Raw genomic sequence first — 144,179 nt, forward strand, 5'->3', positions numbered from 1 at the left:
TTTACAGTTGTGTCTGGCGAAGGGGTGCTAGTTAAATTGACTGGTGGTGTGATGAAATTGACTTTTACAAAAGCCTGAGGGTCATTACCTGAGGTCTCCACCCCGAGAATGAAATACACTGTTTTGTCATGATTTTGCCCTTCCGGGTGAAATCCGCCTGTCATTTTATCAATTGATAACATGAGAGGGTTCAGACCTTGCTTATCATTAACCCATCCTTCTCTGGCTAAGGCGACTTTCGCAGCTTTGGTTGCATTCCCATACGTATAAGTGGGCGTCCATGGCCCTGTATAACCCACCGCCTGACCCCACGAGTGGCACAGACGCTTCCACCACGTGGAGCCACCTGGCGTTCGGCGCCTTGCGCAATCTTCACTTACAAAGGAGTCAGCACAGAGATAAACAACATATCCTCTCCAACCCGCTGCATTGCCTCCGCATTTAATAACGTCGCACAAATCGAATTGAAACGCTGTGGTGGAGCCTACTGTGTAATTCAACTCCAAGCCGCCATATTGATTCAAACAAAAATCTTGTTTTTGAGTTTGTCGTTTGGGTCGTTTGTGTGCAGGACTGGGTTCACATAACCAGAAGATCAGGGGGACAATCACGCACGTGATGGCTACACAACATGTGAGAATTTTCCAACTCCCAAACAATAACATTCTAATATGTTTCACTGTGTCTCAAGTATGATAAAAATAGCAAGCAAAACTTTCTTGGTAATTCAGACCTTATCTATCAGGGTGCTCTACCCCTAGAGGAGCTTTAAACCTTATAGTTTGTCAACATTACCCAACTCCTTAGCAAATAGCACACATTATTAAAAGATAACATAAGGGTGATACTGCAATGATTATAACTTGGTATGACCTGTAAGAGCAAGTTTAAGCAAAGCCCAAGCAAACACGATTATGAGTATAACAAATCCAAAAATAAAAGAATTCAACTGCGATGACGTCATCTGGTGCCGTTCTTCTGAGAAGCACAACTCCGGGTGCTCTTTAAGGAAAGTCAGTCGCTGGTAATATGAAGAAGGTGAGGGCTGACGTTTCCAGATGAGGGTTGAGTTGGAGCCCGGGTCTAACACCCTTCCTGCTCGTAAATGATGTCGTTGCAAGGAGGCAGAAGTGTACTACTTCTGCCTGCAAAATGCCACCAGGGGATTATTCTGCCCCTTGTTGGTTGGTGGTCTTTTCCTCTGTACCAGCCGGTACAGTGTGCAAATCTTTCAGCGCCTGGTGAGTCGCTGCTAGGGAGCGTTGAGGTTCCTCGGCTGCCGCACACTGGCTCCAATGGAACCACGTATCACCTTTCCCTTTGACTCGGACTGCGTGGGAGGTCCTCTCCGTCACCTGATAGGGCCCCGTCCACCTTGGCTCCGACCACTTTCGTTTGATGACCCTCAGCAATACCCACTCAGCCTCTGGAGCCGGCGCTGGTTGGCCCTCTCCTCTGCTACTCGCCACCTGCTTTGAAAATTCTGCAACGAGACTTTGGAGTTCATGGAAATACATTTTGTGGGTTAGGTGTTGTTCAATATGTCCTGTTCCTGGCAACTTAGATTGAGGTCCAGGAAAAGCTCTCCCTGTCTGGAGCTCATGTGGTGTAAACCTTGTGGACTGATTAACAGAGCTCCTGATGGACATTAATGCTAAGGGCAACGCATCTAGCCAATTCATTTTGGTCTGTGCACAGATTTTAGCCAATTTGCTCTTCACTGTCTGATTCATTCTCTCAACCTTACCCTGTGATTGTGGATGGTAGACAGTACCAAACTTGTGTTTTAGCCCTAGCATGGCCTCAACCTGTTGCAACTCTTGGTTTTTGAAGTGAGTGCCGTTGTCTGACCTGATCCTTTCTGGAAATCCATGCCTGGGGATATAATGGTTAATCAGAAATTTTATTACCGACTTACCATCCTCTTTCTTGGTAGGCCATGCTTCAGGCCATCCTGAATATGCGTCCACACACATCAGAATATACCTATACCCTTTCACCGGTGTGATCATGTCTGTGTAATCAATGATGATTTCTTTCCCTGGCTTTACCTCCAATGGATAACATCCAGGGTGTGGTTTCACTGTTGGTCTGACATTGTACTTTAGACACTCCTCGCATGACCCCACAAAATGTTTGGCCATGTCCTTTAGGTATGGATGCCACCAGTGCTCTAGATTTCTCATCATTTGAGCTACCCCCACATGTCCCACTCCATGTGCCTCCGCCAACGCTGTCTGTCTGATCCCTGGAGGTAGTATAGGTCGTCCATCTGGGCCCCTCCAGAGGCCGTGTACTTCTGTCGCCCCTCTCGCTTTCCATAATGTCTTTTCTTGTGGAGAGGCCGCAGCTTGCTCAGCTATCAGTGCGGTCATGTCTGTGTCTTTCTCTGTCTCAGCGTACATGAGGATCGCCTTCACCACATATCCTGCCGCGGTTTTAGCTGCCATATCTGCTGCGTCGTTTCCCTTTTTTGTAGGTGAGTCATTTTTCTCATGGCCCTTACATTTGATAACAGCTACTTTGCTCGGGAGTAGTAGGGCCTCCGCTAGCTCTTTCATTTCTGCCTCATGTCTGATGGGTTTATTTGTTGCGGTTAGAAATCCAGCCCTCAACCACTGTTTCAGTTCCACATGTACTGCTCCTGCTGCATAGGCTGAATCTGTGTAAATGTTTACTTCCTGCCCTTCCCCTAGCCTCAGTGCTGCTATTACTGCCAGTACTTCTGCTCTTTGTGCTGACTGCTGTCCTTCCAGTCTCTCTGTTTGTCGTGTGATCAGTTCCCCTTGCACGTCCTCTACAACTGCATATGCTGCTTTCAGTCCTTCTCGTTCATCCCTGAAGCAACAGCCGTCTGTGTATAGTTCTCTGGCCCCTGGTATCGGTTCTGTTTGTAGGTCCAGTCGTACTTTCTCCTCTTTCTGCACTCTGTCCGTACACTCATGTGGCTCACCTGTTCCTAGCTGATCTGCCATGTTTATGCCTTCATGAGTGAAAGTCAGGTTTGGTGCCTCGAGAATTTTGCTCAGTCGTCTTTGTCTCAGAGCAGTCAGCGTAAAAGTCTGTGAGTTCACATAGGCCACAACGCTATGTGTGGTCAGAATGTGCAGTTGATGTCCCATGACAATGTGTGCAGTTTTTTGAATGAGCTTTGCTATCCCTGCTGCCTGTTGTGTACACATAAGATGGCGCTTTTCCATATTGTCTAGCATCACACTGATATACATTAGTACTACTCTCTCACCCCCTTTTCTCTGGAACAGGACGCCATTAGTGCAAAGTTCTGTTCCAGAGACATCCAAGTAGAATGGTAAGCTATAATCGGGTATAGCTAGGTCTGCTGCTGTGGAGAGGGCCAGTTTTAGTGCAATAAAGGCTTCCTCCGCCTCCTGAGTCCAATTCAGGGTTGCTGACAGGTTGCGCATGCCTTGTTCTTTCACTAGGGCCCGCAGAGGTCTAGTTAAGCCGGTGTAATTGGCTATGTAAGTCCTACTATAGCCCGTCAACCCTAAGAAAGACAACATGTCCTTTACCTTCACTGGCTTAGAGTGATAGAGAATAGTAGACCTGTGCTGAGGGGAGAGCCCTGCTCCTTTTTGGGAAATTTGCCTGCCCAAAAACGCTACCTGCCGCCGTGCAACCTGAAGTTTGGCTTTGCTGACCTTGAACCCTGTTCTTGCAAGATGTAAAAGGACATTTTTAGTTGCTTCCAAACACAGAGCCGCAGTGGGCGCTGCCAACAACAAATCATCTACATACTGAACGAGAGTCACCTGCTCTGGTAGTGGGCAATCACTCAGGATATCTTTTAAAACCTGGTTAAAAATCCCTGGGGACAAAGCGAACCCTTGTGGCAGCCTGGTGTACTGTAGCTGCTTGTGCTGATACGAAAACGAGAAAATGTGCCTGCAGTCTTCCGCCAAGGGAAGACAAAAGAATGCATTAGCCAAGTCAATGCAGGTAAACCACTCATGTTTAGGATCCAAATTGGTTAGAGCCACATATGGATTCGGAACAGGAACTGTAGGAGTGAGGAGAATATCGTTGATTGCCCGTAGGTCATGTGCCATGCGATATTTACCTGTCCCTTTCTTTTCAATAGGTAAAATGGGTGTGTTCCACTCTGAGGACGAGGGTTCTAACACCCCCTTTTGTAACAGGCCATCAATAGTGTCCCTAAGTCCTTCTTCCGCCTGAGGTTTATGAGGATACTGCCTTATCCAAATAGGGGGACCCTCACGCACCTGGAATGTAATGGGCTTGTACTTAACTTGTCCAACATCTGTCGGACCCTGTGCCCATAGGTGTTCAGGGAGGCTGGCGAGTAGAGCTGCCGCCTCCACGTGATCTGTACGTTCACGGCCATGATGTCTAGAGATCTGTGCATGCTCTAATGTGACTGTATCTTCCCCTGAAACCTGAATGCGATATGTGCGAGCTTGCGCAGAATACTGAACTTGTGGAAGTTGTGTATTTACCCAATCGGATTGTAGGAGTGCCCGTTTAACAATACTCCCTAGCTCTTTTGCCTGATGCTGTGGGTGTAATGCCAATGATACATGTGGGGCCGCTTCTTCTGCCATCATATACCAGGGAAGTTGTGCAGAGGTCAGGGCAACACCTGCCGCCACGCCTTCAGGCGCCACATAAATATTATGTGTCTTAATTTGCCAATCTCGACCTTCAAGTTGGTCCTGAAAATTTTCCTGATACCAATCTGTCTGTAACCCATCATAGAATAGAGTAACATGGGGGGAATCTGGAGGTGAGACATAGGGTTCGAGTTGGGAAATCCAGGGTTTCCACTGGAGGTAAGCCGAGAGGATACCACGCCGCTCAGATGTTTCCGGCTGTAATAGACCCCAGTATATGTCCGCGTATTGTTCATTCACTGGCTGCACAAGATATTGACCAGTGATGTTCTCCATCGGTCCAGAGCACGGCAAATGAGATCCATCAGGCATGACAACAACCAGGCCATCGGCGCTGCAGAGTATCGTGGCCCCCAGTTTTATCAGGAGATCTCTTCCCAGCAAGTTCATCGGTACAGAAGGTGAATGTACAAATGGATGTGTCACAGTCTGTTTTCCCACCTGGGTGAGTAGCGGCTTAGTGAACGGCAGTGTCTTTTTCTCCCCAGAGAAGCCCATAAGCGTGATGGTATGCGATGACAGGGAACCAGCTGGTACAACTTTCAATGTGGAACATGTGGCTCCAGTGTCAACCAAGAAAGGCAGATCTTTTTTCTCAATCTGAACTGACAGCATCGGTTCTGCCGTAGTGATGCTGTCTGAGAGTCTCTGTGGGGTGTGTCAATACTGACCGGACTGGTCAGGGTTCTCCCCATTGTCCCACAATGGGAACTGACCAGCAGCAGCTGCTCCCCAAGGCTGTTAAGGATACATAGGTGCAGTAACAGGAGGTCCGGAGCCGCGACCCCTGCCTCTCCCAGGAGGACCACTATCCACACCTTTCTGTGCTCTTGGATTATGTGGGCAGCTTCTTATCCAATGATTAGGGTCTCCACAGAGATAACAACAACGAGTCTCCCCTGACTGTCCTCTTCCTGTACCGCCCCTTAGTCCCCGACCTCTTCCCCCAAAGCCTCCACCCCGCATTGGTCCTCCCCCATGTCTTCTCCCGCCTGATGGGGGCTGCGGTACCCATGGTGGGACCGGAAATAAATCAGGAACCTGTGGTGGCTCGGCAGCCAACATGACCTTCGCAGCTTCCCCTTTTTGTTTTTTATTTTTATCATTACATTTCTGTCTAGCTTCCGTTAACTGTAATTTTAACAGCTGAACCTGCAATTCTTTTAAGTCATCCTGTTCCTTCTGCGTATTATCTTGAGCACGGGTGAGGTGGTGTATTAAGTGTTTCTCCCAGACATGTGATTCAGCACCGAGCATGTCCGGGTTATTAACCATGGCTGTTTTGACATTCTCCGGCACTCCTTCCAGTATAGCCTGTCTAAACCACTCTCTCTGAGCTCCAGCTCTCCCTGGGTGGCATCCTGTGTGTTTCAACCATAAATCCTTGCTCTGATCCACATACTCCCTGGGATTTTGTTTGGGGTCCCATCTCATCTTTGGCATTACGGTGGCGTTAGGTAGTGGATATTTTTCTCTCATAGCTTTCCCTATTTCAGTGCTATGATGCGTGAAAGGGGTGTCATCTGTCACCCTGTCTGTATGAGCGATAGTCTCAATTTCTCTCATGTCCCCACCCGTCATGCATCGTCCTGCAATAGCTCTAAAGTCCCCCAATGCCAATTTCTGTCCTGCCGTCAGAGAATCCAATTTGCTGAGCCACAAATTTCCACCCTCGGCTACAGGTGGTAATTTCTCCACTATGGCCTGTATGTCCCCTATAGTAAATGGTCGGTACCGGTCACCTTGTCCTGGTACTGCTGTTAGTGGGTACATTGTGACCGGAAGGATTGTCCCACCACGTCGGCGCTGGCTAACTCTTCTGCCTATCGTATCTGTCAGTTCCTCTGCCATCTTCATTTCTTTCTCTACACTTCTCATCAGTCCGTCCCTTTTTTGACAGAGCTCTTCTATCTCTCTCCGACATAACTCATCTAGCTCTCTCTCTTTCCTGACGGCTGAATCTTCCTCCTCTTACCTCCATGATCCTGCCAAGCTAAAACTTACTGGTACTTCTTGTCTTTCACCTTCCCACTGTCCCTTTCCTTGAAAAGAAGCTGTCCCTGCTGCTTCTGCTTCCTCCTCACAATCTGAAATCTCACTTCCCCTCATGACCTGCCTCCGTGGCTGTGGTGTGACTTTTCGTTTTACCGTGTGCTGTGGAGCCTGTTCTCTTGCCTGTCTCTGCGAGAATGGGTCTGGGGGCACCGAAAGGTTATCACCTGTGAAGGGGTTATAAGAGGATTTGGACGTCGTCCCTGTCCTTACTGAAGTCTCAGGGCTTGATGCTGTAGGAGTGGCTGCACCTGCTTCAGTCACCCTGTCACTTACAAGTGTCTCTTCTGAGGATCCAACCTGAAGTGTACCACTAGTCACATATAGTGTGGGATATAACCCTGGTGTCGGTGCAGCAGGCGGTGCATATGGAGGTGGCCATGTAGGAGTGTCAGGTGCAGTTACCATTTGTTTGCCTCCTGGTTTTCCTGCGTTCTCATGGAGATGTCTCACACTTTGCCAGAAGACCGCCAGCTCAGACCAGCCCCGTCGTCGCTCCTCCTGCTCTTTCGCCTCCTTTTTTAATTTCGAACGTTGCAGCACACCTGCCTTTTGTCCCTGCTCTGCCAGCTCTTCTTTCCTCACCTTACATTCTTTCTCCTTTTCCCACAACCAGGCCCCTAACGGACCGGGGTCTGACATTTTCTTGCCCTTATATCTCACCAATTGTTCCACTTGTCCCTTTATGTCGGCTAATTTCCTGTCCCTACCCTTTTTAGGTAACACTGCCCCTGCTGCTTTTAACGTATTCTCTAACTGCAGCTCGAGGGGCCTCCAGGCACCCGTACCTGGGCCCCATCCCCCATCATCTATTTCCCTGTCAAACTCTCCCTCCATTTTACTTCTCTTTTTCTAAATTCTGAGGCCAGCCGGTTTGTATGACGTACGTCCGAGCAACAGGCCTTGTAAGGTGATGATTTATTAACGGCCAGTCAGTTTGTATGGCATAACACCCGAGCAACTGACCCTTTTGACAAACCAAGCCACTTATGTTAGCACCGCTAGGTTTCGATGGCTCAGACAGATTACGTTATCACCGTTAGGTTTCCTCTGTCTGATTGTCGAGCTTGTCAAGACACCGTTTTATGTACCCATTCACCTTTAGACACCTCAGAATTTTATTTTTCCCACAGCCCGCTTCTCCTTATTTCTCTCAAACAAATACAAAAACACACAAAGCACGTTAAAATCTTCACAAACTTTTTCAAAATGCACTTATAGAAAAATACCTCAGGAACCCTGTTCCTGTACTCTAGTATAGGGGACTCTAGCCCCAAACAGACTTCAAGAATTTATGAGGAGTATAACCTCAAGGGACTCTAACCCAACTCCGTAGAGTATACTACTTTAGGGGACTCTAACCCCAAACAGACTTCAAGAATTTATGAGGAGTATAACCTCAAGGGACTCTAACCCAACTCCGTAGAGTATACTACTTTAGGGGACTCTAACCCCAGGGACTCAAACCCAGTAGAATTCGGGGTGTCTTCACCTCCCCGGGACTCTAACCCAGCAGCCTCTCAGGCTTCCGGTTCCTCGTCAGGCAACCGGTGGGGTCCGCCACGACCAAAGACAGTCTGTTTTATCCTCTTTTTATATTCACTTTTCTTTTATAGTTTTTTTTTTTTTTTTTTTTTTTTTTTTTACGCAGTTCTCGACATTAATTCTTATCGTCTTTTGCTGATTCAACCACCAGTTTCAGGACAGGACACGTTGTTTTAAAATATTCAATGTGCAGAGTTTGATAAAACAGGTTCTGCTTACCTCTGTGTTAACGTGCCGGCTCGTGTCCCGTCTCTGTCACCGTGAAGGAATCTTTTATCCGAATGAACTCCGTCCTCTCCTCACCACATCCCGAACGAGCCCCCAAAATTGTTGAGGTTAACCTGTACCTCTTTCCGAGTCCGTTGATGCAGTGAAGGAGGAAGACAGAGGAGACAATATAAGAATCATCACAGTTTTATTTACGCAGTTTGCAAAGTGCGGAGAGCAGTTCAGTACAATGCATGCGAACAGCACAAAGTACGGAAAAGCTCTGTCTTTGTCTAGGGGTGTGATGTTATATAGACTTGAGTTCAGTCTCCGCCTTATGAGATGTGTGTGCGTCAATATCTTATCTCTTCCTCTATGTGTGTGTGTGTGTGTACTGGTATAAGGCGTTACTTTCAGAAGACCGTTGTGGGTGCAGTCCTAGTTTTACAACCTGTTGTTCTCAGAGATATTTCCTTATCAGGCTGCTGTGCAAGCACAGAAATGAGCAAGTCAGTTATACAGGATATCACCTTATACAGCTATCCTCACTCACACCAACCAGTTTGTATGGAGTACACTGGAGCAACTTGACTGATCAGTAAAACACTGCTTTTGTTGTCACCGCAAGGCTTCCCCCGTCGGTTGTTTCACTGAGACACTACTGAGTAACTACAACTCAACACAGTTTATACACATAACATTCATATACATACTAACAAACAAACAAACAATAATTTATCGCAATTTTCTCATCTCTGTTTGAACGTACACCCAGGTAAATATTCCTGTAGTCTTCTCATACCGACTATGGACCCATTCATTGTTTAACTTCACTGTTTTGCAAATCCTAATTGGATATTACACATTGACATTGAACTTTACTGGATAAGCAGGTCTTCATTGCATTCAGCAGCCTATATGTGAGCATTTATGTGTAAGCTGTTCTTCTTTGCATTTATCAGCAGCAAGCAATTCTTCACTGCACATGCATATGTAAATAGTAAAACAATTCCAATGTGTTAGCGAAACCTTCTATATCACAGTGGTTTCTAAGGTCTATTTTAAGTTCTTTGCCATCAGTGAGATGACATTGTTTACAAAGTGTGTCAAATTATCACTGAAGATCTTTTCAGGAATTTCAAATCTAGAAATGAGTTATTTTACGCGTGATTTTGCTACTGAGAGTGCATCTGCTTGTGCACATGGAAATATTTCAGACCATTTGGTAAAAACCTCTGTTGTCACTGAGCAGAATCGTTTCCCTTAACATTAATTTAGTTCAATGAAATCTACAAAATAATGAAATAATGAAATCCAAACAAATATGTTGAAAAAGATACACTGGCTTAGGGAATTATCTTCGTTTTGGTCTTAGATTGCCCTGTGGAATGTGTTTTGCACATATTTGACCTGCTAGACAAAACTTTATTCATTTATTTATTCTAAAAAAATGTTTTTAATAATTAGTAAAACCATATGCTGTAAAAACCTGGTTCATTATTGCTTCCATCCCTCCTGTTGAGACATGACATGGTCCGTGGCTCAATACTGCAGCATATTTAAACAAATTCTTTGGCAGTATGGTTTTCCTTCCGGTCATTCATACGAGTCTATTGTAGATGGCAATTGAATAACATCTAATAATGCTAAAATATTTGTAGTTTATACATTTAGCTGTGGATGTCAACATACCTGTTTTTCCAATGCTGTGTTAACACATGTACAGTTGAGAAGGCATACTGACTGTCAGTGTAAACGTTAACAACCTTTTTGTTATTTAATTTACAAGCTTCAGTTAAAGCTACCAATTCGACTGCTTGAACAGAGTAATTTTTTGGTAGTGGTTGTTTTAAGAAAACTTCAGTTTCTGTTACTACTGCAAATCCTGTAGCATTTGTGCCATCAGGGTTTTTTTCTTTGATCTGTTGAATAAATATAGTTATTTCTGCATTTTCATAATGTATATCAGTTAAGTCTGGCCTGGGTAAAACACTGATGGTTATTTCTGACATGCAATCATGAGGCTTTCCATCTGTGGGGTAGGTAGCAGTGTGGATGGATTAAGTGTAGCACATCTCTCGACAACAAGGTGTGGCTGTGAAAGAAGAACTGTTATGTAGGAGAGATGTCTGGTAAAGATATTTTGTTAAGTAACCATATCACAGCCACTGCATGAGGTACCTTAAGTGTTAATGGGTGAAATAACACCATTATTGTTGATGCCTGCACTGCCAATGGCTTCTGGCCATTGATTCAAAAGTACGATCTCGTCCCTTTTTCCCCTTTCAGTGGACACTGGCCCCTAATTACCGCAATTCAGCAGGGGGTCTTTCATTAGGAGTACTGGACTCCCCCGTGCACGGTTTCAGCTCCGACCCTGGACAGCGGAAAAAACGTTGAGATCTGGTTTGAGGACCCAATTGTTGAGAAAAGTCTCTCAATGAGACTCAGAGTTGCTGGAGTCAGTTAATGCAAAGGTTTAATCTTGCAGCAAGTTCAAGAATGTGTGTGTGTATGGGTGTATGTGTGCGAACGTGTGTGAGTTTGTGTGTGTGAGAGTTTAAAGAACCTGTAATCCACAGGCAGGCCTTAACTAGTATGGCACGGGTCCAGCCTGTCTCATCTTTTTTGGAAGGTCCAGCGCTCGGCCGTAACCCTTCTGTCTGTTTGGACTCTCACATACATTCGGTTAATCATAGAAAAACGAGAACAAAACTTTTTAGCCCCTTAAATTCATAAAACAGACATGGTGCAGTTATTTCCATTGTAGAAAATAAGAGTAATCACCACCATTCCTATAAATTCTGGATATTCTAACAATCTGAATCTTTTTTAAATGTTCGATGAAGCCCTTTGCTGTTCTGTTTAGAGACTCAGCTGATCATAAACCAAGTTTTGCTCTTGAACCAAGCTTCTAAACTCTTCACCTTTTTCATTTCTCAGTTAGTATTCACTTTAAAACTGATTAAAAGAAAAATTAAATGAATGCCTATCAACAAATGTGGGATCTAAACTCTAGTGCTTCCTCTAAAATAATTTCCTTTCTCAATTCAGAAATGTGTGTGTGTAAGTCACAACACCCGTGACACCAAAACAGCTTTCTTTTCTCTCTTTTCTCTACACTCTGCACTGTGAGCACACACAACAAATCAGAAAGGCTTTTTTCTCTCTTTTCTACATTATGGACTGTGGGGACACAAAACCGCTCTCTCTTTTTTTTTTTTTGATTGTGTGCCAGGGCGTTGTCTCACGTATTAGATTATGCTTAAGATACGAATGAGTTTATCAGTCACATCAGAATCCATATATACTGATCCTCCCGTAATAAAATGGTCGGATCTTATCAAACACACTTTGTTTCTTGTGACAAGTCAGCGAAACAGCGTATACACGTCAAGACACTGAATCAAGTTTGCCACAAGAACTCATAAGTTTGGCAGTATTGCTCTGCCGTCAGCAATCATACACCCATTTTATTTTTATGAGACATGTGCAGGCACCTGTTCATCTACTGTTCTATCACTATGAATTAGTTTATCTATTATCAATAAGGATACTTCTACAACTACTATCAAAGTATGTCCGGACTTCTTATGTTGTCAGTTGCTATATATGAATAAGTGGGTTGCTACTGAAAAGCATTAAGCATGTCACACAGCCCAAACATATAACATTTCAGGACACACCACACAGTTAACAACCACAGTGAAGCGTGTCAAAGCCCAAACATGTAACATTCAACAGGACACTTACACAACACATTCAAATCAAACAGTCAGACAACATACAAGAACCTATACCCCAGCCGGCATTGCTCCCTGCCTATTTTCCTACAACTCACTATGTGTGCGCACACCTTTATTCACAAACTCTTCAACTTATACTCTTTTACCGAAGCTGCTACAGCTCGATTGGCCAAATACCCTTAGATCCTATTTCGGTGAATTTGACATCTGCCTTGCATGTAACAGATTAGCGGTTTAGCAGTTTTAATTTAGTTTGAGTGAAGGAATTCATTTTATAGCAAAATCCGAAATCGTGAAGAACTCATGGAAGTAAGCTTATTCTCGGATTCCTGAATCTTTAGATTTGCTCTTTCTTTTACTGCAAAGTACAACGTTGAGCAGCACTAATGAGTTGTTTCTATTTTTGGCAGGCTTTACCTTTACGGATGAAGCCCTTTCTGTCTGTGCAAAAGAAATCTTGTTACTGTGCAGAGTGACTTCTCTGAGTAGAGTCGCCTTACTTGTTGCGACTGTGCCAATGTTCGAAGCTGGAGTGCAAAGTTGTTGCTTGAATGGTGCTCGCTGGAGCGTGCGGTAGTGTAAAGTTATACCATTTAAAAGGGCTGAAGAGTGCTCAGTGCAGCGGGTGGGCCGAGGTGCAAAGTGACACTATGGCCATAAAAAGAACACCGCTACAAGTGCGCATTGTGCCAGGAAGGGCCCTCGGACGTGAACCAGTGCACAGTTATCGCTTCTCGGCCTTTTGGCTAAGATCAAGTGTAGTATCTGTTCTTATCAGTTTAATGTCTGATGTGTCCTCTATGCGAGGACTACATATTAAATGGATTTGTATCAATAGGAGTTGAAAAAGGAGCTTGCTCCGTTCACTCCAAGCATCGACCCGGTACTGTAGTGCCCCTGGGAACGGTGCGCTCTCCTCTGCTCTTGTGAAAAAGCAAACAGCGGTGCAGGATGGAGGTTTCAGGGAGCCCAAGATGAAACTTTCTTTTAGTCTGCTGAGAAAAGAGAGTGAATGCGAAGTAGACTTTAACACGGCTCTGGGAGCGAGCCGAGTGCGGGCTAACCAGGCGAATTGCTTGAAAGAAACGCGACACCGAATGAGCGGTCAGAACAAAGCCTCAATACGGTGTTCCTGTGGTGTTTTTATAAAATGCGGTGAAAAAAAAGGTGTGAATGCCCCATAGAAAACTAAAAGGTGGAGCGGAAGTGTTCGGCTGCAAGAAGGTGTGAATGTCCGACTATATTTGGTGAAAAGCAGGTGAAGCAAGGTCTGAATGCCCAACCTTACATCATCAAAAGCGAGATCAGAGGTTTTTGGCTGCAAGAAGGCCATAGTTTGCCAAAAGTGGGTAAGGTGCGAATGACCGACTAAATATCAACAAAAGTGGGGGCGGAGGTCTTCGGATGCAAGTGGGTGTGAATATCCCACCATAGAAGTATGGTGGAGAGGAAGCTGTGAATGGCCGACCATAGTTTGCAAAAAGCGGGTGAGAAAAGGTGCGAATGTCCAACCATACATGATCAAAACAGGGAGCGGAGGTGTTTGGCTGCGACAAGGTGTGAATGTCCACCCATAATTAATGAAAAGCGGGCAACAAGTAGGTTCGAATGCCATACCATACATCATCAAAAGCAGGAGTGGATGTGTTCGGCTACAAGAAGGTTTGAATGTCCGAGCATAGTTTGTAAAAAGCTGGTAAGAAAAGGTTCGAATGCCTGAACATACATCATCAAAAGCAGGACTGGATGTGTTCGGCTACAAGAAGGTTTGAATGTCCGACCATAGTTGGTAAAAAGTGGGTATGAAAAGGTTCGAATGCCCAAGTTCGGCTGAAAAAAACTGTGTTCGGCTGCAAAAAGGTGTGAATGTTTGACTAAAGTTTGTAAGACAAGGTTCGAATGCCTGACAATGTATGATCAAAAGCGGGAGCGGAGGTGTTCAGCTGCAAGAAGGTCTAAATGTCCATCATTAATTGCTAGAAAACATGAAAGAAAATTTTCGAAAATCAATCTGCACATGATCATAAGTGGGAGAGGAGGTGTTCAGCTGCAAGAAGGTGTGAATGTCCTACCATAATTGCTGAAAAATGTGTTAGAAACGGTAAGAATGCCGGACCATACATCATCAAAAGCTAGAGAGGTGGTGTTCGGCTGCAAGTAGGTGTGAATGTCTGACTAAAGTTCAAATATATTAACAAAAGCGGGAGGAGAGGTCTTCGGATGAGTGGTTGAGAATTTCCAACCATAATCTATAAAATGCGGTGAAAAAAAAGGTGTGATAGAAACCTAAAAGGTGGAGCGGAAGTGTTCGGCTGCAAGAAGGTGTGAATGTCCGTCTATAGTTGGTGAAAAGCAGGAAAAGCAAGGTCTGAATGCCCAATCTTACATCATCAAAAGCGAGATCAGAGGTGTTTGGCTGCAAGAAAACGGGTAAGGTGTGAATGACCGACTAAATATCAACAAAAGTGGGGGCGGAGGTCTTCGGATGCAAGTGGGTGTGAATATCCCACCATACAAGTATGGTGGAGAGGAAGCTGTGAATGTCCGACCATGGTTTGTAAAACGCGGGTAAGACAAGGTGCGAATGTCCGACAATGTATGATCAAAAGAGGGAGCGGAGGTGTTCGGCTGCAAGGTCTGAATTTCCAACCATAATTTGTAAACACCGTTGAAGAAAAGCCTCGAAAGCCCGACTATACACCATCAAAAGCGGGAGCAGAGGTGTTCAGCTGCAAGAAAGTCTGAATGTCCACCAATAATTACTGAAAAATGGGTAAGAAGAGGTGTGAATGCCCAACTATACATCATCAAAAGCAGAAGTGGATGTGTTCGGCCACAAGAAGGTTTGAATGTCCGACCATAGTTTGTAAAAGGCGGGTAAGAAAAGGTTTGAATGTCCGAACATACACAATCAAAAGAGGGAGCGGAGGTGTTTCGCTGCAAGAAGGTGTGAATGTCCGAGCATAGTTTGTAAAAAGCGGGTAAGAAAAGGTTCGAATGCCCGAACATACACCATCAAAAGAGGGAGCGGAGGTGTTCCGCTGTAAGAAGGTGTGAATGTCCAACCATAGTTGGTAAAAAGCGGGTAAGAAAAGGTTAAAATACCCGACTCTACACAATCAATAGCGGGAGCGGAGTTGTTCGGCTAAAAGAAGGTGTGAAAGTCCGACCATGGTTTGTAAAAAGCGGGTAAGAAAAGGTTCGAATGCAAAAATATACACCATCAAAAGCGGAAGCCGAGGTGTTCGGCTGCAAGTAGGTCTGAATGTCCACCCATAATTAATGAAAAGCGGGCAACAAGTAGGTTCGAATGCCCAACCATACATCAACAAAAGCAGGAGTGGATGTGTTTGGCTACAAGAAGGTTTGAATGTCCAACCATAGTTTGTAAAAAGCGGGTAAGAAAAGGTGCGAATGCCCGAAAATACACTATCAAAAGAGGGAGCGGAGGTGTTCCGCTGTAAGATGGTGCGAATGTCCGACCATAGTTGGTAAAAAGCGGGTAAGAAAAGGTTCGAATGCCCAAATATATACCATCATAAGCGGAAGCGGAGGTGTTCGGCTGCAAGAAGGTGTGAACGTCCGACCAAAGTTTGTAAAAAGCAGTTAAGAAAAGGTTTGAATATCCAACCAAACATAATCAAAAGTGGGAGCAGAGCTGTTCGACTGCAAGTAGGTGTGAATTTCCACCCATAATTCCTGAAAAATGGGTAAGAAAAGGTGCGAATGCCCAACCATACATCATCAAAAGAAGAAGTGGATGTGTTCTGCTACAAGAAGGTTTGAATGTCCGACCATAGCTTGTAAAAAGTGGGTAAGAAAAAGTTCGAATGCTCGAACATACACCATCAAATTTGGGAGCGGAGGTGTTCCGCTGTAAGACGGTGTGAATGTCCGACCATAATTGGTAAAAAGCGGGTAAGAAAAGGTTAAAATACCCGACTGTACACAATCAATAGCGGGAGCGGAGTTGTTCGGCTACAAGAAGGTGTGAAAGTCCGACCATGGTTTGTAAAACGCGGGTAAGACAAGGTGCGAATGCCCGACAATGTATGATCAAAAGAGGGAGCGGAGGTGTTCGGCTGCAAGGTCTGAATTTCCAACCATAATTTGTAAACACCGTTGAAGAAAAGCCTCGAAAGCCCGACTATACACCATCAAAAGCGGGAGCAGAGGTGTTCAGCTGCAAGAAGGTCTGAATGTCCACCAATAATTACTGAGAAATGGGTAAGAAAAGGTGTGAATGCCCAACTATACATCATCACAAGCAGAAGTGGATGTGTTCGGCCACAAGAAGGTTTGAATGTCCGACCATAGTTTGTAAAAGGCGGGTAAGAAAAGGTTTGAATGCCCGAACATACACAATCAAAAGAGGGAGCGGAGGTGTTCCGCCATAAGAAGGTGTGAATGTCCGACCGTAGTTGCTAAAAAGTGGGTAAGAAAAGGTTAAAATACCCGACTGTACACAATCAATAGCGGGAGCGAATGTGTTCGGCTACAAGAAGGTGTGAAAGTCCGACCATGTTTTGTAAATAGCGGGTAAGAAAAGGTGCGAATGCCCGACAATGTATGATCAAAAGAGGGAGCGGAGGTTTTCGGCTAAAAGAAGGTCTGAATGTCCAACCATAATTTGTAAAAACCGGGGAAGAAAAGGCTCGAAAGCCCGACTATACACCATCAAAAGCGGGAGCAGAGGGGTTCAGCTGCAAGAAGGTCTGAATGTCCATCAATAATTGCTAGAAAACATGAAAGAAAATTTTCGAATATCAAACCGCACATGATCATAAGTGGGAGCGGAGGTGTTTAGCTGCAAGAAGGTGTGAATGTCCACCCATAATTCCTCAAAAATGGGTAAAAAAAAAGGTGTGAATGCCCAACCATACATCATCAAAAGCAGGACTGGATGTGTTCGGCTACAAGGTTTGAATGTCCGAGCATAGTTTGTTAAAAGCGGGTAAGAAAAGGTTCGAATGCCCGAACATTCACCATCAAAAGAGGGAGCGGAGGTGTTCAGCCATAAGAAGGTGTGAATGTCCGACCGTAGTTGGTAAAAAGCGGGTAAGAAAAGGTTAAAATGGCCGTCTGTACACAATCAATAGCGGGAAGGGATGTGTTCGGCTACAAGAAGGTGTGAAAGTCCGACCATGTTTTGTAAAAAGCGGTTAAGAAAAGGTGTGAATGCCCGACAATGTATGATCAAAAGAGGGAGCGGAGGTTTTCGGCTGCAAGAAGGCCTGAATGTCCAACCATAATTTGTAAAAACCGGGGAAGAAAAGGCTCGGAAGCCCGACTATACACCATCAAAAGCGGGAGCAGAGGTGTTCAGCTGCAAGAAGGTCTCAATGTCCATCAATAATTGCTAAAAAACATGAAAGAAAATTTTCGAATATCAAACCGCACATGATCATATGCGGGAGAGGAGGTGTTCAGCTGCAAGAAGGTGTGAATGTCCATCCATAATTCCTGAAAAATGGGTAAAAAAAGGTGCGAATGCCCAACCATACATCATCAAAAGCAGGTGTGAATATCAGATCATAATTTGCAAAAACCTGATGAGAAATGGTGAGAATGCCCGACTATACACCATCAAATGCGGGAGCGGAGGTGTTCGGCTGTGAGTAGGTGTGAATGTCCGACCATACTTGCTGAAAAAAATGACAAAGCAGTTTTCACTTGGTTTGAGTGAAGGATTTCATTTTATATAGAAATCCGAAATTGTGTAGAACTCGTGGAAATAAGTTTATTCTCGGATTCCTAAAGGTTTAGTGTTGTTCTTTGGTATACTGCAAAGTAATACTTTTTATTTTGTTGAAACCGATTCAGACATGGATAAATATCAAGGAAAAAGCAGTTTTAACTTGGTTTGAGTGAAGGAATTCATTTTATATCAAAATCCGAAATTGTGTAGAACTCGTGGAAATAAGTTTATTCTCGGATTCCTAAAGGTTTAGTGTTGTTCTTTGGTATACTGCAAAGTAATACTTTTTATTTTGTTGAAACCTATTCAGACATGGATAAATATCAAGGAAAAAGCAGTTTTAACTTGGTTTGAGTGAAGGAATTCATTTTATATCAAAATCCGAAATTGTGTAGAACTCGTGGAAATAAGTTTATTCTCGGATTCCTAAAGGTTTAGTGTTGTTCTTTGGTATACTGCAAAGTAATACTTTCTATTTTGTTGAAACCGATTAAGTTAAAACTGCTTTGTCCTTCATATTTATCCATGTCATAATAGCTTTAAACAAAAAAGAACGTTGTACTTTGCAGGATAGGAAAGAACAACACTAAACCTTTAGGAATCCGAGAATAATCTTCTTTTCACGAGTTCTACACAATTTCGGATTTTGATATAAAATGAATGCCTTCACTCAAACCAAGTTAAAACTGCTTTGTCCTTCATATTTATTCATGTCTAAATAGCTTTAAACAAAAAAGAACGTTGTACTTTGCAGGATAGGAAAGAACAACTCTAAACCTTTTCAGGAATCCGAGAATAAGCGTCGATTGACGAGTTCTACACAATTTCGGATTTTGATATAAAATGAATTCGTTCACTCAAACCAAGTTAAAACTGCTTTTGTCCTTCATATTTATCCATGTCTGAATAGGTTTCAACAAAAAAGAAAGTATTACTTTGCAGTATACCAAAGAACAACACTAAACCTTTAGAAATCCGAAAATAAGCTTCTTATCACCAGTTCTACACAATTTCGGATTTTGATATAAAATGAATTCCTTCACTCAAACCAAGTTAAAACTGCTTTGTCCTTAATATTTATCCATGTCTGAATAGGTTTCAACAAAAAAGAAAGTATTACTTTGCAGTATACCAACGAACAACACTAAACCTTTAGGAATCCGAGAATAAGCTTCTTTTCACCAGTTCTACACAATTTTGGATTTTGATATAAAATGAATTCCTTCACTCAAACCAAGTTAAAACTGCTTTGTCCTTCATATTTATCCATGTCTGAATGGGTTTCAACAAAATAGAAAGTATTACTTTGCAGTATACCAAAGAACAACACTAAACCTTTAGGAATCCGAGAATAAGCTTCTTTTCACCAGTTCTACAAAATTTTGGATTTTGATATAAAATGAATTCCTTCACTCAAACCAAGTTAAAACTGCTTTGTACTTCATATTTATCCATGTCTGAATCGGTTTCAACAAAATAGAAAGTATTACTTTGCAGTATACCAAAGAACAACACTAAACCTTTAGGAATCCGAGAATAAGCTTCTTTTCACCAGTTCTACAAAATTTTGGATTTTGATAGAAAATGAATTCCTTCACTCAAACCAAGTTAAAACTGCTTTGTCCTTCATATTTATCCATGTCTGAATGGGTTTCAACAAAATAGAAAGTATTACTTTGCAGTATACCAAAGAACAACACTAAACCTTTAGGAATCCGAGAATAAGCTTCTTTTCACCAGTTCTACAAAATTTCGGATTTTGATAGAAAATGAATTCCTTCACTCAAACCAAGTGAAAACTGCTTTGTCATATTTTTCAGCAAGTATGGTCGGACATTCACACCTACTCACAGCCGAACACCTCCGCTCCCGCATTTGATGGTGTATAGTCGGGCATTCTCACCATTTCTCATCAGGTTTTTGCAAATTATGATCTGACATTCACACCTGCTTTTGATGTTGTATGGTTGGGCATTCGCACCTTTTTTTACCCATTTTTCAGGAATTATGGGTGGACATTCACACCATCTTGCAGCTGAACACCTCCTCTCCCGCATATGATCATGTGCGGTTTGATATTCGAAAATTTTCTTTCATGTTTTCTAGCAATTATTGATGGACATTGAGACCTTCTTGCAGCTGAACACCTCCGCTCCCGCTTTTGATGATGTATAGTCGGGCTTTCGAGCCTTTTCTTCCCCGGTTTTTACAAATTATGGTTGGACATTCAGACCTTCTTGCAGCCGAAAACCTCCGCTCCCTCTTTTGATCATACATTGTCGGGCATTCGCACCTTTTCTTAACCACTTTTTACAAAACATGGTTGGACTTTCACACTTTCTTGTAGCCGAACACATCCCTTCCCGTTATTGATTGTGTACAGTCGGGTATTTTAACCTTTTCTTACCCGCTTTTTACCAACTACGGTCGGACATTCACACCTTCTTATGGCGGAACACCTCCGCTCCCTCTTTTGATGGTGTAGGTTCGGGCATTCGAACCTTTTCTTACCCGCTTTTTACAAACTATGCTCGGACATTCAAACCTTCTTGTAGCCGAACACATCCAGTCCTGCTTTTGATGATGTATGGTTGGGCATTCGCACCTTTTTTTTTACCCATTTTTGAGGAATTATGGGTGGACATTCACACCTTCTTGCAGCTGAACACCTCCTCTCCCACTTATGATCATGTGCGGTTGGATATTCGAACATTTTTTTTCATGTTTTCTAGCAATTATTGATGGACATTCAGACCTTCTTGCAGCTGAACACCTCCGCTCCCGCTTTTGATGGTGTATAGTCGGGCTTCCGAGCCTTTTCTTCCCCGGTTTTTACAAATTATGGTTGGACATTTAGACCTTCTTGCAGCCGAAAACCTCCGTTCCCTCTTTTGATCATACATTGTCCGTAATTCGCAACTTTTCTTACCCGCTTTTTACAAACCATGGTCGGACTTTCACACCTTTTAGTAGCCAAACAACTCCAATCCCGCTATTGATTGTGTACAGTCGGGTATTTTAACCTTTTCTTACCCGCTTTTTACCAATTATGGTGGGACATTCACACCTTCTTACAGCGGAACACCTCCGCTCCCTGTTTTGATCATTTATGGTCTGGCAATACTACCTTTTCTTACCCGTTTTTGAGTTATTATGGCTGGACATTCACAGCTTCTTGCAGCCGAACACCTCTTCTCCCGCTTTTGATGATGAATGGTCCGGCATTCTTACCTTTTCTAACACATTTTTCAGCAATTATTGTTGGTCATTCACACCTTTCTCATCAGCTTTTTACAAATTATGATCTGACATTCACACCTACTTGCAGCCGAACATCTCGGCTTCCGCTTTTGATGGTGTATATTTTGGCATTCGAACCTTTTCTTACCCGCTTTTTACAAACCATGGTCGGACTTTCATACCTTCTTTTAGCCGAACAACTCCGCTCTCGCTATTGATTGTGTAGAGTTGGGTATTTTAGCCTTTTCTTACCCGCTTTTTACCAACTATGGTCGGACATTCACACCTTCTTACAGCGGAACACCTCCGCTCCCTCTTTTGATGGTGTATGTTCTGGCATTCGAACCTTTTCTTACCCACTTTTTACAAACTATGCTCGGACATTCACACCTTCTTGCAGTGAAACACCTCCGCTCCCTCTTTTGATGGTGTATGTTCGGGCATTCGCACCTTTACTTACCCGCTTTTTACAAACTATGGTCGTACATTCAAACCTTGTAGCCGAAAACCTCCACTCCCTCTTTTGATCATACTTTGTCGGGCATTCGCACCTTTTCTTACCCGCTTTTTACAAACTATGCACGGACATTCAAACCTTCTTGTATCCAAACACATCCACTCCTGCTTTTGTTGATGTATGGTTGGGCATTCGAACCTACTTGTTGCCCGCTTTTCATTAATTATGGGTGGACATTCACACCTTGTCACAGCCAAACACCTCCGCTCCCTCTTTTGATCATGTATGGTTGGACATTCGCACCTTTTCTCACCCGCTTTTTGCAAACTATGGTCGGCCATTCACAGCTTCCTCTCCACCATACTTGTATGGTGGGATATTCACACCCACTTGCATCCGAAGATCTCCGCCCCCACTTTTGTTGATATTTAGTCGGTCATTCACACCTTACCTGTTTTCTTGCCGCCAAACACCTCTGATCTCGCTTTTGATGATGTAAGATTGGGCATTCAGACCTTGCTTTTCCTGCTTTTCACCAACTATAGATGGACATTCACACCTTCTTGCAGCCGAACACTTCCGCTCCACCTTTTAGGTTTCTATCACACCTTTTTTTTCACCGCATTTTATAGATTATGGTTGGAAATTCTCAACCACTCATCCGAAGACCTCTCCTCCCGCTTTTGCTAATATATTTGAACTTTAGTCAGACATTCACACCTACTTGTAGCCGAACACCACCTCTCTAGCTTTTGATGAGGTATGGTCCGGGATTCTTACCGTTTCTAACACATTTTTCAGCAATTATGGTAGGATATTCACACCTTCTTGCAGCTGAACACCTCCTCTCCCACTTATGATCATGTGCGGATTGATTTTCGAAAATTTTCTTTCATGTTTTCTAGCAATTAATTATGGACATTTAGACCTTCTTGCAGCTGAACACCTCCGCTCCCGCTTTTGATCATACATTGTCAGGCATTCGCACCTTGTCTTACCCGCTTTTTACAAACTTTAGTCGAACATTCACACCTTTTTGCAGCCGAACACAGTTTTTTGCAGCCGAATTTGGGCATTCGAACCTTTTCATACCCACTTTTTACCAACTATGCTCGGACATTCACACCGTCTTACAGCGGAACACCTCCGCTCCCTCTTTTGATGGTGTATGCTCGGACATTCAAACCTTCTTGTAGCCGAACACATCCACTCCTGCTTTTGATGATGTATGGTATGGCATTCGAACCTACTTGTTGCCCGCTTTTCATTAATTATGGGTGGACATTCACACCTTGTCGCAGCCAAACACCCTGTTTCGATCATGTATGGTTGGACATTCGCACCTTTTCTCACCCGCTTTTTGCAAACTATGGTCGGCCATTCACAGCTTCCTCTCCACCATACTTGTATGGTGGGATATTCACACCCACTTGCATCCGAAGACCTCCGCCCCCACTTTTGTTGATATTTAGTCGGTCATTCGCACCTTACCCGCTTTTGGCAAACTATGGCCTTCTTGCAGCCAAAAACCTCTGATCTCGCTTTTGATGATGTAAGGTTGGGCATTCAGACCTTGCTTCACCTGCTTTTCACCAAATATAGTCGGACATTCACACCTTCTTGCAGCCGAACACTTCCGCTCCACCTTTTAGTTTTCTATGGGGCATTCACACCTTTATTTTCACCGCATTTTATAAAAACACCACAGGAACACCGTATTGAGGCTTTGTTCTGACCGCTCATTCGGTGTCGCGTTTCTTTCAAGCATTTCTCCTGGTTAGCCCGCACTCGGCTCGCTCCCAGAGCCGTGTTAAAGTCTACTTCGCATTCACTCTCTTTTCTCAGCAGACTAAAAGAAACTTCCATCCTGCACCGCTGTTAGCTTTTTCACAAGAGCAGAGGAGAGCGCACCGTTCCCAGCGGCACTGCAGTACCGGGTCGATGCTTGGAGTGAACGGAGCAAGCTCCTTTTTCAACTCCTATTGATAAAAATCCATTTAATATGTAGTCCTTGCATAGACATATCACATATTAAACTGATAAGTACAGATGGATTATGTGCAATTAGTAAAGAGAGTAGAGGACGATCTCTCTCGTTGGAAGTCCTTACCTATATCACTTATGGGGAGAGTTACAACCATTAAAATGATGATACTACCAAAAGTTAACTATTTGTTCTCAATGATCCCCATAAAACCATCTGCTACTTGGTTTAAGTCACTAGATTCATGCATCTCCAAATTTCTGTGGAAAAACAAACCACCACGTATTAGTTTAAAAACCCTACAGAAGACCAAGGACAGTGGTGGATTAGATTTACCTCATTTTCAGCACTATTCCTTAGCCAATAGGTTACAATATATATCAAAATGGTTTAAACCTTGTTGTTGTCACAGTTCCCAGAGACGTTGTAATCGTTGAGGATTCTATATTCACCCCCTCATTAGAGGCACGTGTTGCAGATTGATGACACTGAATCTTCTTCTCTGTTCATTGCTGGCATCATTCCCAGCATCGTAAGTGTTCGTGGCATTGTTAGCCTCTTCTTCTGGATCTTGATATCGAGCATCCTTTTGTATTTCTGGTTTGTAAGTCCTCTCTCTTCGTTCACCGGAGTCTTCGTCTCTTTGTCCTTGAGTTTGGTGATTTTTTCTTCTTTTGATGCCTTGACACAGTGTGACATGTGATACCACGTGGGAGATCCTTTAACTTGGACTGCTGTCCCTGTGCTGCGAAATGGCTGTGCTGCTCAAATGGTCTCTCCTTCATCATATACACAGTTATTTATACATCACCTTCCACCATGAAGCGTTGTCCCTTTTTGTTTCTCTCTTTGTTCTTAAAATGCTGTTATAAATGTCTAAACCAATCCATTAAACTAGATCATTTTGGCAGTAAAGCGATCTACAATGTGCTTGGTCGCAAAGCTGCTCATCTGTGGTAAACAGCTCTTCAGAAAGGCATTCTTCAATTGATTTCACTAATTCTATGTAATAATTTATGTGTAAGCTGTTCTTCTTTGCATTTATCAGCAGCAAGCAATTCTTCACTGCACATGCATATGTAAATAGTAAAACAATTCCAATGTGTTAGCGAAACCTTCTATATCACAGTGGTTTCTAAGGTCTATTTTAAGTTCTTTGCCATCAGTGAGATGACATTGTTTACAAAGTGTGTCAAATTATCACTGAAGATCTTTTCAGGAATTTCAAATCTAGAAATGAGTTATTTTACGCGTGATTTTGCTACTGAGAGTGCATCTGCTTGTGCACATGGAAATATTTCAGACCATTTGGTAAAAACCTCTGTTGTCACTGAGCAGAATCGTTTCCCTTAACATTAATTTAGTTCAATGAAATCTACAAAATAATGAAATAATGAAATCCAAACAAATATGTTGAAAAAGATACACTGGCTTAGGGAATTATCATCGTTTTGGTCTTAGATTGCCCTGTGGAATGTATTTTGCACATATTTGACCTGCTAGACAAAACTTTATTCATTTATTTATTCTAAAAAAATGTTTTTAATAATTAGTAAAACCATATGCTGTAAAAACCTGGTTCATTATTGCTTCCATCCCTCCTGTTGAGACATGACATGGTCCGTGGCTCAATACTGCAGCATATTTAAACAAATTCTTTGGCAGTATGGTTTTCCTTCCGGTCATTCATACGAGTCTATTGTAGATGGCAATTGAATAACATCTAATAATGCTAAAATATTTGTAGTTTATACATTTAGCTGTGGATGTCAACATACCTGTTTTTCCAATGCTGTGTTAACACATGTACAGTTGAGAAGGCATACTGACTGTCAGTGTAAACGTTAACAACCTTTTTGTTATTTAATTTACAAGCTTCAGTTAAAGCTACCAATTCGACTGCTTGAACAGAGTAATTTTTTGGTAGTGGTTGTTTTAAGAAAACTTCAGTTTCTGTTACTACTGCAAATCCTGTAGCATTTGTGCCATCAGGGTTTTTTTCCTTGATCTGTTGAATAAATATAGTTATTTCTGCATTTTCATAACGTATATCAGTTAAGTCTGGCCTGGGTAAAACACTGATGGTTATTTCTGGCTTTCCATCTGTGGGGTAGGTAGCAGTGTGGATGGATTAAGTGTAGCACATCTCTCGACAACAAGGTGTGGCTGTGAAAGAAGAACTGTTATGTAGGAGAGATGTCTGGTAAAGATATTTTGTTAAGTAACCATATCACAGCCACTGCATGAGGTACCTTAAGTGTTAATGGGTGAAATAACACCATTATTGTTGATGCCTGCACTGCCAATGGCTTCTGGCCATTGATTCAAAAGTACGATCTCGTCCCTTTTTCCCCCTTTCAGTGGACACTGGCCCCTAATTACCGCAATTCAGCAGGGGGTCTTTCATTAGGAGTACTGGACTCCCCCGTGCACGGTTTCAGCTCCGACCCTGGACAGCGGAAAAAACGTTGAGATCTGGTTTGAGGACCCAATTGTTGAGAAAAGTCTCTCAATGAGACTCAGAGTTGCTGGAGTCAGTTAATGCAAAGGTTTAATCTTGCAGCAAGTTCAAGAATGTGTGTGTGTATGGGTGTATGTGTGCGAACGTGTGTGAGTTTGTGTGTGTGAGAGTTTAAAGAACCTGTTATCCACAGGCAGGCCTTAACTAGTATGGCACGGGTCCAGCCTGTCTCATCTTTTTTGGAAGGTCCAGCGCTCGGCCGTAACCCTTCTGTCTGTTTGGACTCTCACATACATTCGGTTAATCATAGAAAAACGAGAACAAAACTTTTTAGCCCCTTAAATTCATAAAACAGACATGGTGCAGTTATTTCCATTCTAGAAAATAAGAGTAATCACCACCATTCCTATAAATTCTGGATATTCTAACAATCTGAATCTTTTTTAAATGTTCGATGAAGCCCTTTGCTGTTCTGTTTAGAGACTCAGCTGATCATAAACCAAGTTTTGCTCTTGAACCAAGCTTCTAAACTCTTCACCTTTTTCATTTCTCAGTTAGTATTCACTTTAAAACTGATTAAAAGAAAAATTAAATGAATGCCTATCAACAAATGTGGGATCTAAACTCTAGTGCTTCCTCTAAAATAATTTCCTTTCTCAATTCAGAAATGTGTGTGTGTAAGTCACAACACCCGTGACACCAAAACGGCTTTCTTTTCTCTCTTTTCTCTACACTCTGCACTGTGAGCACACACAACAAATCAGAAAGGCTTTTTTTCTCTCTTTTCTACATTATGGACTGTGGGGACACAAAACCGCTCTCTCTTTTTTTTTTTTTTGATTGTGTGCCAGGGCGTTGTCTCACGTATTAGATTATGCTTAAGATACGAATGAGTTTATCAGTCACATCAGAATCCATACATACTGATCCTCCCGTAATAAAATGGTCGGATCTTATCAAACACACTTTGTTTCTTGTGACAAGTCAGCGAAACAGCGTATACACGTCAAGACACTGAATCAAGTTTGCCACAAGAACTCATAAGTTTGGCAGTATTGCTCTGCCGTCAGCAATCATACACCCATTTTATTTTCATGAGACATGTGCAGGCACCTGTTCATCTACTGTTCTATCACTATGAATTAGTTTATCTATTATCAATAAGGATACTTCTACAACTACTATCAAAGTATGTCCGGACTTCTTATGTTGTCAGTTGCTATATATCAATAAGTGGGTTGCTACTGAAAAGCATTAAGCATGTCACACAGCCCAAACATATAACATTTCAGGACACACCACACAGTTAACAACCACAGTGAAGCGTGTCAAAGCCCAAACATGTAACATTCAACAGGACACTTACACAACACATTCAAATCAAACAGTCAGACAACATACAAGAACCTATACCCCAGCCGGCATTGCTCCCTGCCTATTTTCCTACAACTCACTATGTGTGCGCACACCTTTATTCACAAACTCTTCAACTTATACTCTTTTACCGAAGCTGCTACAGCTCGATTGGCCAAATACCCTTAGATCCTATTTCGGTGAATTTGACATCTGCCTTGCATGTAACAGATTAGCGGTTTAGCAGTTTTAATTTAGTTTGAGTGAAGGAATTCATTTTATAGCAAAATCCGAAATCGTGAAGAACTCATGGAAGTAAGCTTATTCTCGGATTCCTGAATCTTTAGATTTGCTCTTTGTTTTACTGCAAAGTACAACGTTGAGCAGCACTAATGAGTTGTTTCTATTTTTGGCAGGCTTTACCTTTGCGGATGAAGCCCTTTCTGTCTGTGCAAAAGAAATCTTGTTACTGTGCAGAGTGACTTTTCTGAGTAGAGTCGTCTTACTTGTTGCGACTGTGCCAATGTTCGAAGCTGGAGTGCAAAGTTGTTGCTTGAATGGTGCTCGCTGGAGCGTGCGGTAGTGTAAAGTTATACCATTTAAAAGGGCTGAAGAGTGCTCAGTGCAGCGGGTGGGCCGAGGTGCAAAGTGACACTATGGCCATAAAAAGAACACCGCTACAAGTGCGCATTGTGCCAGGAAGGGCCCTCGGACGTGAACCAGTGGACAGTTATCGCTTCTCGGCCTTTTGGCTAAGATCAAGTGTAGTATCTGTTCTTATTAGTTTAATGTCTGATGTGTCCTCTATGCGAGGACTACATATTAAATGGATTTGTATCAATAGGAGTTGAAAAAGGAGCTTGCTCCGTTCACTCCAAGCATCGACCCGGTACTGTAGTGCCCCTGGGAACGGTGCGCTCTCCTCTGCTCTTGTGAAAAAGCAAACAGCGGTGCAGGATGGAAGTTTCAGGGAGCCCAAGATGAAACTTTCTTTTAGTCTGCTGAGAAAAGAGAGTGAATGCGAAGTAGACTTTAACACGGTTCTGGGAGCGAGCCGAGTGCGGGCTAACCAGGAGAATTGCTTGAAAGAAACGCGACACCGAATGAGCGGTCAGAACAAAGCCTCAATACGGTGTTCCTGTGGTGTTTTTATAAAATGCGGTGAAAAAAAAGGTGTGAATGCCCCATAGAAAACTAAAAGGTGGAGCGGAAGTGTTCGGCTGCAAGAAGGTGTGAATGTCCGACTATATTTGGTGAAAAGCAGGTGAAGCAAGGTCTGAATGCCCAACCTTACATTATCAAAAGCGAGATCAGAGGTTTTTGGCTGCAAGAAGGCCATAGTTTGCCAAAAGTGGGTAAGGTGCGAATGACCGACTAAATATCAACAAAAGTGGGGGCGGAGGTCTTCGGATGCAAGTGGGTGTGAATATCCCACCATAGAAGTATGGTGGAGAGGAAGCTGTGAATGGCCGACCATAGTTTGCAAAAAGCGGGTGAGAAAAGGTGCGAATGTCCAACCATACATGATCAAAACAGGGAGCGGAGGTGTTTGGCTGCGACAAGGTGTGAATGTCCACCCATAATTAATGAAAAGCGGGCAACAAGTAGGTTCGAATGCCCAACCATACATCATCAAAAGCAGGAGTGGATGTGTTCGGCTACAAGAAGGTTTGAATGTCCGAGCATAGTTTGTAAAAAGCGGGTAAGAAAAGGTTCGAATGCCTGAACATACATCATCAAAAGCAGGACTGGATGTGTTCGGCTACAAGAAGGTTTGAATGTCCGACCATAGTTGGTAAAAAGTGGGTATGAAAAGGTTCGAATGCCCAAAATCGGCTGAAAAAAACTGTGTTCGGCTGCAAAAAGGTGTGAATGTTTGACTAAAGTTTGTAAGACAAGGTTCGAATGCCTGACAATGTATGATCAAAAGCGGGAGCGGAGGTATTCAGCTGCAAGAAGGTCTAAATGTCCATCATTAATTGCTAGAAAACATGAAAGAAAATTTTCGAAAATCAATCTGCATATGATCATAAGTGGGAGAGGAGGTGTTCAGCTGCAAGAAGGTGTGAATGTCCTACCATAATTGCTGAAAAATGTGTTAGAAACGGTAGGAATGCCGGACCATACATCATCAAAAGCTAGAGAGGTGGTGTTCGGCTGCAAGTAGGTGTGAATGTCTGACTAAAGTTCAAATATATTAACAAAAGCGGGAGGAGAGCTCTTCGGATGAGTGGTTGAGAATTTCCAACCGTAATCTATAAAATGCGGTGAAAAAAAAGGTGTGATAGAAACCTAAAAGGTGGAGCGGAAGTGTTCGGCTGCAAGAAGGTGTGAATGTCCGTCTATAGTTGGTGAAAAGCAGGAAAAGCAAGGTCTGAATGCCCAATCTTACATCATCAAAAGCGAGATCAGAGGTGTTTGGCTGCAAGAAAACGGGTTAGGCGTGAATGACCGACTAAATATCAACAAAAGTGGGGGCGGAGGTCTTCGGATGCAAGTGGGTGTGAATATCCCACCATACAAGTATGGTGGAGAGGAAGCTGTGAATGTCCGACCATGGTTTGTAAAACGCGGGTAAGACAAGGTGCGAATGCCCGACAATGTATGATCAAAAGAGGGAGCGGAGGTGTTCGGCTGCAAGGTCTGAATTTCCAACCATAATTTGTAAACACCGTTGAAGAAAAGCCTCGAAAGCCCGACTATACACCATCAAAAGCGGGAGCAGAGGTGTTCAGCTGCAAGAAGGTCTGAATGTCCACCAATAATTACTGAAAAATGGGTAAGAAAAGGTGTGAATGCCCAACTATACATCATCAAAAGCAGAAGTGGATGTGTTCGGCCACAAGAAGGTTTGAATGTCCGACCATAGTTTGTAAAAGGCGGGTAAGAAAAGGTTTGAATGCCCGAACATACACAATCAAAAGAGGGAGCGGAGGTGTTTCTTTGCAAGAAGGTGTGAATGTCCGAGCATAGTTTGTAAAAAGTGGGTAAGAAAAGGTTCGAATGCCCGAACATACACCATCAAAAGAGGGAGCGGAGGTGTTCCGCTGCAAGAAGGTGTGAATGTCCGAGCATAGTTTGTAAAAAGCGGGTAAGAAAAGGTTCGAATGCCCGAACATACACCATCAAAAGAGGGAGCGGAGGTGTTCCGCTGTAAGAAGGTGTGAATGTCCAACCATAGTTGGTAAAAAGCGGGTAAGAAAAAGTTCGAATGCTCGAACATACACCATCAAAATTGGAAGCGGAGGTGTTCCGCTGTAAGACGGTGTGAATGTCCGACCATAATTGGTAAAAAGCGGGTAAGAAAAGGTTAAAATACCCGACTGTACACAATCAATAGCGGGAGCGGAGTTGTTCGGCTACAAGAAGGTGTGAAAGTCCGACCATGGTTTGTAAAACGCGGGTAAGACAAGGTGCGAATGCCCGACAATGTATGATCAAAAGAGGGAGCGGAGGTGTTCGGCTGCAAGGTCTGAATTTCCAACCATAATTTGTAAACACCGTTGAAGAAAAGCCTCGAAAGCCCGACTATACACCATCAAAGTCGGGAGCAGAGGTGTTCAGCTGCAAGAAGGTCTGAATGTCCACCAATAATTACTGAGAAATGGATAAGAAAAGGTGTGAATGCCCAACTATACATCATCACAAGCAGAGGTGGATGTGTTCGGCCACAAGAAGGTTTGAATGTCCGACCATAGTTTGTAAAAGGCGGGTAAGAAAAGGTTTGAATGCCCGAACATACACAATCAAAAGAGGGAGCGGAGGTGTTTCGCTGCAAGAAGGTGTGAATGTCCGACCATAGTTTGTAAAAAGTGGGTAAGAAAAGGTTCAAATGCCAGAACATACACCATCAAAAGAGGGAGCGGAGGTTTTCCGCTGTAAGAAGGTGTGAATGTCCGACCATAGTTGGTAAAAAGCGGGTAAGAAAAGGTTAAAATACCCGACTCTACACAATCAATAGCGGGAGCGGAGTTGTTCGGCTAAAAGAAGGTGTGAAAGTCCGACCATGGTTTGTAAAAAGCGGGTAAGAAAAGGTTCGAATGCAAAAATACACACCATCAAAAGCGGAAGCCGAGGTGTTCGGCTGCAAGTAGGTGTGAATGTCCACCCATAATTAATGAAAAGCGGGCAACAAGTAGGTTCGAATGCCCAACCATACATCAACAAAAGCAGGAGTGGATGTGTTTGGCTACAAGAAGGTTTGAATGTCCGAGCATAGTTTGTAAAAAGCGGGTAAGAAAAGGTGCGAATGCCCGACAATGTATGATCAAAAGAGGGAGTGGAGATTTTCAGCTACAAGAAGGTTTGAATGTCCAACCATAGTTTGTAAAAAGCGGGTAAGAAAAGGTGCGAATGCCCGAAAATACACCATCAAAAGAGGGAGTGGAGGTGTTCCGCTGTAAGATGGTGCGAATGTCCGACCATAGTTGGTAAAAAGCGGGTAAGAAAAGGTTCGAATGCCCGAATATATACCATCAAAAGCGGAAGCGGAGGTGTTCGGCTGCAAGAAGGTGTGAACGTCCGACCAAAGTTTGTAAAAAGCAGGTAAGAAAAGGTTCGAATATCCAACCAAACATAATCAAAAGTGGGAGCTGAGCTGTTCGACTGCAAATAGGTGTGAATGTCCACCCATAATTCCTGAAAAATGGGTAAGAAAAGGTGCGAATGCCCAACCATACATCATCAAAAGAAGAAGTGGATGTGTTCTGCTACAAGAAGGTTTGAATGTCCGACCATAGTTGGTAAAAAGTGGGTATGAAAAGGTTCGAATGCCCAAAATCGGCTGAAAAAAACTGTGTTCGGCTGCAAAAAGGTGTGAATGTTTGACTAAAGTTTGTAAGACAAGGTTCGAATGCCTGACAATGTATGATCAAAAGCGGGAGCGGAGGTATTCAGCTGCAAGAAGGTCTAAATGTCCATCATTAATTGCTAGAAAACATGAAAGAAAATTTTCGAAAATCAATCTGCATATGATCATAAGTGGGAGAGGAGGTGTTCAGCTGCAAGAAGGTGTGAATGTCCTACCATAATTGCTGAAAAATGTGTTAGAAACGGTAGGAATGCCGGACCATACATCATCAAAAGCTAGAGAGGTGGTGTTCGGCTGCAAGTAGGTGTGAATGTCTGACTAAAGTTCAAATATATTAACAAAAGCGGGAGGAGAGCTCTTCGGATGAGTGGTTGAGAATTTCCAACCGTAATCTATAAAATGCGGTGAAAAAAAAGGTGTGATAGAAACCTAAAAGGTGGAGCGGAAGTGTTCGGCTGCAAGAAGGTGTGAATGTCCGTCTATAGTTGGTGAAAAGCAGGAAAAGCAAGGTCTGAATGCCCAATCTTACATCATCAAAAGCGAGATCAGAGGTGTTTGGCTGCAAGAAAACGGGTTAGGTGTGAATGACCGACTAAATATCAACAAAAGTGGGGGCGGAGGTCTTCGGATGCAAGTGGGTGTGAATATCCCACCATACAAGTATGGTGGAGAGGAAGCTGTGAATGTCCGACCATGGTTTGTAAAACGCGGGTAAGAAAAGGTTAAAATACCCGACTGTACACAATCAATAGCGGGAGCGGAGTTGTTCGGCTACAAGAAGGTGTGAAAGTCCGACCATGGTTTGTAAAACGCGGGTAAGACAAGGTGCGAATGCCCGACAATGTATGATCAAAAGAGGGAGCGGAGGTGTTCGGCTGCAAGGTCTGAATTTCCAACCATAATTTGTAAACACCGTTGAAGAAAAGCCTCGAAAGCCCGACTATACACCATCAAAGTCGGGAGCAGAGGTGTTCAGCTGCAAGAAGGTCTGAATGTCCACCAATAATTACTGAGAAATGGATAAGAAAAGGTGTGAATGCCCAACTATACATCATCACAAGCAGAGGTGGATGTGTTCGGCCACAAGAAGGTTTGAATGTCCGACCATAGTTTGTAAAAGGCGGGTAAGAAAAGGTTCGAATGCCCGAACATACACCATCAAAAGAGGGAGCGGAGGTGTTCCGCTGTAAGACGGTGTGAAAGTCCGACCATAATTGGTAAAAAGCGGGTAAGAAAAGGTTAAAATACCCGACTCTACACAATCAATAGCGGGAGCGGAGTTGTTCGGCTACAAGAAGGTGTGAAAGTCCGACCATGGTTTGTAAAACGCAGGTAAGACAAGGTGCGAATGCCCGACAATGTATGATCAAAAGAGGGAGCGGTGGTGTTCGGCTGCAAGGTCTGAATTTCCAACCAATAATTACTGAAAAATGGGTAAGAAAAGGTGTGAATGCCCAACTATACATCATAAAAAGCAGAAGTGGATGTGTTCGGCTGCAAGAAGGTGTGAATGTCCAAGCATAGTTTGTAAAAAGTGGGTAAGAAAAGGTTCGAATGCCAAAATATACACCATCAAAAACGGAAGCCGAGGTGTTCGGCTGCAAGTAGGTGTGAATGTCAGATCATAATTTGCAAAAAGCTGATGAGAAAGGTGTGAATGACCGACAATAATTACTGAAAAATGTGTTAGAAAAGGTAAGAATGCCGGACTATTCATCATCAAAAGCAGAGAAGAGGTGTTCGGATGCAAGAAGCTGTGAATGTCCAGCCATAATTACTCAAAAACGGGTAAGAAAAGGTAGTATTGCCAGACCATAAATGATCAAAACAGGGAGCGGAGGTGTTCCGCTGTAAGAAGGTGTGAATGTCCGACCATAATTGGTAAAAAGCGGGTAAGAAAAGGTTAAAATACCCGACTGTACACAATCAATAGCGGGAGCGGAGTGGTTTGGCTACTAAAAGGTGTGAAAGTCCGACCATACATCCTCAAAAGCAGAACTGGATGTGTTCGGCTACAAGAAGCTTTGAATGTCTGACCATAGTTTGTAAAAAGCGGGTAAGAAAAGGTTCGAATGCCCAAACATACACCATCAAAAGAGGGAGCGGAGGTGTTCCGCCATAAGAAGGTGTGAATGTCCGACCGTAGTTGGTAAAAAGCGGGTAAGAAAAAGTTCGAATGGCCAACCATACATCATCAAAAGCAGGACTGGATGTGTTCGGCTACAAGGTTTGAATGTCCGAGCATAGTTTGTTAAAAGCGGGTAAGAAAAGGTTCGAATGCCCGAACATACACCATCAAAAGAGGGAGCGGAGGTGTTCCGCCATAAGAAGGTGTGAATGTCCGACCGTAGTTGGTAAAAAGCGGGTAAGAAAAGGTTAAAATGGCCGTCTGTACACAATCAATAGCGGGAAGGGATGTGTTCGGCTACAAGAAGGTGTGAAAGTCCGACCATGTTTTGTAAAAAGCGGTTAAGAAAAGGTGTGAATGCCCGACAATGTATGATCAAAAGAGGGAGCGGAGGTTTTCGGCTGCAAGAAGGTCTGAATGTCCAACCATAATTTGTAAAAACCGGGGAAGAAAAGGCTCGGAAGCCCGACTATACACCATCAAAAGCGGGAGCAGAGGTGTTCAGCTGCAAGAAGGTCTCAATGTCCATCAATAATTGCTAAAAAACATGAAAGAAAATTTTCGAATATCAAACCGCACATGATCATATGCGGGAGAGGAGGTGTTCAGCTGCAAGAAGGTGTGAATGTCCACCCATAATTCCTGAAAAATGGGTAAAAAAAGGTGCGAATGCCCAACCATACATCATCAAAAGCAGGTGTGAATGTCAGATCATAATTTGCAAAAACCTGATGAGAAATGGTGAGAATGCCCGACTATACACCATCAAATGCGGGAGCGGAGGTGTTCGGCTGTGAGTAGGTGTGAATGTCCGACCATACTTGCTGAAAAATATGACAAAGCAGTTTATGACATATGACATATGATATATAATAATAATAATATGACACCTCCGTTCCCTCTTTTGATCATACATTGTCCGGCATTCGCAACTTTTCTTACCCGCTTTTTACAAACCATGGTCGGACTTTCACACCTTTTAGTAGCCGAACAACTCCGCTCCCGCTATTGATTGTGTACAGTCCGGTTTTTTAACCTTTTCTTACCCGCTTTTTACCAACTATGGTCGGACATTCGCAGCATCTTACAGCGGAACACCTCCGCTCCCTCTTTTGATGGTGTATGTTCGGGCATTCGAACTTTTTCTTACCCGCTTTTTACAAACTATGGTCGGACATTCAAACCTTCTTGTAGCAGAACACATCCACTTCTTCTTTTGATGATGTATGGTTGGGCATTCGCACCTTTTCTTACCCATTTTTCAGGAATTATGGGTGGATATTCACACCTACTTGCAGTCGAACAGCTCTGCTCCCACTTTTGATTATGTTTGGTTGGATATTCGAACCTTTTCTTAACTGCTTTTTACAAACTTTGGTCGGACGTTCACACCTTCTTGCAGCCGAACACCTCCGCTTCCGCTTTTGATGGTATATATTCGGGCATTCGAACCTTTTCTTACCCACTTTTTACCAACTATGGTCGGACATTCACACCGTCTTTCAAGTGTAACACCTCCGCTCCCTCTTTTGATGGTGTATGTTCGGGCATTCGCACCTTTTCTTACCCGCTTTTTACAAACTATGGTCGTACATTCAAACCTTGTAGCCGAAAACCTCCACTCCCTCTTTTGATCATACTTTGTCGGGCATTCGCACCTTTTCTTACCCGCTTTTTACAAACTATGCTCGGACATTCAAACCTTCTTGTAGCCAAACACATCCACTCCTGCTTTTGTTGATGTATGGTTGGGCATTCGAACCTACTTGTTGCCCGCTTTTCATTAATTATGGGTGGACATTCACACCTTGTCACAGCCAAACACCTCCGCTCCCTGTTTTGATCATGTATGGTTGGACATTCGCACCTTTTCTCACCCGCTTTTTGCAAACTATGGTCGGACATTCACAGCTTCCTCTCCACCATACTTGTATGGTGGGATATTCACACCCACTTGCATCCGAAGATCTCCGCCCCCACTTTTGTTGATATTTAGTCGGTCATTCACACCTTACCCGTTTTCTTGCCGCCAAACACCTCTGATCTCGCTTTTGATGATGTAAGATTGGGCATTCAGACCTTGCTTTTCCTGCTTTTCACCAACTATAGATGGACATTCACACCTTCTTGCAGCCGAACACTTCCGCTCCACCTTTTAGGTTTCTATCACACCTTTTTTTTCACCGCATTTTATAGATTATGGTTGGAAATTCTCAACCACTCATCCGAAGACCTCTCCTCCCGCTTTTGTTAATATATTTGAACTTTAGTCAGACATTCACACCTACTTGTAGCCGAACACCACCTCTCTAGCTTTTGATGAGGTATGGTCCGGGATTCTTACCGTTTCTAACACATTTTTCAGCAATTATGGTAGGATATTCACACCTTCTTGCAGCTGAACACCTCCTCTCCCACTTATGATCATGTGCGGATTGATTTTCGAAAATTTTCTTTCATGTTTTCTAGCAATTAATTATGGACATTTAGACCTTCTTGCAGCTGAACACCTCCGCTCCCGCTTTTGATCATACATTGTCAGGCATTCGCACCTTGTCTTACCCGCTTTTTACAAACTTTAGTCGAACATTCACACCTTTTTGCAGCCGAACACAGTTTTTTGCAGCCGAATTTGGGCATTCGCACCTTTTCATACCCACTTTTTACCAACTATGGTCGGACATTCACACCGTCTTACAGCGGAACACCTCCGCTCCCTCTTTTGATGGTGTATGTTCGGGCATTCGAACCTTTTCTTACCCGCTTTTTACAAACTATGCTCGGACATTCAAACATTCTTGTAGCCAAACACATCCACTCCTGCTTTTGATGATGTATGGTATGGCATTCGAACCTACTTGTTGCCCGCTTTTCATTAATTATGGGTGGACATTCACACCTTGTCGCAGCCAAACACCCTGTTTCGATCATGTATGGTTGGACATTCGCACCTTTTCTCACCCGCTTTTTGCAAACTATGGTCGGCCATTCACAGCTTCCTCTCCACCATACTTGTATGGTGGGATATTCACACCCACTTGCATCCGAAGACCTCCGCCCCCACTTTTGTTGATATTTAGTCGGTCATTCGCACCTTACCCGCTTTTGGCAAACTATGGCCTTCTTGCAGCCAAAAACCTCTGATCTCGCTTTTGATGATGTAAGGTTGGGCATTCAGACCTTGCTTCACCTGCTTTTCACCAAATATAGTCGGACATTCACACCTTCTTGCAGCCGAACACTTCCGCTCCACCTTTTAGTTTTCTATGGGGCATTCCCACCTTTATTTTCACCGCATTTTATAAAAACACCACAGGAACACCGTATTGAGGCTTTGTTCTGACCGCTCATTCGGTGTCGCGTTTCTTTCAAGCATTTCTCCTGGTTAGCCCGCACTCGGCTCGCTCCCAGAGCCGTGTTAAAGTCTACTTCGCATTCACTCTCTTTTCTCAGCAGACTAAAAGAAACTTCCATCCTGCACCGCTGTTAGCTTTTTCACAAGAGCAGAGGAGAGCGCACCGTTCCCAGCGGCACTGCAGTACCGGGTCGATGCTTGGAGTGAACGGAGCAAGCTCCTTTTTCAACTCCTATTGATAAAAATCCATTTAATATGTAGTCCTTGCATAGACATATCACATATTAAACTGATAAGTACAGATGGATTATGTGCAATTAGTAAAGAGAGTAGAGGACGATCTCTCTCGTTGGAAGTCCTTACCTATATCACTTATGGGGAGAGTTACAACCATTAAAATGATGATACTACCAAAAGTTAACTATTTGTTCTCAATGATCCCCATAAAACCATCTGCTACTTGGTTTAAGTCACTAGATTCATGCATCTCCAAATTTCTGTGGAAAAACAAACCACCACGTCTTAGTTTAAAAACCCTACAGAAGACCAAGGACAGTGGTGGATTAGATTTACCTCATTTTCAGCACTATTCCTTAGCCAATAGGTTACAATATATATCAAAATGGTTTAAACCTTGTTGTTGTCACAGTTCCCAGAGACGTTGTAATCGTTGAGGATTCTATATTCACCCCCTCATTAGAGGCACGTGTTGCAGATTGATGACACTGAATCTTCTTCTCTGTTCATTGCTGGCATCATTCCCAGCATCGTAAGTGTTCGTGGCATTGTTAGCCTCTTCTTCTGGATCTTGATATCGAGCATCCTTTTGTATTTCTGGTTTGTAAGTCCTCTCTCTTCGTTCACCGGAGTCTTCGTCTCTTTGTCCTTGAGTTTGGTGATTTTTTCTTCTTTTGATGCCTTGACACAGTGTGACAGGTGATACCACATGGGAGATCCTTTAACTTGGACTGCTGTCCCTGTGCTGCGAAATGGCTGTGCTGCTCAAATGGTCTCTCCTTCATCATATACACAGTTATTTATACATCACCTTCCACCATGAAGCGTTGTCCCTTTTTGTTTCTCTCTTTGTTCTTAAAATGCTGTTATAAATGTCTAAACCAATCCATTAAACTAGATCATTTTGGCAGTAAAGCGATCTACAATGTGCTTGGTCGCAAAGCTGCTCATCTGTGGTAAACAGCTCTTCAGAAAGGCATTCTTCAATTGATTTCACTCATTTTATGTAATAATTTTGTGATTTCCTACAAAACTACACTTCTTCTCCCATCTGTCTGAGTATTTAATATTGTCTGGGTCCCGTTAAAACATGTATTTTTCCCATCTAATTCCTTGTTTGCTTTAAAACAAGTATTCCCCATTTTATATCCCTTCAGTAGCCAACCAGTTTGTATGGAGTACACTGGAGCAACTTGACTGATCAGTAAAACACTGCTTTTGTTGTCACCGCAAGGCTTCCCCCGTCGGTTGTTTCACTGAGACACTACTGAGTAACTACAACTCAACACAGTTTATACACATAACATTCATATACATACTAACAAACAAACAAACAATAATTTATCGCAATTTTCTCATCTCTGTTTGAACGTACACCCAGGTAAATATTCCTGTAGTCTTCTCATACCGACTGTGGACCCATTCATTGTTTAACTTCACTGTTTTGCAAATCCTAATTGAATATTACACATTGACATTGAACTTTACTGGATAAGCAGGTCTTCATTGCATTCAGCAGCCTATATGTGAGCATTTATTTGTAAGCTGTTCTTCTTTGCATTTATCAGCAGCAAGCAATTCTTCACTGCACATGCATATGTAAATAGTAAAACAATTCCAATGTGTTAGCGAAACCTTCTATATCACAGTGGTTTCTAAGATCTATTTTAAGTTCTTTGCCATCAGTGAGATGACATTGTTTACAAAGTGTGTCAAATTATCACTGAAGATCTTTTCAGGAATTTCAAATCTAGAAATGAGTTATTTTACGCGTGATTTTGCTACTGAGAGTGCATCTGCTTGTGCACATGGAAATATTTCAGACCATTTGGTAAAAACCTCTGTTGTCACTGAGCAGAATCGTTTCCCTTAACATTAATTTAGTTCAATGAAATCTACAAAATAATGAAATAATGAAATCCAAACAAATATGTTGAAAAAGATACACTGGCTTAGGGAATTATCTTCGTTTTGGTCTTAGATTGCCCTGTGGAATGTATTTTGCACATATTTGACCTGCTAGACAAAACTTTATTCATTTATTTATTCTAAAAAAATGTTTTTAATAATTATGCTGTAAAAACCTGGTTCATTATTGCTTCCATCCCTCCTGTTGAGACATGACATGGTCCGTGGCTCAATACTGCAGCATATTTAAACAAATTCTTTGGCAGTATGGTTTTCCTTCCGGTCATTCATACGAGTCTATTGTAGATGGCAATTGAATAACATCTAATAATGCTAAAATATTTGTAGTTTATACATTTAGCTGTGGATGTCAACATACCTGTTTTCCCAATGCTGTGTTAACACATGTACAGTTGAGAAGGCATACTGACTGTCAGTGTAAACGTTAACAACCTTTTTGTTATTTAATTTACAAGCTTCAGTTAAAGCTACCAATTCGACTGCTTGAACAGAGTAATTTTTTGGTAGTGGTTGTTTTAAGAAAACTTCAGTTTCTGTTACTACTGCAAATCCTGTAGCATTTGTGCCATCAGGGTTTTTTTCCTTGATCTGTTGAATAAATATAGTTATTTCTGCATTTTCATAACGTATATCAGTTAAGTCTGGCCTGGGTAAAACACTGATGGTTATTTCTGGCTTTCCATCTGTGGGGTAGGTAGCAGTGTGGATGGATTAAGTGTAGCACATCTCTCGACAACAAGGTGTGGCTGTGAAAGAAGAACTGTTATGTAGGAGAGATGTCTGGTAAAGATATTTTGTTAAGTAACCATATCACAGCCACTGCATGAGGTACCTTAAGTGTTAATGGGTGAAATAACACCATTATTGTTGATGCCTGCACTGCCAATGGCTTCTGGCCATTGATTCAAAAGTACGATCTCGTCCCTTTTTCCCCCTTTCAGTGGACACTGGCCCCTAATTACCGCAATTCAGCAGGGGGTCTTTCATTAGGAGTACTGTGCACGGTTTCAGCTCCGACCCTGGACAGCGGAAAAAACGTTGAGATCTGGTTTGAGGACCCAATTGTTGAGAAAAGTCTCTCAATGAGACTCAGAGTTGCTGGAGTCAGTTAATGCAAAGGTTTAATCTTGCAGCAAGTTCAAGAATGTGTGTGTGTATGGGTGTATGTATGCGAACGTGTGTGAGTTTGTGTGTGTGAGAGTTTAAAGAACCTGTTATCCACAGGCAGGCCTTAACTAGTATGGCACGGGTCCAGCCTGTCTCATCTTTTTTGGAAGGTCCAGCGCTCGGCCGTAACCCTTCTGTCTGTTTGGACTCTCACATACATTCGGTTAATCATAGAAAAACGAGAACAAAACTTTTTAGCCCCTTAAATTCATAAAACAGACATGGTGCAGTTATTTCCATTCTAGAAAATAAGAGTAATCACCACCATTCCTATAAATTCTGGATATTCTAACAATCTGAATCTTTTTTAAATGTTCGATGAAGCCCTTTGCTGTTCTGTTTAGAGACTCAGCTGATCATAAACCAAGTTTTGCTCTTGAACCAAGCTTCTAAACTCTTCACCTTTTTCATTTCTCAGTTAGTATTCACTTTAAAACTGATTAAAAGAAAAATTAAATGAATGCCTATCAACAAATGTGGGATCTAAACTCTAGTGCTTCCTCTAAAATAATTTCCTTTCTCAATTCAGAAATGTGTGTGTGTAAGTCACAACACCCGTGACACCAAAACGGCTTTCTTTTCTCTCTTTTCTCTACACTCTGCACTGTGAGCACACACAACAAATCAGAAAGGCTTTTTTCTCTCTTTTCTACATTATGGACTGTGGGGACACAAAACCGCTCTCTCTTTTTTTTTTTTTGATTGTGTGCCAGGGCGTTGTCTCACGTATTAGATTATGCTTAAGATACGAATGAGTTTATCAGTCACATCAGAATCCATACATACTGATCCTCCCGTAATAAAATGGTCGGATCTTATCAAACACACTTTGTTTCTTGTGACAAGTCAGCGAAACAGCGTATACACGTCAAGACACTGAATCAAGTTTGCCACAAGAACTCATAAGTTTGGCAGTATTGCTCTGCCGTCAGCAATCATACACCCATTTTATTTTCATGAGACATGTGCAGGCACCTGTTCATCTACTGTTCTATCACTATGAATTAGTTTATCTATTATCAATAAGGATACTTCTACAACTACTATCAAAGTATGTCCGGACTTCTTATGTTGTCAGTTGCTATATATGAATAAGTGGGTTGCTACTGAAAAGCATTAAGCATGTCACACAGCCCAAACATATAACATTTCAGGACACACCACACAGTTAACAACCACAGTGAAGCGTGTCAAAGCCCAAACATGTAACATTCAACAGGACACTTACACAACACATTCAAATCAAACAGTCAGACAACATACAAGAACCTATACCCCAGCCGGCATTGCTCCCTGCCTATTTTCCTACAACTCACTATGTGTGCGCACACCTTTATTCACAAACTCTTCAACTTATACTCTTTTACCGAAGCTGCTACAGCTCGATTGGCCAAATACCCTTAGATCCTATTTCGGTGAATTTGACATCTGCCTTGCATGTAACAGATTAGCGGTTTAGCAGTTTTAATTTAGTTTGAGTGAAGGAATTCATTTTATAGCAAAATCCGAAATCGTGAAGAACTCATGGAAGTAAGCTTATTCTCGGATTCCTGAATCTTTAGATTTGCTCTTTCTTTTACTGCAAAGTACAACGTTGAGCAGCACTAATGAGTTGTTTCTATTTTTGGCAGGCTTTACCTTTGCGGATGAAGCCCTTTCTGTCTGTGCAAAAGAAATCTTGTTACTGTGCAGAGTGACTTCTCTGAGTAGAGTCGCCTTACTTGTTGCGACTGTGCCAATGTTCGAAGCTGGAGTGCAAAGTTGTTGCTTGAATGGTGCTCGCTGGAGCGTGCGGTAGTGTAAAGTTATACCATTTAAAAGGGCTGAAGAGTGCTCAGTGCAGCGGGTGGGCCGAGGTGCAAAGTGACACTATGGCCATAAAAATAACACCGCTACAAGTGCGCATTGTGCCAGGAAGGGCCCTCGGACGTGAACCAGTGGACAGTTATCGCTTCTCGGCCTTTTGGCTAAGATCAAGTGTAGTATCTGTTCTTATCAGTTTAATGTCTGATGTGTCCTCTATGCGAGGACTACATATTAAATGGATTTGTATCAATAGGAGTTGAAAAAGGAGCTTGCTCCGTTCACTCCAAGCATCGACCCGGTACTGTAGTGCCCCTGGGAACGGTGCGCTCTCCTCTGCTCTTGTGAAAAAGCAAACAGCGGTGCAGGATGGAGGTTTCAGGGAGCCCAAGATGAAACTTTCTTTTAGTCTGCTGAGAAAAGAGAGTGAATGCGAAGTAGACTTTAACACGGCTCTGGGAGCGAGCCGAGTGCGGGCTAACCAGGAGAATTGCTTGAAAGAAACGCGACACCGAATGAGCGGTCAGAACAAAGCCTCAATACGGTGTTCCTGTGGTGTTTTTATAAAATGCGGTGAAAATAAAGGTGTGAATGCCCCATAGAAAACTAAAAGGTGGAGCGGAAGTGTTCGGCTGCAAGAAGGTGTGAATGTCCGACTATATTTGGTGAAAAGCAGGTGAAGCAAGGTCTGAATGCCCAACCTTACATCATCAAAAGCGAGATCAGAGGTTTTTGGCTGCAAGAAGGCCATAGTTTGCCAAAAGTGGGTAAGGTGCGAATGACCGACTAAATATCAACAAAAGTGGGGGCGGAGGTCTTCGGATGCAAGTGGGTGTGAATATCCCACCATAGAAGTATGGTGGAGAGGAAGCTGTGAATGGCCGACCATGGTTTGCAAAAAGCGGGTGAGAAAAGGTGCGAATGTCCAACCATACATGATCAAAACAGGGAGCGGAGGTGTTTGGCTGCGACAAGATGTGAATGTCCACCCATAATTAATGAAAAGCGGGCAACAAGTAGGTTCGAATGCCCAACCATACATCATCAAAAGCAGGAGTGGATGTGTTCGGCTACAAGAAGGTTTGAATGTCCGAGCATAGTTTGTAAAAAGCTGGTAAGAAAAGGTTCGAATGCCTGAACATACATCATCAAAAGCAGGACTGGATGTGTTCGGCTACAAGAAGGTTTGAATGTCCGACCATAGTTGGTAAAAAGTGGGTATGAAAAGGTTCGAATGCCCAACTTCGGCTGAAAAAAACTGTGTTCGGCTGCAAAAAGGTGTGAATGTTTGACTAAAGTTTGTAAGACAAGGTTCGAATGCCTGACAATGTATGATCAAAAGCGGGAGCGGAGGTGTTCAGCTGCAAGAAGGTCTAAATGTCCATCATTAATTGCTAGAAAACATGAAAGAAAATTTTCGAAAATCAATCTGCACATGATCATAAGTGGGAGAGGAGGTGTTCAGCTGCAAGAAGGTTCGAATGTCCTACCATAATTGCTGAAAAATGTGTTAGAAACGGTAAGAATGCCGGACCATACATCATCAAAAGCTAGAGAGGTGGTGTTCGGCTGCAAGTAGGTGTGAATGTCTGACTAAAGTTCAAATATATTAACAAAAGCGGGAGGAGAGGTCTTCGGATAAGTGGTTGAGAATTTCCAACCATAATCTATAAAATGCGGTGAAAAAAAAGGTGTGATAGAAACCTAAAAGGTGGAGCGGAAGTGTTCGGCTGCAAGAAGGTGTGAATGTCCGTCTATAGTTGGTGAAAAGCAGGAAAAGCAAGGTCTGAATGCCCAATCTTACATCATCAAAAGCGAGATCAGAGGTGTTTGGCGGCAAGAAAACGGGTAAGGTGTGAACGACCGACTAAATATCAACAAAAGTGGGGGCGGAGGTCTTCGGATGCAAGTGGGTGTGAATATCCCACCATACAAGTATGGTGGAGAGGAAGCTGTGAATGTCCGACCATGGTTTGTAAAACGCGGGTAAGACAAGGTGCGAATGTCCGACAATGTATGATCAAAAGAGGGAGCGGAGGTGTTCGGCTGCAAGGTCTGAATTTCCAACCATAATTTGTAAACACCGTTGAAGAAAAGCCTCGAAAGCCCGACTATACACCATCAAAAGCGGGAGCAGAGGTGTTCAGCTGCAAGAAGGTCTGAATGTCCACCAATAATTACTGAAAAATGGGTAAGAAGAGGTGTGAATGCCCAACTATAGATCATCAAAAGCAGAAGTGGATGTGTTCGGCCACAAGAAGGTTTGAATGTCCGACCATAGTTTGTAAAAGGCGGGTAAGAAAAGGTTTGAATGCCCGAACATACACAATCAAAAGAGGGAGCGGAGGTGTTTCGCTGCAAGAAGGTGTGAATGTCCGAGCATAGTTTGTAAAAAGCGGGTAAGAAAAGGTTCGAATGCCCGAACATACACCATCAAAAGAGGGAGCGGAGGTGTTCCGCTGTAAGAAGGTGTGAATGTCCAACCATAGTTGGTAAAAAGCGGGTAAGAAAAGGTTAAAATACCCGACTCTACACAATCAATAGCGGGAGCGGAGTTGTTCGGCTAAAAGAAGGTGTGAAAGTCCGACCATGGTTTGTAAAAAGCGGGTAAGAAAAGGTTCGAATGCAAAAATATACACCATCAAAAGCGGAAGCCGAGGTGTTCGGCTGCAAGTAGGTCTGAATGTCCACCCATAATTAATGAAAAGCGGGCAACAAGTAGGTTCGAATGCCCAACCATACATCAACAAAAGCAGGAGTGGATGTGTTTGGCTACAAGAAGGTTTGAATGTCCGAGCATAGTTTGTAAAAAGCGGGTAAGAAAAGGTGCGAATGCCCGACAATGTATGATCAAAAGAGGGAGTGGAGGTTTTCGGCTACAAGAAGGTTTGAATGTCCAACCATAGTTTGTAAAAAGCGGGTAAGAAAAGGTGCGAATGCCCGAAAATACACCATCAAAAGAGGGAGCGGAGGTGTTCCGCTGTAAGATGGTGCGAATGTCCGACCATAGTTGGTAAAAAGCGGGTAAGAAAAGTTTCGAATGCCCGAATATATACCATCATAAGCGGAAGCGGAGGTGTTCGGCTGCAAGAAGGTGTGAACGTCCGACCAAAGTTTGTAAAAAGCAGTTAAGAAAAGGTTCGAATATCCAACCAAACATAATCAAAAGTGGGAGCAGAGCTGTTCGACTGCAAGTAGGTGTGAATTTCCACCCATAATTCCTGAAAAATGGGTAAGAAAAGGTGCGAATGCCCAACCATACATCATCAAAAGAAGAAGTGGATGTGTTCTGCTACAAGAAGGTTTGAATGTCCGACCATAGCTTGTAAAAAGTGGGTAAGAAAAAGTTCGAATGCTCGAACATACACCATCAAAATTGGGAGCGGAGGTGTTCCGCTGTAAGACGGTGTGAATGTCCGACCATAATTGGTAAAAAGCGGGTAAGAAAAGGTTAAAATACCCGACTGTACACAATCAATAGCGGGAGCGGAGTTGTTCGGCTACAAGAAGGTGTGAAAGTCCGACCATGGTTTGTAAAACGCGGGTAAGACAAGGTGCGAATGCCCGACAATGTATGATCAAAAGAGGGAGCGGAGGTGTTCGGCTGCAAGGTCTGAATTTCCAACAAATAATTACTGAAAAGTGGGTAATAAAAGGTGTGAATGCCCAACTATACATCATAAAAAGCAGAAGTGGATGTGTTCGGCCACAAGAAGGTTTGAATGTCCGACCATAGTTTGTAAAAAGCGGGTAAGAAAAGGTTCGAATGCCCGAACATACACAATCAAAAGAGGGAGCGGAGGGGTTTCGCTGCAAGAAGGTGTGAATGTCCGAGCATAGTTTGTAAAAAGTGGGTAAGAAAAGGTTCGAATGCCAAAATATACACCATCAAAAACGGAAGCCGAGGTGTTCGGCTGCAAGTAGGTGTGAATGTCAGATCATAATTTGCAAAAAGCTGATGAGAAAGGTGTGAATGACCGACAATAATTACTGAAAAATGTGTTAGAAAAGGTAAGAATGCCGGACTATTCATCATCAAAAGCAGAGAAGAGGTGTTCGGATGCAAGAAGCTGTGAATGTCCAGCCATAATTACTCAAAAACGGGTAAGAAAAGGTAGTATTGCCAGACCATAAATGATCAAAACAGGGAGCGGAGGTGTTCCGCTGTAAGAAGGTGTGAATGTCCGACCATAATTGGTAAAAAGGTAAAATACCCGACTGTACACAATCAATAGCGGGAGCGGAGTTGTTTGGCTACTAAAAGGTGTGAAAGTCCGACCATACATCCTCAAAAGCAGAACTGGATGTGTTCGGCTACAAGAAGGTTTGAATGTCCGACCATAGTTTGTAAAAAGCGGGTAAGAAAAGGTTCGAATGCCCAAACATACACCATCAAAAGAGGGAGTGGAGGTGTTCCGCCATAAGAAGGTGTGAATGTCCGACCGTAGTTGGTAAAAAGTTGGTAAGAAAAGGTTAAAATACCCGACTGCACACAATCAATAGCGGGAGCGAATGTGTTCGGCTACAAGAAGGTGTGAAAGTCCGACCATGTTTTGTAAAAAGCGGGTAAGAAAAGGTGCGAATGCCCGACAATGTATGATCAAAAGAGGGAGCGGAGGTTTTCGGCTAAAAGAAGGTCTGAATGTCCAACCATAATTTGTAAAAACCGGGGAAGAAAAGGCTTGAAAGCCCGACTATACACCATCAAAAGCGGGAGCAGAGGGGTTCAGCTGCAAGAAGGTCTGAATGTCCATCAATAATTGCTAGAAAACATGAAAGAAAATTTTCGAATATCAAACCGCACATGATCATAAGTGGGAGCGGAGGTGTTTAGCTGCAAGAAGGTGTGAATGTCCACCCATAATTCCTCAAAAATGGGTAAAAAAAAAAGGTGCGAATGCCCAACCATACATCATCAAAAGCAGGTGTGAATGTCAGATCATAATTTGCAAAAACCTGATGAGAAATGGTGAGAATGCCCGACTATACACCATCAAATGCGGGAGCGGAGGTGTTCGGCTGTGAGTAGGTGTGAATGTCCGACCATACTTGCTGAAAAATATGACAAAGCAGTTTTCACTTGGTTTGAGTGAAGGATTTCATTTTATATCAAAATCCGAAATTGTGTAGAACTCGTGGAAATAAGTTTATTCTCGGATTCCTAAAGGTTTAGTGTTGTTCTTTGGTATACTGCAAAGTAATACTTTTTATTTTGTTGAAACCGATTCAGACATGGATAAATATCAAGGACAAAGCAGTTTTAACTTGGTTTGAGTGAAGGAATTCATTTTATATCAAAATCCGAAATTGTGTAGAACTCGTGGAAATACGTTTATTCTCGGATTCCTAAAGGTTTAGTGTTGTTCTTTAGTATACTGCAAAGTAATACTTTCTATTTTGTTGAAACCGATTAAGTTAAAACTGCTTTGTCCTTCATATTTATCCATGTCATAATAGCTTTAAACAAAAAAGAACGTTGTACTTTGCAGGATAGGAAAGAACAACTCTAAACCTTTTCAGGAATCCGAGAATAAGCTTCTTATCACCAGTTTTACACAATTTCGGATTTTGATATAAAATGAATTCCTTCACTCAAACCAAGTTAAAACTGCTTTGTCCTTCATATTTATCCATGTCTGAATAGGTTTCAACAAAAAAGAAAGTATTAATTTGCAGTATACCAAAGAACAACACTAAACCTTTAGGAATCCGAGAATAAGCTTCTTATCACCAGTTCTACACAATTTCGGATTTTGATATAAAATGAATTCCTTCACTCAAACCAAGTTAAAACTGCTTTGTCCTTAATATTTATCCATGTCTGAATAGGTTTCAACAAAAAAGAAAGTATTACTTTGCAGTATACCAAAGAACAACACTAAACCTTTAGGAATCCGAGAATAAGCTTCTTATCGCCAGTTCTACACAATTTCGGATTTTGACATAAAATGAATTCCTTCACTCAAACCAAGTTAAAACTGCTTTGTCCTTAATATTTATCCGTGTCTGAATAGGTTTCAACAAAAAAGAAAGTATTACTTTACAGTATACCAAAGAACAACACTAAACCTTCGCACCTTTTCTTACCCGCTTTTTACAAACCATGGTCGGACATTCACACCTTCTTGTAGCCGAACACATCCCTTTCCGCTATTGATTGTGTACAGTCGGGTATTTTAACCTTTTCTTACCCGCTTTTTACCAATTATGGTGGGACATTCACACCTTCTTATGGCGGAACACCTCCGCTCCCTGTTTTGATCATTTATGGTCTGGCAATACTACCTTTTCTTACCTGTTTTTGAGTTATTATGGCTGGACATTCACAGCTTCTTGCAGCCGAACACCTCTTCTCCGGCTTTTGATGATGAATGGTCCGGCATTCTTACCTTTTCTAACACATTTTTCAGCAATTATTGTCGGTCATTCACACCTTTCTCATCAGCTTTTTACAAATTATGATCTGACATTCACACCTACTTGCAGCCGAACACCTCGGCTTCCGCTTTTGATGGTGTATACTTTGGCATTCGAACCTTTTCTTACCCGCTTTTTACAAACCATGGTCGGACTTTCATACCTTCTTTTAGCCGAACAACTCCGCTCCCGCTATTGATTGTGTAGAGTTGGGTATTTTAGCCTTTTCTTACCCGCTTTTTACCAACTATGGTCGGACATTCACACCTTCTTACAGCGGAACACCTCCGCTCCCTCTTTTGATGGTGTATGTTCTGGCATTCGAACCTTTTCTTACCCACTTTTTACAAACTATGCTCGGACATTCACACCTTCTTGCAGTGAAACACCTCCGCTCCCTCTTTTGATTGTGTATGTTCGGGCATTCGAACCTTTTCTTACCCGCCTTTTACAAACTATGGTCGGACATTTAAACCTTCTTGTGGCCGAACACATCCACTTCTGCTTGTGATGATGTATAGTTGGGCATTCACACCTTTTCTTACCCATTTTTCAGTAATTATTGGTGGACATTCAGACCTTCTTGCAGCTGAACACCTCCGCTCCCGCTTTTGATGGTGTATAGTCGGGCTTTCGAGCCTTTTCTTCAACGGTGTTTACAAATTATGGTTGGAAATTCAGACCTTGCAGCCGAACAACTCCGCTCCCTCTTTTGATCATACATTGTCGGGCATTCGCACCTTGTCTTACCCGCTTTTTACAAACCATGGTCGGACTTTCACACCTTCTTGTAGCCGAACAACTCCGCTCCCGCTATTGATTGTGTACAGTCCGGTTTTTTAACCTTTTCTTACCCGCTTTTTACCAACTATGGTCGGACATTCGCAGCATCTTACAGCGGAACACCTCCGCTCCCTCTTTTGATGGTGTATGTTCGGGCAATCGAACTTTTTCTTACACGCTTTTTACAAACTATGGTTGGACATTCAAACCTTCTTGTAGCAGAACACATCCACTTCTTCTTTTGATGATGTATGGTTGGGCATTCGCACCTTTTCTTACCCATTTTTCAGGAATTATGGGTGGATATTCACACCTACTTGCAGTCGAACAGCTCTGCTCCCACTTTTGATTATGTTTGGTTGGATATTCGAACCTTTTCTTAACTGCTTTTTACAAACTTTGGTCGGACGTTCACACCTTCTTGCAGCCGAACACCTCCGCTTCCGCTTTTGATGGTATATATTCGGGCATTCGAACCTTTTCTTACCCACTTTTTACCAACTATGGTCGGACATTCACACCGTCTTTCAAGTGTAACACCTCCGCTCCCTCTTTTGATGGTGTATGTTCAGGCATTCGCACCTTTTCTTACCCGCTTTTTACAAACTATGGTCGTACATTCAAACCTTCTTGTAGCCGAAAACCTCCGTTCCCGCTTTTGATGGTGTATAGTCGGGCTTCCGAGCCTTTTCTTCCCCGGTTTTTACAAATTATGGTTGGACATTTAGACCTTCTTGCAGCCGAAAACCTCCGTTCCCTCTTTTGATCATACATTGTCGGGCATTCGCACCTTTTCTTACCCGCTTTTTACAAACCATGGTCGGACTTTCACACCTTCTTGCAGCCGAACACCTCCGCTTCCGCTTTTGATGGTATATATTCGGGCATTCGAACCTTTTCTTACCCACTTTTTACCAACTATGGTCGGACATTCACACCGTCTTTCAAGTGTAACACCTCCGCTCCCTCTTTTGATGGTGTATGTTCGGGCATTCGCACCTTTTCTTACCCGCTTTTTACAAACTATGCTCGGACATTCAAACCTTCTTGTAGCCAAACACATCCACTCCTGCTTTTGTTGATGTATGGTTGGGCATTCGAACCTACTTGTTGCCCGCTTTTCATTAATTATGGGTGGACATTCACACCTTGTCACAGCCAAACACCTCCGCTCCCTGTTTTGATCATGTATGGTTGGACATTCGCACCTTTTCTCACCCGCTTTTTGCAAACTATGGTCGGCCATTCACAGCTTCCTCTCCACCATACTTGTATGGTGGGATATTCACACCCACTTGCATCCGAAGATCTCCGCCCCCACTTTTGTTGATATTTAGTCGGTCATTCACACCTTACCCGTTTTCTTGCCGCCAAACACCTCTGATCTCGCTTTTGATGATGTAAGATTGGGCATTCAGACCTTGCTTTTCCTGCTTTTCACCAACTATAGATGGACATTCACACCTTCTTGCAGCCGAACACTTCCGCTCCACCTTTTAGGTTTCTATCACACCTTTTTTTTCACCGCATTTTATAGATTATGGTTGGAAATTCTCAACCACTCATCCAAAGACCTCTCCTCCCGCTTTTGTTAATATATTTGAACTTTAGTCAGACATTCACACCTACTTGTAGCCGAACACCACCTCTCTAGCTTTTGATGAGGTATGGTCCGGGATTCTTACCGTTTCTAACACATTTTTCAGCAATTATGGTAGGATATTCACACCTTCTTGCAGCTGAACACCTCCTCTCCCACTTATGATCATGTGCGGATTGATTTTCGAAAATTTTCTTTCATGTTTTCTAGCAATTAATTATGGACATTTAGACCTTCTTGCAGCTGAACACCTCCGCTCCCGCTTTTGATCATACATTGTCAGGCATTCGCACCTTGTCTTACCCGCTTTTTACAAACTTTAGTCGAACATTCACACCTTTTTGCAGCCGAACACAGTTTTTTGCAGCCGAATTTGGGCATTCGCACCTTTTCATACCCACTTTTTACCAACTATGGTCGGACATTCACACCGTCTTACAGCGGAACACCTCCGCTCCCTCTTTTGATGGTGTATGTTCGGGCATTCGAACCTTTTCTTACCCGCTTTTTACAAACTATGCTCGGACATTCAAACCTTCTTGTAGCCGAACACATCCACTCCTGCTTTTGATGATGTATGGTATGGCATTCGAACCTACTTGTTGCCCGCTTTTCATTAATTATGGGTGGACATTCACACCTTGTCGCAGCCAAACACCCTGTTTCGATCATGTATGGTTGGACATTCGCACCTTTTCTCACCCGCTTTTTGCAAACTATGGTCGGCCATTCACAGCTTCCTCTCCACCATACTTGTATGGTGGGATATTCACACCCACTTGCATCCGAAGACCTCCGCCCCCACTTTTGTTGATATTTAGTCGGTCATTCGCACCTTACCCGCTTTTGGCAAACTATGGCCTTCTTGCAGCCAAAAACCTCTGATCTCGCTTTTGATGATGTAAGGTTGGGCATTCAGACCTTGCTTCACCTGCTTTTCACCAAATATAGTCGGACATTCACACCTTCTTGCAGCCGAACACTTCCGCTCCACCTTTTAGTTTTCTATGGGGCATTCACACCTTTATTTTCACCGCATTTTATAAAAACACCACAGGAACACCGTATTGAGGCTTTGTTCTGACCGCTCATTCGGTGTCGCGTTTCTTTCAAGCATTTCTCCTGGTTAGCCCGCACTCGGCTCGCTCCCAGAGCCGTGTTAAAGTCTACTTCGCATTCACTCTCTTTTCTCAGCAGACTAAAAGAAACTTCCATCCTGCACCGCTGTTAGCTTTTTCACAACAGCAGAGGAGAGCGCACCGTTCCCAGCGGCACTGCAGTACCGGGTCGATGCTTGGAGTGAACGGAGCAAGCTCCTTTTTCAACTCCTATTGATAAAAATCCATTTAATATGTAGTCCTTGCATAGACATATCACATATTAAACTGATAAGTACAGATGGATTATGTGCAATTAGTAAAGAGAGTAGAGGACGATCTCTCTCGTTGGAAGTCCTTACCTATATCACTTATGGGGAGAGTTACAACCATTAAAATGATGATACTACCAAAAGTTAACTATTTGTTCTCAATGATCCCCATAAAACTATCTGCTACTTGGTTTAAGTCACTAGATTCATGCATCTCCAAATTTCTGTGGAAAAACAAACCACCACGTATTAGTTTAAAAACCCTACAGAAGACCAAGGACAGTGGTGGATTAGATTTACCTCATTTTCAGCACTATTCCTTAGCCAATAGGTTACAATATATATCAAAATGGTTTAAACCTTGTTGTTGTCACAGTTCCCAGAGACGTTGTAATCGTTGAGGATTCTATATTCACCCCCTCATTAGAGGCACGTGTTGCAGATTGATGACACTGAATCTTCTTCTCTGTTCATTGCTGGCATCATTCCCAGCATCGTAAGTGTTCGTGGCATTGTTAGCCTCTTCTTCTGGATCTTGATATCGAGCATCCTTTTGTATTTCTGGTTTGTAAGTCCTCTCTCTTCGTTCACCGGAGTCTTCGTCTCTTTGTCCTTGAGTTTGGTGATTTTTTCTTCTTTTGATGCCTTGACAGTGTGACAGGTGATACCACATGGGAGATCCTTTAACTTGAACTGCTGTCCCTGTGCTGCGAAATGGCTGTGCTGCTCAAATGGTCTCTCCTTCATCATATACACAGTTATTTATACATCACCTTCCACCATGAAGCGTTGTCCCTTTTTGTTTCTCTCTTTGTTCTTAAAATGCTGTTATAAATGTCTAAACCAATCCATTAAACTAGATCATTTTGGCAGTAAAGCGATCTACAATGTGCTTGGTCGCAAAGCTGCTCATCTGTGGTAAACAGCTCTCCAGAAAGGCATTCTTCAATTGATTTCACTCATTTTATGTAATAATTTTGTGATTTCCTACAAAACTACACTTCTTCTCCCATCTGTCTGAGTATTTAATATTGTCTGGGTCCCGTTAAAACATGTATTTTTCCCATCTAATTCCTTGTTTGCTTTAAAACAAGTATTCCCCATTTTCTATCCCTTCAGTAGCCAACCAGTTTGTATGGAGTACAGTGGAGCAACTTGACTGATCAGTAAAACACTGCTTTTGTTGTCACCGCAAGGCTTCCCCCGTCGGTTGTTTCACTGAGACACTACTGAGTAACTACAACTCAACACAGTTTATACACATAACATTCATATACATACTAACAAACAAACAAACAATAATTTACAATAATTTGAACGTACACCCAGGTAAATATTCCTGTAGTCTTCTCATACCGACTATGGACCCATTCATTGTTTAACTTCACTGTTTTGCAAATCCTAATTGGATATTACACATTGACATTGAACTTTACTGGATACGCAGGTCTTCATTGCATTCAGCAGCCTATATGTGAGCATTTATGTGTAAGCTGTTCTTCTTTGCATTTATCAGCAGCAAGCAATTCTTCACTGCACATGCATATGTAAATAGTAAAACAATTCCAATGTGTTAGCGAAACCTTCTATATCACAGTGGTTTCTAAGGTCTATTTTAAGTTCTTTGCCATCAGTGAGATGACATTGTTTACAAAGTGTGTCAAATTATCACTGAAGATCTTTTCAGGAATTTCAAATCTAGAAATGAGTTATTTTACGCGTGATTTTGCTACTGAGAGTGCATCTGCTTGTGCACATGGAAATATTTCAGACCATTTGGTAAAAACCTCTGTTGTCACTGAGCAGAATCGTTTCCCTTAACATTAATTTAGTTCAATGAAATCTACAAAATAATGAAATAATGAAATCCAAACAAATATGTTGAAAAAGATACACTGGCTTAGGGAATTATCTTCGTTTTGGTCTTAGATTGCCCTGTGGAATGTATTTTGCACATATTTGACCTGCTAGACAAAACTTTATTCATTTATTTATTCTAAAAAAATGTTTTTAATAATTAGTAAAACCATATGCTGTAAAAACCTGGTTCATTATTGCTTCCATCCCTCCTGTTGAGACATGACATGGTCCGTGGCTCAATACTGCAGCATATTTAAACAAATTCTTTGGCAGTATGGTTTTCCTTCCGGTCATTCATACGAGTCTATTGTAGATGGCAATTGAATAACATCTAATAATGCTAAAATATTTGTAGTTTATACATTTAGCTGTGGATGTCAACATACCTGTTTTTCCAATGCTGTGTTAACACATGTACAGTTGAGAAGGCATACTGACTGTCAGTGTAAACGTTAACAACCTTTTTGTTATTTAATTTACAAGCTTCAGTTAAAGCTACCAATTCGACTGCTTGAACAGAGTAATTTTTTGGTAGTGGTTGTTTTAAGAAAACTTCAGTTTCTGTTACTACTGCAAATCCTGTAGCATTTGTGCCATCAGGGTTTTTTTCCTTGATCTGTTGAATAAATATAGTTATTTCTGCATTTTCATAATGTATATCAGTTAAGTCTGGCCTGGGTAAAACACTGATGGTTATTTCTGACATGCAATCATGAGGCTTTCCATCTGTGGGGTAGGTAGCAGTGTGGATGGATTAAGTGTAGCACATCTCTCGACAACAAGGTGTGGCTGTGAAAGAAGAACTGTTATGTAGGAGAGATGTCTGGTAAAGATATTTTGTTAAGTAACCATATCACAGCCACTGCATGAGGTACCTTAAGTGTTAATGGGTGAAATAACACCATTATTGTTGATGCCTGCACTGCCAATGGCTTCTGGCCATTGATTCAAAAGTACGATCTCGTCCCTTTTTCCCCTTTCAGTGGACACTGGCCCCTAATTACCGCAATTCAGCAGGGGGTCTTTCATTAGGAGTACTGGACTCCCCCGTGCACGGTTTCAGCTCCGACCCTGGACAGCGGAAAAAACTTTGAGATCTGGTTTGAGGACCCAATTGTTGAGAAAAGTCTCTCAATGAGACTCAGAGTTGCTGGAGTCAGTTAATGCAAAGGTTTAATCTTGCAGCAAGTTCAAGAATGTGTGTGTGTATGGGTGTATGTGTGCGAACGTGTGTGAGTTTGTGTGTGTGAGAGTTTAAAGAACCTGTAATCCACAGGCAGGCCTTAACTAGTATGGCACGGGTCCAGCCTGTCTCATCTTTTTTGGAAGGTCCAGCGCTCGGCCGTAACCCTTCTGTCTGTTTGGACTCTCACATACATTCGGTTAATCATAGAAAAACGAGAACAAAACTTTTTAGCCCCTTAAATTCATAAAACAGACATGGTGCAGTTATTTCCATTCTAGAAAATAAGAGTAATCACCACCATTCCTATAAATTCTGGATATTCTAACAATCTGAATCTTTTTTAAATGTTCGATGAAGCCCTTTGCTGTTCTGTTTAGAGACTCAGCTGATCATAAACCAAGTTTTGCTCTTGAACCAAGCTTCTAAACTCTTCACCTTTTTCATTTCTCAGTTAGTATTCACTTTAAAACTGATTAAAAGAAAAATTAAATGAATGCCTATCAACAAATGTGGGATCTAAACTGTAGTGCTTCCTCTAAAATAATTTCCTTTCTCAATTCAGAAATGTGTGTGTGTAAGTCACAACACCCGTGACACCAAAACGGCTTTCTTTTCTCTCTTTTCTCTACACTCTGCACTGTGAGCACACACAACAAATCAGAAAGGCTTTTTTCTCTCTTTTCTACATTATGGACTGTGGGGACACAAAACCGCTCTCTCTTTTTTTTTTTTTGATTGTGTGCCAGGGCGTTGTCTCACGTATTAGATTATGCTTAAGATACGAATGAGTTTATCAGTCACATCAGAATCCATACATACTGATCCTCCCGTAATAAAATGGTCGGATCTTATCAAACACACTTTGTTTCTTGTGACAAGTCAGCGAAACAGCGTATACACGTCAAGACACTGAATCAAGTTTGCCACAAGAACTCATAAGTTTGGCAGTATTGCTCTGCCGTCAGCAATCATACACCCATTTTATTTTCATGAGACATGTGCAGGCACCTGTTCATCTACTGTTCTATCACTATGAATTAGTTTATCTATTATCAATAAGGATACTTCTACAACTACTATCAAAGTATGTCCGGACTTCTTATGTTGTCAGTTGCTATATATGAATAAGTGGGTTGCTACTGAAAAGCATTAAGCATGTCACACAGCCCAAACATATAACATTTCAGGACACACCACACAGTTAACAACCACAGTGAAGCGTGTCAAAGCCCAAACATGTAACATTCAACAGGACACTTACACAACACATTCAAATCAAACAGTCAGACAACATACAAGAACCTATACCCCAGCCGGCATTGCTCCCTGCCTATTTTCCTACAACTCACTATGTGTGCGCACACCTTTATTCACAAACTCTTCAACTTATACTCTTTTACCGAAGCTGCTACAGCTCGATTGGCCAAATACCCTTAGATCCTATTTCGGTGAATTTGACATCTGCCTTGCATGTAACAGATTAGCGGTTTAGCAGTTTTAATTTAGTTTGAGTGAAGGAATTCATTTTATAGCAAAATCCGAAATCGTGAAGAACTCATGGAAGTAAGCTTATTCTCGGATTCCTGAATCTTTAGATTTGCTCTTTCTTTTACTGCAAAGTACAACGTTGAGCAGCACTAATGAGTTGTTTCTATTTTTGGCAGGCTTTACCTTTGCGGATGAAGCCCTTTCTGTCTGTGCAAAAGAAATCTTGTTACTGTGCAGAGTGACTTCTCTGAGTAGAGTCGCCTTACTTGTTGCGACTGTGCCAATGTTCGAAGCTGGAGTGCAAAGTTGTTGCTTGAATGGTGCTCGCTGGAGCGTGCGGTAGTGTAAAGTTATACCATTTAAAAGGGCTGAAGAGTGCTCAGTGCAGCGGGTGGGCCGAGGTGCAAAGTGACACTATGGCCATAAAAAGAACACCGCTACAAGTGCGCATTGTGCCAGGAAGGGCCCTCGGACGTGAACCAGTGGACAGTTATCGCTTCTCGGCCTTTTGGCTAAGATCAAGTGTAGTATCTGTTCTTATCAGTTTAATGTCTGATGTGTCCTCTATGCGAGGACTACATATTAAATGGATTTGTATCAATAGGAGTTGAAAAAGGAGCTTGCTCCGTTCACTCCAAGCATCGACCCGGTACTGTAGTGCCCCTGGGAACGGTGCGCTCTCCTCTGCTCTTGTGAAAAAGCAAACAGCGGTGCAGGATGGAGGTTTCAGGGAGCCCAAGATGAAACTTTCTTTTAGTCTGCTGAGAAAAGAGAGTGAATGCGAAGTAGACTTTAACACGGCTCTGGGAGCGAGCCGAGTGCGGGCTAACCAGGAGAATTGCTTGAAAGAAACGCGACACCGAATGAGCGGTCAGAACAAAGCCTCAATACGGTGTTCCTGTGGTGTTTTTATAAAATGCGGTGAAAAAAAAGGTGTGAATGCCCCATAGAAAACTAAAAGGTGGAGCGGAAGTGTTCGGCTGCAAGAAGGTGTGAATGTCCGACTATATTTGGTGAAAAGCAGGTGAAGCAAGGTCTGAATGCCCAACCTTACATCATCAAAAGCGAGATCAGAGGTTTTTGGCTGCAAGAAGGCCATAGTTTGCCAAAAGTGGGTAAGGTGCGAATGACCGACTAAATATCAACAAAAGTGGGGGCGGAGGTCTTCGGATGCAAGTGGGTGTGAATATCCCACCATAGAAGTATGGTGGAGAGGAAGCTGTGAATGGCCGACCATAGTTTGCAAAAAGCGGGTGAGAAAAGGTGCGAATGTCCAACCATACATGATCAAAACAGGGAGCGGAGGTGTTTGGCTGCGACAAGGTGTGAATGTCCACCCATAATTAATGAAAAGCGGGCAACAAGTAGGTTCGAATGCCCAACCATACATCATCAAAAGCAGGAGTGGATGTGTTCGGCTACAAGAAGGTTTGAATGTCCGAGCATAGTTTGTAAAAAGTGGGTATGAAAAGGTTCGAATGCCCAAGTTCGGCTGAAAAAAACTGTGTTCGGCTGCAAAAAGGTGTGAATGTTTGACTAAAGTTTGTAAGACAAGGTTCGAATGCCTGACAATGTATGATCAAAAGCGGGAGCGGAGGTGTTCAGCTGCAAGAAGGTCTAAATGTCCATCATTAATTGCTAGAAAACATGAAAGAAAATTTTCGAAAATCAATCTGCACATGATCATAAGTGGGAGAGGAGGTGTTCAGCTGCAAGAAGGTGTGAATGTCCTACCATAATTGCTGAAAAATGTGTTAGAAACGGTAAGAATGCCGGACCATACATCATCAAAAGCTAGAGAGGTGGTGTTCGGCTGCAAGTAGGTGTGAATGTCTGACTAAAGTTCAAATATATTAACAAAAGCGGGAGGAGAGGTCTTCGGATGAGTGGTTGAGAATTTCCAACCATAATCTATAAAATGCGGTGAAAAAAAAGGTGTGATAGAAACCTAAAAGGTGGAGCGGAAGTGTTCGGCTGCAAGAAGGTGTGAATGTCCGTCTATAGTTGGTGAAAAGCAGGAAAAGCAAGGTCTGAATGCCGAATCTTACATCATCAAAAGCGAGATCAGAGGTGTTTGGCTGCAAGAAAACGGGTAAGGTGTGAACGACCGACTAAATATCAACAAAAGTGGGGGCGGAGGTCTTCGGATGCAAGTGGGTGTGAATATCCCACCATACAAGTATGGTGGAGAGGAAGCTGTGAATGTCCGACCATGGTTTGTAAAACGCGGGTAAGACAAGGTGCGAATGTCCGACAATGTATGATCAAAAGAGGGAGCGGAGGTGTTTGGCTGCAAGGTCTGAATTTCCAACCATAATTTGTAAACACCGTTGAAGAAAAGCCTCGAAAGCCCGACTATACACCATCAAAAGCGGGAGCAGAGGTGTTCAGCTGCAAGAAGGTCTGAATGTCCACCAATAATTACTGAAAAATGGGTAAGAAGAGGTGTGAATGCCCAACTATACATCATCAAAAGCAGAAGTGGATGTGTTCGGCCACAAGAAGGTTTGAATGTCCGACCATAGTTTGTAAAAGGCGGGTAAGAAAAGGTTTGAATGCCCGAACATACACAATCAAAAGAGGGAGCGGAGGTGTTTCGCTGCAAGAAGGTGTGAATGTCCGAGCATAGTTTGTAAAAAGCGGGTAAGAAAAGGTTCGAATGCCCGAACATACACCATCAAAAGAGGGAGCGGAGGTGTTCCGCTGTAAGAAGGTGTGAATGTCCAACCATAGTTGGTAAAAAGCGGGTAAGAAAAGGTTAAAATACCCGACTCTACACAATCAATAGCGGGAGCGGAGTTGTTCGGCTAAAAGAAGGTGTGAAAGTCCGACCATGGTTTGTAAAAAGCGGGTAAGAAAAGGTTCGAATGCAAAAATATACACCATCAAAAGCGGAAGCCGAGGTGTTCGGCTGCAAGTAGGTCTGAATGTCCACCCATAATTAATGAAAAGTGGGCAACAAGTAGGTTCGAATGCCCAACCATACATCAACAAAAGCAGGAGTGGATGTGTTTGGCTACAAGAAGGTTTGAATGTCCGAGCATAGTTTTTAAAAAGCGGGTAAGAAAAGGTGCGAATGCCCGACAATGTATGATCAAAAGAGGGAGTGGAGGTTTTCGGCTACAAGAAGGTTTGAATGTCCAACCATAGTTTGTAAAAAGCGGGTAAGAAAAGGTGCGAATGCCCGAAAATACACCATCAAAAGAGGGAGCGGAGGTGTTCCGCTGTAAGATGGTGCGAATGTCCGACCATAGTTGGTAAAAAGCGGGTAAGAAAAGGTTCGAATGCCCGAATATATACCATCATAAGCGGAAGCGGAGGTGTTCGGCTGCAAGAAGGTGTGAACGTCCGACTAAAGTTTGTAAAAAGCAGTTAAGAAAAGGTTCGAAAATCCAACCAAACATAATCAAAAGTGGGAGCAGAGCTGTTCGACTGCAAGTAGGTGTGAATTTCCACCCATAATTCCTGAAAAATGGGTAAGAAAAGGTGCGAATGCCCAACCATACATCATCAAAAGAAGAAGTGGATGTGTTCTGCTACAAGAAGGTTTGAATGTCCGACCATAGCTTGTAAAAAGTGGGTAAGAAAAAGTTCGAATGCTCGAACATACACCATCAAAATTGGGAGCGGAGGTGTTCCGCTGTAAGACGGTGTGAATGTCCGACCATAATTGGTAAAAAGCGGGTAAGAAAAGGTTAGAATACCCGACTGTACACAATCAATAGCGGGAGCGGAGTTGTTCGGCTACAAGAAGGTGTGAAAGTCCGACCATGGTTTGTAAAACGCGGGTAAGACAAGGTGCGAATGCCCGACAATGTATGATCAAAAGAGGGAGCGGAGGTGTTCGGCTGCAAGGTCTGAATTTCCAACCATAATTTGTAAACACCGTTGAAGAAAAGCCTCGAAAGCCCGACTATACACCATCAAAAGCGGGAGCAGAGGTGTTCAGCTGCAAGAAGGTCTGAATGTCCACCAATAATTACTGAGAAATGGGTAAGAAAAGGTGTGAATGCCCAACTATACATCATCACAAGCAGAGGTGGATGTGTTCGGCCACAAGAAGGTTTGAATGTCCGACCATAGTTTGTAAAAGGCGGGTAAGAAAAGGTTTGAATGCCCGAACCTACACAATCAAAAGAGGGAGCGGAGGTGTTTCGCTGCAAGAAGGTGTGAATATCCGAGCATAGTTTGTAAAAAGTGGGTAAGAAAAGGTTCGAATGCCAGAACATACACCATCAAAAGAGGGAGCGGAGGGTTTCCGCTGTAAGAAGGTGTGAATGTCCGACCATAGTTGGTAAAAAGCGGGTAAGAAAAGGTTAAAATACCCGACTCTACACAATCAATAGCGGGAGCGGAGTTGTTCGGCTAAAAGAAAGTGTGAAAGTCCGACCATGGTTTGTAAAAAGCGGGTAAGAAAAGGTTCGAATGCAAAAATACACACCATCAAAAGCGGAAGCCGAGGTGTTCGGCTGCAAGTAGGTGTGAATGTCCACCCATAATTAATGAAAAGCGGGCAACAAGTAGGTTCGAATGCCCAACCATACATCAACAAAAGCAGGAGTGGATGTGTTTGGCTACAAGAAGGTTTGAATGTCCGAGCATAGTTTGTAAAAAGCGGGTAAGAAAAGGTGCGAATGCCCGACAATGTATGATCAAAAGAGGGAGTGGAGGTTTTCGGCTACAAGAAGGTTTGAATGTCCAACCATAGTTTGTAAAAAGCGGGTAAGAAAAGGTGCGAATGCCCGAAAATACACCATCAAAAGAGGGAGCGGAGGTGTTCCGCTGTAAGATGGTGCGAATGTCCGACCATAGTTGGTAAAAAGCGGGTAAGAAAAGGTTCGAATGCCCGAATATATACCATCAAAAGCGGAAACGGAGGTGTTCGGCTGCAAGAAGGTGTGAACGTCCGACCAAAGTTTGTAAAAAGCAGTTAAGAAAAGGTTCGAATATCCAACCAAACATAATCAAAAGTGGGAGCAGAGCTGTTCGACTGCAAGTAGGTGTGAATGTCCACCCATAATTCCTGAAAAATGGGTAAGAAAAGGTGCGAATGCCCGAACATACACCATCAAAAGAGGGAGCGGAGGTGTTCCGCTGTAAGACGGTGTGAAAGTCCGACCATGGTTTGTAAAACGCGGGTAAGACAAGGTGCGAATGCCCGACAATGTATAATCAAAAGAGGGAGCGGAGGTGTTCGGCTGCAAGGTCTGAATTTCCAACCAATAATTACTGAAAAATGGGTAAGAAAAGGTGTGAATGCCCAACTATACATCATAAAAAGCAGAAGTGGATGTGTTCGGCCACAAGAAGGTTTGAATGTCCGACCATAGTTTCTAAAAAGCGGGTAAGAAAAGGTTCGAATGCCCGAACATACACAATCAAAAGAGGGAGCGGAGGGGTTTCGCTGCAAGAAGGTGTGAATGTCCGAGCATAGTTTGTAAAAAGTGGGTAAGAAAAGGTTCGAATGCCAAAATATACACCATCAAAAACGGAAGCCGAGGTGTTCGGCTGCAAGTAGGTGTGAATGTCAGATCATAATTTGCAAAAAGCTGATGAGAAAGGTGTGAATGACCGACAATAATTACTGAAAAATGTGTTAGAAAAGGTAAGAATGCCGGACTATTCATCATCAAAAGCAGAGAAGAGGTGTTCGGATGCAAGAAGCTGTGAATGTCTAGCCATAATTACTCAAAAACGGTTAAGAAAAGGTAGTATTGCCAGACCATAAATGATCAAAACAGGGAGCGGAGGTGTTCCGCTGTAAGAAGGTGTGAATGTCCAACAATAATTGGTAAAAAGCGGGTAAGAAAAGGTTAAAATACCCGACTGTACACAATCAATAGTGGGAGCGGAGTTGTTTGGCTACTAAAAGGTGTGAAAGTCCGACCATACATCCTCAAAAGCAGAACTGGATGTGTTCGGCTACAAGAAGGTTTGAATGTCCGACCAATTTTCTTACAAATTTCGGATTTTGATATAAAATGAATTCCTTCACTCAAACCAAGTGAAAACTGCTTTGTCATATTTTTCAGCAAGTATGGTCGGACATTCACACCTACTCACAGCCGAACACCTCCGCTCCCGCATTTGATGGTGTATAGTCGGGCATTCTCACCATTTCTCATCAGGTTTTTGCAAATTATGATCTGACATTCACACATGCTTTTGATGTTGTATGGTTGGGCATTCGCACCTTTTTTTACCCATTTTTCAGGAATTATGGGTGGACATTCACACCATCTTGCAGCTGAACACCTCCTCTCCCGCATATGATCATGTGCGGTTTGATATTCGAACATTTTCTTTCATGTTTTCTAGCAATTATTGATGGACATTGAGACCTTCTTGCAGCTGAACACCTCTGCTCCCGCTTTTGATGGTGTATAGTCGGGCTTTCGAGCCTTTTCTTCCCCGGTTTTTACAAATTATGGTTGGACATTCAGACCTTCTTGCAGCCGAAAACCTCCGCTCCCTCTTTTGATCATACATTGTCGGGCATTCGCACCTTTTCTTAACCACTTTTTACAAAACATGGTTGGACTTTCACACTTTCTTGTAGCCGAACACATCCCTTCCCGCTATTGATTGTGTACAGTCGGGTATTTTAACCTTTTCTTACCCGCTTTTTACCAACTACGGTCGGACATTCACACCTTCTTATGGCGGAACACGAGGTACCTTAAGTGTTAATGGGTGAAATAACACCATTATTGTTGATGCCTGCACTGCCAATGGCTTCTGGCCATTGATTCAAAAGTACGATCTCGTCCCTTTTTCCCCCTTTCAGTGGACACTGGCCCCTAATTACCGCAATTCAGCAGGGGGTCTTTCATTAGGAGTACTGTGCACGGTTTCAGCTCCGACCCTGGACAGCGGAAAAAACGTTGAGATCTGGTTTGAGGACCCAATTGTTGAGAAAAGTCTCTCAATGAGACTCAGAGTTGCTGGAGTCAGTTAATGCAAAGGTTTAATCTTGCAGCAAGTTCAAGAATGTGTGTGTGTATGGGTGTATGTATGCGAACGTGTGTGAGTTTGTGTGTGTGAGAGTTTAAAGAACCTGTTATCCACAGGCAGGCCTTAACTAGTATGGCACGGGTCCAGCCTGTCTCATCTTTTTTGGAAGGTCCAGCGCTCGGCCGTAACCCTTCTGTCTGTTTGGACTCTCACATACATTCGGTTAATCATAGAAAAACGAGAACAAAACTTTTTAGCCCCTTAAATTCATAAAACAGACATGGTGCAGTTATTTCCATTCTAGAAAATAAGAGTAATCACCACCATTCCTATAAATTCTGGATATTCTAACAATCTGAATCTTTTTTAAATGTTCGATGAAGCCCTTTGCTGTTCTGTTTAGAGACTCAGCTGATCATAAACCAAGTTTTGCTCTTGAACCAAGCTTCTAAACTCTTCACCTTTTTCATTTCTCAGTTAGTATTCACTTTAAAACTGATTAAAAGAAAAATTAAATGAATGCCTGTCAACAAATGTGGGATCTAAACTCTAGTGCTTCCTCTAAAATAATTTCCTTTCTCAATTCAGAAATGTGTGTGTGTAAGTCACAACACCCGTGACACCAAAACGGCTTTCTTTTCTCTCTTTTCTCTACACTCTGCACTGTGAGCACACACAACAAATCAGAAAGGCTTTTTTCTCTCTTTTCTACATTATGGACTGTGGGGACACAAAACCGCTCTCTCTTTTTTTTTTTTTGATTGTGTGCCAGGGCGTTGTCTCACGTATTAGATTATGCTTAAGATACGAATGAGTTTATCAGTCACATCAGAATCCATACATACTGATCCTCCCGTAATAAAATGGTCGGATCTTATCAAACACACTTTGTTTCTTGTGACAAGTCAGCGAAACAGCGTATACACGTCAAGACACTGAATCAAGTTTGCCACAAGAACTCATAAGTTTGGCAGTATTGCTCTGCCGTCAGCAATCATACACCCATTTTATTTTCATGAGACATGTGCAGGCACCTGTTCATCTACTGTTCTATCACTATGAATTAGTTTATCTATTATCAATAAGGATACTTCTACAACTACTATCAAAGTATGTCCGGACTTCTTATGTTGTCAGTTGCTATATATGAATAAGTGGGTTGCTACTGAAAAGCATTAAGCATGTCACACAGCCCAAACATATAACATTTCAGGACACACCACACAGTTAACAACCACAGTGAAGCGTGTCAAAGCCCAAACATGTAACATTCAACAGGACACTTACACAACACATTCAAATCAAACAGTCAGACAACATACAAGAACCTATACCCCAGCCGGCATTGCTCCCTGCCTATTTTCCTACAACTCACTATGTGTGCGCACACCTTTATTCACAAACTCTTCAACTTATACTCTTTTACCGAAGCTGCTACAGCTCGATTGGCCAAATACCCTTAGATCCTATTTCGGTGAATTTGACATCTGCCTTGCATGTAACAGATTAGCGGTTTAGCAGTTTTAATTTAGTTTGAGTGAAGGAATTCATTTTATAGCAAAATCCGAAATCGTGAAGAACTCATGGAAGTAAGCTTATTCTCGGATTCCTGAATCTTTAGATTTGTTCTTTCTTTTACTGCAAAGTACAACGTTGAGCAGCACTAATGAGTTGTTTCTATTTTTGGCAGCCTTTACCTTTGCGGATGAAGCCCTTTCTGTCTGTGCAAAAGAAATCTTATTACTGTGCAGAGTGACTTCTCTGAGTAGAGTCGCCTTACTTGTTGCGACTGTGCCAATGTTCGAAGCTGGAGTGCAAAGTTGTTGCTTGAATGGTGCTCGCTGGAGCGTGCGGTAGTGTAAAGTTATACCATTTAAAAGGGCTGAAGAGTGCTCAGTGCAGCGGGTGGGCCGAGGTGCAAAGTGACACTATGGCCATAAAAATAACACCGCTACAAGTGCGCATTGTGCCAGGAAGGGCCCTCGGACGTGAACCAGTGGACAGTTATCGCTTCTCGGCCTTTTGGCTAAGATCAAGTGTAGTATCTGTTCTTATCAGTTTAATGTCTGATGTGTCCTCTATGCGAGGACTACATATTAAATGGATTTGTATCAATAGGAGTTGAAAAAGGAGCTTGCTCCGTTCACTCCAAGCATCGACCCGGTACTGTAGTGCCCCTGGGAACGGTGCGCTCTCCTCTGCTCTTGTGAAAAAGCAAACAGCGGTGCAGGATGGAGGTTTCAGGGAGCCCAAGATGAAACTTTCTTTTAGTCTGCTGAGAAAAGAGAGTGAATGCGAAGTAGACTTTAACACGGCTCTGGGAGCGAGCCGAGTGCGGGCTAACCAGGAGAATTGCTTGAAAGAAACGCGACACCGAATGAGCGGTCAGTACAAAGCCTCAATACGGTGTTCCTGTGGTGTTTTTATAAAATGCGGTGAAAAAAAAGGTGTGAATGCCCCATAGAAAACTAAAAGGTGGAGCGGAAGTGTTCGGCTGCAAGAAGGTGTGAATGTCCGACTATATTTGGTGAAAAGCAGGTGAAGCAAGGTCTGAATGCCCAACCTTACATCATCAAAAGCGAGATCAGAGGTTTTTGGCTGCAAGAAGGCCATAGTTTGCCAAAAGTGGGTAAGGTGCGAATGACCGACTAAATATCAACAAAAGTGGGGGCGGAGGTCTTCGGATGCAAGTGGGTGTGAATATCCCACCATAGAAGTATGGTGGAGAGGAAGCTGTGAATGGCCGACCATAGTTTGCAAAAAGCGGGTGAGAAAAGGTGCGAATGTCCAACCATACATGATCAAAACAGGGAGCGGAGGTGTTTGGCTGCGACAAGGTGTGAATGTCCACCCATAATTAATGAAAAGCGGGCAACAAGTAGGTTCGAATGCCCAACCATACATCATCAAAAGCAGGAGTGGATGTGTTCGGCTACAAGAAGGTTTGAATGTCCGAGCATAGTTTGTAAAAAGCTGGTAAGAAAAGGTTCGAATGCCTGAACATACATCATCAAAAGCAGGACTGGATGTGTTCGGCTACAAGAAGGTTTGAATGTCCGACCATAGTTGGTAAAAAGTGGGTATGAAAAGGTTCGAATGCCCAAGTTCGGCTGAAAAAAACTGTGTTCGGCTGCAAAAAGGTGTGAATGTTTGACTAAAGTTTGTAAGACAAGGTTCGAATGCCTGACAATGTATGATCAAAAGCGGGAGCGGAGGTGTTCAGCTGCAAGAAGGTCTAAATGTCCATCATTAATTGCTAGAAAACATGAAAGAAAATTTTCGAAAATCAATCTGCACATGATCATAAGTGGGAGAGGAGGTGTTCAGCTGCAAGAAGGTGTGAATGTCCTACCATAATTGCTGAAAAATGTGTTAGAAACGGTAAGAATGCCGGACCATACATCATCAAAAGCTAGAGAGGTGGTGTTCGGCTGCAAGTAGGTGTGAATGTCTGACTAAAGTTCAAATATATTAACAAAAGCGGGAGGAGAGGTCTTCGGATGAGTGGTTGAGAATTTCCAACCATAATCTATAAAATGCGGTGAAAAAAAAGGTGTGATAGAAACCTAAAAGGTGGAGCGGAAGTGTTCGGCTGCAAGAAGGTGTGAATGTCCGTCTATAGTTGGTGAAAAGCAGGAAAAGCAAGGTCTGAATGCCCAATCTTACATCATCAAAAGCGAGATCAGAGGTGTTTGGCGGCAAGAAAACGGGTAAGGTGTGAACGACCGACTAAATATCAACAAAAGTGGGGGCGGAGGTCTTCGGATGCAAGTGGGTGTGAATATCCCACCATACAAGTATGGTGGAGAGGAAGCTGTGAATGTCCGACCATGGTTTGTAAAACGCGGGTAAGACAAGGTGCGAATGTCCGACAATGTATGATCAAAAGAGGGAGCGGAGGTGTTCGGCTGCAAGGTCTGAATTTCCAACCATAATTTGTAAACACCGTTGAAGAAAAGCCTCGAAAGCCCGACTATACACCATCAAAAGCGGGAGCAGAGGTGTTCAGCTGCAAGAAGGTCTGAATGTACACCAATAATTACTGAAAAATGGGTAAGAAGAGGTGTGAATGCCCAACTATACATCATCAAAAGCAGAAGTGGATGTGTTCGGCCACAAGAAGGTTTGAATGTCCGACCATAGTTTGTAAAAGGCGGGTAAGAAAAGGTTTGAATGCCCGAACATACACAATCAAAAGAGGGAGCGGAGGTGTTTCGCTGCAAGAAGGTGTGAATGTCCGAGCATAGTTTGTAAAAAGCGGGTAAGAAAAGGTTCGAATGCCCGAACATACACCATCAAAAGAGGGAGCGGAGGTGTTCCGCTGTAAGAAGGTGTGAATGTCCAACCATAGTTGGTAAAAAGCGGGTAAGAAAAGGTTAAAATACCCGACTCTACACAATCAATAGCGGGAGCGGAGTTGTTCGGCTAAAAGAAGGTGTGAAAGTCCGACCATGGTTTGTAAAAAGCGGGTAAGAAAAGGTTCGAATGCAAAAATATACACCATCAAAAGCGGAAGCCGAGGTGTTCGGCTGCAAGTAGGTCTGAATGTCCACCCATAATTAATGAAAAGCGGGCAACAAGTAGGTTCGAATGCCCAACCATACATCAACAAAAGCAGGAGTGGATGTGTTTGGCTACAAGAAGGTTTGAATGTCCGAGCATAGTTTGTAAAAAGCGGGTAAGAAAAGGTGCGAATGCCCGACAATGTATGATCAAAAGAGGGAGTGGAGGTTTTCGGCTACAAGAAGGTTTGAATGTCCAACCATAGTTTGTAAAAAGCGGGTAAGAAAAGGTGCGAATGCCCGAAAATACACCATCAAAAGAGGGAGCGGAGGTGTTCCGCTGTAAGATGGTGCGAATGTCCGACCATAGTTGGTAAAAAGCGGGTAAGAAAAGGTTCGAATGCCCGAATATATACCATCATAAGCGGAAGCGGAGGTGTTCGGCTGCAAGAAGGTGTGAACGTCCGACCAAAGTTTGTAAAAAGCAGTTAAGAAAAGGTTCGAATATCCAACCAAACATAATCAAAAGTGGGAGCAGAGCTGTTCGACTGCAAGTAGGTGTGAATTTCCACCCATAATTCCTGAAAAATGGGTAAGAAAAGGTGCGAATGCCCAACCATACATCATCAAAAGAAGAAGTGGATGTGTTCTGCTACAAGAAGGTTTGAATGTCCGACCATAGCTTGTAAAAAGTGGGTAAGAAAAAGTTCGAATGCTCGAACATACACCATCAAAATTGGGAGCGGAGGTGTTCCGCTGTAAGACGGTGTGAATGTCCGACCATAATTGGTAAAAAGCGGGTAAGAAAAGGTTAAAATACCCGACTGTACACAATCAATAGCGGGAGCGGAGTTGTTCGGCTACAAGAAGGTGTGAAAGTCCGACCATGGTTTGTAAAACGCGGGTAAGACAAGGTGCGAATGCCCGACAATGTATGATCAAAAGAGGGAGCGGAGGTGTTCGGCTGCAAGGTCTGAATTTCCAACCATAATTTGTAAACACCGTTGAAGAAAAGCCTCGAAAGCCCGACTATACACCATCAAAAGCGGGAGCAGAGGTGTTCAGCTGCAAGAAGGTCTGAATGTCCACCAATAATTACTGAGAAATGGGTAAGAAAAGGTGTGAATGCCCAACTATACATCATCACAAGCAGAAGTGGATGTGTGCGGCCACAAGAAGGTTTGAATGTCCGACCATAGTTTGTAAAAGGCGGGTAAGAAAAGGTTTAAATGCCCGAACATACACAATCAAAAGAGGGAGCGGAGGTGTTTCGCTGCAAGAAGGTGTGAATGTCCGAGCATAGTTTGTAAAAAGTGGGTAAGAAAAGGTTCGAATGCCAGAACATACACCATCAAAAGAGGGAGCGGAGGTTTTCCGCTTTAAGAAGGTGTGAATGTCCAACCATAGTTGGTAAAAAGCGGGTAAGAAAAGGTTCGACTGCCCGAATATATACCATCAAATGCGGAAACGGAGGTGTTCGGCTGCAAGAAGGTGTGAACGTCCGACCAAAGTTTGTAAAAAGCAGTTAAGAAAAGGTTCGAATATCCAACCAAACATAATCAAAAGTGGGAGCAGAGCTGTTCGACTGCAAGTAGGTGTGAATGTCCACCCATAATTCCTGAAAAATGGGTAAGAAAAGGTGCGAATGCCCAACCATACATCATCAAAAGAAGAAGTGGATGTGTTCTGCTACAAGAAGGTTTGAAGGTCCGACCATAGTTTGTAAAAAGTGGGTAAGAAAAAGTTTGAATGCCCGAACATACACCATCAAAAGAGGGAGCGGAGGTGTTCCGCTGTAAGACGGTGTGAAAGTCCAATCATAATTGGTAAAAAGCGGGTAAGAAAAGGTTAAAATACCCGACTCTACACAATCAATAGCGGGAGCGGAGTTGTTCGGCTACAAGAAGGTGTGAAAGTCCGACCATGGTTTGTAAAACGCGGGTAAGACAAGGTGCGAATGCCCGACAATGTATGATCAAAAGAGGGAGCGGAGGTGTTCGGCTGCAAGGTCTGAATTTCCAACAAATAATTACTGAAAAATGGGTAATAAAAGGTGTGAATGCCCAACTATACATCATAAAAAGCAGAAGTGGATGTGTTCGGCCACAAGAAGGTTTGAATGTCCGACCATAGTTTGTAAAAAGTGGGTAAGAAAAGGTTCGAATGCCCGAACATACACAATCAAAAGAGGGAGCGGAGGGGTTTCGCTGCAAGAAGGTGTGAATGTCCGAGCATAGTTTGTAAAAAGTGGGTAAGAAAAGGTTCGAATGCCAAAATATACACCATCAAAAACGGAAGCCGAGGTGTTCGGCTGCAAGTAGGTGTGAATGTCAGATCATAATTTGCAAAAAGCTGATGAGAAAGGTGTGAATGACCGACAATAATTACTGAAAAATGTGTTAGAAAAGGTAAGAATGCCGGACTATTCATCATCAAAAGCAGAGAAGAGGTGTTCGGATGCAAGAAGCTGTGAATGTCCAGCCATAATTACTCAAAAACGGGTAAGAAAAGGTAGTATTGCCAGACCATAAATGATCAAAACAGGGAGCGGAGGTGTTCCGCTGTAAGAAGGTGTGAATGTCCGACCATAATTGGTAAAAAGCGGGTAAGAAAAGGTTAAAATACCCGACTGTACACAATCAATAGCGGGAGCGGAGTTGTTTGGCTACTAAAAGGTGTGAAAGTCCGACCATACATCCTCAAAAGCAGAACTGGATGTGTTCGGCTACAAGAAGGTTTGAATGTCCGACCATAGTTTGTAAAAAGCGGGTAAGAAAAGGTTCGAATGCCCAAACATACACCATCAAAAGAGGGAGTGGAGGTGTTCCGCCATAAGAAGGTGTGAATGTCCGACCGTAGTTGGTAAAAAGTTGGTAAGAAAAGGTTAAAATACCCGACTGCACACAATCAATAGCGGGAGCGAATGTGTTCGGCTACAAGAAGGTGTGAAAGTCCGACCATGTTTTGTAAAAAGCGGGTAAGAAAAGGTGCGAATGCCCGACAATGTATGATCAAAAGAGGGAGCGGAGGTTTTCGGCTAAAAGGTCTGAATGTCCAACCATAATTTGTAAAAACCGGGGAAGAAAAGGCTTGAAAGCCCGACTATACACCATCAAAAGCGGGAGCAGAGGGGTTCAGCTGCAAGAAGGTCTGAATGTCCATCAATAATTGCTAGAAAACATGAAAGAAAATTTTCGAATATCAAACCGCACATGATCATAAGTGGGAGCGGAGGTGTTTAGCTGCAAGAAGGTGTGAATGTCCACCCATAATTCCTCAAAAATGGGTAAAAAAAAAAGGTGCGAATGCCCAACCATACATCATCAAAAGCAGGTGTGAATGTCAGATCATAATTTGCAAAAACCTGATGAGAAATGGTGAGAATGCCCGACTATACACCATCAAATGCGGGAGCGGAGGTGTTCGGCTGTGAGTAGGTGTGAATGTCCGACCATACTTGCTGAAAAATATGACAAAGCAGTTTTCACTTGGTTTGAGTGAAGGATTTCATTTTATATCAAAATCCGAAATTGTGTAGAACTCGTGGAAATAAGTTTATTCTCGGATTCCTAAAAGTTTAGTGTTGTTCTTTGGTATACTGCAAAGTAATACTTTTTATTTTGTTGAAACCGATTCAGACATGGATAAATATCAAGGACAAAGCAGTTTTAACTTGGTTTGAGTGAAGGAATTCATTTTATATCAAAATCCGAAATTGTGTAGAACTCGTGGAAATAAGTTTATTCTCGGATTCCTAAAGGTTTAGTGTTGTTCTTTAGTATACTGCAAAGTAATACTTTCTATTTTGTTGAAACCGATTAAGTTAAAACTGCTTTGTCCTTCATATTTATCCATGTCATAATAGCTTTAAACAAAAAAGAACGTTGTACTTTGCAGGATAGGAAAGAACAACTCTAAACCTTTTCAGGAATCCGAGAATAAGCTTCTTATCACCAGTTCTACACAATTTCGGATTTTGATATAAAATGAATTCCTTCACTCAAACCAAGTTAAAACTGCTTTGTCCTTCATATTTATCCATGTCTGAATAGGTTTCAACAAAAAAGAAAGTATTAATTTGCAGTATACCAAAGAACAACACTAAACCTTTAGGAATCCGAGAATAAGCTTCTTATCACCAGTTCTACACAATTTCGGATTTTGATATAAAATGAATTCCTTCACTCAAACCAAGTTAAAACTGCTTTGTCCTTAATATTTATCCATGTCTGAATAGGTTTCAACAAAAAAGAAAGTATTACTTTGCAGTATACCAAAGAACAACACTAAACCTTTAGGAATCCGAGAATAAGCTTCTTATCGCCAGTTCTACACAATTTCGGATTTTGACATAAAATGAATTCCTTCACTCAAACCAAGTTAAAACTGCTTTGTCCTTAATATTTATCCGTGTCTGAATAGGTTTCAACAAAAAAGAAAGTATTACTTTACAGTATACCAAAGAACAACACTAAACCTTTAGGAATCCGAGAATAAGCTTCTTATCACCAGTTCTACACAATTTCGGATTTTGATATAAAATGAATTCCTTCACTCAAACCAAGTTAAAACTGCTTTGTCCTTCATATTTATCCATGTCTGAATGGGTTTCAACAAAATAGAAAGTATTACTTTGCAGTATACCAAAGAACAACACTAAACCTTTAGGAATCCGAGAATAAACTTATTTCCACGAGTTCTACACAATTTCGGATTTTGATATAAAATGAATTCCTTCACTCAAACCAAGTGAAAACTGCTTTGTCATATTTTTCAGCAAGTATGGTCGGACATTCACACCTACTCACAGCCGAACACCTCCGCTCCCGCATTTGATGGTGTATAGTCGGGCATTCTCACCATTTCTCATCAGGTTTTTGCAAATTATGATGACATTCACACCTGCTTTTGATGTTGTATGGTTGGGCATTCGCACCTTTTTTTACCCATTTTTCAGGAATTATGGATGGACATTCACACCATCTTACAGCTGAACACCTCCTCTCCCGCATATGATCATGTGCGGTTTGATATTCGAAAAATTTTCTTTCATGTTTTCTAGCAATTATTGATGGACATTGAGACCTTCTTGCACCTGAACACCTCTGCTCCCGCTTTTGATGGTGTATAGTTGGGCTTTCGAGCCTTTTCTTCCCCGGTTTTTACAAATTATGGTTGGACATTCAGACCTTCTTGCAGCCGAAAACCTCCGCTCCCTCTTTTGATCATACATTGTCGGGCATTCGCACCTTTTCTTACCCGCTTTTTACAAAACATGGTCGGACTTTCACACCTTCTTGTAGCCGAACACATCCCTTCCCGCTATTGATTGTGTACAGTCGGGTATTTTAACCTTTTCTTACCCGCTTTTTACCAATTATGGTGGGACATTCACACCTTCTTACAGCGGAACACCTCCGCTCCCTGTTTTGATCATTTATGGTCTGGCAATACTACCTTTTCTTACCCGTTTTTGAGTTATTATGGCTGGACATTCACAGCTTCTTGCAGCCGAACACCTCTTCTCCGGCTTTTGATGATGAATGGTCCGGCATTCTTACCTTTTCTAACACATTTTTCAGCAATTATTGTCGGTCATTCACACCTTTCTCATCAGCTTTTTACAAATTATGATCTGACATTCACACCTACTTGCAGCCGAACACCTCGGCTTCCGCTTTTGATGGTGTATATTTTGGCATTCGAACCTTTTCTTACCCGCTTTTTACAAACCATGGTCGGACTTTCATACCTTCTTTTAGCCGAACAACTCCGCTCCCGCTATTGATTGTGTAGAGTTGGGTATTTTAGCCTTTTCTTACCCGCTTTTTACCAACTATGGTCGGACATTCACACCTTCTTACAGCGGAACACCTCCGCTCCCTCTTTTGATGGTGTATGTTCTGGCATTCGAACCTTTTCTTACCCACTTTTTACAAACTATGCTCGGACATTCACACCTTCTTGCAGTGAAACACCTCCGCTCCCTCTTTTGATTGTGTATGTTCGGGCATTCGAACCTTTTCTTACCCGCCTTTTACAAACTATGGTCGGACATTTAAACCTTCTTGTGGCCGAACACATCCACTTCTGCTTGTGATGATGTATAGTTGGGCATTCACACCTTTTCTTACCCATTTTTCAGTAATTATTGGTGGACATTCAGACCTTCTTGCAGCTGAACACCTCCGCTCCCGCTTTTGATGGTGTATAGTCGGGCTTTCGAGCCTTTTCTTCAACGGTGTTTACAAATTATGGTTGGAAATTCAGACCTTGCAGCCGAACAACTCCGCTCCCTCTTTTGATCATACATTGTCGGGCATTCGCACCTTGTCTTACCCGCTTTTTACAAACCATGGTCGGACTTTCACACCTTCTTGTAGCCGAACAACTCCGCTCCCGCTATTGATTGTGTACAGTCCGGTTTTTTAACCTTTTCTTACCCGCTTTTTACCAACTATGGTCGGACATTCGCAGCATCTTACAGCGGAACACCTCCGCTCCCTCTTTTGATGGTGTATGTTCGGGCAATCGAACTTTTTCTTACACGCTTTTTACAAACTATGGTTGGACATTCAAACCTTCTTGTAGCAGAACACATCCACTTCTTCTTTTGATGATGTATGGTTGGGCATTCGCACCTTTTCTTACCCATTTTTCAGGAATTATGGGTGGATATTCACACCTACTTGCAGTCGAACAGCTCTGCTCCCACTTTTGATTATGTTTGGTTGGATATTCGAACCTTTTCTTAACTGCTTTTTACAAACTTTGGTCGGACGTTCACACCTTCTTGCAGCCGAACACCTCCGCTTCCGCTTTTGATGGTATATATTCGGGCATTCGAACCTTTTCTTACCCACTTTTTACCAACTATGGTCGGACATTCACACCGTCTTTCAAGTGTAACACCTCCGCTCCCTCTTTTGATGGTGTATGTTCAGGCATTCGCATCTTTTCTTACCCGCTTTTTACAAACTATGGTCGTACATTCAAACCTTCTTGTAGCCGAAAACCTCCGTTCCCGCTTTTGATGGTGTATAGTCGGGCTTCCGAGCCTTTTCTTCCCCGGTTTTTACAAGTTATGGTTGGACATTTAGACCTTCTTGCAGCCGAAAACCTCCGTTCCCTCTTTTGATCATACATTGTCGGGCATTCGCACCTTTTCTTACCCGCTTTTTACAAACCATGGTCGGACTTTCACACCTTCTTGCAGCCGAACACCTCCGCTTCCGCTTTTGATGGTATATATTCGGGCATTCGAACCTTTTCTTACCCACTTTTTACCAACTATGGTCGGACATTCACACCGTCTTTCAAGTGTAACACCTCCGCTCCCTCTTTTGATGGTGTATGTTCGGGCATTCGCACCTTTTCTTACCCGCTTTTTACAAACTATGCTCGGACATTCAAACCTTCTTGTAGCCAAACACATCCACTCCTGCTTTTGTTGATGTATGGTTGGGCATTCGAACCTACTTGTTGCCCGCTTTTCATTAATTATGGGTGGACATTCACACCTTGTCACAGCCAAACACCTCCGCTCCCTGTTTTGATCATGTATGGTTGGACATTCGCACCTTTTCTCACCCGCTTTTTGCAAACTATGGTCGGCCATTCACAGCTTCCTCTCCACCATACTTGTATGGTGGGATATTCACACCCACTTGCATCCGAAGATCTCCGCCCCCACTTTTGTTGATATTTAGTCGGTCATTCACACCTTACCCGTTTTCTTGCCGCCAAACACCTCTGATCTCGCTTTTGATGATGTAAGATTGGGCATTCAGACCTTGCTTTTCCTGCTTTTCACCAACTATAGATGGACATTCACACCTTCTTGCAGCCGAACACTTCCGCTCCACCTTTTAGGTTTCTATCACACCTTTTTTTTCACCGCATTTTATAGATTATGGTTGGAAATTCTCAACCACTCATCCAAAGACCTCTCCTCCCGCTTTTGTTAATATATTTGAACTTTAGTCAGACATTCACACCTACTTGTAGCCGAACACCACCTCTCTAGCTTTTGATGAGGTATGGTCCGGGATTCTTACCGTTTCTAACACATTTTTCAGCAATTATGGTAGGATATTCACACCTTCTTGCAGCTGAACACCTCCTCTCCCACTTATGATCATGTGCGGATTGATTTTCGAAAATTTTCTTTCATGTTTTCTAGCAATTAATTATGGACATTTAGACCTTCTTGCAGCTGAACACCTCCGCTCCCGCTTTTGATCATACATTGTCAGGCATTCGCACCTTGTCTTACCCGCTTTTTACAAACTTTAGTCGAACATTCACACCTTTTTGCAGCCGAACACAGTTTTTTGCAGCCGAATTTGGGCATTCGCACCTTTTCATACCCACTTTTTTACCAACTATGGTCGGACATTCACACCGTCTTACAGCGGAACACCTCCGCTCCCTCTTTTGATGGTGTATGTTCGGGCATTCGAACCTTTTCTTACCCGCTTTTTACAAACTATGCTCGGACATTCAAACCTTCTTGTAGCCGAACACATCCACTCCTGCTTTTGATGATGTATGGTATGGCATTCGAACCTACTTGTTGCCCGCTTTTCATTAATTATGGGTGGACATTCACACCTTGTCGCAGCCAAACACCCTGTTTCGATCATGTATGGTTGGACATTCGCACCTTTTCTCACCCGCTTTTTGCAAACTATGGTCGGCCATTCACAGCTTCCTCTCCACCATACTTGTATGGTGGGATATTCACACCCACTTGCATCCGAAGACCTCCGCCCCCACTTTTGTTGATATTTAGTCGGTCATTCGCACCTTACCCGCTTTTGGCAAACTATGGCCTTCTTGCAGCCAAAAACCTCTGATCTCGCTTTTGATGATGTAAGGTTGGGCATTCAGACCTTGCTTCACCTGCTTTTCACCAAATATAGTCGGACATTCACACCTTCTTGCAGCCGAACACTTCCGCTCCACCTTTTAGTTTTCTATGGGGCATTCACACCTTTATTTTCACCGCATTTTATAAAAACACCACAGGAACACCGTATTGAGGCTTTGTTCTGACCGCTCATTCGGTGTCGCGTTTCTTTCAAGCATTTCTCCTGGTTAGCCCGCACTCGGCTCGCTCCCAGAGCCGTGTTAAAGTCTACTTCGCATTCACTCTCTTTTCTCAGCAGACTAAAAGAAACTTCCATCCTGCACCGCTGTTAGCTTTTTCACAACAGCAGAGGAGAGCGCACCGTTCCCAGCGGCACTGCAGTACCGGGTCGATGCTTGGAGTGAACGGAGCAAGCTCCTTTTTCAACTCCTATTGATAAAAATCCATTTAATATGTAGTCCTTGCATAGACATATCACATATTAAACTGATAAGTACAGATGGATTATGTGCAATTAGTAAAGAGAGTAGAGGACGATCTCTCTCGTTGGAAGTCCTTACCTATATCACTTATGGGGAGAGTTACAACCATTAAAATGATGATACTACCAAAAGTTAACTATTTGTTCTCAATGATCCCCATAAAACTATCTGCTACTTGGTTTAAGTCACTAGATTCATGCATCTCCAAATTTCTGTGGAAAAACAAACCACCACGTATTAGTTTAAAAACCCTACAGAAGACCAAGGACAGTGGTGGATTAGATTTACCTCATTTTCAGCACTATTCCTTAGCCAATAGGTTACAATATATATCAAAATGGTTTAAACCTTGTTGTTGTCACAGTTCCCAGAGACGTTGTAATCGTTGAGGATTCTATATTCACCCCCTCATTAGAGGCACGTGTTGCAGATTGATGACACTGAATCTTCTTCTCTGTTCATTGCTGGCATCATTCCCAGCATCGTAAGTGTTCGTGGCATTGTTAGCCTCTTCTTCTGGATCTTGATATCGAGCATCCTTTTGTATTTCTGGTTTGTAAGTCCTCTCTCTTCGTTCACCGGAGTCTTCGTCTCTTTGTCCTTGAGTTTGGTGATTTTTTCTTCTTTTGATGCCTTGACAGTGTGACAGGTGATACCACATGGGAGATCCTTTAACTTGAACTGCTGTCCCTGTGCTGCGAAATGGCTGTGCTGCTCAAATGGTCTCTCCTTCATCATATACACAGTTATTTATACATCACCTTCCACCATGAAGCGTTGTCCCTTTTTGTTTCTCTCTTTGTTCTTAAAATGCTGTTATAAATGTCTAAACCAATCCATTAAACTAGATCATTTTGGCAGTAAAGCGATCTACAATGTGCTTGGTCGCAAAGCTGCTCATCTGTGGTAAACAGCTCTCCAGAAAGGCATTCTTCAATTGATTTCACTCATTTTATGTAATAATTTTGTGATTTCCTACAAAACTACACTTCTTCTCCCATCTGTCTGAGTATTTAATATTGTCTGGGTCCCGTTAAAACATGTATTTTTCCCATCTAATTCCTTGTTTGCTTTAAAACAAGTATTCCCCATTTTCTATCCCTTCAGTAGCCAACCAGTTTGTATGGAGTACAGTGGAGCAACTTGACTGATCAGTAAAACACTGCTTTTGTTGTCACCGCAAGGCTTCCCCCGTCGGTTGTTTCACTGAGACACTACTGAGTAACTACAACTCAACACAGTTTATACACATAACATTCATATACATACTAACAAACAAACAAACAATAATTTACAATAATTTGAACGTACACCCAGGTAAATATTCCTGTAGTCTTCTCATACCGACTATGGACCCATTCATTGTTTAACTTCACTGTTTTGCAAATCCTAATTGGATATTACACATTGACATTGAACTTTACTGGATACGCAGGTCTTCATTGCATTCAGCAGCCTATATGTGAGCATTTATGTGTAAGCTGTTCTTCTTTGCATTTATCAGCAGCAAGCAATTCTTCACTGCACATGCATATGTAAATAGTAAAACAATTCCAATGTGTTAGCGAAACCTTCTATATCACAGTGGTTTCTAAGGTCTATTTTAAGTTCTTTGCCATCAGTGAGATGACATTGTTTACAAAGTGTGTCAAATTATCACTGAAGATCTTTTCAGGAATTTCAAATCTAGAAATGAGTTATTTTACGCGTGATTTTGCTACTGAGAGTGCATCTGCTTGTGCACATGGAAATATTTCAGACCATTTGGTAAAAACCTCTGTTGTCACTGAGCAGAATCGTTTCCCTTAACATTAATTTAGTTCAATGAAATCTACAAAATAATGAAATAATGAAATCCAAACAAATATGTTGAAAAAGATACACTGGCTTAGGGAATTATCTTCGTTTTGGTCTTAGATTGCCCTGTGGAATGTATTTTGCACATATTTGACCTGCTAGACAAAACTTTATTCATTTATTTATTCTAAAAAAATGTTTTTAATAATTAGTAAAACCATATGCTGTAAAAACCTGGTTCATTATTGCTTCCATCCCTCCTGTTGAGACATGACATGGTCCGTGGCTCAATACTGCAGCATATTTAAACAAATTCTTTGGCAGTATGGTTTTCCTTCCGGTCATTCATACGAGTCTATTGTAGATGGCAATTGAATAACATCTAATAATGCTAAAATATTTGTAGTTTATACATTTAGCTGTGGATGTCAACATACCTGTTTTTCCAATGCTGTGTTAACACATGTACAGTTGAGAAGGCATACTGACTGTCAGTGTAAACGTTAACAACCTTTTTGTTATTTAATTTACAAGCTTCAGTTAAAGCTACCAATTCGACTGCTTGAACAGAGTAATTTTTTGGTAGTGGTTGTTTTAAGAAAACTTCAGTTTCTGTTACTACTGCAAATCCTGTAGCATTTGTGCCATCAGGGTTTTTTTCCTTGATCTGTTGAATAAATATAGTTATTTCTGCATTTTCATAATGTATATCAGTTAAGTCTGGCCTGGGTAAAACACTGATGGTTATTTCTGACATGCAATCATGAGGCTTTCCATCTGTGGGGTAGGTAGCAGTGTGGATGGATTAAGTGTAGCACATCTCTCGACAACAAGGTGTGGCTGTGAAAGAAGAACTGTTATGTAGGAGAGATGTCTGGTAAAGATATTTTGTTAAGTAACCATATCACAGCCACTGCATGAGGTACCTTAAGTGTTAATGGGTGAAATAACACCATTATTGTTGATGCCTGCACTGCCAATGGCTTCTGGCCATTGATTCAAAAGTACGATCTCGTCCCTTTTTCCCCTTTCAGTGGACACTGGCCCCTAATTACCGCAATTCAGCAGGGGGTCTTTCATTAGGAGTACTGGACTCCCCCGTGCACGGTTTCAGCTCCGACCCTGGACAGCGGAAAAAACTTTGAGATCTGGTTTGAGGACCCAATTGTTGAGAAAAGTCTCTCAATGAGACTCAGAGTTGCTGGAGTCAGTTAATGCAAAGGTTTAATCTTGCAGCAAGTTCAAGAATGTGTGTGTGTATGGGTGTATGTGTGCGAACGTGTGTGAGTTTGTGTGTGTGAGAGTTTAAAGAACCTGTAATCCACAGGCAGGCCTTAACTAGTATGGCACGGGTCCAGCCTGTCTCATCTTTTTTGGAAGGTCCAGCGCTCGGCCGTAACCCTTCTGTCTGTTTGGACTCTCACATACATTCGGTTAATCATAGAAAAACGAGAACAAAACTTTTTAGCCCCTTAAATTCATAAAACAGACATGGTGCAGTTATTTCCATTCTAGAAAATAAGAGTAATCACCACCATTCCTATAAATTCTGGATATTCTAACAATCTGAATCTTTTTTAAATGTTCGATGAAGCCCTTTGCTGTTCTGTTTAGAGACTCAGCTGATCATAAACCAAGTTTTGCTCTTGAACCAAGCTTCTAAACTCTTCACCTTTTTCATTTCTCAGTTAGTATTCACTTTAAAACTGATTAAAAGAAAAATTAAATGAATGCCTATCAACAAATGTGGGATCTAAACTCTAGTGCTTCCTCTAAAATAATTTCCTTTCTCAATTCAGAAATGTGTGTGTGTAAGTCACAACACCCGTGACACCAAAACGGCTTTCTTTTCTCTCTTTTCTCTACACTCTGCACTGTGAGCACACACAACAAATCAGAAAGGCTTTTTTCTCTCTTTTCTACATTATGGACTGTGGGGACACAAAACCGCTCTCTCTTTTTTTTTTTTTGATTGTGTGCCAGGGCGTTGTCTCACGTATTAGATTATGCTTAAGATACGAATGAGTTTATCAGTCACATCAGAATCCATACATACTGATCCTCCCGTAATAAAATGGTCGGATCTTATCAAACACACTTTGTTTCTTGTGACAAGTCAGCGAAACAGCGTATACACGTCAAGACACTGAATCAAGTTTGCCACAAGAACTCATAAGTTTGGCAGTATTGCTCTGCCGTCAGCAATCATACACCCATTTTATTTTCATGAGACATGTGCAGGCACCTGTTCATCTACTGTTCTATCACTATGAATTAGTTTATCTATTATCAATAAGGATACTTCTACAACTACTATCAAAGTATGTCCGGACTTCTTATGTTGTCAGTTGCTATATATGAATAAGTGGGTTGCTACTGAAAAGCATTAAGCATGTCACACAGCCCAAACATATAACATTTCAGGACACACCACACAGTTAACAACCACAGTGAAGCGTGTCAAAGCCCAAACATGTAACATTCAACAGGACACTTACACAACACATTCAAATCAAACAGTCAGACAACATACAAGAACCTATACCCCAGCCGGCATTGCTCCCTGCCTATTTTCCTACAACTCACTATGTGTGCGCACACCTTTATTCACAAACTCTTCAACTTATACTCTTTTACCGAAGCTGCTACAGCTCGATTGGCCAAATACCCTTAGATCCTATTTCGGTGAATTTGACATCTGCCTTGCATGTAACAGATTAGCGGTTTAGCAGTTTTAATTTAGTTTGAGTGAAGGAATTCATTTTATAGCAAAATCCGAAATCGTGAAGAACTCATGGAAGTAAGCTTATTCTCGGATTCCTGAATCTTTAGATTTGCTCTTTCTTTTACTGCAAAGTACAACGTTGAGCAGCACTAATGAGTTGTTTCTATTTTTGGCAGGCTTTACCTTTGCGGATGAAGCCCTTTCTGTCTGTGCAAAAGAAATCTTGTTACTGTGCAGAGTGACTTCTCTGAGTAGAGTCGCCTTACTTGTTGCGACTGTGCCAATGTTCGAAGCTGGAGTGCAAAGTTGTTGCTTGAATGGTGCTCGCTGGAGCGTGCGGTAGTGTAAAGTTATACCATTTAAAAGGGCTGAAGAGTGCTCAGTGCAGCGGGTGGGCCGAGGTGCAAAGTGACACTATGGCCATAAAAAGAACACCGCTACAAGTGCGCATTGTGCCAGGAAGGGCCCTCGGACGTGAACCAGTGGACAGTTATCGCTTCTCGGCCTTTTGGCTAAGATCAAGTGTAGTATCTGTTCTTATCAGTTTAATGTCTGATGTGTCCTCTATGCGAGGACTACATATTAAATGGATTTGTATCAATAGGAGTTGAAAAAGGAGCTTGCTCCGTTCACTCCAAGCATCGACCCGGTACTGTAGTGCCCCTGGGAACGGTGCGCTCTCCTCTGCTCTTGTGAAAAAGCAAACAGCGGTGCAGGATGGAGGTTTCAGGGAGCCCAAGATGAAACTTTCTTTTAGTCTGCTGAGAAAAGAGAGTGAATGCGAAGTAGACTTTAACACGGCTCTGGGAGCGAGCCGAGTGCGGGCTAACCAGGAGAATTGCTTGAAAGAAACGCGACACCGAATGAGCGGTCAGAACAAAGCCTCAATACGGTGTTCCTGTGGTGTTTTTATAAAATGCGGTGAAAAAAAAGGTGTGAATGCCCCATAGAAAACTAAAAGGTGGAGCGGAAGTGTTCGGCTGCAAGAAGGTGTGAATGTCCGACTATATTTGGTGAAAAGCAGGTGAAGCAAGGTCTGAATGCCCAACCTTACATCATCAAAAGCGAGATCAGAGGTTTTTGGCTGCAAGAAGGCCATAGTTTGCCAAAAGTGGGTAAGGTGCGAATGACCGACTAAATATCAACAAAAGTGGGGGCGGAGGTCTTCGGATGCAAGTGGGTGTGAATATCCCACCATAGAAGTATGGTGGAGAGGAAGCTGTGAATGGCCGACCATAGTTTGCAAAAAGCGGGTGAGAAAAGGTGCGAATGTCCAACCATACATGATCAAAACAGGGAGCGGAGGTGTTTGGCTGCGACAAGGTGTGAATGTCCACCCATAATTAATGAAAAGCGGGCAACAAGTAGGTTCGAATGCCCAACCATACATCATCAAAAGCAGGAGTGGATGTGTTCGGCTACAAGAAGGTTTGAATGTCCGAGCATAGTTTGTAAAAAGTGGGTATGAAAAGGTTCGAATGCCCAAGTTCGGCTGAAAAAAACTGTGTTCGGCTGCAAAAAGGTGTGAATGTTTGACTAAAGTTTGTAAGACAAGGTTCGAATGCCTGACAATGTATGATCAAAAGCGGGAGCGGAGGTGTTCAGCTGCAAGAAGGTCTAAATGTCCATCATTAATTGCTAGAAAACATGAAAGAAAATTTTCGAAAATCAATCTGCACATGATCATAAGTGGGAGAGGAGGTGTTCAGCTGCAAGAAGGTGTGAATGTCCTACCATAATTGCTGAAAAATGTGTTAGAAACGGTAAGAATGCCGGACCATACATCATCAAAAGCTAGAGAGGTGGTGTTCGGCTGCAAGTAGGTGTGAATGTCTGACTAAAGTTCAAATATATTAACAAAAGCGGGAGGAGAGGTCTTCGGATGAGTGGTTGAGAATTTCCAACCATAATCTATAAAATGCGGTGAAAAAAAAGGTGTGATAGAAACCTAAAAGGTGGAGCGGAAGTGTTCGGCTGCAAGAAGGTGTGAATGTCCGTCTATAGTTGGTGAAAAGCAGGAAAAGCAAGGTCTGAATGCCGAATCTTACATCATCAAAAGCGAGATCAGAGGTGTTTGGCTGCAAGAAAACGGGTAAGGTGTGAACGACCGACTAAATATCAACAAAAGTGGGGGCGGAGGTCTTCGGATGCAAGTGGGTGTGAATATCCCACCATACAAGTATGGTGGAGAGGAAGCTGTGAATGTCCGACCATGGTTTGTAAAACGCGGGTAAGACAAGGTGCGAATGTCCGACAATGTATGATCAAAAGAGGGAGCGGAGGTGTTTGGCTGCAAGGTCTGAATTTCCAACCATAATTTGTAAACACCGTTGAAGAAAAGCCTCGAAAGCCCGACTATACACCATCAAAAGCGGGAGCAGAGGTGTTCAGCTGCAAGAAGGTCTGAATGTCCACCAATAATTACTGAAAAATGGGTAAGAAGAGGTGTGAATGCCCAACTATACATCATCAAAAGCAGAAGTGGATGTGTTCGGCCACAAGAAGGTTTGAATGTCCGACCATAGTTTGTAAAAGGCGGGTAAGAAAAGGTTTGAATGCCCGAACATACACAATCAAAAGAGGGAGCGGAGGTGTTTCGCTGCAAGAAGGTGTGAATGTCCGAGCATAGTTTGTAAAAAGCGGGTAAGAAAAGGTTCGAATGCCCGAACATACACCATCAAAAGAGGGAGCGGAGGTGTTCCGCTGTAAGAAGGTGTGAATGTCCAACCATAGTTGGTAAAAAGCGGGTAAGAAAAGGTTAAAATACCCGACTCTACACAATCAATAGCGGGAGCGGAGTTGTTCGGCTAAAAGAAGGTGTGAAAGTCCGACCATGGTTTGTAAAAAGCGGGTAAGAAAAGGTTCGAATGCAAAAATATACACCATCAAAAGCGGAAGCCGAGGTGTTCGGCTGCAAGTAGGTCTGAATGTCCACCCATAATTAATGAAAAGCGGGCAACAAGTAGGTTCGAATGCCCAACCATACATCAACAAAAGCAGGAGTGGATGTGTTTGGCTACAAGAAGGTTTGAATGTCCGAGCATAGTTTTTAAAAAGCGGGTAAGAAAAGGTGCGAATGCCCGACAATGTATGATCAAAAGAGGGAGTGGAGGTTTTCGGCTACAAGAAGGTTTGAATGTCCAACCATAGTTTGTAAAAAGCGGGTAAGAAAAGGTGCGAATGCCCGAAAATACACCATCAAAAGAGGGAGCGGAGGTGTTCCGCTGTAAGATGGTGCGAATGTCCGACCATAGTTGGTAAAAAGCGGGTAAGAAAAGGTTCGAATGCCCGAATATATACCATCATAAGCGGAAGCGGAGGTGTTCGGCTGCAAGAAGGTGTGAACGTCCGACCAAAGTTTGTAAAAAGCAGTTAAGAAAAGGTTCGAAAATCCAACCAAACATAATCAAAAGTGGGAGCAGAGCTGTTCGACTGCAAGTAGGTGTGAATTTCCACCCATAATTCCTGAAAAATGGGTAAGAAAAGGTGCGAATGCCCAACCATACATCATCAAAAGAAGAAGTGGATGTGTTCTGCTACAAGAAGGTTTGAATGTCCGACCATAGCTTGTAAAAAGTGGGTAAGAAAAAGTTCGAATGCTCGAACATACACCATCAAAATTGGGAGCGGAGGTGTTCCGCTGTAAGACGGTGTGAATGTCCGACCATAATTGGTAAAAAGCGGGTAAGAAAAGGTTAGAATACCCGACTGTACACAATCAATAGCGGGAGCGGAGTTGTTCGGCTACAAGAAGGTGTGAAAGTCCGACCATGGTTTGTAAAACGCGGGTAAGACAAGGTGCGAATGCCCGACAATGTATGATCAAAAGAGGGAGCGGAGGTGTTCGGCTGCAAGGTCTGAATTTCCAACCATAATTTGTAAACACCGTTGAAGAAAAGCCTCGAAAGCCCGACTATACACCATCAAAAGCGGGAGCAGAGGTGTTCAGCTGCAAGAAGGTCTGAATGTCCACCAATAATTACTGAGAAATGGGTAAGAAAAGGTGTGAATGCCCAACTATACATCATCACAAGCAGAGGTGGATGTGTTCGGCCACAAGAAGGTTTGAATGTCCGACCATAGTTTGTAAAAGGCGGGTAAGAAAAGGTTTGAATGCCCGAACATACACAATCAAAAGAGGGAGCGGAGGTGTTTCGCTGCAAGAAGGTGTGAATATCCGAGCATAGTTTGTAAAAAGTGGGTAAGAAAAGGTTCGAATGCCAGAACATACACCATCAAAAGAGGGAGCGGAGGGTTTCCGCTGTAAGAAGGTGTGAATGTCCGACCATAGTTGGTAAAAAGCGGGTAAGAAAAGGTTAAAATACCCGACTCTACACAATCAATAGCGGGAGCGGAGTTGTTCGGCTAAAAGAAAGTGTGAAAGTCCGACCATGGTTTGTAAAAAGCGGGTAAGAAAAGGTTCGAATGCAAAAATACACACCATCAAAAGCGGAAGCCGAGGTGTTCGGCTGCAAGTAGGTGTGAATGTCCACCCATAATTAATGAAAAGCGGGCAACAAGTAGGTTCGAATGCCCAACCATACATCAACAAAAGCAGGAGTGGATGTGTTTGGCTACAAGAAGGTTTGAATGTCCGAGCATAGTTTGTAAAAAGCGGGTAAGAAAAGGTGCGAATGCCCGACAATGTATGATCAAAAGAGGGAGTGGAGGTTTTCGGCTACAAGAAGGTTTGAATGTCCAACCATAGTTTGTAAAAAGCGGGTAAGAAAAGGTGCGAATGCCCGAAAATACACCATCAAAAGAGGGAGCGGAGGTGTTCCGCTGTAAGATGGTGCGAATGTCCGACCATAGTTGGTAAAAAGCGGGTAAGAAAAGGTTCGAATGCCCGAATATATACCATCAAAAGCGGAAACGGAGGTGTTCGGCTGCAAGAAGGTGTGAACGTCCGACCAAAGTTTGTAAAAAGCAGTTAAGAAAAGGTTCGAATATCCAACCAAACATAATCAAAAGTGGGAGCAGAGCTGTTCGACTGCAAGTAGGTGTGAATGTCCACCCATAATTCCTGAAAAATGGGTAAGAAAAGGTGCGAATGCCCGAACATACACCATCAAAAGAGGGAGCGGAGGTGTTCCGCTGTAAGACGGTGTGAAAGTCCGACCATAATTGGTAAAAAGCGGGTAAGAAAAGGTTAAAATACCCGACTGTACACAATCAATAGCGGGAGCGGAGTTGTTCGGCTACAAGAAGGTGTGAAAGTCCGACCATGGTTTGTAAAACGCGGGTAAGACAAGGTGCGAATGCCCGACAATGTATAATCAAAAGAGGGAGCGGAGGTGTTCGGCTGCAAGGTCTGAATTTCCAACCAATAATTACTGAAAAATGGGTAAGAAAAGGTGTGAATGCCCAACTATACATCATAAAAAGCAGAAGTGGATGTGTTCGGCCACAAGAAGGTTTGAATGTCCGACCATAGTTTGTAAAAAGCGGGTAAGAAAAGGTTCGAATGCCCGAACATACACAATCAAAAGAGGGAGCGGAGGGGTTTCGCTGCAAGAAGGTGTGAATGTCCGAGCATAGTTTGTAAAAAGTGGGTAAGAAAAGGTTCGAATGCCAAAATATACACCATCAAAAACGGAAGCCGAGGTGTTCGGCTGCAAGTAGGTGTGAATGTCAGATCATAATTTGCAAAAAGCTGATGAGAAAGGTGTGAATGACCGACAATAATTACTGAAAAATGTGTTAGAAAAGGTAAGAATGCCGGACTATTCATCATCAAAAGCAGAGAAGAGGTGTTCGGATGCAAGAAGCTGTGAATGTCTAGCCATAATTACTCAAAAACGGTTAAGAAAAGGTAGTATTGCCAGACCATAAATGATCAAAACAGGGAGCGGAGGTGTTCCGCTGTAAGAAGGTGTGAATGTCCAACAATAATTGGTAAAAAGCGGGTAAGAAAAGGTTAAAATACCCGACTGTACACAATCAATAGTGGGAGCGGAGTTGTTTGGCTACTAAAAGGTGTGAAAGTCCGACCATACATCCTCAAAAGCAGAACTGGATGTGTTCGGCTACAAGAAGGTTTGAATGTCCGACCATAGTTTGTAAAAAGCGGGTAAGAAAAGGTTCGAATGCCCAAACATACACCATCAAAAGAGGGAGCGGAGGTGTTCCGCCATAAGAAGGTGTGAATGTCCGACCGTAGTTGCTAAAAAGTGGGTAAGAAAAGGTTAAAATACCCGACTGTACACAATCAATAGCGGGAGCGAATGTGTTCGGCTACAAGAAGGTGTGAAAGTCCGACCATGTTTTGTAAATAGCGGGTAAGAAAAGGTGCGAATGCCCGACAATGTATGATCAAAAGAGGGAGCGGAGGTTTTCGGCTAAAAGAAGGTCTGAATGTCCAACCATAATTTGTAAAAACCGGGGAAGAAAAGGCTCGAAAGCCCGACTATACACCATCAAAAGCGGGAGCAGAGGGGTTCAGCTGCAAGAAGGTCTGAATGTCCATCAATAATTGCTAGAAAACATGAAAGAAAATTTTCGAATATCAAACCGCACATGATCATAAGTGGGAGCGGAGGTGTTTAGCTGCAAGAAGGTGTGAATGTCCACCCATAATTCCTCAAAAATGGGTAAAAAAAAAGGTGCGAATGCCCAACCATACATCATCAAAAGCAGGACTGGATGTGTTCGGCTACAAGGTTTGAATGTCCGAGCATAGTTTGTTAAAAGCGGGTAAGAAAAGGTTCGAATGCCCGAACATACACCATCAAAAGAGGGAGCGGAGGTGTTCCGCCATAAGAAGGTGTGAATGTCCGACCGTAGTTGGTAAAAAGCGGGTAAGAAAAGGTTAAAATGGCCGTCTGTACACAATCAATAGCGGGAAGGGATGTGTTCGGCTACAAGAAGGTGTGAAAGTCCGACCATGTTTTGTAAAAAGCGGTTAAGAAAAGGTGTGAATGCCCGACAATGTATGATCAAAAGAGGGAGCGGAGGTTTTCGGCTGCAAGAAGGTCTGAATGTCCAACCATAATTTGTAAAAACCGGGGAAGAAAAGGCTCGGAAGCCCGACTATACACCGTCAAAAGCGGGAGCAGAGGTATTCAGCTGCAAGAAGGTCTCAATGTCCATCAATAATTGCTAAAAAACATGAAAGAAAATTTTCGAATATCAAACCGCACATGATCATATGCGGGAGAGGAGGTGTTCAGCTGCAAGAAGGTGTGAATGTCCACCCATATCTCCTGAAAAATGGGTAAAAAAAGGTGCGAATGCCCAACCATACATCATCAAAAGCAGGTGTGAATGTCAGATCATAATTTGCAAAAACCTGATGAGAAATGGTGAGAATGCCCGACTATACACCATCAAATGCGGGAGCGGAGGTGTTCGGCTGTGAGTAGGTGTGAATGTCCGACCATACTTGCTGAAAAATATGACAAAGCAGTTTTCACTTGGTTTGAGTGAAGGATTTCATTTTATATAGAAATCCGAAATTGTGTAGAACTCGTGGAAATAAGTTTATTCTCGGATTCCTAAAGGTTTAGTGTTGTTCTTTGGTATACTGCAAAGTAATACTTTTTATTTTGTTGAAACCGATTCAGACATGGATAAATATCAAGGAAAAAGCAGTTTTAACTTGGTTTGAGTGAAGGAATTCATTTTATATCAAAATCCGAAATTGTGTAGAACTCGTGGAAATAAGTTTATTCTCGGATTCCTAAAGGTTTAGTGTTGTTCTTTGGTATACTGCAAAGTAATACTTTCTATTTTGTTGAAACCGATTAAGTTAAAACTGCTTTGTCCTTCATATTTATCCATGTCATAATAGCTTTAAACAAAAAAGAACGTTGTACTTTGCAGGATAGGAAAGAACAACACTAAACCTTTTCAGGAATCCGAGAATAAGCGTCGATTGACGAGTTCTACACAATTTCGGATTTTGATATAAAATGAATTCCTTCACTCAAACCAAGTGAAAACTGCTTTGTCATATTTTTCAGCAAGTATGGTCGGACATTCACACCTACTCACAGCCGAACACCTCCGCTCCCGCATTTGATGGTGTATAGTCGGGCATTCTCACCATTTCTCATCAGGTTTTTGCAAATTATGATCTGACATTCACACATGCTTTTGATGTTGTATGGTTGGGCATTCGCACCTTTTTTTACCCATTTTTCAGGAATTATGGGTGGACATTCACACCATCTTGCAGCTGAACACCTCCTCTCCCGCATATGATCATGTGCGGTTTGATATTCGAACATTTTCTTTCATGTTTTCTAGCAATTATTGATGGACATTGAGACCTTCTTGCAGCTGAACACCTCTGCTCCCGCTTTTGATGGTGTATAGTCGGGCTTTCGAGCCTTTTCTTCCCCGGTTTTTACAAATTATGGTTGGACATTCAGACCTTCTTGCAGCCGAAAACCTCCGCTCCCTCTTTTGATCATACATTGTCGGGCATTCGCACCTTTTCTTAACCACTTTTTACAAAACATGGTTGGACTTTCACACTTTCTTGTAGCCGAACACATCCCTTCCCGCTATTGATTGTGTACAGTCGGGTATTTTAACCTTTTCTTACCCGCTTTTTACCAACTACGGTCGGACATTCACACCTTCTTATGGCGGAACACGAGGTACCTTAAGTGTTAATGGGTGAAATAACACCATTATTGTTGATGCCTGCACTGCCAATGGCTTCTGGCCATTGATTCAAAAGTACGATCTCGTCCCTTTTTCCCCCTTTCAGTGGACACTGGCCCCTAATTACCGCAATTCAGCAGGGGGTCTTTCATTAGGAGTACTGTGCACGGTTTCAGCTCCGACCCTGGACAGCGGAAAAAACGTTGAGATCTGGTTTGAGGACCCAATTGTTGAGAAAAGTCTCTCAATGAGACTCAGAGTTGCTGGAGTCAGTTAATGCAAAGGTTTAATCTTGCAGCAAGTTCAAGAATGTGTGTGTGTATGGGTGTATGTATGCGAACGTGTGTGAGTTTGTGTGTGTGAGAGTTTAAAGAACCTGTTATCCACAGGCAGGCCTTAACTAGTATGGCACGGGTCCAGCCTGTCTCATCTTTTTTGGAAGGTCCAGCGCTCGGCCGTAACCCTTCTGTCTGTTTGGACTCTCACATACATTCGGTTAATCATAGAAAAACGAGAACAAAACTTTTTAGCCCCTTAAATTCATAAAACAGACATGGTGCAGTTATTTCCATTCTAGAAAATAAGAGTAATCACCACCATTCCTATAAATTCTGGATATTCTAACAATCTGAATCTTTTTTAAATGTTCGATGAAGCCCTTTGCTGTTCTGTTTAGAGACTCAGCTGATCATAAACCAAGTTTTGCTCTTGAACCAAGCTTCTAAACTCTTCACCTTTTTCATTTCTCAGTTAGTATTCACTTTAAAACTGATTAAAAGAAAAATTAAATGAATGCCTATCAACAAATGTGGGATCTAAACTCTAGTGCTTCCTCTAAAATAATTTCCTTTCTCAATTCAGAAATGTGTGTGTGTAAGTCACAACACCCGTGACACCAAAACGGCTTTCTTTTCTCTCTTTTCTCTACACTCTGCACTGTGAGCACACACAACAAATCAGAAAGGCTTTTTTCTCTCTTTTCTACATTATGGACTGTGGGGACACAAAACCGCTCTCTCTTTTTTTTTTTTTGATTGTGTGCCAGGGCGTTGTCTCACGTATTAGATTATGCTTAAGATACGAATGAGTTTATCAGTCACATCAGAATCCATACATACTGATCCTCCCGTAATAAAATGGTCGGATCTTATCAAACACACTTTGTTTCTTGTGACAAGTCAGCGAAACAGCGTATACACGTCAAGACACTGAATCAAGTTTGCCACAAGAACTCATAAGTTTGGCAGTATTGCTCTGCCGTCAGCAATCATACACCCATTTTATTTTCATGAGACATGTGCAGGCACCTGTTCATCTACTGTTCTATCACTATGAATTAGTTTATCTATTATCAATAAGGATACTTCTACAACTACTATCAAAGTATGTCCGGACTTCTTATGTTGTCAGTTGCTATATATGAATAAGTGGGTTGCTACTGAAAAGCATTAAGCATGTCACACAGCCCAAACATATAACATTTCAGGACACACCACACAGTTAACAACCACAGTGAAGCGTGTCAAAGCCCAAACATGTAACATTCAACAGGACACTTACACAACACATTCAAATCAAACAGTCAGACAACATACAAGAACCTATACCCCAGCCGGCATTGCTCCCTGCCTATTTTCCTACAACTCACTATGTGTGCGCACACCTTTATTCACAAACTCTTCAACTTATACTCTTTTACCGAAGCTGCTACAGCTCGATTGGCCAAATACCCTTAGATCCTATTTCGGTGAATTTGACATCTGCCTTGCATGTAACAGATTAGCGGTTTAGCAGTTTTAATTTAGTTTGAGTGAAGGAATTCATTTTATAGCAAAATCCGAAATCGTGAAGAACTCATGGAAGTAAGCTTATTCTCGGATTCCTGAATCTTTAGATTTGTTCTTTCTTTTACTGCAAAGTACAACGTTGAGCAGCACTAATGAGTTGTTTCTATTTTTGGCAGCCTTTACCTTTGCGGATGAAGCCCTTTCTGTCTGTGCAAAAGAAATCTTATTACTGTGCAGAGTGACTTCTCTGAGTAGAGTCGCCTTACTTGTTGCGACTGTGCCAATGTTCGAAGCTGGAGTGCAAAGTTGTTGCTTGAATGGTGCTCGCTGGAGCGTGCGGTAGTGTAAAGTTATACCATTTAAAAGGGCTGAAGAGTGCTCAGTGCAGCGGGTGGGCCGAGGTGCAAAGTGACACTATGGCCATAAAAATAACACCGCTACAAGTGCGCATTGTGCCAGGAAGGGCCCTCGGACGTGAACCAGTGGACAGTTATCGCTTCTCGGCCTTTTGGCTAAGATCAAGTGTAGTATCTGTTCTTATCAGTTTAATGTCTGATGTGTCCTCTATGCGAGGACTACATATTAAATGGATTTGTATCAATAGGAGTTGAAAAAGGAGCTTGCTCCGTTCACTCCAAGCATCGACCCGGTACTGTAGTGCCCCTGGGAACGGTGCGCTCTCCTCTGCTCTTGTGAAAAAGCAAACAGCGGTGCAGGATGGAGGTTTCAGGGAGCCCAAGATGAAACTTTCTTTTAGTCTGCTGAGAAAAGAGAGTGAATGCGAAGTAGACTTTAACACGGCTCTGGGAGCGAGCCGAGTGCGGGCTAACCAGGAGAATTGCTTGAAAGAAACGCGACACCGAATGAGCGGTCAGAACAAAGCCTCAATACGGTGTTCCTGTGGTGTTTTTATAAAATGCGGTGAAAAAAAAGGTGTGAATGCCCCATAGAAAACTAAAAGGTGGAGCGGAAGTGTTCGGCTGCAAGAAGGTGTGAATGTCCGACTATATTTGGTGAAAAGCAGGTGAAGCAAGGTCTGAATGCCCAACCTTACATCATCAAAAGCGAGATCAGAGGTTTTTGGCTGCAAGAAGGCCATAGTTTGCCAAAAGTGGGTAAATATCAACAAAAGTGGGGGCGGAGGTCTTCGGATGCAAGTGGGTGTGAATATCCCACCATAGAAGTATGGTGGAGAGGAAGCTGTGAATGGCCGACCATAGTTTGCAAAAAGCGGGTGAGAAAAGGTGCGAATGTCCAACCATACATGATCAAAACAGGGAGCGGAGGTGTTTGGCTGCGACAAGGTGTGAATGTCCACCCATAATTAATGAAAAGCGGGCAACAAGTAGGTTCGAATGCCCAACCATACATCATCAAAAGCAGGAGTGGATGTGTTCGGCTACAAGAAGGTTTGAATGTCCGAGCATAGTTTGTAAAAAGCTGGTAAGAAAAGGTTCGAATGCCTGAACATACATCATCAAAAGCAGGACTGGATGTGTTCGGCTACAAGAAGGTTTGAATGTCCGACCATAGTTGGTAAAAAGTGGGTATGAAAAGGTTCGAATGCCCAAGTTCGGCTGAAAAAAACTGTGTTCGGCTGCAAAAAGGTGTGAATGTTTGACTAAAGTTTGTAAGACAAGGTTCGAATGCCTGACAATGTATGATCAAAAGCGGGAGCGGAGGTGTTCAGCTGCAAGAAGGTCTAAATGTCCATCATTAATTGCTAGAAAACATGAAAGAAAATTTTCGAAAATCAATCTGCACATGATCATAAGTGGGAGAGGAGGTGTTCAGCTGCAAGAAGGTGTGAATGTCCTACCATAATTGCTGAAAAATGTGTTAGAAACGGTAAGAATGCCGGACCATACATCATCAAAAGCTAGAGAGGTGGTGTTCGGCTGCAAGTAGGTGTGAATGTCTGACTAAAGTTCAAATATATTAACAAAAGCGGGAGGAGAGGTCTTCGGATGAGTGGTTGAGAATTTCCAACCATAATCTATAAAATGCGGTGAAAAAAAAGGTGTGATAGAAACCTAAAAGGTGGAGCGGAAGTGTTCGGCTGCAAGAAGGTGTGAATGTCCGTCTATAGTTGGTGAAAAGCAGGAAAAGCAAGGTCTGAATGCCCAATCTTACATCATCAAAAGCGAGATCAGAGGTGTTTGGCGGCAAGAAAACGGGTAAGGTGTGAACGACCGACTAAATATCAACAAAAGTGGGGGCGGAGGTCTTCGGATGCAAGTGGGTGTGAATATCCCACCATACAAGTATGGTGGAGAGGAAGCTGTGAATGTCCGACCATGGTTTGTAAAACGCGGGTAAGACAAGGTGCGAATGTCCGACAATGTATGATCAAAAGAGGGAGCGGAGGTGTTCGGCTGCAAGGTCTGAATTTCCAACCATAATTTGTAAACACCGTTGAAGAAAAGCCTCGAAAGCCCGACTATACACCATCAAAAGCGGGAGCAGAGGTGTTCAGCTGCAAGAAGGTCTGAATGTCCACCAATAATTACTGAAAAATGGGTAAGAAGAGGTGTGAATGCCCAACTATACATCATCAAAAGCAGAAGTGGATGTGTTCGGCCACAAGAAGGTTTGAATGTCCGACCATAGTTTGTAAAAGGCGGGTAAGAAAAGGTTTGAATGCCCGAACATACACAATCAAAAGAGGGAGCGGAGGTGTTTCGCTGCAAGAAGGTGTGAATGTCCGAGCATAGTTTGTAAAAAGCGGGTAAGAAAAGGTTCGAATGCCCGAACATACACCATCAAAAGAGGGAGCGGAGGTGTTCCGCTGTAAGAAGGTGTGAATGTCCAACCATAGTTGGTAAAAAGCGGGTAAGAAAAGGTTAAAATACCCGACTCTACACAATCAATAGCGGGAGCGGAGTTGTTCGGCTAAAAGAAGGTGTGAAAGTCCGACCATGGTTTGTAAAAAGCGGGTAAGAAAAGGTTCGAATGCAAAAATATACACCATCAAAAGCGGAAGCCGAGGTGTTCGGCTGCAAGTAGGTCTGAATGTCCACCCATAATTAATGAAAAGCGGGCAACAAGTAGGTTCGAATGCCCAACCATACATCAACAAAAGCAGGAGTGGATGTGTTTGGCTACAAGAAGGTTTGAATGTCCGAGCATAGTTTGTAAAAAGCGGGTAAGAAAAGGTGCGAATGCCCGACAATGTATGATCAAAAGAGGGAGTGGAGGTTTTCGGCTACAAGAAGGTTTGAATGTCCAACCATAGTTTGTAAAAAGCGGGTAAGAAAAGGTGCGAATGCCCGAAAATACACCATCAAAAGAGGGAGCGGAGGTGTTCCGCTGTAAGATGGTGCGAATGTCCGACCATAGTTGGTAAAAAGCGGGTAAGAAAAGGTTCGAATGCCCGAATATATACCATCATAAGCGGAAGCGGAGGTGTTCGGCTGCAAGAAGGTGTGAACGTCCGACCAAAGTTTGTAAAAAGCAGTTAAGAAAAGGTTCGAATATCCAACCAAACATAATCAAAAGTGGGAGCAGAGCTGTTCGACTGCAAGTAGGTGTGAATTTCCACCCATAATTCCTGAAAAATGGGTAAGAAAAGGTGCGAATGCCCAACCATACATCATCAAAAGAAGAAGTGGATGTGTTCTGCTACAAGAAGGTTTGAATGTCCGACCATAGCTTGTAAAAAGTGGGTAAGAAAAAGTTCGAATGCTCGAACATACACCATCAAAATTGGGAGCGGAGGTGTTCCGCTGTAAGACGGTGTGAATGTCCGACCATAATTGGTAAAAAGCGGGTAAGAAAAGGTTAAAATACCCGACTGTACACAATCAATAGCGGGAGCGGAGTTGTTCGGCTACAAGAAGGTGTGAAAGTCCGACCATGGTTTGTAAAACGCGGGTAAGACAAGGTGCGAATGCCCGACAATGTATGATCAAAAGAGGGAGCGGAGGTGTTCGGCTGCAAGGTCTGAATTTCCAACCATAATTTGTAAACACCGTTGAAGAAAAGCCTCGAAAGCCCGACTATACACCATCAAAAGCGGGAGCAGAGGTGTTCAGCTGCAAGAAGGTCTGAATGTCCACCAATAATTACTGAGAAATGGGTAAGAAAAGGTGTGAATGCCCAACTATACATCATCACAAGCAGAAGTGGATGTGTGCGGCCACAAGAAGGTTTGAATGTCCGACCATAGTTTGTAAAAGGCGGGTAAGAAAAGGTTTAAATGCCCGAACATACACAATCAAAAGAGGGAGCGGAGGTGTTTCGCTGCAAGAAGGTGTGAATGTCCGAGCATAGTTTGTAAAAAGTGGGTAAGAAAAGGTTCGAATGCCAGAACATACACCATCAAAAGAGGGAGCGGAGGTTTTCCGCTGTAAGAAGGTGTGAATGTCCAACCATAGTTGGTAAAAAGCGGGTAAGAAAAGGTTCGACTGCCCGAATATATACCATCAAATGCGGAAACGGAGGTGTTCGGCTGCAAGAAGGTGTGAACGTCCGACCAAAGTTTGTAAAAAGCAGTTAAGAAAAGGTTCGAATATCCAACCAAACATAATCAAAAGTGGGAGCAGAGCTGTTCGACTGCAAGTAGGTGTGAATGTCCACCCATAATTCCTGAAAAATGGGTAAGAAAAGGTGCGAATGCCCAACCATACATCATCAAAAGAAGAAGTGGATGTGTTCTGCTACAAGAAGGTTTGAAGGTCCGACCATAGTTTGTAAAAAGTGGGTAAGAAAAAGTTTGAATGCCCGAACATACACCATCAAAAGAGGGAGCGGAGGTGTTCCGCTGTAAGACGGTGTGAAAGTCCGATCATAATTGGTAAAAAGCGGGTAAGAAAAGGTTAAAATACCCGACTCTACACAATCAATAGCGGGAGCGGAGTTGTTCGGCTACAAGAAGGTGTGAAAGTCCGACCATGGTTTGTAAAACGCGGGTAAGACAAGGTGCGAATGCCCGACAATGTATGATCAAAAGAGGGAGCGGAGGTGTTCGGCTGCAAGGTCTGAATTTCCAACAAATAATTACTGAAAAATGGGTAATAAAAGGTGTGAATGCCCAACTATACATCATAAAAAGCAGAAGTGGATGTGTTCGGCCACAAGAAGGTTTGAATGTCCGACCATAGTTTGTAAAAAGCGGGTAAGAAAAGGTTCGAATGCCCAAACATACACAATCAAAAGAGGGAGCGGAGGGGTTTCGCTGCAAGAAGGTGTGAATGTCCGAGCATAGTTTGTAAAAAGTGGGTAAGAAAAGGTTCGAATGCCAAAATATACACCATCAAAAACGGAAGCCGAGGTGTTCGGCTGCAAGTAGGTGTGAATGTCAGATCATAATTTGCAAAAAGCTGATGAGAAAGGTGTGAATGACCGACAATAATTACTGAAAAATGTGTTAGAAAAGGTAAGAATGCCGGACTATTCATCATCAAAAGCAGAGAAGAGGTGTTCGGATGCAAGAAGCTGTGAATGTCCAGCCATAATTACTCAAAAACGGGTAAGAAAAGGTAGTATTGCCAGACCATAAATGATCAAAACAGGGAGCGGAGGTGTTCCGCTGTAAGAAGGTGTGAATGTCCGACCATAATTGGTAAAAAGCGGGTAAGAAAAGGTTAAAATACCCGACTGTACACAATCAATAGCGGGAGCGGAGTTGTTTGGCTACTAAAAGGTGTGAAAGTCCGACCATACATCCTCAAAAGCAGAACTGGATGTGTTCGGCTACAAGAAGGTTTGAATGTCCGACCATAGTTTGTAAAAAGCGGGTAAGAAAAGGTTCGAATGCCCAAACATACACCATCAAAAGAGGGAGTGGAGGTGTTCCGCCATAAGAAGGTGTGAATGTCCGACCGTAGTTGGTAAAAAGTTGGTAAGAAAAGGTTAAAATACCCGACTGCACACAATCAATAGCGGGAGCGAATGTGTTCGGCTACAAGAAGGTGTGAAAGTCCGACCATGTTTTGTAAAAAGCGGGTAAGAAAAGGTGCGAATGCCCGACAATGTATGATCAAAAGAGGGAGCGGAGGTTTTCGGCTAAAAGAAGGTCTGAATGTCCAACCATAATTTGTAAAAACCGGGGAAGAAAAGGCTTGAAAGCCCGACTATACACCATCAAAAGCGGGAGCAGAGGGGTTCAGCTGCAAGAAGGTCTGAATGTCCATCAATAATTGCTAGAAAACATGAAAGAAAATTTTCGAATATCAAACCGCACATGATCATAAGTGGGAGCGGAGGTGTTTAGCTGCAAGAAGGTGTGAATGTCCACCCATAATTCCTCAAAAATGGGTAAAAAAAAAAGGTGCGAATGCCCAACCATACATCATCAAAAGCAGGTGTGAATGTCAGATCATAATTTGCAAAAACCTGATGAGAAATGGTGAGAATGCCCGACTATACACCATCAAATGCGGGAGCGGAGGTGTTCGGCTGTGAGTAGGTGTGAATGTCCGACCATACTTGCTGAAAAATATGACAAAGCAGTTTTCACTTGGTTTGAGTGAAGGATTTCATTTTATATCAAAATCCGAAATTGTGTAGAACTCGTGGAAATAAGTTTATTCTCGGATTCCTAAAAGTTTAGTGTTGTTCTTTGGTATACTGCAAAGTAATACTTTTTATTTTGTTGAAACCGATTCAGACATGGATAAATATCAAGGACAAAGCAGTTTTAACTTGGTTTGAGTGAAGGAATTCATTTTATATCAAAATCCGAAATTGTGTAGAACTCGTGGAAATAAGTTTATTCTCGGATTCCTAAAGGTTTAGTGTTGTTCTTTAGTATACTGCAAAGTAATACTTTCTATTTTGTTGAAACCGATTAAGTTAAAACTGCTTTGTCCTTCATATTTATCCATGTCATAATAGCTTTAAACAAAAAAGAACGTTGTACTTTGCAGGATAGGAAAGAACAACTCTAAACCTTTTCAGGAATCCGAGAATAAGCTTCTTATCACCAGTTCTACACAATTTCGGATTTTGATATAAAATGAATTCCTTCACTCAAACCAAGTTAAAACTGATTTGTCCTTCATATTTATCCATGTCTGAATAGGTTTCAACAAAAAAGAAAGTATTAATTTGCAGTATACCAAAGAACAACACTAAACCTTTAGGAATCCGAGAATAAGCTTCTTATCACCAGTTCTACACAATTTCGGATTTTGATATAAAATGAATTCCTTCACTCAAACCAAGTTAAAACTGCTTTGTCCTTAATATTTATCCATGTCTGAATAGGTTTCAACAAAAAAGAAAGTATTACTTTGCAGTATACCAAAGAACAACACTAAACCTTTAGGAATCCGAGAATAAGCTTCTTATCGCCAGTTCTACACAATTTCGGATTTTGACATAAAATGAATTCCTTCACTCAAACCAAGTTAAAACTGCTTTGTCCTTAATATTTATCCGTGTCTGAATAGGTTTCAACAAAAAAGAAAGTATTACTTTACAGTATACCAAAGAACAACACTAAACTTTTAGGAATCCGAGAATAAGCTTCTTATCACCAGTTCTACACAATTTCGGATTTTGATATAAAATGAATTCCTTCACTCAAACCAAGTTAAAACTGCTTTGTCCTTCATATTTATCCATGTCTGAATGGGTTTCAACAAAATAGAAAGTATTACTTTGCAGTATACCAAAGAACAACACTAAACCTTTAGGAATCCGAGAATAAACTTATTTCCACGAGTTCTACACAATTTCGGATTTTGATATAAAATGAATTCCTTCACTCAAACCAAGTGAAAACTGCTTTGTCATATTTTTCAGCAAGTATGGTCGGACATTCACACCTACTCACAGCCGAACACCTCCGCTCCCGCATTTGATGGTGTATAGTCGGGCATTCTCAACATTTCTCATCAGGTTTTTGCAAATTATGATGACATTCACACCTGCTTTTGATGTTGTATGGTTGGGCATTCGCACCTTTTTTTACCCATTTTTCAGGAATTATGGATGGACATTCACACCATCTTACAGCTGAACACCTCCTCTCCCGCATATGATCATGTGCGGTTTGATATTCGAAAAATTTTCTTTCATGTTTTCTAGCAATTATTGATGGACATTGAGACCTTCTTGCAGCTGAATACCTCTGCTCCCGCTTTTGATGGTGTATAGTTGGGCTTTCGAGCCTTTTCTTCCCCGGTTTTTACAAATTATGGTTGGACATTCAGACCTTCTTGCAGCCGAAAACCTCCGCTCCCTCTTTTGATCATACATTGTCGGGCATTCGCACCTTTTCTTACCCGCTTTTTACAAAACATGGTCGGACTTTCACACCTTCTTGTAGCCGAACACATCCCTTCCCGCTATTGATTGTGTACAGTCGGGTATTTTAACCTTTTCTTACCAACTTTTTACCAATTATGGTGGGACATTCACACCTTCTTACAGCGGAACACCTCCGCTCCCTGTTTTGATCATTTATGGTCTGGCAATACTACCTTTTCTTACCCGTTTTTGAGTTATTATGGCTGGACATTCACAGCTTCTTGCAGCCGAACACCTCTTCTCCGGCTTTTGATGATGAATGGTCCGGCATTCTTACCTTTTCTAACACATTTTTCAGCAATTATTGTCGGTCATTCACACCTTTCTCATCAGCTTTTTACAAATTATGATCTGACATTCACACCTACTTGCAGCCGAACACCTCGGCTTCCGCTTTTGATGGTGTATATTTTGGCATTCGAACCTTTTCTTACCCGCTTTTTACAAACCATGGTCGGACTTTCATACCTTCTTTTAGCCGAACAACTCCGCTCCCGCTATTGATTGTGTAGAGTTGGGTATTTTAGCCTTTTCTTACCCGCTTTTTACCAACTATGGTTGGACATTCACACCTTCTTACAGCGGAACACCTCCGCTCCCTCTTTTGATGGTGTATGTTCTGGCATTCGAACCTTTTCTTACCCACTTTTTACAAACTATTCTCGGACATTCACACCTTCTTGCAGTGAAACACCTCCGCTCCCTCTTTTGATTGTGTATGTTCGGGCATTCGAACCTTTTCTTACCCGCCTTTTACAAACTATGGTCGGACATTTAAACCTTCTTGTGGCCGAACACATCCACTTCTGCTTGTGATGATGTATAGTTGGGCATTCACACCTTTTCTTACCCATTTTTCAGTAATTATTGGTGGACATTCAGACCTTCTTGCAGCTGAACACCTCCGCTCCCGCTTTTGATGGTGTATAGTCGGGCTTTCGAGCCTTTTCTTCAACGGTGTTTACAAATTATGGTTGGAAATTCAGACCTTGCAGCCGAACAACTCCGCTCCCTCTTTTGATCATACATTGTCGGGCATTCGCACCTTGTCTTACCCGCTTTTTACAAACCATGGTCGGACTTTCACACCTTCTTGTAGCCGAACAACTCCGCTCCCGCTATTGATTGTGTACAGTCCGGTTTTTTAACCTTTTCTTACCCGCTTTTTACCAACTATGGTCGGACATTCGCAGCATCTTACAGCGGAACACCTCCGCTCCCTCTTTTGATGGTGTATGTTCGGGCAATCGAACTTTTTCTTACACGCTTTTTACAAACTATGGTTGGACATTCAAACCTTCTTGTAGCAGAACACATCCACTTCTTCTTTTGATGATGTATGGTTGGGCATTCGCACCTTTTCTTACCCATTTTTCAGGAATTATGGGTGGATATTCACACCTACTTGCAGTCGAACAGCTCTGCTCCCACTTTTGATTATGTTTGGTTGGATATTCGAACCTTTTCTTAACTGCTTTTTACAAACTTTGGTCGGACGTTCACACCTTCTTGCAGCCGAACACCTCCGCTTCCGCTTTTGATGGTATATATTCGGGCATTCGAACCTTTTCTTACCCACTTTTTACCAACTATGGTCGGACATTCACACCGTCTTTCAAGTGTAACACCTCCGCTCCCTCTTTTGATGGTGTATGTTCAGGCATTCGCACCTTTTCTTACCCGCTTTTTACAAACTATGGTCGTACATTCAAACCTTCTTGTAGCCGAAAACCTCCGTTCCCGCTTTTGATGGTGTATAGTCGGGCTTCCGAGCCTTTTCTTCCCCGGTTTTTACAAATTATGGTTGGACATTTAGACCTTCTTGCAGCCGAAAACCTCCGTTCCCTCTTTTGATCATACATTGTCGGGCATTCGCACCTTTTCTTACCCGCTTTTTACAAACCATGGTCGGACTTTCACACCTTCTTGTAGCCGAACAACTCCGCTCCCGCTATTGATTGTGTACAGTCCGGTTTTTTAACCTTTTCTTACCCGCTTTTTACCAACTATGGTCGGACATTCGCAGCATCTTACAGCGGAACACCTCCGCTCCCTCTTTTGATGGTGTATGTTCGGGCAATCGAACTTTTTCTTACACGCTTTTTACAAACTATGGTTGGACATTCAAACCTTCTTGTAGCAGAACACATCCACTTCTTCTTTTGATGATGTATGGTTGGGCATTCGCACCTTTTCTTACCCATTTTTCAGGAATTATGGGTGGATATTCACACCTACTTGCAGTCGAACAGCTCTGCTCCCACTTTTGATTATGTTTGGTTGGATATTCGAACCTTTTCTTAACTGCTTTTTACAAACTTTGGTCGGACGTTCACACCTTCTTGCAGCCGAACACCTCCGCTTCCGCTTTTGATGGTATATATTCGGGCATTCGAACCTTTTCTTACCCACTTTTTACCAACTATGGTCGGACATTCACACCGTCTTTCAAGTGTAACACCTCCGCTCCCTCTTTTGATGGTGTATGTTCAGGCATTCGCACCTTTTCTTACCCGCTTTTTACAAACTATGGTCGTACATTCAAACCTTCTTGTAGCCGAAAACCTCCGTTCCCGCTTTTGATGGTGTATAGTCGGGCTTCCGAGCCTTTTCTTCCCCGGTTTTTACAAATTATGGTTGGACATTTAGACCTTCTTGCAGCCGAAAACCTCCGTTCCCTCTTTTGATCATACATTGTCGGGCATTCGCACCTTTTCTTACCCGCTTTTTACAAACCATGGTCGGACTTTCACACCTTCTTGCAGCCGAACACCTCCGCTTCCGCTTTTGATGGTATATATTCGGGCATTCGAACCTTTTCTTACCCACTTTTTACCAACTATGGTCGGACATTCACACCGTCTTTCAAGTGTAACACCTCCGCTCCCTCTTTTGATGGTGTATGTTCGGGCATTCGCACCTTTTCTTACCCGCTTTTTACAAACTATGCTCGGACATTCAAACCTTCTTGTAGCCAAACACATCCACTCCTGCTTTTGTTGATGTATGGTTGGGCATTCGAACCTACTTGTTGCCCGCTTTTCATTAATTATGGGTGGACATTCACACCTTGTCACAGCCAAACACCTCCGCTCCCTGTTTTGATCATGTATGGTTGGACATTCGCACCTTTTCTCACCCGCTTTTTGCAAACTATGGTCGGCCATTCACAGCTTCCTCTCCACCATACTTGTATGGTGGGATATTCACACCCACTTGCATCCGAAGATCTCCGCCCCCACTTTTGTTGATATTTAGTCGGTCATTCACACCTTACCCGTTTTCTTGCCGCCAAACACCTCTGATCTCGCTTTTGATGATGTAAGATTGGGCATTCAGACCTTGCTTTTCCTGCTTTTCACCAACTATAGATGGACATTCACACCTTCTTGCAGCCGAACACTTCCGCTCCACCTTTTAGGTTTCTATCACACCTTTTTTTTCACCGCATTTTATAGATTATGGTTGGAAATTCTCAACCACTCATCCAAAGACCTCTCCTCCTGCTTTTGTTAATATATTTGAACTTTAGTCAGACATTCACACCTACTTGTAGCCGAACACCACCTCTCTAGCTTTTGATGAGGTATGGTCCGGGATTCTTACCGTTTCTAACACATTTTTCAGCAATTATGGTAGGATATTCACACCTTCTTGCAGCTGAACACCTCCTCTCCCACTTATGATCATGTGCGGATTGATTTTCGAAAATTTTCTTTCATGTTTTCTAGCAATTAATTATGGACATTTAGACCTTCTTGCAGCTGAACACCTCCGCTCCCGCTTTTGATCATACATTGTCAGGCATTCGCACCTTGTCTTACCCGCTTTTTACAAACTTTAGTCGAACATTCACACCTTTTTGCAGCCGAACACAGTTTTTTGCAGCCGAATTTGGGCATTCGCACCTTTTCATACCCACTTTTTACCAACTATGGTCGGACATTCACACCGTCTTACAGCGGAACACCTCCGCTCCCTCTTTTGATGGTGTATGTTCGGGCATTCGAACCTTTTCTTACCCGCTTTTTACAAACTATGCTCGGACATTCAAACCTTCTTGTAGCCGAACACATCCACTCCTGCTTTTGATGATGTATGGTATGGCATTCGAACCTACTTGTTGCCCGCTTTTCATTAATTATGGGTGGACATTCACACCTTGTCGCAGCCAAACACCCTGTTTCGATCATGTATGGTTGGACATTCGCACCTTTTCTCACCCGCTTTTTGCAAACTATGGTCGGCCATTCACAGCTTCCTCTCCACCATACTTGTATGGTGGGATATTCACACCCACTTGCATCCGAAGACCTCCGCCCCCACTTTTGTTGATATTTAGTCGGTCATTCGCACCTTACCCGCTTTTGGCAAACTATGGCCTTCTTGCAGCCAAAAACCTCTGATCTCGCTTTTGATGATGTAAGGTTGGGCATTCAGACCTTGCTTCACCTGCTTTTCACCAAATATAGTCGGACATTCACACCTTCTTGCAGCCGAACACTTCCGCTCCACCTTTTAGTTTTCTATGGGGCATTCACACCTTTATTTTCACCGCATTTTATAAAAACACCACAGGAACACCGTATTGAGGCTTTGTTCTGACCGCTCATTCGGTGTCGCGTTTCTTTCAAGCATTTCTCCTGGTTAGCCCGCACTCGGCTCGCTCCCAGAGCCGTGTTAAAGTCTACTTCGCATTCACTCTCTTTTCTCAGCAGACTAAAAGAAACTTCCATCCTGCACCGCTGTTAGCTTTTTCACAACAGCAGAGGAGAGCGCACCGTTCCCAGCGGCACTGCAGTACCGGGTCGATGCTTGGAGTGAACGGAGCAAGCTCCTTTTTCAACTCCTATTGATAAAAATCCATTTAATATGTAGTCCTTGCATAGACATATCACATATTAAACTGATAAGTACAGATGGATTATGTGCAATTAGTAAAGAGAGTAGAGGACGATCTCTCTCGTTGGAAGTCCTTACCTATATCACTTATGGGGAGAGTTACAACCATTAAAATGATGATACTACCAAAAGTTAACTATTTGTTCTCAATGATCCCCATAAAACTATCTGCTACTTGGTTTAAGTCACTAGATTCATGCATCTCCAAATTTCTGTGGAAAAACAAACCACCACGTATTAGTTTAAAAACCCTACAGAAGACCAAGGACAGTGGTGGATTAGATTTACCTCATTTTCAGCACTATTCCTTAGCCAATAGGTTACAATATATATCAAAATGGTTTAAACCTTGTTGTTGTCACAGTTCCCAGAGACGTTGTAATCGTTGAGGATTCTATATTCACCCCCTCATTAGAGGCACGTGTTGCAGATTGATGACACTGAATCTTCTTCTCTGTTCATTGCTGGCATCATTCCCAGCATCGTAAGTGTTCGTGGCATTGTTAGCCTCTTCTTCTGGATCTTGATATCGAGCATCCTTTTGTATTTCTGGTTTGTAAGTCCTCTCTCTTCGTTCACCGGAGTCTTCGTCTCTTTGTCCTTGAGTTTGGTGATTTTTTCTTCTTTTGATGCCTTGACAGTGTGACAGGTGATACCACATGGGAGATCCTTTAACTTGAACTGCTGTCCCTGTGCTGCGAAATGGCTGTGCTGCTCAAATGGTCTCTCCTTCATCATATACACAGTTATTTATACATCACCTTCCACCATGAAGCGTTGTCCCTTTTTGTTTCTCTCTTTGTTCTTAAAATGCTGTTATAAATGTCTAAACCAATCCATTAAACTAGATCATTTTGGCAGTAAAGCGATCTACAATGTGCTTGGTCGCAAAGCTGCTCATCTGTGGTAAACAGCTCTCCAGAAAGGCATTCTTCAATTGATTTCACTCATTTTATGTAATAATTTTGTGATTTCCTACAAAACTACACTTCTTCTCCCATCTGTCTGAGTATTTAATATTGTCTGGGTCCCGTTAAAACATGTATTTTTCCCATCTAATTCCTTGTTTGCTTTAAAACAAGTATTCCCCATTTTCTATCCCTTCAGTAGCCAACCAGTTTGTATGGAGTACAGTGGAGCAACTTGACTGATCAGTAAAACACTGCTTTTGTTGTCACCGCAAGGCTTCCCCCGTCGGTTGTTTCACTGAGACACTACTGAGTAACTACAACTCAACACAGTTTATACACATAACATTCATATACATACTAACAAACAAACAAACAATAATTTACAATAATTTGAACGTACACCCAGGTAAATATTCCTGTAGTCTTCTCATACCGACTATGGACCCATTCATTGTTTAACTTCACTGTTTTGCAAATCCTAATTGGATATTACACATTGACATTGAACTTTACTGGATACGCAGGTCTTCATTGCATTCAGCAGCCTATATGTGAGCATTTATGTGTAAGCTGTTCTTCTTTGCATTTATCAGCAGCAAGCAATTCTTCACTGCACATGCATATGTAAATAGTAAAACAATTCCAATGTGTTAGCGAAACCTTCTATATCACAGTGGTTTCTAAGGTCTATTTTAAGTTCTTTGCCATCAGTGAGATGACATTGTTTACAAAGTGTGTCAAATTATCACTGAAGATCTTTTCAGGAATTTCAAATCTAGAAATGAGTTATTTTACGCGTGATTTTGCTACTGAGAGTGCATCTGCTTGTGCACATGGAAATATTTCAGACCATTTGGTAAAAACCTCTGTTGTCACTGAGCAGAATCGTTTCCCTTAACATTAATTTAGTTCAATGAAATCTACAAAATAATGAAATAATGAAATCCAAACAAATATGTTGAAAAAGATACACTGGCTTAGGGAATTATCTTCGTTTTGGTCTTAGATTGCCCTGTGGAATGTATTTTGCACATATTTGACCTGCTAGACAAAACTTTATTCATTTATTTATTCTAAAAAAATGTTTTTAATAATTAGTAAAACCATATGCTGTAAAAACCTGGTTCATTATTGCTTCCATCCCTCCTGTTGAGACATGACATGGTCCGTGGCTCAATACTGCAGCATATTTAAACAAATTCTTTGGCAGTATGGTTTTCCTTCCGGTCATTCATACGAGTCTATTGTAGATGGCAATTGAATAACATCTAATAATGCTAAAATATTTGTAGTTTATACATTTAGCTGTGGATGTCAACATACCTGTTTTTCCAATGCTGTGTTAACACATGTACAGTTGAGAAGGCATACTGACTGTCAGTGTAAACGTTAACAACCTTTTTGTTATTTAATTTACAAGCTTCAGTTAAAGCTACCAATTCGACTGCTTGAACAGAGTAATTTTTTGGTAGTGGTTGTTTTAAGAAAACTTCAGTTTCTGTTACTACTGCAAATCCTGTAGCATTTGTGCCATCAGGGTTTTTTTCCTTGATCTGTTGAATAAATATAGTTATTTCTGCATTTTCATAATGTATATCAGTTAAGTCTGGCCTGGGTAAAACACTGATGGTTATTTCTGACATGCAATCATGAGGCTTTCCATCTGTGGGGTAGGTAGCAGTGTGGATGGATTAAGTGTAGCACATCTCTCGACAACAAGGTGTGGCTGTGAAAGAAGAACTGTTATGTAGGAGAGATGTCTGGTAAAGATATTTTGTTAAGTAACCATATCACAGCCACTGCATGAGGTACCTTAAGTGTTAATGGGTGAAATAACACCATTATTGTTGATGCCTGCACTGCCAATGGCTTCTGGCCATTGATTCAAAAGTACGATCTCGTCCCTTTTTCCCCTTTCAGTGGACACTGGCCCCTAATTACCGCAATTCAGCAGGGGGTCTTTCATTAGGAGTACTGGACTCCCCCGTGCACGGTTTCAGCTCCGACCCTGGACAGCGGAAAAAACTTTGAGATCTGGTTTGAGGACCCAATTGTTGAGAAAAGTCTCTCAATGAGACTCAGAGTTGCTGGAGTCAGTTAATGCAAAGGTTTAATCTTGCAGCAAGTTCAAGAATGTGTGTGTGTATGGGTGTATGTGTGCGAACGTGTGTGGGTTTGTGTGTGTGAGAGTTTAAAGAACCTGTAATCCACAGGCAGGCCTTAACTAGTATGGCACGGGTCCAGCCTGTCTCATCTTTTTTGGAAGGTCCAGCGCTCGGCCGTAACCCTTCTGTCTGTTTGGACTCTCACATACATTCGGTTAATCATAGAAAAACGAGAACAAAACTTTTTAGCCCCTTAAATTCATAAAACAGACATGGTGCAGTTATTTCCATTCTAGAAAATAAGAGTAATCACCACCATTCCTATAAATTCTGGATATTCTAACAATCTGAATCTTTTTTAAATGTTCGATGAAGCCCTTTGCTGTTCTGTTTAGAGACTCAGCTGATCATAAACCAAGTTTTGCTCTTGAACCAAGCTTCTAAACTTCTCAGTTAGTATTCACTTTAAAACTGATTAAAAGAAAAATTAAATGAATGCCTATCAACAAATGTGGGATCTAAACTGTAGTGCTTCCTCTAAAATAATTTCCTTTCTCAATTCAGAAATGTGTGTGTGTAAGTCACAACACCCGTGACACCAAAACGGCTTTCTTTTCTCTCTTTTCTCTACACTCTGCACTGTGAGCACACACAACAAATCAGAAAGGCTTTTTTCTCTCTTTTCTACATTATGGACTGTGGGGACACAAAACCGCTCTCTCTTTTTTTTTTTTTGATTGTGTGCCAGGGCGTTGTCTCACGTATTAGATTATGCTTAAGATACGAATGAGTTTATCAGTCACATCAGAATCCATACATACTGATCCTCCCGTAATAAAATGGTCGGATCTTATCAAACACACTTTGTTTCTTGTGACAAGTCAGCGAAACAGCGTATACACGTCAAGACACTGAATCAAGTTTGCCACAAGAACTCATAAGTTTGGCAGTATTGCTCTGCCGTCAGCAATCATACACCCATTTTATTTTCATGAGACATGTGCAGGCACCTGTTCATCTACTGTTCTATCACTATGAATTAGTTTATCTATTATCAATAAGGATACTTCTACAACTACTATCAAAGTATGTCCGGACTTCTTATGTTGTCAGTTGCTATATATGAATAAGTGGGTTGCTACTGAAAAGCATTAAGCATGTCACACAGCCCAAACATATAACATTTCAGGACACACCACACAGTTAACAACCACAGTGAAGCGTGTCAAAGCCCAAACATGTAACATTCAACAGGACACTTACACAACACATTCAAATCAAACAGTCAGACAACATACAAGAACCTATACCCCAGCCGGCATTGCTCCCTGCCTATTTTCCTACAACTCACTATGTGTGCGCACACCTTTATTCACAAACTCTTCAACTTATACTCTTTTACCGAAGCTGCTACAGCTCGATTGGCCAAATACCCTTAGATCCTATTTCGGCGAATTTGACATCTGCCTTGCATGTAACAGATTAGCGGTTTAGCAGTTTTAATTTAGTTTGAGTGAAGGAATTCATTTTATAGCAAAATCCGAAATCGTGAAGAACTCATGGAAGTAAGCTTATTCTCGGATTCCTGAATCTTTAGATTTGCTCTTTCTTTTACTGCAAAGTACAACGTTGAGCAGCACTAATGAGTTGTTTCTATTTTTGGCAGGCTTTACCTTTGCGGATGAAGCCCTTTCTGTCTGTGCAAAAGAAATCTTGTTACTGTGCAGAGTGACTTCTCTGAGTAGAGTCGCCTTACTTGTTGCGACTGTGCCAATGTTCGAAGCTGGAGTGCAAAGTTGTTGCTTGAATGGTGCTCGCTGGAGCGTGCGGTAGTGTAAAGTTATACCATTTAAAAGGGCTGAAGAGTGCTCAGTGCAGCGGGTGGGCCGAGGTGCAAAGTGACACTATGGCCATAAAAAGAACACCGCTACAAGTGCGCATTGTGCCAGGAAGGGCCCTCGGACGTGAACCAGTGGACAGTTATCGCTTCTCGGCCTTTTGGCTAAGATCAAGTGTAGTATCTGTTCTTATCAGTTTAATGTCTGATGTGTCCTCTATGCGAGGACTACATATTAAATGGATTTGTATCAATAGGAGTTGAAAAAGGAGCTTGCTCCGTTCACTCCAAGCATCGACCCGGTACTGTAGTGCCCCTGGGAACGGTGCGCTCTCCTCTGCTCTTGTGAAAAAGCAAACAGCGGTGCAGGATGGAGGTTTCAGGGAGCCCAAGATGAAACTTTCTTTTAGTCTGCTGAGAAAAGAGAGTGAATGCGAAGTAGACTTTAACACGGCTCTGGGAGCGAGCCGAGTGCGGGCTAACCAGGAGAATTGCTTGAAAGAAACGCGACACCGAATGAGCGGTCAGAACAAAGCCTCAATACGGTGTTCCTGTGGTGTTTTTATAAAATGCGGTGAAAAAAAAGGTGTGAATGCCCCATAGAAAACTAAAAGGTGGAGCGGAAGTGTTCGGCTGCAAGAAGGTGTGAATGTCCGACTATATTTGGTGAAAAGCAGGTGAAGCAAGGTCTGAATGCCCAACCTTACATCATCAAAAGCGAGATCAGAGGTTTTTGGCTGCAAGAAGGCCATAGTTTGCCAAAAGTGGGTAAGGTGCGAATGACCGACTAAATATCAACAAAAGTGGGGGCGGAGGTCTTCGGATGCAAGTGGGTGTGAATATCCCACCATAGAAGTATGGTGGAGAGGAAGCTGTGAATGGCCGACCATAGTTTGCAAAAAGCGGGTGAGAAAAGGTGCGAATGTCCAACCATACATGATCAAAACAGGGAGCGGAGGTGTTTGGCTGCGACAAGGTGTGAATGTCCACCCATAATTAATGAAAAGCGGGCAACAAGTAGGTTCGAATGCCCAACCATACATCATCAAAAGCAGGAGTGGATGTGTTCGGCTACAAGAAGGTTTGAATGTCCGAGCATAGTTTGTAAAAAGCTGGTAAGAAAAGGTTCGAATGCCTGAACATACATCATCAAAAGCAGGACTGGATGTGTTCGGCTACAAGAAGGTTTGAATGTCCGACCATAGTTGGTAAAAAGTGGGTATGAAAAGGTTCGAATGCCCAAGTTCGGCTGAAAAAAACTGTGTTCGGCTGCAAAAAGGTGTGAATGTTTGACTAAAGTTTGTAAGACAAGGTTCGAATGCCTGACAATGTATGATCAAAAGCGGGAGCGGAGGTGTTCAGCTGCAAGAAGGTCTAAATGTCCATCATTAATTGCTAGAAAACATGAAAGAAAATTTTCGAAAATCAATCTGCACATGATCATAAGTGGGAGAGGAGGTGTTCAGCTGCAAGAAGGTGTGAATGTCCTACCATAATTGCTGAAAAATGTGTTAGAAACGGTAAGAATGCCGGACCATACATCATCAAAAGCTAGAGAGGTGGTGTTCGGCTGCAAGTAGGTGTGAATGTCTGACTAAAGTTCAAATATATTAACAAAAGCGGGAGGAGAGGTCTTCGGATGAGTGGTTGAGAATTTCCAACCATAATCTATAAAATGCGGTGAAAAAAAAGGTGTGATAGAAACCTAAAAGGTGGAGCGGAAGTGTTCGGCTGCAAGAAGGTGTGAATGTCCGTCTATAGTTGGTGAAAAGCAGGAAAAGCAAGGTCTGAATGCCGAATCTTACATCATCAAAAGCGAGATCAGAGGTGTTTGGCTGCAAGAAAACGGGTAAGGTGTGAACGACCGACTAAATATCAACAAAAGTGGGGGCGGAGGTCTTCGGATGCAAGTGGGTGTGAATATCCCACCATACAAGTATGGTGGAGAGGAAGCTGTGAATGTCCGACCATGGTTTGTAAAACGCGGGTAAGACAAGGTGCGAATGTCCGACAATGTATGATCAAAAGAGGGAGCGGAGGTGTTTGGCTGCGAGGTCTGAATTTCCAACCATAATTTGTAAACACCGTTGAAGAAAAGCCTCGAAAGCCAGACTATACACCATCAAAAGCGGGAGCAGAGGTGTTCAGCTGCAAGAAGGTCTGAATGTCCACCAATAATTACTGAAAAATGGGTAAGAAGAGGTGTGAATGCCCAACTATACATCATCAAAAGCAGAAGTGGATGTGTTCGGCCACAAGAAGGTTTGAATGTCCGACCATAGTTTGTAAAAGGCGGGTAAGAAAAGGTTTGAATGCCCGAACATACACAATCAAAAGAGGGAGCGGAGGTGTTTCGCTGCAAGAAGTTGTGAATGTCCGAGCATAGTTTGTAAAAAGCGGGTAAGAAAAGGTTCGAATGCCCGAACATACACCATCAAAAGAGGGAGCGGAGGTGTTCCGCTGTAAGAAGGTGTGAATGTCCAACCATAGTTGGTAAAAAGCGGGTAAGAAAAGGTTAAAATACCCGACTCTACACAATCAATAGCGGGAGCGGAGTTGTTCGGCTAAAAGAAGGTGTGAAAGTCCGACCATGGTTTGTAAAAAGCGGGTAAGAAAAGGTTCGAATGCAAAAATATACACCATCAAAAGCGGAAGCCGAGGTGTTCGGCTGCAAGTAGGTCTGAATGTCCACCCATAATTAATGAAAAGCGGGCAACAAGTAGGTTCGAATGCCCAACCATACATCAACAAAAGCAGGAGTGGATGTGTTTGGCTACAAGAAGGTTTGAATGTCCGAGCATAGTTTTTAAAAAGCGGGTAAGAAAAGGTGCGAATGCCCGACAATGTATGATCAAAAGAGGGAGTGGAGGTTTTCGGCTACAAGAAGGTTTGAATGTCCAACCATAGTTTGTAAAAAGCGGGTAAGAAAAGGTGCGAATGCCCGAAAATACACCATCAAAAGAGGGAGCGGAGGTGTTCCGCTGTAAGATGGTGCGAATGTCCGACCATAGTTGGTAAAAAGCGGGTAAGAAAAGGTTCGAATGCCCGAATATATACCATCAAAAGCGGAAACGGAGGTGTTCGGCTGCAAGAAGGTGTGAACGTCCGACCAAAGTTTGTAAAAAGCAGTTAAGAAAAGGTTCGAATATCCAACCAAACATAATCAAAAGTGGGAGCAGAGCTGTTCGACTGCAAGTAGGTGTGAATGTCCACCCATAATTCCTGAAAAATGGGTAAGAAAAGGTGCGAATGCCCAACCATACATCATCAAAAGAAGAAGTGGATGTGTTCTGCTACAAGAAGGTTTGAATGTCCGACCATAGTTTGTAAAAAGTGGGTAAGAAAAAGTTTGAATGCCCGAACATACACCATCAAAAGAGGGAGCGGAGGTGTTCCGCTGTAAGACGGTGTGAAAGTCCGACCATAATTGGTAAAAAGCGGGTAAGAAAAGGTTAAAATACCCGACTCTACACAATCAATAGCGGGAGCGGAGTTGTTCGGCTACAAGAAGGTGTGAAAGTCCGACCATGGTTTGTAAAACGCGGGTAAGACAAGGTGCGAATGCCCGACAATGTATAATCAAAAGAGGGAGCGGAGGTGTTCGGCTGCAAGGTCTGAATTTCCAACCAATAATTACTGAAAAATGGGTAAGAAAAGGTGTGAATGCCCAACTATACATCATAAAAAGCAGAAGTGGATGTGTTCGGCCACAAGAAGGTTTGAATGTCCGACCATAGTTTGTAAAAAGCGGGTAAGAAAAGGTTCGAATGCCCGAACATACACAATCAAAAGAGGGAGCGGAGGGGTTTCGCTGCAAGAAGGTGTGAATGTCCGAGCATAGTTTGTAAAAAGTGGGTAAGAAAAGGTTCGAATGCCAAAATATACACCATCAAAAACGGAAGCCGAGGTGTTCGGCTGCAAGTAGGTGTGAATGTCAGATCATAATTTGCAAAAAGCTGATGAGAAAGGTGTGAATGACCGACAATAATTACTGAAAAATGTGTTAGAAAAGGTAAGAATGCCGGACTATTCATCATCAAAAGCAGAGAAGAGGTGTTCGGATGCAAGAAGCTGTGAATGTCTAGCCATAATTACTCAAAAACGGTTAAGAAAAGGTAGTATTGCCAGACCATAAATGATCAAAACAGGGAGCGGAGGTGTTCCGCTGTAAGAAGGTGTGAATGTCCAACAATAATTGGTAAAAAGCGGGTAAGAAAAGGTTAAAATACCCGACTGTACACAATCAATAGTGGGAGCGGAGTTGTTTGGCTACTGAAAGGTGTGAAAGTCCGACCATACATCCTCAAAAGCAGAACTGGATGTGTTCGGCTACAAGAAGGTTTGAATGTCCGACCATAGTTTGTAAAAAGCGGGTAAGAAAAGGTTCGAATGCCCAAACATACACCATCAAAAGAGGGAGCGGAGGTGTTCCGCCATAAGAAGGTGTGAATGTCCGACCGTAGTTGCTAAAAAGTGGGTAAGAAAAGGTTAAAATACCCGACTGTACACAATCAATAGCGGGAGCGAATGTGTTCGGCTACAAGAAGGTGTGAAAGTCCGACCATGTTTTGTAAATAGCGGGTAAGAAAAGGTGCGAATGCCCGACAATGTATGATCAAAAGAGGGAGCGGAGGTTTTCGGCTAAAAGAAGGTCTGAATGTCCAACCATAATTTGTAAAAACCGGGGAAGAAAAGGCTCGAAAGCCCGACTATACACCATCAAAAGCGGGAGCAGAGGGGTTCAGCTGCAAGAAGGTCTGAATGTCCATCAATAATTGCTAGAAAACATGAAAGAAAATTTTCGAATATCAAACCGCACATGATCATAAGTGGGAGCGGAGGTGTTTAGCTGCAAGAAGGTGTGAATGTCCACCCATAATTCCTCAAAAATGGGTAAAAAAAAAGGTGCGAATGCCCAACCATACATCATCAAAAGCAGGACTGGATGTGTTCGGCTACAAGGTTTGAATGTCCGACCATAGTTTGTTAAAAGCGGGTAAGAAAAGGTTCGAATGCCCGAACATACACCATCAAAAGAGGGAGCGGAGGTGTTCCGCCATAAGAAGGTGTGAATGTCCGACCGTAGTTGGTAAAAAGCGGGTAAGAAAAGGTTAAAATGGCCGTCTGTACACAATCAATAGCGGGAAGGGATGTGCTCGGCTACAAGAAGGTGTGAAAGTCCGACCATGTTTTGTAAAAAGCGGTTAAGAAAAGGTGTGAATGCCCGACAATGTATGATCAAAAGAGGGAGCGGAGGTTTTCGGCTGCAAGAAGGTCTGAATGTCCAACCATAATTTGTAAAAACCGGGGAAGAAAAGGCTCGGAAGCCCGACTATACACCGTCAAAAGCGGGAGCAGAGGTATTCAGCTGCAAGAAGGTCTCAATGTCCATCAATAATTGCTAAAAAACATGAAAGAAAATTTTCGAATATCAAACCGCACATGATCATATGCGGGAGAGGAGGTGTTCAGCTGCAAGAAGGTGTGAATGTCCACCCATATCTCCTGAAAAATGGGTAAAAAAAGGTGCGAATGCCCAACCATACATCATCAAAAGCAGGTGTGAATGTCAGATCATAATTTGCAAAAACCTGATGAGAAATGGTGAGAATGCCCGACTATACACCATCAAATGCGGGAGCGGAGGTGTTCGGCTGTGAGTAGGTGTGAATGTCCGACCATACTTGCTGAAAAATATGACAAAGCAGTTTTCACTTGGTTTGAGTGAAGGATTTCATTTTATATAGAAATCCGAAATTGTGTAGAACTCGTGGAAATAAGTTTATTCTCGGATTCCTAAAGGTTTAGTGTTGTTCTTTGGTATACTGCAAAGTAATACTTTTTATTTTGTTGAAACCGATTCAGACATGGATAAATATCAAGGAAAAAGCAGATTTAACTTGGTTTGAGTGAAGGAATTCATTTTATATCAAAATCCGAAATTGTGTAGAACTCGTGGAAATAAGTTTATTCTCGGATTCCTAAAGGTTTAGTGTTGTTCTTTGGTATACTGCAAAGTAATACTTTCTATTTTGTTGAAACCGATTAAGTTAAAACTGCTTTGTCCTTCATATTTATCCATGTCATAATAGCCTTAAACAAAAAAGAACGTTGTACTTTGCAGGATAGGAAAGAACAAGACTAAACCTTTTCAGGAATCCGAGAATAAGCGTCGATTGACGAGTTCTACACAATTTCGGATTTTGATATAAAATGAATTCCTTCACTCAAACCAAGTGAAAACTGCTTTGTCATATTTTTCAGCAAGTATGGTCGGACATTCACACCTACTCACAGCCGAACACCTCCGCTCCCGCATTTGATGGTGTATAGTCGGGCATTCTCACCATTTCTCATCAGGTTTTTGCAAATTATGATCTGACATTCACACATGCTTTTGATGTTGTATGGTTGGGCATTCGCACCTTTTTTTACCCATTTTTCAGGAATTATGGGTGGACATTCACACCATCTTGCAGCTGAACACCTCCTCTCCCGCATATGATCATGTGCGGTTTGATATTCGAACATTTTCTTTCATGTTTTCTAGCAATTATTGATGGACATTGAGACCTTCTTGCAGCTGAACACCTCCGCTCCCGCTTTTGATGGTGTATAGTCGGGCTTTCGAGCCTTTTCTTCCCCGGTTTTTACAAATTATGGTTGGACATTCAGACCTTCTTGCAGCCGAAAACCTCCGCTCCCTCTTTTGATCATACATTGTCGGGCATTCGCACCTTTTCTTAACCACTTTTTACAAAACATGGTTGGACTTTCACACTTTCTTGTAGCCGAACACATCCCTTCCCGCTATTGATTGTGTACAGTCGGGTATTTTAACCTTTTCTTACCCGCTTTTTACCAACTACGGTCGGACATTCACACCTTCTTATGGCGGAACACCTCCGCTCCCTCTTTTGATGGTGTAGGTTCGGGCATTCGAACCTTTTCTTACCCGCTTTTTACAAACTATGCTCGGACATTCAAACCTTCTTGTAGCCGAACACATCCAGTCCTGCTTTTGATGATGTATGGTTGGGCATTCGCACCTTTTTTCTTACCCATTTTTGAGGAATTATGGGTGGACATTCACACCTTCTTGCAGCTGAACACCTCCTCTCCCACTTATGATCATGTGCGGTTGGATATTCGAACATTTTTTTTCATGTTTTCTAGAAATTATTGATGGATATTCAGACCTTCTTGCAGCTGAACACCTCCGCTCCCGCTTTTGATGGTGTATAGTCGGGCTTCCGAGCCTTTTCCTCCCCGGTTTTTACAAATTATGGTTGGACATTTAGACCTTCTTGCAGCCGAAAACCTCCGTTCCCTCTTTTGATCATACATTGTCCGGCATTCGCAACTTTTCTTACCCGCTTTTTACAAACCATGGTCGGACTTTCACACCTTTTAGTAGCCAAACAACTCCGCTCCCGCTATTGATTGTGTACAGTCGGGTATTTTAACCTTTTCTTACCCGCTTTTTACCAATTATGGTGGGACATTCACACCTTCTTACAGCGGAACACCTCCGCTCCCTGTTTTGATCATTTATGGTCTGGCAATACTACCTTTTCTTACCCGTTTTTGAGTTATTATGGCTGGACATTCACAGCTTCTTGCAGCCGAACACCTCTTCTCCCGCTTTTGATGATGAATGGTCCGGCATTCTTACCTTTTCTAACACATTTTTCAGCAATTATTGTTGGTCATTCACACCTTTCTCATCAGCTTTTTACAAATTATGATCTGACATTCACACCTACTTGCAGCCGAACACCTCGGCTTCCGCTTTTGATGGTGTATATTTTGGCATTCGAACCTTTTCTTACCCGCTTTTTACAAACCATGGTCGGACTTTCATACCTTCTTTTAGCCGAACAACTCCGCTCCCGCTATTGATCGTGTAGAGTTGGGTATTTTAGCCTTTTCTTACCCGCTTTTTACCAACTATGGTCGGACATTCACACCTTCTTACAGCGGAACACCTCCGCTCCCTCTTTTGATGGTGTATGTTCTGTCATTCGAACCTTTTCTTACCCACTTTTTACAAACTATGCTCGGACATTCACACCTTCTTGCAGTGAAACACCTCCGCTCCCTCTTTTGATTGTGTATGTTCGGGCATTCGAACCTTTTCTTACCCGCCTTTTACAAACTATGGTCGGACATTCAAACCTTCTTGTGGCCGAACACATCCACTTCTGCTTGTGATGATGTATAGTTGGGCATTCACACCTTTTCTTACCCATTTTTCAGTAATTATTGGTGGACATTCAGACCTTCTTGCAGCTGAACACCTCCGCTCCCGCTTTTGATGGTGTATAGTCGGGCTTTCGAGCCTTTTCTTCAACGGTGTTTACAAATTATGGTTGGAAATTCAGACCTTGCAGCCGAACACCTCCGCTCCCTCTTTTGATCATACATTGTCGGGCATTCGCACCTTGTCTTACCCGCTTTTTACAAACCATGGTCGGACTTTCACACCTTCTTGTAGCCGAACAACTCCGCTCCCGCTATTGATTGTGTACAGTCCGGTTTTTTAACCTTTTCTTACCCGCTTTTTACCAACTATGGTCGGACATTCGCAGCATCTTACAGCGGAACACCTCCGCTCCCTCTTTTGATGGTGTATGTTCGGGCATTCGAACTTTTTCTTACCCGCTTTTTACAAACTATGGTCGGACATTCAAACCTTCTTGTAGCAGAACACATCCACTTCTTCTTTTGATGATGTATGGTTGGGCATTCGCACCTTTTCTTACCCATTTTTCAGGAATAATGGGTGGATATTCACACCTACTTGCAGTCGAACAGCTCTGCTCCCACTTTTGATTATGTTTGGTTGGATATTCGAACCTTTTCTTAACTGCTTTTTACAAACTTTGGTCGGACGTTCACACCTTCTTGCAGCCGAACACCTCCGCTTCCGCTTTTGATGGTATATATTCGGGCATTCGAACCTTTTCTTACCCACTTTTTACCAACTATGGTCGGACTTTCACACCGTCTTTCAAGTGTAACACCTCCGCTCCCTCTTTTGATGGTGTATGTTCGGGCATTCGCACCTTTTCTTACCCGCTTTTTACAAACTATGGTCGTACATTCAAACCTTGTAGCCGAAAACCTCCACTCCCTCTTTTGATCATACTTTGTCGGGCATTCGCACCTTTTCTTACCCGCTTTTTACAAACTATGCTCGGACATTCAAACCTTCTTGTAGCCAAACACATCCACTCCTGCTTTTGTTGATGTATGGTTGGACATTCGCACCTTTTCTCACCCGCTTTTTGCAAACTATGGTCGGCCATTCACAGCTTCCTCTCCACCATACTTGTATGGTGGGATATTCACACCCACTTGCATCCGAAGACCTCCGCCCCCACTTTTGTTGATATTTAGCCGATCATTCGCACCTTACCCGCTTTTGGCAAACTAAGGCCTTCTTGCAGCCAAAAACCTCTGATCTCGCTTTTGATGATGTAAGGTTGGGCATTCAGACCTTGCTTCACCTGCTTTTCACCAAATATAGTCGGACATTCACACCTTCTTGCAGCCGAACACTTCCGCTCCACCTTTTAGTTTTCTATGGGGCATTCACACCTTTTTTTACACCGCATTTTATAAAAACACCACAGGAACACCGTATTGAGGCTTTGTTCTGACCGCTCATTCGTTTTCGCGTTTCTTTCAAGCAATTCTCCTGGTTAGCCCACACTCGGCTCGCTCCCAGAGCCATGTTAAAGTCTGCTTCGCATTCACTCTCTTTTCTCAGCAGATTAAAGAAACTTCCATCCTGCACCGCTGTTTGCTTTTTCACAAGAGCAGAGGAGAGCGCACCGTTCCCAGCGGCACTGCAGTACCGGGTCGATGCTTGGAGTGAACGGAGCAAGCTCCTTTTTCAACTCCTATTGATAAAAATCCATTTAATATGTAGTCCTTGCATAGACATATAACATATTAAACTGATAAGTACAGATACTACACTTGATCTTAGCCAAAATGCCGAGAAGCGATAACTGTCCACTGGTTCACGTCCGAGGGCCCTTCCTGGCACAATCCGCACTTGTAGCGGTGTTCGTTTTATGGCCATAGTGTCACTTTGCACCTCCGCCCACCCGCTGCACTGAGCACTCTTCAACCCTTTTAAATGGCATAACTTTACACTACCGCACGCTCCAGCGAGCACCATTCAAGCAACATCGGCACAGTCGCAACAAGTGAGGCGACTCTACTCAGAGAAGTCACTCTGCGCAGTAACAAGATTTCTTTTGCACAGACAGAAAGGGCTTCACCCGCAAAGGTAAAGCCTGCCAAAAATAGAAACAACTCATTAGTGCTGCTCTACACGGAAGTCTTTAGTAAAAGGCGAAAGACTTGTACATTATGAAGAGAAACCAGTGTATGATTATCCATCACTGCGGGAGCAGGGCATCAGGCTAGTTGGCATAGCCACCTTCCCCATGGTGAGCTTTGCTTGGTTGAGACGCTTGCTCCCCCCCCTTGCTCCTCGGCTGACCAAGTAGGAACAATCGGGCCATATTCGATGGCTGCCTTGTCTTTTACTCTGTGCAAAAGACAAGGCAGCCACAAACAACACGGGAACACCGTGTTGAGGCTTTGATCTGACTGCTCATTCGGTGTCGCGTTTCTTTCAAGCAATTCTCCCAGTTAGCCCGCACTCGGCTCGCTCCCAGAACCGTGTTAAAGTCTGCTTCGCATTCACTCTCTTTTATCAGCAGATTAAAAGAAAGTTTCATCTTAGGCTCCCTGAAACTTCCATCCTGCACCGCTGTTTGCTTTTTCACAAGAGCAGAGGAGAGCGCACCGTTCCCAGCGGCACTGCAGTACCGGGTCGATGCTTGGAGTGAACGGAGCAAGCTCCTTTTTCAACTCCTATTGATACAAATCCATTTAATATGTAGTCTCGCATAGAGGACATATCAGACATTCAATTCAATTCAATTCAATTCAATTTTATTTATATAGCGCCAGATTACAACAATTGTCATCTCAAGGCACTTAAGTAATATAGTCCAATTCAAGCCAATTGGAATTCAATTCATTGTAATCATGATCCAATTAATTCATATAGAGCCAATTCAAAAAATTAATATCCTAGCTAAGGAAACCAACAGATTGCACCGAAACGTGTCTTCAGTCCAATCTCCCGTCCTGAGCGTGCCTGTGGCAACTGTGGAAAGGAACGACTCCCTTTTAACAGGAAGAAACCTCTGGCAGAACCAGACTCAGGAAGGGTGGCCATCCGCCTCGACCAAATGGGGTTTAAGAAGATAAGAACAGATACTACACTTGATCTTAGCCAAAAGGCCGAGAAGCGATAACTGTCCACTGGTTCACGTCCGAGGGCCCTTCCTGGCACAATGCGCACTTGTAGCGGTGTTCTTTTTATGGCCATAGTGTCACTTTGCACCTCCGCCCACCCGCTGCACTGAGCACTCTTCAGCCCTTTTAAATGGTATAACTTTACACTACCACACGCTCCAGCGAGCACCATTCAAGCAACAACTTTGCACTCCAGCTTCGAACATCGGCACAGTCGCAACAAGTAAGGCGACTCTACTCAGAGAAGTCACTCTGCACAGTAACAAGATTTCTTTTGCACAGACAGAAAGGGCTTCATCCGCAAAGGTAAAGCCTGCCAAAAATAGAAACAACTCATTAGTGCTGCTCAACGTTGTACTTTGCAGTAAAAGAAAGAGCAAATCTAATGTTTCAGGAATCCGAGAATAAGCTTACTTTCATGAGTTCTTCACGATTTCGGATTTTGCTATAAAATGAATTCCTTCACTCAAACTAAATTAAAACTGCTAAACCGCTAATCTGTTACATACAAGGCAGATGTCAAATTCACCGAAATAGGATCTAAGGGTATTTGGCCAATCGAGCTGTAGCAGCTTCGGTAAAAGAGTATAAGTTGAAGAGTTTGTGAATAAAGGTGTGCGCACACATAGTGAGTTGTAGGAAAATAGGCAGGGAGCAATGCCGGCTGGGGTATATGTTCTTGTATGTTGTCTGACTGTTTGATTTGAATGTGTTGTGTAAGTGTCCTGTTGAATGTTACATGTTTGGGCTTTGACACGCTTCACTGTGGTTGTTAACTGTGTGGTGTGTCCTGAAATGTTATATGTTTGGGCTGTGTGACATGCTTAATGCTTTTCAGTAGCAACCCACTTATTCATATATAGCAACTGACAACATAAGAAGTCCGGACATACTTTGATAGTAGTTGTAGAAGTATCCTTATTGATAATAGATAAACTAATTCATAGTGATAGAACAGTAGATGAACAGGTGCCTGCACATGTCTCATGAAAATAAAATGGGTGTATGATTGCTGACGGCAGAGCAATACTGCCAAACTTATGAGTTCTTGTGGCAAACTTGATTCAGTGTCTTGACGTGTATACGCTGTTTCGCTGACTTGTCACAAGAAACAAAGTGTGTTTGATAAGATCCGACCATTTTATTACGGGAGGATCAGTATGTATGGATTCTGATGTGACTGATAAACCCATTCGTATCTTAAGCATAATCTAATACGTGAGACAACGCCCTGGCACACAATCAAAAAAAAAAAAGAGAGAGAGCGGTTTTGTGTCCCCACAGTCCATAATGTAGAAAAGAGAGAAAAAAGCCTTTCTGATTTGGTGTGTGTGCTCACAGTGCAGAGTGTAGAGAAAAGAGAGAAAAGAAAGCCGTTTTGGTGTCACGGGTGTTGTGACTTACACACACACATTTCTGAATTGAGAAAGGAAATTATTTTAGAGAAAGCACTAGAGTTTAGATCCCACATTTGTTGATAGGCATTCATTTAATTTTTCTTTTAATCAGTTTTAAAGTGAATACTAACTGAGAAATGAAAAAGGTGAAGAGTTTAGAAGCTTGGTTCAAGAGCAAAACTTGGTTTATGATCAGCTGAGTCTCTAAACAGAACAGCAAAGGGCTTCATCGAACATTTAAAAAAGATTCAGATTGTTAGAATATCCAGAATTTATAGGAATGGTGGTGATTACTCTTATTTTCTAGAATGGAAATAACTGCACCATGTCTGTTTTATGAATTTAAGGGGCTAAAAAGTTTTGTTCTCGTTTTTCTATGATTAACCGAATGTATGTGAGAGTCCAAACAGACAGAAGGGCCGAGCGCTGGACCTTCCAAAAAAGATGAGACAGGCTGGACCTGTGCCATACTAGTTAAGACCTGCCTGTGGATAACAGGTTCTTTAAACTCTCACACACACAAACTCACACACGTTCGCACACATACACCCATACACACACACCTTCTTGAACTTGCTGCAAGATTAAACATTTGCATTAACTGACTCCAGCAACTCTGAGTCTCATTGAGAGACTTTTCTCAACAATTGGGTCCTCAAACCAGATCTCAACGTTTTTTCCGCTTTCCAGGGTCGGAGCTGAAACCGTGCACGGGGGAGTCCAGTACTCCTAATGAAAGACCCCCTGCTGAATTGCGGTAATTAGGGGCCAGTGTCCACTGAAAGGGGGAAACAGGGACGAGATCGTACTTTTGAATCAATGGCCAGAAGCCATTGGCAGTGCAGGCATCAACAATAATGGTGTTATTTCACCCATTAACACTTAAGGTACCTCATGCAGTGGCTGTGATATGGTTACTTAACAAAATATCTTTACCAGACATCTCTCCTACATAACAGTTCTTCTTTCACAGCCACACCTTGTTGTCGAGAGATGTGCTACACTTAATCCATCCACACTGCTACCTACCCCACAGATGGAAAGCCTCATGATTGCATGTCAGAAATAACCATCAGTGTTTTACCCAGGCCAGACTTAACTGATATACGTTATGAAAATGCAGAAATAACTATATTTATTCAACAGGTCAAGCAAAAAACCCTGATGGCACAAATGCTACAGGATTTGCAGTAGTAACAGAAACTGAAGTTTTCTTAAAACAACCACTACCAAAAAATTACTCTGTTCAAGCAGTCGAATTGGTAGCTTTAACTGAAGCTTGTAAATTAAATAACAAAAAGGTTGTTAACGTTTACACTGACAGTCAGTATGCCTTCTCAACTGTACATGTGTTAACACAGCATTGGAAAAACAGGTATGTTGACATCCACAGCTAAATGTATAAACTACAAATATTTTAGCATTATTAGATGTTATTCAATTGCCATCTACAATAGACTCGTATGAATGACCGGAAGGAAAACCATACTGCCAAAGAATTTGTTTAAATATGCTGCAGTATTGAGCCACGGACCATGTCATGTCTCAACAGGAGGGATGGAAGCAATAATGAACAAGGTTTTTACAGCATATGGTTTTACTAATTATTGAATTTTTTTTTTTAGAATAAATAAATGAATAAAGTTTTGTCTAGCAGGTCAAATATGTGCAAAATACATTCCACAGGGCAATCTAAGACCAAAACGAAGATAATTCCCTAAGCCAGTGTATCTTTTTCAACATATTTGTTTGTATTTCATTATTTCATTATTGTGTAGATTTCATTGAACTAAATTAATGTTAAGGGAAACGATTCTGCTCAGTGACAACAGAGGTTTTTACCAAATGGTCTGAAATATTTCCATGTGCACAAGCAGATGCACTCTCAGTAGCAAAATCACGCGTAAAATAACTCATTTCTAGATTTGAAATTCCTGAAAAGATCTTCAGTGATAATTTGACACACTTTGTAAACTATGTCATCTCACTGATGGCAAAGAACTTAAAATAGATCTTAGAAACCACTGTGATATAGAAGGTTTCGCTAACACATTGGAATTGTTTTACTATTTACATATGCATGTGCAGTGAAGAATTGCTTGCTGCTGATAAATGCAAAGAAGAACAGCTTACACATAGATGCTCACATATAGGCTGCTGAATGCAATGAAGACCTGCTTATCCAGTAAAGTTCAATGTCAATGTGTAATATTCAATTAGGATTTGCAAAACAGTGAAGTTAAACAATGAATGGGTCCATAGTCGGTATGAGAAGACTACAGGAATATTTACCTGGGTGTACGTTCAAACAGAGATGAGAAAATTGCGATAAATTATTGTTTGTTTGTTTGTTAGTATGTATATGAATGTTATGTGTATAAACTGTGTTGAGTTGTAGTTACTCAGTAGTGTCTCAGTGAAACAACCGACGGGGGAAGCCTTGCGGTGACAACAAAAGCAGTGTTTTACTGATCAGTCAAGTTGCTCCAGTGTACTCCATACAAACTGGTTGGCTACTGAAGGGATAGAAAATGGGGAATACTTGTTTTAAAGCAAACAAGGAATTAGATGGGAAAAATACATGTTTTAACGGGACCCAGACAATATTATATAGATGTCGCCACTGAAGTAAAGAACATTTACGTGGGATGGTGTGAGGGTCCTCGTTTGGCTGACGTTCGCCGATATGCTCGCCATGCTCAGAACCAAGTTGAGACGCGTAAGACAACCAAAAGGGACAAGTGTGAAAAGGAGCTGCATTTGGCAACCATGACCATGTATTACGCAGTTGGTGTAAACAGAGGACGAGGCCGAAGTCGAAGACGTGGACGTGTGGGAGAGGAGGTCGAAATGGGCCACGCCAGAGCTGTGATCCGAATATTTGTTTTTACTGTGGCCAGACTGGACACTGGAAGAAGGACTGTCCACAGCTAAAAAGTGATGAAATTGGGCAAAAGGCTGACTGAGGGTGGGAGGCAGGTTCTGGACGTCACGCGGCAGCGGAGCCTCCACTAATGGGTGATAGCACAAACACACTCACACATTTTTCCTGCTCTGTGTAGTGAAGCAACGCTTGCCGACTGTGATTCACGTAGTAAAGTTTTGCATGCTATTTCCGTCCTAGAGCAAAGATATTTCTCTCAGAATATAGGAACTTATGTTCATCAGTAGTGACGTCAGGGGAGTTTGATTGTCCTCCAAAGTTAAGTGGAAACCACGTTTACTGTATGTCTGCATCAGGCCAGGTTGTGAAGGAGAAAATGACAATGCCCATTGCGTGTTGTCACTCCCGATGAGCTCTCCTTCAAACACTCATTTTTGTTATCAGAGTTGTGTCCCATTAACCTGATGGGCTGTGATCTCATGTGTAAATTAGGCATTATTTTAACTTCTACACCAGAGGGTGTTAAGGTTATGTTACAGCCTGACAAAGTTTTCACAGCAGTGCAGTTTGATTCATCGGCACTTACATATGCTTATGAGTGGAAACTTCCCAGCTCTCCTTTTTCACAACAACTAGTGGAAGAAGCAAAAGCGTTAGTTTCACCCCTTTCTGATTTCATGCAACCTACTGATTTGCACTGCACATCACACATTTCTTTGGGGCCTGACAATGACTATGAGAAGAAGTGAAAAAATATGTGCGCCTACTTTATTGGCTGTGTCGCTCACTCCAGAGCACTTCGATTTTTTTAATGTTTGTGGTACTCGCCCTCACATTTCCTTGGCCAAACGTACACACTGGCAGTGACAAGGTGTGGGAGAGTTTGTTGCGACATGTCAGAAAGAAATGGAGTGGACCGTTTCACCTGCTGATCCAAATTTGATGTTTTCTGAACGATTGTCAGCATACAAAAAAACATTTTTGAGTACAATGCATTGTCAAAGAACTGTGGACTTAATTCCTACCACAGAATCACATTTTGAAGCATGTTTTTTATCTGAAACAGATTTGTCTTCGATACCCATGTTGGCTGAAGTGCCCAATGATCTTTGGGCTAAGAGCAAATATGATGTGGGGTTGATAAAAGGCTGTGAACCAGTAATTGTCACCCCTAAATCAGACTTTTGTCCATGTAAAAAACAATACCCTTTTAAGCCTGAAGCAATTAAAGGGATTAAACCTGTTTTTCAATCTTTTCAGAAAACAGGCGTTATTGTTCCTTTTGAAAATTCACCTGTGCTTACTCCATTGTTTCCTGTTAAAAAGATTAAAGATGCTGGCCAGCCAGATGAATGGCGTTTTGTACAGGACCTCCAAGCGGTGAATGCTAAAGTTTAGCCACATGCTCCTACTGTGCCCAACCCACACACTATTTTGTCTCAAATTACATCAGATGCACAGTTTTTCTCAGTGGTTGACTTGTCGCCAGTGCACCCTGATAGCCCATTTTGGTTTGCTTTTTAGTTTGAAGGGAGATCTTGGACTTTTACCCGGTTATGCCAGGGGTACTGTGAAAGTCCCACTATTTACAATGCTGCCCTCAAAGCTAGTCTGGATTAACTTCAATCAACCACAGGTTCTGCTCTTTTGCAGTATGTGGATGACATCCTTTTATGTAGTCCATCTAAACAACAGTGTGAAAAAGACCAAATGACTCAAATAACTTTCTTGCTTTCAAAATCTTTCCTCTAGTGACGCTGACTTAGAGAGGGATGAAGATAATCATGTTTAATTGTTCATGTTTTGATTGTTTATCATTGGACCCTTTATTACTATGATGCCTGCATTTTAAACTCACGTTGTGTGCAAATGCAGGCTGATGTTTTACAGATAAAGTTATTATTTTCCTTGTTTCTTTTGGGTTGATTAATATAATGGTATTATTATAATCAAAAGGGAGGAATGTAATGGAAAATAATTCTTATATGCATTGTATTGAGTGTTACTGTGTATAACCTGCAAATGACCGAGCTGCAAGGTACCACCCTGCCCTGTTTTCTTAAATTCCTCTTTACAATGGTGGGCTTGTTATAATGAGATAGCTGCACTTTAGGGGGGACAGGGTTAGGCTGGTATTTACGAGTGTGTCTGGGTAACCTCAACTGATGGTTGGGGAGGAAAGTTAGAAGAACAATCAATTATACCCAAAAACAGATGACGTGATGAGCGGGCAATATAACTGTGTGTTTTTGCTTCAGTGGTCAGAGCAACTCTGTATTCTGTACTGTGTTGTTCTCTCTTGCAAGATATTATTATTAAAGCCTCTTATCTCCTCACAAGAAAATAACTGACTCCCCAAATGCAAGTGTCAAGACAAATGATCAAACTTCTCCAAGCTTCAGTCTGCAGAGAAGTACAAGACAGGGTTGCTCACTTTCTCCCTCACTTTTTGCTATTTTCATCAAACCTTTAGCAGCTGCTATCAGACAAGATAGAAATATTAAAGACATCCAACCCCAAAATATTGAGCATAAAATAAGTCTTTATGCTGATGATGTATTACTTTTCCTTCAGAACTCACAGACGTCTCTCACTCACGATCACACTCATAAATAAATTCTCAGCACTTTCTGACTACTCTATCAATTGGTCTAAGACCACAGTTCTGCCCATTAACTGTAGGGTCCAGAATATACCTGCGATCACTTTACAGTCAGGAAATATTAGATATTTAGGCATAAACATTTCCTCCAGGCTCTCAGAGCTAACAAAGCTAATTTATGTGCAATTATTAAAGACAGTAGAGGACAATCTCTCTCGTTGGAAGTCCTTACCTATATCACTTATGGGGAGAGTTACAACCATTAAAATGATGATACTACCAAAAGTTAACTATTTGTTCTCAATGATCCCCATAAAACCAACCTGCTACTTGGTTTAAGTCACTAGATTCATGCATCTCCAAATTTCTGTGGAAAAACAAACCACCACGTATTAGTTTAAAAACCCTACAGAAGACCAAGGACAGTGGTGGATTAGATTTACCTAATTTTCAGCACTATTCCTTAGCCAATAGGTTACGGTATATATCAAAATGGTTTAAACCTAGCCCAATAGATGAACATGGATAAATATAGAACAAGCATTGTGTGATAATCTGGAAATCTCTGACCTGCCACTTATTAGTCAAAACGTAAAAAATCACAAATGTTTCAAAAGCATTAACATCAGCACCTCTCTGACAGCCTGGTGGGAATTTCTTAAAATAACAAAGTCTTCACTTGTCTAAGCTTACACCCATCTGGAACAATCCTGACATCCTGCAAAACAAAAAAATGCTAAACTTTACTCTCTGGAAGATCAAAGGAATCAAACATCTGGAACATATAATCCAAAATGGACATTTTATTTCATTTGATGAGCTCATATCACAACATGAGATAGGCAGCAATAAATTCCTAGAATATCAACAACTTAAGTCTATAATAACAAAGAAATATATCCTCCACCAACCAGACTTACAACTCCCGATTAGGGTAGTAGAATTTCTAAGCATCTGCACCCCAAAACTACTATCAAAAATATATAAATTATTGTCTAAGATAGATGACACAATGTCTCTACCGTCCTCAAAATGGGAGGCAGATTTATCCATCAGTTCTAGTCATAGCTTCTGGCCACATATATGTTTGAACACCTTCAGAATGACTCGAAATCCTAATTTACAGCTCATACAATACAAAATTCTTCATAGAACACACTATACAGGACAAAGGATGTTCAGGATGGGTCTAACACACTCAAACATCTGCTCACATTGCACAGATAACACACCTGATGATTATGCACACGCTTTGTGGTTTTGTGCGCCTGTCCAGAGGTTCTGGCTTGAAGTCTGTGCGGACCTATCAACATGACTAAAGTGTAGCATTCCTGCATGCCCCACACTGTGCATACTGGGTGACTTAGATAACATCAATGTGGAATTTAGCTTAGCACACATGATCCTCACAGTGTTATGTATAGCAAAGAAAACTATTCTCATGAACTGGAAAGCGAAGAACAATCTGTGTATTAACCAGTTTAGAAATTTTCTTTTAGATTATATTAGCATGGAAACAATGTCTGCTTCCTCAAAACATCAATTGGCTGAATTTAATTCTCTCTGGTCCCTTCTGATTAGCTTGATCACATAGTGGTGGTGGTGGGTTGCTGTCCCGTCGCTCTGGGCGGTTGGGTGTGTGCTGGGGGGGGCTGTGTGGCTTCGGGCGTCTGGTGGTCTCTCGGGTCGTGGGGAAATACAGCAGCCCTGTATTATTGCTTCCTGTGAAATCAAGATACAATGTGCACATGCTGGTTACAAATAAGAAAATACAAACAACAAACAGTTTCTTCCATGGTTCACAGCATGTGTATGATCATCTTCATCGCTGGTCTCAGTAAGGATGTTTCAATCTTCGGTGTCAGAGGTTACTAGCACTTAACACACCGGTGGAGTACAGCTTTTACTGCTGACTCTTATCTTTGTCCTTCCGGGCGTGTTGGTTAGGCTGATGTATGTCAGGGTGGAAGTCATCTACTGGTTCTGGTACCTTCTTACAGTGACTGGCATGAATCCAGGTTGCTCTCTCTGCAACTTTAACAGCTGTGTGAGTGACCAGTAGCACCTGGAACGGGCCTTGCCAACGTTTGGACTTCCAATGTTTCCTGCGAAGTTCCTTCACCACCTGTCATCTGGTTGGAGTGGTGTGTTTTCTGTGGCTGGAAGGGCTGCTTTTACTGCCTGTGAAACTTGAGATAGAACAGTGGAAAGGTTTCGACAGTAAGACAACATAGCATCATCACAAACAGTTGTGGAAGGGAGGGGTCTGGTTACAGGTCCCAATCCCAGGTTAGGAGGTCTGCCAAATAAAATTTCAAATGGGCTGAGATTCACTTGAGCTCTGATTCTCATTCTCATGTAGGTAAGCACAATAGGTAATGCTTTTGTCCATGGCAGACTTGTTTCTTCACAACATTTGGCTAACTTGGACTTTAATGTACCATTTTCTCTTTCCACAGCACCTCCACTCTGTGGATGATAAGCACAATGTGTGCGCAAGCTTATTCCCAGGAATTTACCAACCTCAGTCAATGCAGTGTTAACAAAATGTGTGCCATTATCACTGCTGATCTTCTCTGGAATGCCCCATCTAGGAATGATTTCTGTTTAGCAGTGCTTTAGTCACTGCATTACTGTTTGCATGTTTTGCAGGGAAAACTTCAACCCATTTACTAAACACGTCCACTATTACTAGTGCATATTTCTTTCCTTCAGCTGGTGTGAGTTCAACAAAATCCATCATCAAATGTTCAAAAGGTTTCTCTGGTGGAGGGTGTGCAACTTGCGATGTGTGTAATGCCTTTCCTACATTATGTGTGGCACAATCTGTGTAAATAGTGACAGACTTACCAGCTGCCAACTTACAAGCTTCAGTAAGTGCAATAAGCTCAGTAGTTTGAGCAGAGAAATGTTTAGGAAGAGAACCAGACAACAAAGTGTCATGTGAAGAACATACTGCAAACCAAACACAGTTAGTACCTGTGGCTGGATCACGCAAAGCTGATCCATCTACAAAAAGAATCATGTCAGAGTTTGGAAGAGGAGTCTCTAAAAGATCAGGTCGGGGTGTACAAACTTGTTCCAAAACAGCTTCACAGTCATGAGGCTCCCCATCCTCAGGAGTCGGAAGCAAAGTAGCAGGATTCAGAACAGTACAATGTTTAACAGTGACATTTGGCATATCACGGAGCACAGAGGTGTATCTGAGCCAACAAGCAGTTGAAAGATGTGAAGTTTTCTGCTCGAGAAGAATAATGGCAACAGCATGAGGAACCAAAACAGTCAAATTAGCGTAGCCCACAATATCTTGGGAGGCCAGGACAGCTTTCTCTGCAGCTGCAACAGCACGAAGACAACCAGGCAGGCCTGCAGCCACAGAGTCCAGTTTTGCTGAGAAATGAGCCACTGGCCTTTGCCTGCCCCATGTTCCTGCATAAGAACAGATGTCATACAACCATGCTTGTCATCAACTGCCTGTATGAAAGGTTTATGAGGATCTGGAATGCCAAGTGTTGGTGCTGTTTGAAGAGCCAGCTTAAGCTGACTAAAGGCTGATTCAGCCTCAGGAGTCCATGGAACACGATCAGCTGACTGGAGCTGCATGTCAGAACTGCAGCTGCCTTTACCATGGATAAGAGCACCTAAGAGAGCTTCGAGAAAAGAGTAGTTAGGAATAAAGTTCCTGCAGTAAGATGTTATACCTAAGAATGACATAAGCTGTTTTTTAGTAACCGGTTTAGGAATGATCTGAACTGCAGCAACATGTTTAGGAGAAAGTGAGCGCCCATCCTTAGAAATCACATGACCCAAAAAGGTGACTTCGTCCTGTAAAAACTGTAACTTAGAAAGGCTGGCTTTATGGCCATAAGAAGGAAGATGTTTCAACAGATTCACTGTCTTTTTCACACTGTTGTTTAGATGGACTACATAAAAGGATGTCATCCACATACTGCAAAAGAGCAGAGCCTGTGGTTGATTGAAGTTAATCCAGACTAGCTTTGAGGGCAGCATTGTAAATAGTGGGACTTTCACAGTACCCCTGGCATAACCGGGTAAAAGTCCAAGATCTCCCTCCAAACTAAAAAGCAAACCAAAATGGGCTATCAGGGTGAGAAAAACTGTGCATCTGATGGAATTTGAGACAAAATAGTGTGTGGGTTGGGCACAGTAGGAGCATGTGGCTGAACTGCAGCATTCACCGCTTGGAGGTCCTGTACAAAACGCCATTCATCTGGCTGGCCAGCATCTTTAATCTTTTTAACAGGAAACAATGGAGTAAGCACAGGTGAATTTTCAAAAGGAACAATAACGCCTGTTTTCTGAAAAGATTGAAAAACAGGTTTAATCCCTTTAATTGCTTCAGGCTTAAAAGGGTATTGTTTTTTACATGGACAAAAGTCTGATTTAGGGGTGACAATTACTGGTTCACAGCCTTTTATCAACCCCACATCATATTTGCTCTTAGCCCAAAGATCATTGGGCACTTCAGCCAACATGGGTATCGAAGACAAATCTGTTTCAGATAAAAAACATGCTTCAAAATGTGATTCTGTGGTAGGAATTAAGTCCACAGTTCTTTGACAATGCATTGTACTCAAAAATGTTTTTTTCTATGCTGACAATCGTTCAGAAAACATCAAATTTGGATCAGCAGGTGAAACAGTCCACTCCATTTATTTCTGACATGTAGCAACAAACTCTCCCACACCTTGTCACTGCCAGTGTGTACGTTTGGCCAAGGAAATGTGAGGGCGAGTACCACAAACATTAAAAAAATCGAAGTGCTCTGGAGTGAGCGACACAGCCAATAAAGTAGGCGCACATATTTTTTCACTTCTTCTCATAGTCATTGTCAGGCCCCAAAGAAATGTGTGATGTGCAGTGCAAATCAGTAGGTTGCATGAAATCAGAAAGGGGTGAAACTAACACTTTTGCTTCTTCCACTAGTTGTTGTGAAAAAGGAGAGCTGGGAAGTTTCCACTCATAAGCATATGTAAGTGCCGATGAATCAAACTGCACTGCTGTGAAAACTTTGTCAGGCTGTAACATAACCTTAACACCCTCTGGTGTAGAAGTTAAAATAATGCCTAATTTACACATGAGATCACAGCCCATCAGGTTAATGGGACACAACTCTGATAACAAAAATGAGTGTTTGAAGGAGAGCTCATTGGGAGTGACAACACGCAATGGGCATTGTCATTTTCTCCTTCACAACCTGGCCTGAGGCAGACATACAGTAAACGTGGTTTCCACTTAACTTTGGAGGACAATAAAACTCCCCTGACGTCACTACTGATGAACATAAGTTCCCATATTCTGAGAGAAATATCTTTGCTCTAGGACGGAAATAGCATGCAAAACTTTACTACGTGAATCACAGTCGGCAAGCGTTTCTTCACTACACAGAGCAGGAAAAATGTGTGAGTGTGTTTGTGCTATCACCCATTAGTGGAGGCTCCGCTGCCGCGTGACGTCCAGAACCTGCCTCCCACCCTCAGTCAGCCTTTTGCCCAATTTCTTTGGTTGCCCGCTCATCACGTCATCTGTCTTTGGTTGATAGTTGATTGTTCTTCTAACTTTCCTCCTAAATTTCATCACTTTTCAGCTGTGGACAGTCCTTCTTCCAGTGTCCAGTCTGGCCACAGTAAAAACAAATATTCGGATCATAGCTCTGATCCCACACGTCCACGTCTTCGACTTCGGCCTCGTCCTCTGTTTACACCAACTGCGTAATACATGGTCATGGCTGCCAAATGCAGCTCCTTTTCACACTTGTCCCTTTTGGTTGTCTTACGCGTCTCAACTTGGTTATGAGCATGGCGAGCATATCGGCGAACGTCAGCCAAACGAGGACCCTCACACCATCCCACGTAAATGTTCTTTACTTCAGTGGCGACATCTGGCATATTTTCTTCTGAGGAGATAAGAGGCTTTAATAATAATATCTTGAAAGAGAGAACAACACAGTACAGAATACAGAGTTGCTCTGACCACTGAAGCAAAAACACACAGTTATATTGCCCGCTCATCACGTCATCTGTCTTTGGTTGATAGTTGATTGTTCTTCTAACTTTCCTCCTAAATTTCATCACTTTTCAGCTGTGGACAGTCCTTCTTCCAGTGTCCAGTCTGGCCACAGTAAAAACAAATATTCGGATCATAGCTCTGATCCCACACGTCCACGTCTTCGACTTCGGCCTCGTCCTCTGTTTACACCAACTGCGTAATACATGGTCATGGCTGCCAAATGCAGCTCCTTTTCACACTTGTCCCTTTTGGTTGTCTTACGCGTCTCAACTTGGTTATGAGCATGGCGAGCATATCGGCGAACGTCAGCCAAACGAGGACCCTCACACCATCCCACGTAAATGTTCTTTACTTCAGTGGCGACATCTGGCATGAGGCCTTTAATTATTGCATTGCATGCAATACTCTCCCATGGTCCTGATTCATTACCCAAATCCCTTGGTCTCTGATGACCGCTGTGCTTGCTGACTTCCTCAAGGAGGCGGTGTACAAAATCATCAGTCCCTTCACCGGGTTTCTGTTTGCAGGTGTAAATGTGGGACATATTGATTTTGGTTGGAAATTGAGTGGTGATGGCTTGACACAGTCTTTGGTTGGCTGCTTCATATTGAGCGTTATCATTATGTCCTCGTTCACTGTTGGTAGGTCGCAAATCCAGTTGTAGCATACTGGCCTCTATTTTGCAGAGGTCGGACGGTTTGAACTTTTTTGCCAATATGCGATGCAATTCAACCCCAGTCGGGCAGAATTGTGCGCAGAAATCTCGCAACTCGTCAGCAAAATGGGGTCCAGAAATCTCTGGATCTGGTAAGCATTGTTATGCTTCCATGATGTCAGTCTCAGTCCAGGGTCGATAAACCAGTAATGGTCCAGTGGGAACTGCAACTTTAACCATAGGCATGGTTTGAATCTGGTTTTGTTTTTTCTCACGTTTAGATCTCTGAAGTCCAGATTGTGGGTAAAGGATTTTTGTCACTTGCGTTAAAAGTTCTTGGGCAGGTACGCTGGAGAACCAAACGTCTTCCTTTTCCTCATCATCAGACCTATGTAGCTGATGTTGTGAGAATGATGGAATTTCTTCCCGAGGGAGGATGGAAGAAGTCCCTTCTTCCCGAGAGCCAGAGGCTTGTGGCAGGGCTGGCTGTTGTTGTTGCAGGCGTCGTGGAGGGCAGGAGTCCAGGTCTGGATCCGGCTAAATTATTATCATCATTCCGTCATGGCATTTGTTTAACATTTTCCTTTCTTTCTCTTAATACACTTTATTTTTTCCAAAATTCTATACCTTTCTTACTTCTTATTTAAACTTAATTTTCTTTTTTTTTGCTTCATCTCTTTCTCATATTTGCAAAACTTTTCTTCTAATTTTCTTATTTCTAACATACTAAAAGAACCTTCTGGTGGAAAACCTCTGGACCATATGTCTTTTTCATTTCATCATGCTTAGGTCCCCCGGTAGGGTCAAAAGTCTGAGACCTACTGTTTCCAATTCTCAGACTTGGAATGGGGAAATATATTCCTTCACTCAAAGGACGTCTCCAATGAGGACCTTAATCTGTACTCACACTTCTTCGGAGTACTTCACACTTCTTCGGACTGCTTCAAAAGTTTCACTTACCCATGAAATCTCTGTCTCACTAATGACACAACCGGGAAACCCTCTTTTATTCAAATAAAAACTAAAAAGCAGTCCTATCGTCTCAGACTATCATATTTCAAAAATGATCCCAGCGCTGGTATTCAAGAAAAGGACCTGCCAGTCCTCTCTCTCAGAAAAGCCCTTGGAGGTATGAGGCTGGAACAGCTACTTCAGTCCAGGCTGGCCATGCACTGCGATCCGGTCCAGAGACACCAGTCGAGGGATCCTGTTCGTGACGCCAAAATTGTGGTGGAAATTTAGTAACGCACAGAGTCAGTTATTTTCTTCTGAGGAGATAAGAGGCTTTAATAATAATACCTTGAAAGAGAGAACAACACAGTACAGAATACAGAGTTGCTCTGACCACTGAAGCAAAAACACACAGTTATATTGCCCGCTCATCACGTCATCTGTCTTTGGTTGATAGTTGATTGTTCTTCTAACTTTCCTCCCCAACCATCAGTTTAGGTTACCCAAAAGGAGTGTATTGCTCCATCACAAGTATGCTTCTTTCATATACAGGGTAATATGAAGAATTTTATGCCTGAAACCTATTAAGACATGCAAAAATATGAAGGACAAAGCAGTTTTAACTTGGTTTGAGTGAAGGAATTCATTTTATAACAAAATCTGAAATTGTGTAGAACTCGTGAAAATAAGCTTATTCTCGGATTCCTAAAGGTTCAGTGTTGTTCTTTCCTATCCTGCAAAGTACAACGTTCTTTTTTGTTTAAAGCTATTTAGACATGGATAAATATGAAGGACAAAGCAGTTTTAACTTGGTTTGAGTGAAGGAATTAATTTTATATCAAAATCCGGAATTGTGTAGAACTCGTGAAAAGAAGCTTACTTGTTGCGACTGTGCCAATGTTCGAAGCTGGAGTGCAAAGTTGTTGCTTGAATGGTGCTCGCTGGAGCGTGCGGTAGTGTAAAGTTATACCATTTAAAAGGGCTGAAGAGTGCTCAGTGCAGCGGGTGGGCCGAGGTGCAAAGTGACACTATGGCCATAAAAAGAACACCGCTACAAGTGCGCATTGTGCCAGGAAGGGCCCTCGGACGTGAACCAGTGGACAGTTATCGCTTCTCGGCCTTTTGGCTGAGATCAAGTGTAGTATCTGTTCTTATCAGTTTAATGTCTGATGTGTCCTCTATGCGAGGACTACATATTAAATGGATTTGTATCAATAGGAGTTGAAAAAGGAGCTTGCTCCGTTCACTCCAAGCATCGACCCGGTACTGTAGTGCCCCTGGGAACGGTGCGCTCTCCTCTGCTCTTGTGAAAAAGCAAACAGCGGTGCAGGATGGAGGTTTCAGGGAGCCCAAGATGAAACTTTCTTTTAGTCTGCTGAGAAAAGAGAGTGAATGCGAAGTAGACTTTAACACGGCTCTGGGAGCGAGCCGAGTGCGGGCTAACCAGGCGAATTGCTTGAAAGAAACGCGACACCGAATGAGCGGTCAGAACAAAGCCTCAATACGGTGTTCCTGTGGTGTTTTTATAAAATGCGGTGAAAAAAAAGGTGTGAATGCCCCATAGAAAACTAAAAGGTGGAGCGGAAGTGTTCGGCTGCAAGAAGGTGTGAATGTCCGACTATATTTGGTGAAAAGCAGGTGAAGCAAGGTCTGAATGCCCAACCTTACATCATCAAAAGCGAGATCAGAGGTTTTTGGCTGCAAGAAGGCCATAGTTTGCCAAAAGTGGGTAAGGTGCGAATGACCGACTAAATATCAACAAAAGGGGGGGCGGAGGTCTTCGGATGCAAGTGGGTGTGAATATCCCACCATAGAAGTATGGTGGAGAGGAAGCTGTGAATGGCCGACCATAGTTTGCAAAAAGCGGGTGAGAAAAGGTGCGAATGTCCAACCATACATGATCAAAACAGGGAGCGGAGGTGTTTGGCTGCGACAAGGTGTGAATGTCCACCCATAATTAATGAAAAGTGGGCAACAAGTAGGTTCGAATGCCATACCATACATCATCAAAAGCAGGAGTGGATGTGTTCGGCTACAAGAAGGTTTGAATGTCCGAGCATAGTTTGTAAAAAGCTGGTAAGAAAAGGTTCGAATGCCTGAACATACATCATCAAAAGCAGGACTGGATGTGTTCGGCTACAAGAAGGTTTGAATATCCGACCATAGTTGGTAAAAAGTGGGTATGAAAAGGTTCGAATGCCCAAGTTCGGCTGAAAAAAACTGTGTTCGGCTGCAAAAAGGTGTGAATGTTTGACTAAAGTTTGTAAGACAAGGTTCGAATGCCTGACAATGTATGATCAAAAGCGGGAGCGGAGGTGTTCAGCTGCAAGAAGGTCTAAATGTCCATCATTAATTGCTAGAAAACATGAAAGAAAATTTTCGAAAATCAATCTGCACATGATCATAAGTGGGAGAGGAGGTGTTCAGCTGCAAGAAGGTGTGAATGTCCTACCATAATTGCTGAAAAATGTGTTAGAAACGGTAAGAATGCCGGACCATACATCATCAAAAGCTAGAGAGGTGGTGTTCGGCTGCAAGTAGGTGTGAATGTCTGACTAAAGTTCAAATATATTAACAAAAGCGGGAGGAGAGGTCTTCGGATGAGTGGTTGAGAATTTCCAACCATAATCTATAAAATGCGGTGAAAAAAAAGGTGTGATAGAAACCTAAAAGGTGGAGCGGAAGTGTTCGGCTGCAAGAAGGTGTGAATGTCCGTCTATAGTTGGTGAAAAGCAGGAAAAGCAAGGTCTGAATGCCCAATCTTACATCATCAAAAGCGAGATCAGAGGTGTTTGGCTGCAAGAAAACGGGTAAGGTGTGAATGACCGACTAAATATCAACAAAAGTGGGGGCGGAGGTCTTCGGATGCAAGTGGGTGTGAATATCCCACCATACAAGTATGGTGGAGAGGAAGCTGTGAATGTCCGACCATGGTTTGTAAAACGCGGGTAAGACAAGGTGCGAATGTCCGACAATGTATGATCAAAAGAGGGAGCGGAGGTGTTCGGCTGCAAGGTCTGAATTTGCTGTGAATGTCCAACCATAATTTGTAAACACCGTTGAAGAAAAGCCTCGAAAGCCCGACTATACACCATCAAAAGCGGGAGCAGAGGTGTTCAGCTGCAAGAAGGTCTGAATGTCCACCAATAATTACTGAAAAATGGGTAAGAAGAGGTGTGAATGCCCAACTATACATCATCACAAGCAGAAGTGGATGTGTTCGGCCACAAGAAGGTTTGAATGTCCGACCATAGTTTGTAAAAGGCGGGTAAGAAAAGGTTTGAATGCCCGAACATACACAATCAAAAGAGGGAGCGGAGGTGTTTCGCTGCAAGAAGGTGTGAATGTCCGAGCATAGTTGGTAAAAAGCGGGTAAGAAAAGGTTAAAATACCCGACTCTACACAATCAATAGCGGGAGCGGAGTTGTTCGGCTAAAAGAAGGTGTGAAAGTCCGACCATGGTTTGTAAAAAGCGGGTAAGAAAAGGTTCGAATGCAAAAATATACACCATCAAAAGCGGAAGCCGAGGTGTTCGGCTGCAAGTAGGTCTGAATGTCCACCCATAATTAATGAAAAGCGGGCAACAAGTAGGTTCGAATGCCCAACCATACATCATCAAAAGCAGGAGTGGATGTGTTCGGCTACAAGAAGGTTTGAATGTCCGAGCATAGTTTGTAAAAAGCGGGTAAGAAAAGGTTCGAATGCCTTAACATACATCATCAAAAGCAGGACTGGATGTGTTCGGCTACAAGAAGGTTTGAATGTCCGACCATAGTTGGTAAAAAGTGGGTATGAAAAGGTTCGAATGCCCAAAATCGGCTGAAAAAAACTGTGTTCGGCTGCAAAAAGGTGTGAATGTTTGACTAAAGTTTGTAAGACAAGGTTCGAATGCCTGACAATGTATGATCAAAAGCGGGAGCGGAGGTATTCAGCTGCAAGAAGGTCTAAATGTCCATCATTAATTGCTAGAAAACATGAAAGAAAATTTTCGAAAATCAATCTGCATATGATCATAAGTGGGAGAGGAGGTGTTCAGCTGCAAGAAGGTGTGAATGTCCTACCATAATTGCTGAAAAATGTGTTAGAAACGGTAGGAATGCCGGACCATACATCATCAAAAGCTAGAGAGGTGGTGTTCGGCTGCAAGTAGGTGTGAATGTCTGACTAAAGTTCAAATATATTAACAAAAGCGGGAGGAGAGCTCTTCGGATGAGTGGTTGAGAATTTCCAACCGTAATCTATAAAATGCGGTGAAAAAAAAGGTGTGATAGAAACCTAAAAGGTGGAGCGGAAGTGTTCGGCTGCAAGAAGGTGTGAATGTCCGTCTATAGTTGGTGAAAAGCAGGAAAAGCAAGGTCTGAATGCCCAATCTTACATCATCAAAAGCGAGATCAGAGGTGTTTGGCTGCAAGAAAACGGGTTAGGTGTGAATGACCGACTAAATATCAACAAAAGTGGGGGCGGAGGTCTTCGGATGCAAGTGGGTGTGAATATCCCACCATACAAGTATGGTGGAGAGGAAGCTGTGAATGTCCGACCATGGTTTGTAAAACGCGGGTAAGACAAGGTGCGAATGTCCGACAATGTATGATCAAAAGAGGGAGCGGAGGTGTTCGGCTGCAAGGTCTGAATTTCCAACCATAATTTGTAAACACCGTTGAAGAAAAGCCTCCAAAGCCCGACTATACACCATCAAAAGCGGGAGCAGAGGTGTTCAGCTGCAAGAAGGTCTGAATGTCCACCAATAATTACTGAAAAATGGGTAAGAAAAGGTGTGAATGCCCAACTATACATCATCAAAAGCAGAAGTGGATGTGTTCGGCCACAAGAAGGTTTGAATGTCCGACCATAGTTTGTAAAAGGCGGGTAAGAAAAGGTTTGAATGCCCGAACATACACAATCAAAAGAGGGAGCGGAGGTGTTTCGATGCAAGAAGGTGTGAATGTCCGAGCATAGTTTGTAAAAAGTGGGTAAGAAAAGGTTCGAATGCCCGAACATACACCATCAAAAGAGGGAGCGGAGGTGTTCCGCTGCAAGAAGGTGTGAATGTCCGAGCATAGTTTGTAAAAAGCGGGTAAGAAAAGGTTCGAATGCCCGAACATACACCATCAAAAGAGGGAGCGGAGGTGTTCCGCTGTAAGAAGGTGTGAATGTCCAACCATAGTTGGTAAAAAGCGGGTAAGAAAAGGTTAAAATAACCGACTCTACACAATCAATAGCGGGAGCGGAGTTGTTCGGCTAAAAGAAGGTGTGAAAGTCCGACCATGGTTTGTAAAAAGCGGGTAAGAAAAGGTTCGAATGCAAAAATATACACCATCAAAAGCGGAAGCCGAGGTGTTCGGCTGCAAGTAGGTCTGAATGTCCACCCATAATTAATGAAAAGCGGGCAACAAGTAGGTTCGAATGCCCAACCATACATCAACAAAAGCAGGAGTGGATGTGTTTGGCTACAAGAAGGTTTGAATGTCCGAGCATAGTTTGCAAAAAGCGGGTAAGAAAAGGTGCGAATGCCCGACAATGTATGATCAAAAGAGGGAGTGGAGGTTTTCGGCTACAAGAAGGTTTGAATGTCCAACCATAGTTTGTAAAAAGCGGGTAAGAAAAGGTGCGAATTCCCGAACATACACCATCAAAAGAGGGAGCGGAGGTGTTCCGCTGTAAGATGGTGCGAATGTCCGACCATAGTTGGTAAAAAGCGGGTAAGAAAAGGTTCGAATGCCCGAATATATACCATCATAAGCGGAAGCGGAGGTGTTCGGCTGCAAGAAGGTGTGAACGTCCGACCAAAGTTTGTAAAAAGCAGTTAAGAAAAGGTTCGAATATCCAACCAAACATAATCAAAAGTGGGAGCAGAGCTGTTCGACTGCAAGTAGGTGTGAATTTCCACCCATAATTCCTGAAAAATGGGTAAGAAAAGGTGCGAATGCCCAACCATACATCATCAAAAGAAGAAGTGGATGTGTTCTGCTACAAGAAGGTTTGAATGTCCGACCATAGCTTGTAAAAAGTGGGTAAGAAAAAGTTCGAATGCTCGAACATACACCATCAAAATTGGAAGCGGAGGTGTTCCGCTGTAAGACGGTGTGAATGTCCGACCATAATTGGTAAAAAGCGGGTAAGAAAAGGTTAAAATACTCGACTGTACACAATCAATAGCGGGAGCGGAGTTGTTCGGCTACAAGAAGGTGTGAAAGTCCGACCATGGTTTGTAAAACGCGGGTAAGACAAGGTGCGAATGCCCGACAATGTATGATCAAAAGAGGGAGCGGAGGTGTTCGGCTGCAAGGTCTGAATTTCCAACCATAATTTGTAAACACTGTTGAAGAAAAGCCTCGAAAGCCCGACTATACACCATCAAAAGCGGGAGCAGAGGTGTTCAGCTGCAAGAAGGTCTGAATGTCCACCAATAATTACTGAGAAATGGATAAGAAAAGGTGTGAATGCCCAACTATACATCATCACAAGCAGAGGTGGATGTGTTCGGCCACAAGAAGGTTTGAATGTCCGACCATAGTTTGTAAAAGGCGGGTAAGAAAAGGTTTGAATGCCCGAACATACACAATCAAAAGAGGGAGCGGAGGTGTTTCGCTGCAAGAAGGTGTGAATGTCCGACCATAGTTTGTAAAAAGTGGGTAAGAAAAGGTTCGAATGCCAGAACATACACCATCAAAAGAGGGAGCGGAGGTTTTCCGCTGTAAGAAGGTGTGAATGTCCGACCATAGTTGGTAAAAAGCGGGTAAGAAAAGGTTAAAATACCCGACTCTACACAATGAATAGCGGGAGCGGAGTTGTTCGGCTAAAAGAAGGTGTGAAAGTCCGACCATGGTTTGTAAAAAGCCGGTAAGAAAAGGTTCGAATGCAAAAATACACACCATCAAAAGCGGAAGCCGAGGTGTTCGGCTGCAAGTAGGTGTGAATGTCCACCCATAATTAATGAAAAGCGGGCAAGAAGTAGGTTCGAATGCCCAACCATACATCAACAAAAGCAGGAGTGGATGTGTTTGGCTACAAGAAGGTTTGAATGTCCGAGCATAGTTTGTAAAAAGC

At 42.5% G+C, this 144,179-nt stretch overlaps 11 non-coding genes and 7 pseudogenes across 11 annotated transcripts; 9 read left to right on the plus strand and 9 right to left on the minus strand.

Annotated features, from left to right (window-relative positions):
- Positions 1–12,928: 12,928 nt before the first annotated feature.
- LOC140285258 (U2 spliceosomal RNA) lies at positions 12,929–13,119 on the plus strand. The gene has a single exon (XR_011910355.1). It is a non-coding gene; the product is annotated as a U2 spliceosomal RNA (small nuclear RNA).
- A 10,378-nt stretch (positions 13,120–23,497) lies between these two features.
- On the minus strand, positions 23,498–23,674 carry LOC140285222 (U2 spliceosomal RNA; annotated as a pseudogene).
- Positions 23,675–28,127: 4,453 nt separating this feature from the next.
- Positions 28,128–28,318, plus strand: LOC140285318 (U2 spliceosomal RNA). Its single transcript, XR_011910411.1, has one exon. It is a non-coding gene; the product is annotated as a U2 spliceosomal RNA (small nuclear RNA).
- A 9,523-nt stretch (positions 28,319–37,841) lies between these two features.
- On the minus strand, positions 37,842–38,018 carry LOC140285224 (U2 spliceosomal RNA; annotated as a pseudogene).
- A 4,950-nt stretch (positions 38,019–42,968) lies between these two features.
- On the plus strand, positions 42,969–43,159 carry LOC140285270 (U2 spliceosomal RNA). The gene has a single exon (XR_011910366.1). It is a non-coding gene; the product is annotated as a U2 spliceosomal RNA (small nuclear RNA).
- Positions 43,160–52,873: 9,714 nt separating this feature from the next.
- On the minus strand, positions 52,874–53,050 carry LOC140285225 (U2 spliceosomal RNA; annotated as a pseudogene).
- A 4,969-nt stretch (positions 53,051–58,019) lies between these two features.
- Positions 58,020–58,210, plus strand: LOC140285282 (U2 spliceosomal RNA). Its single transcript, XR_011910377.1, has one exon. It is a non-coding gene; the product is annotated as a U2 spliceosomal RNA (small nuclear RNA).
- An 8,277-nt stretch (positions 58,211–66,487) lies between these two features.
- Positions 66,488–66,678, plus strand: LOC140285294 (U2 spliceosomal RNA). The gene has a single exon (XR_011910389.1). It is a non-coding gene; the product is annotated as a U2 spliceosomal RNA (small nuclear RNA).
- An 11,527-nt stretch (positions 66,679–78,205) lies between these two features.
- Positions 78,206–78,382, minus strand: LOC140285226 (U2 spliceosomal RNA; annotated as a pseudogene).
- Positions 78,383–83,351: 4,969 nt separating this feature from the next.
- Positions 83,352–83,542, plus strand: LOC140285297 (U2 spliceosomal RNA). Its single transcript, XR_011910392.1, has one exon. It is a non-coding gene; the product is annotated as a U2 spliceosomal RNA (small nuclear RNA).
- A 10,206-nt stretch (positions 83,543–93,748) lies between these two features.
- Positions 93,749–93,939, plus strand: LOC140285298 (U2 spliceosomal RNA). Its single transcript, XR_011910393.1, has one exon. It is a non-coding gene; the product is annotated as a U2 spliceosomal RNA (small nuclear RNA).
- A 12,343-nt stretch (positions 93,940–106,282) lies between these two features.
- LOC140285227 (U2 spliceosomal RNA) lies at positions 106,283–106,459 on the minus strand (annotated as a pseudogene).
- Positions 106,460–111,412: 4,953 nt separating this feature from the next.
- LOC140285301 (U2 spliceosomal RNA) lies at positions 111,413–111,603 on the plus strand. The gene has a single exon (XR_011910395.1). It is a non-coding gene; the product is annotated as a U2 spliceosomal RNA (small nuclear RNA).
- Positions 111,604–121,096: 9,493 nt separating this feature from the next.
- On the minus strand, positions 121,097–121,284 carry LOC140285206 (U2 spliceosomal RNA). The gene has a single exon (XR_011910343.1). It is a non-coding gene; the product is annotated as a U2 spliceosomal RNA (small nuclear RNA).
- Positions 121,285–121,559: 275 nt separating this feature from the next.
- LOC140285264 (U5 spliceosomal RNA) lies at positions 121,560–121,673 on the minus strand. The gene has a single exon (XR_011910361.1). It is a non-coding gene; the product is annotated as a U5 spliceosomal RNA (small nuclear RNA).
- A 411-nt stretch (positions 121,674–122,084) lies between these two features.
- On the minus strand, positions 122,085–122,218 carry LOC140285253 (U2 spliceosomal RNA; annotated as a pseudogene).
- A 244-nt stretch (positions 122,219–122,462) lies between these two features.
- On the minus strand, positions 122,463–122,610 carry LOC140285248 (U2 spliceosomal RNA; annotated as a pseudogene).
- A 15,628-nt stretch (positions 122,611–138,238) lies between these two features.
- Positions 138,239–138,429, plus strand: LOC140285316 (U2 spliceosomal RNA). Its single transcript, XR_011910409.1, has one exon. It is a non-coding gene; the product is annotated as a U2 spliceosomal RNA (small nuclear RNA).
- Positions 138,430–144,179: the final 5,750 nt, after the last annotated feature.

Source organism: Leuresthes tenuis, unplaced genomic scaffold, assembly GCF_036924035.1.
Source record: "Leuresthes tenuis unplaced genomic scaffold, fLeuTen1.0.hap1 SCAF_34, whole genome shotgun sequence".
NCBI lineage: Eukaryota > Metazoa > Chordata > Actinopteri > Atheriniformes > Atherinopsidae > Leuresthes > Leuresthes tenuis.